Source organism: Polyodon spathula, chromosome 26, assembly GCF_017654505.1.
Source record: "Polyodon spathula isolate WHYD16114869_AA chromosome 26, ASM1765450v1, whole genome shotgun sequence".
Lineage (NCBI taxonomy): Eukaryota > Metazoa > Chordata > Actinopteri > Acipenseriformes > Polyodontidae > Polyodon > Polyodon spathula.
Window position 1 is genome coordinate 14,272,986 of NC_054559.1, and position 115,000 is coordinate 14,387,985.

The window sequence follows — 115,000 nt, forward strand, 5'->3', positions numbered from 1 at the left end:
CCATGAAACAAATCACATATTTCCCCAGAGAATGTTGGCAGATTTTATATCATTTCCCCAATAGTTACATGTGCTGTTATATGTTAAAAATTACAGCTACTTCTTGACTTTGTAAAGTATTTCTACAGTCAAGATTTCCTATAAATAGAAGGCTGATTCTGATTTCCTGAAAAAGCAATTCTGAATGTAAGCCTGAAAATAATATAATTACAATAAATATATATAATATATATATATATATATATATAATATATATATATATATATATATATATATATATATATATATATATATTTTTTTTTTAAATACAAAATAACCAATTTTAATCAAAATTATTATAAATCAAATTATATAAAAATAACAGCTATATACGTGAAAAATTAAAACGACAGAACGAACGTTTAAAGAAGGCAACAGAAGTTTAAAGCAGTATAGCAACTGTATTTTATTAACAAAAAAACACATGTTGTTCACGCAAAATCATTAGGATACTTCTTGACTTGACAAAGTGCTGAGGGCAATCAGCTACGAGGAACAAGCATGATGGGCCGAATGGCCTGCTCTTGTTCATAAATGTTCTTACTTATGAATTTGCTGTCCTTAACTTACCAGAATAACTGCACGATATAGTCTGCACTGTATATATGTACTGTACTGTGCAGCAATTCACAAGATCCCTGTCAAGTTTGTTGAGCATTTACATACATCTGCAGTGTTTTTGTATACGTAGACGAACAAAGAATAGAGAGAAAGGGACCTTTGGTTTCACAAAATGGAATACAAATTAGTTGAATTGAACTCTTTGACTGGGGCGTACAGAATCTTTTCTCTATTGAATTTGCTGGTGGGAATATAAAAGAGGTCAGATGGGCTGGTTTGAGAGTCGCTATCCCAGTGGGACAGTACTGGGGCGTTTATGACTCTTAATGGTAATTCAGCGGCAAGACAAAGCCACTTTAGAAACAGGAAACACGGAGCGGTGTGGTGAAACAGCGGGCAATTCGGGGTTAAGCTAGGTTCCAGCTTAGTAGTCAGTGCATAATTACATATTAATTACGGGAACGAAAAATACATTCTGTTTAGAAGTTGCAAACATGACTGATTAATTTCCGACCCCCGCCTTCTCTCGTCTCCTCAACAATCTCATTTGCATTTGGGCTACTCCCCCTTTTCTCTCTGCTTCACAGAAACTGCAGAATGTTAAGCCCGTATTCTATCTATATTCAAATATTTTTTTTCTCATTTTCTTTCAAGGCAAATTCATCGCCATCCATCATGTGGTCAGGCGTTCTCTGTTTGGTTTTGTTTCCCCTCTCTCCGCTCTCCCTTTCTCTCCTTTTTTTTTTTGGCTCTTTGGTGGTTTTCTTTAAGCTGTGTTAAAGGGAGCTGTCTGGTGATATGAAAAGGCTTTGTGAACTCGCCTTTTCTCCCCGATTATTCCTTCCCACACCAGAACGCTTTCCCAGAGCTGTGGCGTCTCCCTCCAGCCTCGCAACCACTGTTGCCTTTCTCTGTCGCAGTCACCCCCCAACTGTCTGAAAAAAAGAAAGAAAGAACAGCAACAACAGCTACAAAAATGAAAAAAAAAAAACAAAAAAAAACAAAAACAAACGAGCAGTGGTTTGGCATTTGATCGGCAACTTTACTGCCCTCTGAAGGACACATAGAACCAGTTAGCCGAATCACAGAAAACTCACTATTTAACAGTGAATTAAAACATAAAGAATAGTTTTGAAAAGGCTGCAAATTCGATACTGTATAGCAGATAACTAGTTACAGTACTGGGGATCTGAGAACAAGCGAATACAGATTAGTGTAGTACAGAGAGCTCAGTACTGGGGATCTGAGAGCTAGCCCATCCAATGCAGTATAGAATAAAGTTATCCATCACCCACTGTTGCAAGCAAGTACATTTCTGTATAGTACATACACTTGGCAACTTTATTAGGACCTGTAACTAATACTGGGTTGAGCCAAAATTGGCCCTGATTACAGCCATCACACTACTTGGTATAGACTTCACACAATGCTGTAAGGTTTCTCGAGGGATGTTAAACCATTCAGTCATTCATATTTCACACACTTGGTGGTTTTAAGACTAGTGGCCAAATGCTAGACGTTGACAAAACTGTTGTCTAGACGTTTGTTAGTTGAATTCAGTTTAAGTGTTTAAGTCATGGATCATTAAAATACAAAACAACTCCAAGAATTTAACCGCAGTCAGCCTCCAGAATAACAAAACACATGCAAGGTATCAGAGATCGATGGCGTTTTTTGGTGTCAACAGGGTTGCCATAGAAACTTGGGCAGAAACACAGACACATTCATTAGGAGCAGCTTCTGGGAAGGAATATGGATCTGAGGAGATTTACAGCATTTGCCTGAAGCCTCTTTGCTGGTTTTTAGAGCTTCTTAAAGATCTCAGTAAACATGACGCCACAAGCCTGCCAAAGGCCTCCTCGCTTTCACTTCACTAAATCTGAGCATCTAATCCAGCCTGAGCTCCCATCAGCCAGTGCAATAAGTTTGGAATGAAAAGAGCGAAAAATTGATCTCTCCGGGGCCAAGGGAAGCTTGGCATCTGGTTGCCTTGGAAACAACATCCATCAAGAAACTTTAACAAGAAGTGTTTCCAATTACGTGCAGGAGACAGACACACAGACACTGCTCCAGCACATATAGCGAATGAAAGTGCGCAGGTAAGATTCATGACATTTTTTGTTAGCTACTTTACTGGTGGTGGTCGAAACCTGAAACGTTACTGGTTTAAACAGGTATAAACTTTCTTTGTTAAAGTGGGTAGCGTAAAGGACGTGTATGGGTACAACTTTTCTATTGAGACCAGTGTGTGTAGCTCTGTACTGCCTCCTGATGCTTCTTCTGTAGAGAGCAGTTGGACCCCATGTCCCCCCCAGATGCTTGGTTGAAATCCGTTCCCTGTGTTTCAGCCTAAAATGTCCCACACTCCAACAGAGCACATGTGGTTTTAATCCCACCCGGTGGACCATTCTTTTTCTTTCATTCTTCTTTTTAAGTGCTCTGTAAGTCAATACAATAATGACTGTGCTGTCAATCAGGGATAACAAGAGAGATATTTACAATAATGTTTCTTTTCTACAAGTGAAACGATGCCAAATGCATGCCCAGTCTGCTTTGATGTCAGTGGGTTTGCATATTTGCCTGAATGGCTGCAGATGAAAGTGGAAAGCTGCTCACCCAGTGAGGCCTGACTCCTACTGAGTGGACTGGGATCTGAGATGGAGAAGCCAGGCTGATATATGGACTGAAGCTCAGGGCACGGTGAGGCAGTTAACAGGCTCTGGAGGTAACACAATAGCTTCTGGCGGTAAAGAATACAGGTTTGGACCTTGCCCAGATAAAAATCTGGACTTACTCCATCCACCAACACTCTAGTGAGTTGTGGGAAGAGATAGATTTATAGAGGTACAGTCCTGTCGATGCTTCACCTGAACGATTTTATGAATCTCAAACTGCTATATTATTATTTATTGAAACAAACTTTAAAAAGGAGGAGGGTGTGTACTAGTGTTGTTACCACATGTGTTAATGGGTTTACAGAAGTAATCATGTTACATGCTTCATGGTCCAAACCCCTGTTAAAGCAACTCTCAATTTATTTGGCTAGTTGCTCAACAATAGCATTTAGAACCAACCACAATCCCGGCCATAGCTACAATTACTCCCCCTCACCGCAGCAATTCCCTGCACTTTAATATGGTTGTAGCTAGCAAAATTATTTCCTAAATCTTACCAAACTCGAAACCTCTCCACTAACCCGTGGTGCTGTGAGTACTTTTACAGCTGCCTGAGTATCAAGAACATGCTGCTCACGAGTAGCACCAGATAAAATAATACAAAAAAACAACAACATTGTGTAATTCTGAGCTTTATTATATTTGCTCAACATTAATTACTACACTTTAACTTTGTGTTACCTGAAGATCGCTTGTTTATGCTTTTGATTGGAGAACAGCCAAGATAAACTGGATAGCTGAGATCGCTGGTTTTCAACTGAAGCCATCCATGCATGTACTTTATACAGTTAAGTCTCATATTTGAAACTGAAAACGACATGTTTGAAGTGTCTGATGGGTTGTGATTGTAATAAGAGTTAACAGTTTCTTGATCTCACTAAGTACCATAAATACAGCTCTGAGCAGTTTAAAACCGTGAAACATGAAACCTTGAATTGCTCTGTGCCTGCCGCTTAAGTCACTTACTGGCAAGACTTTGATAATTGGCATGGCATGTAGCTACACCAATGACTCCCATTCAAGCACAATACAAAGAAGATCTCTTAACATTATTTTTTACTAAGGACTGTTTTTTTTTTTTTTTTAAATAGGATTAGTTTAGAAGCTGGTGGAAACGAACCCCAGAGGAGATAACATTATATTGCTCGACTACATTGCTTTGATGCACGCTACACCACACATCACAGAAACATGCCCAGTGCCTGTAACACTGAAAGACATCAAATATTGTAATATACATTACTTTACCCACTTTTGATATACAAGCATATTTCAATTATATCTTGTGTACCAGAGTAGAAACAGCACACAACTGCTCTTTTTAAAACCCAGGACTTAAAAAAAAAGAATGGACCAAAATACTTGTGGCATAACAGCTATGTATATGTTACAGACACATCAAGCGTGCATGGAGACAGTCATCTCCCTTGCTAGGATAAAAGCTTCAGTTCCATCTCAGATTGTATCCACTTGGAATCATCAAACCCTCTATGGGACTTGCACTTATAACCCCCAAAAAACCCTCTTGAAATAAAACTCCCAGCCTTTATTCAATGATGTACAACGGGAAATGGCAAACAAACGCCATATCAATAGCATAGCAAATGGAAAAAGGTTATACCTTCAAGACCAATACACCTAAAACTGTTTAAAAATGTAATTGCTCCTGTCACAGTGTGAGTTATGTGGTTTGAGACTGTATGTGCACAACATCTGTGCAAATTGATAGCCTAGATTTATTTACCCAAATCCATTCCTTCACTTTGGTTCAGCACATCACAGCCAAATGAAGTGCCTGGAATCCTGTTATAAAGTGAGAATATGAGCTAACCCTAGGTGTGGGGGGTGGGGGGGAGGGAGTTTTATGAGGTTGTATGCTGAATTTCCATTATCAGGCAGTCTTCTCACGAACGGTTCACAGCTGGTGAGAATGGTGATTCTCAAGGGGACAAGCATGTCAATATTCCAGGAACCTCATCTAGTCAGTTCATTTTGGGTTGGATTCTCAAAGCTCTTCTTGGTGCTGGGGGCTGAAGCATCTGTACCTAGATTGCTTGCTTATCAACAATCTTGCTTCGTATGAATGTATTGGGGTTCAACTATATATTGAATTGCTTCATAAATGCAGTGGGGCCCCAAATGCGTTTTCTACCAATGCAGAATGCCTAATCTTGTAACCAAATAATAAATCAGAATCTAAATGATGTGCAGCGTGGAAGATACAAACCCAATTGAGGTCTACATGTCTGAGCGGGGGGTCCGCCCACTGCACTGAAGACTGGAATCCAAGTGTCCCGGCTTGATAGTCGGCCTGGAGACAGTTCAGCTGCCCGGCACAAAGCCTTCTCCAGCCCTGGTGCAGCCAGCCCAGTCGAGATACATTAAGAAAGCCACTCGTTCTCTTCACGTCCTGCTGGGTTAAAGAGTACTTTGGGTACAAGTGGAATGAATTGATGTCAATGGGGGGTCATTAATGGTCTTTACCAGAAAAGGGTCTTATATGAGAATAGCTGACTATTAACATTCATCATCATAAATCACTAGTGCCTTTGTACCCCACAAGCTGAAAGTACATCAAGGAGCATTTAACAGGCCCCTTTACAAAGGCCAGCCGGTGATTAAGAACGTGACATTTATTAGAAACCAAAATCGCTTCCTTTTATTTTCAACGCGTAGCGGGGTGACCCACCTCACTTTATTTAGGCACGCTTGATCTTATTATGGTAGTATATTTATGTATTGATTTATTCACATGTGACTTAATCTGCGTTAGTTTTATTTTATCACTTCTTATGAGCACGTTTAATTTTGGCACATTACTTGTAGATTTGCATAGACAGGTTGATTCTCTCCTGTTCTCAACTCCCATAGGTGTTAATTGAGTAATGTGAAGCACCTGGTAGAAAAGTTCCTGGATTGCTTTCGGTTCAGTGTGACGTGAACCCTGGGGGGTTGGTCTGGAGTGAAGGTTGGACGCACAGCCAGCAGGAGCGGAGAAGGAGTTGGGAATTGTGTTCGACGGTGGGTTGGGGAGAAAAATGATCGAAAACAGTCGCCTACATTTAGAGCGAGGCTCCTGCTGTGCTTCCTGTCTCCCTCCACGTGTTTTCAGAAGTTTCAGATTTTAGTATTTTAAAGGCATGGTGATTTTTGGAGGAGTGCTGGAGACGAGGAGTTTTTAAAGTATTGGTTTTGTTGTTGTTTTAGTAAGCCCCGTCTCCGCGATTGTCTCGAGCAGCCCTGCACTTTCTTTTGAATACCAATTAACGTGTTTTGTTTTTACTGAAAAGTGCAAACCCCATGCCGTGACTGTGTAGACTTGTTCTATTTGTTAAATATAGGTGACCACCTGTATTTAATAAAACGATGTTGCCTTGCATATTGTTGGGGTCTTAATTTTTATTTCCTGGTATTCTGCCTGGCTGATCCCACCCCGATCGAAAAGAACGAGTACCCCTCCCGGGTGCTCAAACGTTATTGGAAAGCTGTGGTGCTGAACGAGGTCAGCTTGTTTGTCTAAGTACAGAGAAAAGTTTTTAATTTTTTTTTTAAATCAAAGGCGGTAATAAAGATACCCAGTACACAGCGTGGTGATGAGACTGAGTTAGGATATCGGTTTGGGTTGATAGCCAAGGCAGGCTGTGGTGTTCGAATCTCGCTTTAACATCACAGGTAGGAATCCAGCAGACCGTTGCACTTCAAACACACTCCTAAGATAAGTTAACATTTTTTTTTTTTTTTTTTTTTTTTACTTCATGTGTAAATGACCCTAAATGTTGTGAATTTTTTTACCCATTTACCATACAGTAGCATTGCAATAGCAGCTAAACATGTTCAGGCTACAAAAAGGATAATTAGGCAGGACTTAATTGAAGTATTTAAAATGTGTTGACAATTTTTTTTTTTTTTTTTTTTAAGTGTAACACAGAAACCAGGACCAGAGGACACAGTTAAGTGCAGACAGACAGACTTAAGACAGAGGTTAGGGGACACTTCTTCACACAGAGAGTGAGTGGCGAGGGTATGAAAGGGGTTGCCTATCCATGTTGAACGAGTGGGATGATGTAAAAGTGGATCTGACAAGGTTTTGAGATCAGCCAGCTGCCAGGGGATTAACTCACCTGTCATAATACTAGTGGGTTTGTACGGTATACAATGCAGGCCAGTCAACCATCAGTTTCCCCACTTTCCCTTGTTATTAATAGACCTCAGTAATTAAGGTATACATTCTTCTAATGGTTGCACTCAGCCAACAATCAAACAGTACAGCTGAGCGCAGAGGTGAGCTGTGTCACTTCAGCAACATCAGTCTGCCTGTTGCCTAGCAACTGGCTTGGCAGTGAGGGGATGCAGCTGGACTCGATGGCTGTTATATTCGTCTCATTGAAATGCAAACCATTTAGAAGAAAATGTAGGAACGAGAGGAGGCCATTCAGCCTATCAATGCCTTGTCTGGTTCGCAGTAGCTGATTGATCGCAAAACGCTGTCAAGTTGGGTCTGCAAGGATCTCAGTGTTTCGGCATCAGCAACGTGTTTTGGTAAACCATTCCATACCCTGTATAGAAAAGTGTCTCCTGCTATCTGTCCTAACTGTGTCTTGTGGTCCTGGTTTTTATGCTGCACTTAAATATTTCAGCTGTGCTCCTGTACTAATAAAACCTAATGACATGAATATTGGGCAGCTGGCTCTTTGAGCTAATATATATATATACACACACACACACACACACACTGCCCCCTGTTTGTGTGATGCAATCATTCTGAGTTCTTATTGCAGTGACTTATTGTTATTTATTTCTATGAGTTATGAGTTCAGGAGCTACTCTTTAGTTTTACTTGCCTGTCTGTTTTACAGCATGTGTAATGCTGGCTAGACCATCCAAAGTGTCTTTATGTAAGTGCCAACCCAGCATCATCTAGCACCCAGCAGTGTTAAGGAAAAGGCAACTTGGAAGTGGCAGAACACTAGATGACAGTGACTCGCACTTCTATAAAGATACCATGGCTAAGCCTATGTTGCACATAATCTATGGCAGGCAACTGAAACTGCATAGAAATATCCTGATCTCAGGGGAAAGCACAACACAGAATAAAAGACAGTAACTCAGAAACTCAGTATTTCTGTAATTGCAAGATCAATGGCCAGCACCATTTAAATTAAATTGGAAATTGGTGGTGCTTGCATGTGCAATAAAGACATAAGAGAACGAAAAGAAAATACATACCTTGTATGCAAAGGAAAATTTGACCATGGATCCTTGTTCAGCATCCAGGCTGGAAACTATTTTGCGCTAAAAATACAATAACAATAACATAGGTACTCGGGCGATCCATCTCTTTGCGTTATATTTTCCTTATTTTTTTCTGATGTCAAATACCTTTGCAATAGATGGCCGCTTGCCCGTAATACCGTATCTCTGCATTTGATCCGCTTGTAAGCCTCCTAATTGAAATTGATCCAGCCAAGTGCCTTTTGTCCTTAAGTTAAATCACAGCCTGGATTCCCTTACAGTGGGACCCTCTGCACATCTGGGCTGCATTGTGTATCATTTAGGGTCAACAGCATTTCATCTCCCCGGGAGGACTTTTTCCAAGGATTTATTGTAGTCTCTGCTAAGCCTAGAAGCAACTAGATGCTACCGAGTAAAACAGAATCACCTGATCAAGATGCTGTAGGCTACTTTAAGTCAAAGAGCACATGCCAAAGTAACATTCGACCATGCAACATCTTTTAAAGTACTGTCCTGCACTGGTGACAACTTTGATAAGCAAATTAACAAGTTGTAAAATAGCAAAGGAGTGAAATTAGTTTTCTTGCTGATTTTTGATGAAGATCTAGAAAATCTTTTGGTTCTCAAACTTGAAATATGCAGGCATTTAAAAAACTTTCTGCAAGTTCCATATCTTTTCCTGTGCTCGAGCTGAACATCTGATCAGCTGCCCGCACCAAGACCTATTATTATTATTATTATTATTAATTATTATTAAAATAAATAAAAGCAAAAATTGATTTTATAGCTTTGGTTTTCAGTCCTTTAAGATTACTGCAAGAATTACTTATAATACAATGGTAGTGTTTTTATAGTGGTCAAACCATGTGGCTGACCTGGTAAATGTATAGTCAAGGGGTCGCATGTTCGTGCCATGCAAAGTCACAGCTCTCCACTGGGGATTGTAGAGGGAGTTTTGGCTTTGGCACTCCCACGGGTTAGGGAGGCAGAATCAGCCTAGCCTGTTTCTCCTCACTGTGGTTCTTTAGATGTATGCAAAAAGTGTGGTGAGAGATCGCAACATCTGTTTAACCTTTTGAAATGGTGGATCACCACGTGTTTTCTTTTGTTACATTACATTTAAAAGCTATTTAGAGTTTTAGACAGTGATCTTCATATGGATATCAGTAGGAATTGGAAATAAGATTTTCATTTTCTAAAGTTGGAAGCTCCGAGCGGGCTGGGGTGTTCTGTGGGGTGCCCCACTTCAAGCCCCCTTGGCAGGCACACAGATGTTGCATTCAGCCTGGGAGTAAGGGAGAGTGTTGAGTACAGTCCAGCAGTCATCCATAATCACTGTTTACTAGAGGCTACAGGTGCCCCCAGCCCCTGAGCTGAGGATTTTGTTTCTTTTGCCATGAAAATGCTTTCAACCGGCGTAGAGTTACTCCAAAGTGGCGGAGATATTTGAAGGATGCAAGGAATGTTTTCCATCAAAGCCACTGGTCTGCCTTTCCTTTTTATACCTCTAATTAAAAAAAGAAAAGAAAAGAAAGGAAGAAAATCAAATCTGCTGTGATTGTGTCAGCACCTGCTAAGGACTCTGTTCTTGCCAAAAGCAGAAAAATGTCTAAAGATGGAGATTTTATTTTTTACTTTTAGCTTTTTTTATTTAAAAAAAAAAAAAAAAAAAAGTTTTTTTTTTTTTTTTTTTTTTTTAATAATGCAACGATCCTTTTTGCATCTGGTGGAGGTTCTGTATCCAAAAGTATTGCCAAGCTTTGTGAAAACAGACTCAATAACCTTCTTAAGCTCTTAATCTTTTTCATGTGTCAACTGGAATCTCTTTGTCATTCGCCTTTGTTGGGATTCCAAATACTGATGACAAGACACAGTACATGTGGATATTATAAGTCATTTATGAGAAATGATCAAGGGTTTGTCAAAATCCTAATACAAAAAATTAGATACTTCTCCTGTTATTTAAGTTAATATATACAGGTGACCCTATCATGCTAACTTTGGGGATGTATTTCATTCTATGTATGAAGGATGATGCATGAAAAAGATAAGCAGTAACTATAGCAAACCATCTTAAATAAACCCTTGAGTCATTTTTTTTTTATCATGCATTTACCAAACTTACTTTTTTTTTTTTCCATATGGTTTGCTATACAGCTCAGGGCTTTACTGTGCTTTACCATGTTTGAATTGCTCTTTACTGAACTTCTTATGCTTTTACCATAGTTAACTTTTCTAAGGGGAAGACGTGGAAAGATAACAGCATGGTGACACCTGTCTGCTGTGCAACGTGAGATTCCTGGACCTCCCTTCACTTGCGGATGGCAGGACAAATTGATGAAAGTGTGACATACACTGAGCAGAGCTCCTGGTAGCACTTATTCACCTTTACCCTTTTTCAGCTCTCTGTCACTGCTGTTCAGAGAAGCTGCGCTGGGAGGTTCTTTAAGAAGAATCACAACCAGGAGCACAACAGAGATCAGTCATCAAGCAATTAACATGTCATCTCCACTATCCTGTGAAACAAGGCTCAGAGGCTGTAAACACGTCACCTATTTTATTTGTCACCACTAGGGGAGATCTGCTGTGTGATACAGTAAAAACTTTACAATCCCAAGCAAGTGGTAAGTAAACATTCCCAACCATGATTACAATATAACCATTTTACCATTGAAATATATTATATTAAAAATACACATAGAGGTAAATTAGGCGTTAGAAGTTAGAGGTAAATAGGACCCAGTCTGAGCCTTATGCTTCCTGTAGAAACTACATGAGGTCAGGTGGGGCCCAATTGATTGTAACACATGGAGTTAGTAAATGGGCTGAGGAAAGTACTTTCATCAATCTTAGGTCTGGTGATTCAAGAGTAGAGCTGAATTTTTCTCAACCCAAGCTGGTCGTGTTGCAAGGCTGTAGCACAAACTCCTGGTGGCAATAAGAAGTATAGACCAGTCTTTACAGTGACAACAAAAAGCGTCTTTACCTTAGTCAAGTCCGGGAGTTTCAACCATTAATATCAAAACACTGAAGGGGTTCTGCAAATGTTGTTATGCTAGATGGATGCCTTCATTGTTACCTTACCAAGCTGTTTTTTTTCTGACAGTCTACTTTTCTCAGACCAAAAGCACTGCACAAGAACAACAGTACAAACATACAATATACAGATAAAATATCAGTTCAATAAAACAAATCAAAAGTTAAAGTAAATCAACATGGCAGACAGACCCTGTTCCTTAGACGGGGCTACACAGCAAAGCAGTCACTGGTGAATTACAGTATAGTGTGACTCATCATTGTGTGACTCCTCACTGTGTCATCTGGCCGACTGGGATGCCTCTCTACTACTTTACAATTAGAAACAGATCAAAATATCACATACTTATGCCTTCCTTTAGGAGCTGAAAACAACACAAGCCTCTTAACCTTTTCAATGCATTTGACAAGAGGTCTTCTTCTTTAAAGCTGCGGAAATATACAGATTTTCTGAGTAACTCCTGTTTTTGTCAGCAGGATAAATAAATTGTGAATTTCACAACAAGAAAAGCTGCATTTCTCGCAGTGCCTACAAAGGTACCACGAAATGTTCCTGTCAGGACACCTGAGGAAGTCAGGACCTCGGGTCACTTTTTTTTTAAAGTAACAAAAACGATTATTCACTGCCAAACATGAACTACTTTAGATGTGTAATGGCTGCAGTATAGGATACTGACTGGTTTAGGGTTTTCGATGTGGGGAGAGGATTATTCATTGTTTTATTAACAATAATACGATAACCAATCAGAGTGCAGTGTCCTGACAGGAACATTCGGTGGTATCTTTGTAAGGACAGAGCATTTCTCTCATCTATATACTATCGGTGTTGCATGCTGGGAGATGTATTTGTTTGTTGAGTTTAATAAGAGGTTCGATTCCATTGTGGTTAAGAGTGAGGGTTTAAGAGATCCTTTGCTGTTTATATTATTACAATCAGTCTATTTTTTGCAAAGAGAGAACCCTACTGAAGATGTAAAAATATAATGTACTAAAGAAGGCGGAACCTCCAGGCCACACCTTTCTGCTGAGTAACTGCAGATGAACGCAGGGTGCACTCAGTCATCCGTCCATCACCAGCAGTTCTGAATATTCATAAGATGCCTGAAGTACCCTTTGGAAGGGCTGTGCGCCCAAAAGCTGGTGTCTCTCCAGTTAAAATAATACAAGATAAAAACTGAGATTACCAAGAGGAAACCATGTTGTGTCTGATTTTCAAAAAGTCAATACCTCTCTGTGTTTGTTCGCTTAAGGATATTTTCTTCTTAACTACGCAAATGCAAGTTAATTGTTCCAACACTGTTTATTTTAAAGGTCAAAGCTGAATTTTCATACAAAGCCAAATTGCTTTCGTATGCTGCTAAGTCTTCAAAGGAACCACACTTTGACTGGTCCTTGCTCTTTGCTCTTTCTCTGTTTCGTTTCACAATTTTTGGGAGATATAATTATTAGGAAACATAAAAACAAAAAAAAATGTGCGAATGAATCCTATTGATTCAGTACCAATAACAGGGCAGGTCTGTCACCACAGATGTGTCTTCTGGTCCCAGTGGTCTGTGGTAAACTTTATCAACTCTTTTTAAAGATTTTCATTTAGTTAATTTAATCTATCTTCATAGCTCAAGCCCTGAGGTTAGTCTGGTTACTCTTCTTTTGTGGGGACCGGAATTTAATTCTAAGTAGAGTCACAGGCAGACCGATGGAAAGCTGTGATTTGTCCTCCATTGATAACCAAGATGAAGACATTCTTGGGAGGGGCTCACCTGGTAAAGGCATGACCACATGATGTGAAGGGCCAGTGAGCTCAGAGAGAACACCTGCAGGACTGGCTTTTGTAAGATGCTGGGTATAAAGAAGCAACTGGCTTGGGGATTGATCGTTCAGTTCTCCTGAGATATTAAGAAGACCTTTTGTGTGACTGCACTACTTTAAATATGATTTCCTTACCACACATGCCAACAAAAATTCATGACGTCAACAGTAACATATAGAATTTCTACCATGCTGTATTCACAAGTGGAGGTCACCTGAAAAAAAAAATCATACCTGAGTCACCTCCCTGTAACTCAATCTATTACTTTCTGCAGCACTTCAATGGTTCTACTTTTTATATGTGTTTTTTCCATGTTTTCCATGGGGATACACATTCTCTGCGGATGTAATGTGGAAATGAGTCTTACAGGAACTGACAGAAAGCATACTTTTAGTATACAGTACTGTTCTTTCTGTGGGTGTAGATGACACAAGGTTTTACCAGAACTGTGAAGAATGCTGGTGTGAGCCGTACACATGTCATAGCTGTAAGATGTGTCACAGTGATTTACTGTGAGAAGGTCTGGTTAACCATGGGAAGCCAGTATGACTTGTGGTTAACCACGTTCTTATCATGTTAAAGTTTGGCTTAGTGCCTGGAATTGCATTGGTGCATTGTCAATGGATTTATTCCATCTATTAACACTTGTAGGCTTGGTAAAGTGCATTAAACAAAAGACCTAGGATCTTGTAAAGACCATAAAGACAGGGTTATCCAATCTGTCATTTATCTGCGGTTTGGTGTGGCTCCCCCTTGTGTTCTCTGTGTTAAAAATCTTTAAAAAAATTCAAAGAAGAGAACTCCTGAAATTGCCAATGAGATTGCATAATGGCAGATGATACCCAATCAGGTCCCACGCTTTCTTCAAACTAGATGTGTATTACAATGATTGTTAGCATAGCAGATTTTTTCTGTGCACTGGCCTGCATCCAAATAGATTTTATTTTTTTTCTAAATCCAAATTATTTTTCTGACCTGCAAATAAAATATAAAATAACATCCCTTGGTAAAACCATAGTGTGGACTACGGTTTAGGCAACCCCAAGTCTCCTGAAAGGCGAGGAAGAGCTCCCAAACCAAGCAAGTCGAAATGCAGTGATACATCCTTTTGATACATGTTACAATACAGGCTTTTGTCAACTGTTTTATTCTCTAATAAAAGTGGTACTTTAAGTTGTAAGAGCTGACCTGACTGAATACAAGGTTGCAAGAGCAAGGGAGCAGTAATGGAAATGAAAATGGTTGTTTGGAGGAGAGAGAAGCGGGGGGGGGGGGGGGGGGGGGGGGTCCCAAACAGAGTCCTGGGAGGGAGGGGTGATTCCCAGCAGAGACAGCCCCCCTTGTTGGCTCTTCACTGCCCCTCACAGCAGATTGCGTGCAGTGGTGGTGCCTTCTTAACCAAAGAGCGTCCAATAGCAATTTCACGGCCACATTGTGTGACTCGTTTAACATCTGTCTTTGCCACTTGCTTTCCCCCCAATTTTTCTTGTAGGTCTTTTTGTTTAAAGCCAACAGCAGCTGCTTCCCCTTGTGGACTCATAAACAGAATTCCTGCCTCATTTCACTGCTTTTACTGCATTATAGAATGCTGGAGCAGGACTGCAGGAGAAAGTGAACCCCCCCCCCACACACACACATAACTCCCTGTCGGAAACAAGTGCTTCTCTTCTTCAGCGTGAGATCGCAAGGCAGCACACATTTCATGCAAAGATTAAACAGGCTTTGTGTTATCCCCACCACCCAAGTTCCTCCTCTCCAGGCAAACAAAAACAATACATATTTTCAGAGCACCTATTTTGGATCCCTTTAAAAAATTTTTTTTTTATTTTCCTGAAGGCTTCAATTTTTTATTTTCATTTTTGTACATTTCCCTTACTCTTCTGTTCCTTTCCATGGTCTGGAGAATCCTAAGTGCCATCATAAATCATGCAACAATATGACCTTTCAACTCCACTTACTGTCACATGATTTGAGTGGAATCAGGAAGTCTGGATTCTGCATCACCCTATAGAATTAACTAATTGTGCTTCATGAAGTCGAATGAAACCTGCTTAATGATGTTACAGTAACATATTGAATTACATACCATTTTGTAGTTTTCCATATACGCAACCAAAAATTACAAAAATTGAAAAATGTGACATTTCAAAATCAAACATGAAATACTGTACTGATATTATGGCTGCTGGTAGACTTTTGGGATAAAAGATCCAAATTATGGTCATATAGTTTTTTAAAATTATTTTTATTATGTCTCAATCTTAACATTCTAGGTGATGCAAAACTTTTGACCACTTCTGTAGAACCATTTAGAATGATGACACACTCAATGCTCATCAGATCGAAGTACCTGGTGGTTCTCAAAAGTTTGTCAAGTTGGGTTTTATTGAATCCTAATGATTCAGTACCAATAACTTGTCTAGGTAGCCCACCACTCTGTGTCTCCTAACCTCTTCATTTAATTTTCCAATTGTGTCTTCTGGTCCTGGTCTCTGTGCTGCATCTAAAGTATTGCCTGTGGTTAAGACTTAAATCAAGTTCCCCCTAATTCTTCGTTGCTCTGGACTGAACAGATTTAGTTCCCTCAACCTATCTTCATAGCTCAAGCCCTGGGATCAGTCTGGTTGCTCTTCTCTGGGCTCCCTCTAAGCCCACAATGTGCTTTTTGTATTGCGGGTTGCAGAATTGAACACTGTATTCATAGTAGAGTGACAGGCAAATACATGAAGAGCTGGGTTGTCCTCCCTTGATAACCTCTTGAGATGGACTCACCTGGTACAGACATGACCACGTGATGGAAAGGGTGGGATTTACATTCAGGACTATGCAGCAATGGAGGCTAAGGTTAGCAGGCCAGTGAGCTCAGAGCGGACACCTGCGGGACTGGCCTTTGTCCTACAGAGGCTGGTAGCTGGCATCCATCCTCTGGTAAGATCTTGGGTATAAGAGACAATTGGCTTGGGGATTGGAGGACTCCTACTGACGTTCAGTTCTCCTGAGATGTTGTTGGATGCTGAGGTGAGGTAACATATTGGACAGAAAAGACGGGGGAAATTATTAGTCACACTAGCAAAAGAAAACATACTGTTTAGTGAATTGGTCCCTGTGTTCCTAATTGCATTGTAATTGTACTGTAATTGGTTGCATACAGAATTGTATGTGTATGCACTGTGTTATTACAAAAGACATTAACAATTGCCCGAAATGTTCATTTCTGTCCTCAAGGGACAGACAGAGTAAGTATACTGTAACAATGTGGCACAGCAGTTAACTTGCACATTCTGTTTTAACTGCAAAGTTTGTGAAAGTGGGGAAAGGGGGAGAGGGGGGCTTTCAATTCCTCAATGGGACCATTTATTTGAGGAATTTTAAAACCCATTTGTCTTCCTTGCCCTCTCTTAGCTACAACATTACGATTCTAAGCAGAATGTCTCCTTGGCAACTTGGACATAACTATGCAATTTCGAAATGACGTTTCAGATTTATTTGATTTATTAGGCTATATAGCGTGTCTAAAGCTTTGGCTTGGTGAAGCTAAACTACATTTTGATTTTTTTTATACACCACACACACACACACACACACACACACACACACACACACACACACACACACACACACACACACACACACACACATCCCAAATCCAGGTGTCTACGCAGACTAGACTAGTGAAGTTCTCTTAAATGTTTATGTTATTCCATATACATGTTCCTATTTTATTCCAGTTTAATTTCCTATTTTCCTGTATCTCTGTAATTCTCTATTGTTGTTTCTGCTTAATTCATTGTCACCATGCTTGCTAACTATTCCAGCAAACATTTCTTTTTTCAATCACTTTTAAAAGCTGAATTTAAGATGCATGTTTAGGAATGACCACTAGGGGTGTGAGACTGTCATTTCTAACCCCTCTGTAGAACACAAATGCCCCGATATTTAGTAGAACACGGTTTTAATGAACATATTTCTAAACACAATGGACAACTGAAGACATAGAAATTACAAGACCGTATTGATACAATATGTGTTACACCAATTACGCTACAACTGAATTCAACAAACCTTTAAAAAAAAAAAGTCAATGTCGTTCCTGTCAGCAGTAGAGACAAAGTATATTTCAACACAATATTTGAAATATTTCAAATAAAGACAACTTTGTTGTTTTTTTAGCAGATGAATATCAAATCAGTGTACAGTATCAGGATATAACCAGGTATGAGTGTTTCTTATTAGTAATAACAATTCTAAATGATATAGACTGATATTTTGAGAGTGCTGGTCTGTGTCACTCGAATCATTACTTTAATCAGCATGATAAGCAATGTTTCGTAGGCCAAGTTGTTTGTGAGATTGAAAGTGTAATGTTATATAGGGCTGGTTTACCAGAGGCTATACCAATCCTTGTCCCTTTATCTGTAAGTCAGGGGCAGTCAATTCCATTTGTGTTCATTTCAGTTGAATTCTTATTCTCTTTCACCATAGACATACATAACACAGGCTAGAGTGGCAGTGTGTCTGTTTAGATATAAGACCCATCTGGTGAATTCAATTTCCTCTTGTATTGCTGTCCATACGCGGGCCTGTAGACAATACCGGTGTACTTGATTATTATTGCGAATGGAATCGTTTTCATTGCACAACTCTGTCCTATTAGTTGACTGAGAAGGAAGAGTTTGTGATGGTCTTGCTTGACTGCAGTAACATCTGCGGTGAGGAGGGGTAAGGGGGTAGCTGTTGATGCATCAGGCAGGTGCAGGGATGTGATGACAGGCGGATGGATTACTGCTGTCTCCCAGACAAGCTGCTCTCTTTGTGCTCCCATTGATTTACAGCGACTCTGAGGCTCGCACTGCCCCAAACATGACAACATTCAAAAGCCTCTGAATGTTTCGTGATAACAGAGGCTATTATGCACTTGAGCACCACTGTCGTGTTGCTGGGTTCTTGCTGTAGTTGTAGCTGGTGTTTTTGGTTTCGATGCTGTTAAAAAAACACAAAAAACTGCCTGAAAATCTTTTAAACTGAGAAGCGTGTTTTTAAATCCCTACATAGAAGCCTTTATCGTTTAATTGACAAACAAGAAATCAGAAAGAAAGCTTGCCTTTGATTTAAATCTTGTGAAGTATAAAGGATAAATGTATCTGCCAAATAAAAATAATAAAAATAATATAATAATAATAATAATAATAATAATAATAATAATAATAATAATAACTAAATTAAAGGATGTCAAGACCTAGAGACTGATCTCTGTTACTATATATATATATATATATATATATATATATATATATATATATATATATATATATATATATATATATATATATATATATATTGCTGTGCAAAAGTCTTAGACATGTTGCATTTTTCTACTCTGATGCATTATGAGCATCAACACTTTACTCAAAGCCTCCACTAATGTTTTCTACTATTATAACAATCTTGACTTGCATAACGAAGGAAAAACATTGAGTGAAATAGCTTGCATCACTTGATTTTCAAGGTGTGGTATCTGAAGCATAATCAACTATTGCAGAGAAACATCATCTGTAATTGACATACCCAGGACTGGGAGACCTAAAAAGCTGCCTAATGAGCAATACGTGAAGACAACAGAACTGGCAGAAACACAGTTCCACTGTGCATCAAATCAATGGTACGAAGGTCACCCTTGAAATCAAGACTTAAAGGATGTGTTGCAGTAAGAATACCTCTGTTAAGAAAGGGGAACAAAACTAAAAGGCTAAAATATGCACAAGAACACAGAAATTGGACTAATGAACAATAGTCAAAGGTGCTTTGGAGTGTTGATTTGATGGACAACGACACCTGTGCCTTCTGCCAGTTCTGTTGTCAATTCAACGCTTGTTGTCTTTCTATTCCTTAAGGGTATTATGGGAGGTTAAGGTTACGACCCTCCTGCCCAATTCTCCAATAAGAATAAGTAGAAGCAGCACATAGTCATGCAAGTTTTTCTGATTCGCGCTACAAAATACCAAGCCCTACACTACAATTCAGAATGTGTGTGTCTAAAGATACAGCCAACTAAAAACAAAACAAGTATACCAAAATATACAAACCTTCTTTTAGCCAACCACAAAAGTATCTTTTTATTACATCTGTTCAAAGACAATAACTTAGCTATCCAATGCTAAGATGAGTTATTGTCTTATGACTACTGTTCATCTTGTAAAACAGGGTATACAAAGCCCATAAAAATTATAAAAATGGCAGCTTTGGGCAATGGCCAATCTCATGTAGGACATTGTGTAAACCTTATCCAGTGCTGTCTTTGGACAGTTTTGTGATTGACATTTATCCATCCAATAGTGCCATTGGTTGAAGTTTCCTATCCAGTGTCACAACTGGACAGCTACCTGTACAAAGTTATCAACTTGGAATTTCAGGCATCTCCCAATGCTGACATTATTAAAAATACTGAAACACCAACACCTAATATTTTACAAAATACAGTTATTACATAAGTTATTATGGATACTTAATTTAACGTTTAACTTAAGTGAGCAACTCACTTTCCCCTAAAAAAATGCAATAAAAAGCCCCCAAACTCGAATTTATTTTCTTCTTTTAAAATATATATTTTTTGAATGCTTGGTGTAGTCTGCCAAAACATTATGGGATCACGCAGACCTGCTCCCATTATTTCTTTCATCTCTGATCTCCATTCCAGCAGCCTGAATTGGATTTAAATCAACATCACATTGTTACATTTAAGGTTCCCCGCACCCCTTCCACCCTCCCTTTAAAAAAAAAAAAACATTAAGCGTTTCTCCAGGGCTATAAAAACTGTTAACAAAGACACACCTGAGAGGAGTCGTAAAACTCTTTAGAAGTCCAGCCGTTCGTGAGGAACTTTCTGCTCACTTCATTATTTTGTTCTTTTTTTTTTTTTTTTCTGGAGGGACGGGAAACTTGAACACTCCTGAGCCTTGTGAGTTTTATGATGGTCACCGCTCATCGCCGGGGGAGGGTGGCAGCAAGCAGCCTGGCAGCTCGAATAACTGAGCTGTGAGTGAGAGTTTGTAAGAGTGTTTGGTGCGTGAGTGAGACTGAGCTGTTCTGTGTATGTGTGGTATATCTTACATTATACTATGGAGGAATTGCCTGCCCCTCTTACTTCTTTAGGGGTTCTAAGTATGTATAATTACTCCTGAATTTAGCTAAAATTAACACAGATTATATGACAGAGTAATTGATTGCCCTACTTACTCATAAAGTGATTCCTAGTTAGTACATTTTACAATATAGCGAGAATCAATATATCCTGTGATAAACCAGGCTTTACTTTTTAAATATCAGCACAGCTCAGTCTCTAAATTGCTTGGGTTTATGAAGTCAACCAACACCCTCACACTGTTTTTTTTTCTACCAACTTATAATGGACTTCAAGTCATCTAATATCCTCTATGTAAAGGGTGCTGGAAGAGCGTGTTTCTCTCACTTGGGCTCCAGCTGCCCGCTTTGTTTGTGTAGCAGGCAAGTTGTGATGGGAGGGAAGTAGGGGGAAAGAGGGGAGGGTTTCCTGGAGGGAGCAGTGGCGGCTGCTTCCACGGGAACAGGAATGCAGCTTGAGGCTGCCCTGTGTTTTTGTTCCCCAGCCCTGTCAGCCCACAGGTATGCGGGTGTTGAGCACAGGAATGTTCTTGTTGGGTGGAGGCTAGCCCTCATATTCCTTTTGCTGCTCCTTATTTTGGGAGATACAGAGAAGTAGGGCAACTGGCTAGCACCAGAAAGTTAATTCGCTTGTCCCTTTTAAATGTTCAGTTTCTTACTCTGTGCTATCTCCAAGTGTACCAATAACTAGAGAGCTGTCTTGCATTGACAGGTAACTTTAACCTTGTAAGATATTGGCAGTTGTGCTGTTTATAATGCTCAGCTCCCCCAATCCATTAATTGATAATTAGAAAATGAGTCAGTGCCATCAGCCAATCCACTTCCAGCTCTAGCGGGCCTCTATCAGGCGATAGATGCTCACTGCCACATCACTGCATCAACACATTTAAAATCAATCCTGAAAACTATGGCATACATAGGTACAATAAAATAAAAATACTTAAATCTAGAAGGTGAAGGGGTTCTGAGGCTTTTGAATTTGGTCCCAGTGCCCGCTAGCTCAATAAGCAAGTAAATATATACCTGTACATAAATAAATAAGGAGTGGCATTAACCAAGTGACACCTCATGAATAAATGTGTCAAACAATATATGACAATCATTGACTCTTAGTCTCAACAGTCTGTGAGGAACAGATGGCATTTAATTTGTAACATAAGGAAGCAATTAGGAAAAAAAATTCAAAATTCAAAATTGCTGTAGATTGAAGGCCTATTTATGACAAATATCTCGCTTTCAAGACGTTAAGGGGGGAAGAAAAAGCTGTCCGTCTCTCTGCGGGTGAAATGAAAGAGCTTTGAGAAATTCTCTGTCCTCCCTGCCTGTCTCTGAAACAGGATGAGAGAGTGCTAATGAAACCATCACATGAAACCATCATAAGGGGAGTGTTTCCAGTTAACAGAGGGGACACTTCTCCCTCCTTTCTTTAATATAATTACACCCCCCCCCCACCCCCCCACCCCCCCCACCCCCCCCAAAAAGACTGTACGCTGTCAGGAGACTTTTAAATCACAGTGAATGTTTTTGAAATGCATTGCTTCAGTTACGGCCTGTGCTTTCACACTTTATGCCAGCAAAGAGTTGACCTTTTCAAAATAAAATAGTTGGGGCTTTGATCTCTGCTGCTCTCTCCCATTTTTCTAATCTGGTTTTGAAAATCTGTCACATTCCACGAGCCTTACGAAGCCATTCTCACCTGTTTGTTATTAGACTGCTTTTCCTGTGAAGCCCCTCCTGTGAACGAGAGCCCCCCTCCCCTTCAAAACAATAAACATCTCCCAACCCTCAACACAGACATTCCAAATGGCCGAAATTAGTTGTATATGTGCGACACATGTGTCAAAGCATCAATTTGTGTGCGAACCACATATAGGTCCACATGTTCATAAGATTAAACAGAGGTATAAATAAAACAGGTCTCCCATGAATCCTAGTCACACCCCTAATTCCAAGACCAGAAAAAGGCCCTCAACGCAGTCATCTCTTAATAAAAACCGTCTATTATTACTTAAAGAGAAAGTAGAGGGGTTCCGAAAAATATAGTGTTACACGACCCCACGTGTTGCTACAACTGTTTAAATAACTGACCATTTTTCTTTCCAATGTTATCATCGTGACAAATTTTGGCACACACAACTTTAAAGTCTGTTTCAAAGCTCTTTTCAAAATGTCCGCTCTAGTGCACTGCTAGTGTCAGGATTGTTGCCCACATTGTGAAACAAGTAGCACAGCAATAACGATCCATGATGTGGTACGGAAAAGAGAAGCCAGAGAGCTTGTTGTTATGTTTTTTTTTTTGTTCTTAATCACTTTTCCTGCAGTGATTTAGAGGCAAGATCTCAAACCCCAGTGCACTAGAGCGGTCGTTTTGTTAATAGTTAAACAGTTGAAGCAACACTTGGGAATGTATAACATTATATTTTTCAGAATCCTGCTATTTACTCTGTAAAGGTAGAATAAAAAGGCTGTACAAAATAATTATCTGCCCAACAAATCATTCATGTTTTTCATCACAGCTCTACTAAAGACCATTACAAGATGCTTCAGTTAGTTCCCCACGATGGCTTTTTGCATCATTAATATGAGACTAAAGGTAAGAGAGTGAGGGTACATTTATTATCTATCTTTAATGTCTGTGCGAGCTTCCCTATAATGTAAAAAAAAAATATCAGACTCATTGCATCTTGTTAGCAGCAGCAATTAACTCAACTGTGTCCTCCAGGGGGCGGTAAAACCTGGGTGTAAAGAGGTGACTGGCTTGGCAGAGAGATCGAAGGACCCCCATTGAGCTTCAGTTCTCCTGATCTGTTGTGGGGATTTGCAGTAGTGGGGGAACTAGGCATTACATATTGGGAGAGTATTACAGCATATATAGCTTATATTATGAGTCCAATTGGATTTGAATTTAATTGAATTCACTGAAGAATGACTGATAGAAAAAATATATATTATACAACCTAAATTGCACCATGTTGCAGTGTTATGGTAACAGTACCAAACAACCATTGCTGGTAATACTAGGGTTTGCCAATGGTTGTGCTAGCAAAAATTTCTAGCAGTACAAAGTGCCCCCTAGCAGACTGGTTGCTAGACCCTTTTCCCAGTAGAATCCGAAAGGAAGGATCAGTTGGAGAGGAAGGCGGCGTGCAGCTCAGTAGTACTCAGGTTAGAATCTCACGGCCTATAAGAAAATATAATGCGGTTCTTTACGAATCAGTGAAATAAAATGAATGGGTGAAGCTGCTTGGTAATAAATAAATCCCTGGCGTTTTGGACAGGGTTCTGAGGTAAGCGATAGGGGCTGGCAGCCGTTCAACACTGATGTCAGCAGCTCCTGCTCTGGAACCAATTCATGTGACAAGTTTCCTAGAGGATTCAATGGCTTCCAGAGAGGCAGCTCTGAGGCCATGGTGAGCACTGACACTACTTGTTGGGCTAAGTGCCTCAGGAAAAGTGCTGGATTTGACAGTACTGGAGGTCAAAAGTGCTCTGTGTTACATTAATCTTTGTTGAATCAGGGTTAGAAAAACGTTGCCTGTCATAGTACCACGAAGCCTTATGACATCAGATTGAGACACAAATCAAACACCTGGCCAGAGAGCTTTGGTTAAATGAGTGCTAATCAAGGCTTTTCCATTCGTATTAGAATTAACAAGAACGACGGTTTTAAATAATGTTTTTTGAAGAGAGTTTATTTTAAGCAGTGCTTGGAAAAATGAGAATAAACTAAAAAAAATGTCATGAACTCCAAGCTGAATTTAATTATTCAGCTTATAGAAGTTTACTGTAATAAACTTGATTGGTAAATTTACAACAACCATGCTTTCTTGTGCGTATACAATGTGTTTAACATGCTTTGTCGCCATTACTTTGCAGCAGTATCCCGCTGTTTAGTTTATACAAAGCTAATTTACTCACCTTGTTAATACCAATGCTTTGTGTTTTTGGCTTGAGTTTTCTTGATTTTAAAAGCAGATCCAATTGATTGCAGAAAAATTTCCATGGCAATGTTCCGGCCAGGCTTTTCAAACTGATATATTAATAACACAGCATACACTTCCAATCAGTTCACTGATGAAGACACTAGAATGAATTATTCCATTGCACAGCATTCAATGCACTCTACTGTATCAGAAAACAGACACATTGACAGTCCAGTGCATTTACATTCCCCAAGGTAGTTTGAACTGTAGCAAAATAAGCCTCCCCTTTGCCACTGCCTCATGTTGTGAGCCAAATACAGTGGACTCCTTCTAATGTGACCCTATGCAGACCAGGGATTCTACTCTGCACCATCCTAAAAAGGCCTTGTCTCGTGGTTGTTGATTGTTTTTGCTAAATTGCTTCACTGGAGAAATAAACCTTGAGCCAGGTTTCAGATTAATTTTAATATGCTTTCAGTCTTCTTTTTAAAAATAAAATACTGTAATATTATAGCAATATATAAATACAGCTGTGTGGAAGTACAGTTTCTACAGCAGATATCAGCATGCAGTACAAACAGAATATCGTCTAGGGTGCTGTTTGATACAAGCAGACAGCTTTGTCTTCAGGTGGGCTTACTGGCTTACGTTGACCTTGAGAGAGGGACAACTCAATCTTACACAGCACCCTATATGGTATTATTCATAATAATTAGTTAAATAGGAATAATGAAAAAGTATAGCTCATTTCAAAGTAACATATTTTCCACCTGATACTAGCAAAGACATTTCAGATGGCTGTAACACCTTAATACATTACATTATCATAGCAGCATGGTTTAGATTGTAAGACTATCAGGTAAGAGTTTACCACAGCACGATTAGCTTTTAAATTACAAGTTCCAACATGGGTGTATACAAAAATAAACATTCTTAAACAGTGTTAAAACGCATACCTAATTACCCCTTTCCAACAGATCATTTGAAACCTGATTACATGATCAACGTTACATTGCTGCAAATCTCTGGAGCAGATTGCAACATGCTCATGGTTGCAAGGAGTGGCGAGAACAACACAAAGAGCAATTGTCTACAAATGAACCTGTGTAAACAAGACAAAAGTGCTGGCGCAGCTCTCAGCGACAGAACAGTGGAATAAATATAAGTTATTATTTCAAAGGCTAATTTCCAGTCGATATCCCTCATACAAGTTCAGACAACGCCTGTCAAACCTTTCAAAATCTAATACAACCAAACATTGTAGTGCCATTAAACGCTGTACAGCAAACTTGCATATATATATATATATATATATATATATATACATATATACACACACACACATATATATATTTATATATATATGCTTGCGAAAACATTTGTCATTAAATTTATTACGTAACTTTTAGTATTTCTTTAAATACATTCAAACATGTATAGTTTACTCTTGTTTGCACTATCATTGAAAAGTGTAGGGTACAAATGAAGGGATGTATAATACACAGGTATATAGAATACTGCTTTTAATTCTAGTCCAGCAAAGAGCAGCCAGTCTAATTCCAGGGCTTCAAGATATGAGTTATGACAGCTGAGGGAATTTAATCTTTTTAGCCTAGAACCAGGCTTAGTGGAAACTTCATTGAAGTTTCTAAAATTCTCCAAGGAGTTGACAAAGTTAACCCTAGCCAATATTTTAATCACAGCATTGGGAAATTTGGTGGAGACAGACTTCTGTAGATCCTATTATAGTCACATGCCCTTAATGAATATATCTGTTATGGTTGATGGGCAAGGGTACATCACTATTAAGTAGACAGGGGCAGTATAGAGGGAGACACTAATACCTGATATCCAAAAAGTTCTATACTGGAAGAGGTTTTATGAATATGGCTCCTGGCCTCTTCCCAGTTAAGAATGAACAAATCTGGGTGGATAGCTTACGAAGACGAAGGTGAAGGCTAGCAAGGTTCTGCCTCAGTGGTCTGAGACGCCTCTTCTGGGATGTTATGCTCCAGTTCCTTTCTTATTCAGACTCCTGCTCCTTGCAGCTGCAGGTCTTCACAGTGGATTGACATGTGGCAAGCCGTCTGGGCCAGAGACTGACCAAGCTGGACAATTTAATGAAGATATATTACACCACTACCCTTCCCTACCTCCCACCTCAGTCACTTGCGTTCTCCACTTTTATATACAGACCTCTCTTGCCAATGCCAGATAATTGTCAGTGTTCAAATTGCTTTTGTCCGTCTTTTCCAGATTGAAATCCAAATTCATTATAAGGGAATTATTCATCATAAATCCTGGTTGATTTGTAAACAAAACCTCACTACAGATCATTTCTATTGGTGGACAGGAACACATACAGAGTGAATTAGTGGTCATGTTTTAAGAAGATTTCTTTCAAAACTACGCATTCAAGACCTATAGAGTGAAGAAAAGTGCATGACAGGTAGGATTTATGAAAGCATTGTGTTAACCACTTTTAATGCGTTTGAACCTCAAACACATGCTTCAGGTTTAAAAAAAAAGGCTCCCGTTTGAGAATTGCTGCTTTACAGGATGCGTGATAAGGATGCCCTGTAAAATCTATAGCACAGCTTTACCTGGAACTACAGCAGAGTGTCTATCTCCCCACTGTCTTAATCCATCCCAGGTGAGCATGCTTCCCTGATAAACAGGCAGCCCTCACCTTTCACATGGTGTCACATGTTAACAATCAGCCAGGGCTTTGGCAGACAAATTAGCCAAACTAATGGGCACTGAGGATCGGAATATCGGCAGCTTCATACCACCAACATTAACTGTGAACAGATGGGCCTTATTCTAGCAGCCGTCCCGCTGGGCCTGCTATCAAGAGCTCCTCTTGTAGGAACTGGGATCAAGTTTGTAACAACCACTGTTGGGGGTGTTTTAAAAAAAATAAAGGTATAGAGAGGATTTGAAGTTTATTCTCATGTTACAATGCACTGTTTACTGTAAATAGGTATGTAAACACTCTGTTCATTATTATTAATCATACTGTGATCAGTCACCACTTCTGTACTGTAGACAACTGGGATTGAGAGACGTGTCTGGAATGTCTCAGGATTAAACCAAATAACGGAAGAACTACTGGCAGGACAGCCAACAATACTGCACCTGTTTTACACTGGCAATACCATCCGGATACTGGCTGATCTGCATCTGACTGCTACACTATTCAAAGAGGATAGGGCAAGTCAGATCTTGACTGAAATATGTCCTACTTCTGTAGTAATGATTGAATACAATGTAAAGTGATTGAGTCTTTATTGACACATTATCAATCACAACCTTATACTGTATATGGTGGCCCTGGAGGCTTTACCACTGTCTGTCTAGTAGAATGTGTAATTATTTACATATACATGCAATAAATCAATAAAACATTTAAAATACAAACGTGCATAATCAGAACTAGAAAGTGACATGTCGACCCCCAAGAATACAAGCTGACAACGTATGCTCTTGTGAAAATGATGAGCCGCTTCTTTGAACCTTTGTAAAACGTGCTGAGGGTGTATTTCTTAAAATCCAGAACATTTTGGAGTGTATAAAAAGGTGATGTTTAATGTGATACAATTTTGCACCGTTTTGTGCAGGTCAAAACAAGTTTGTACATACCTCTGTTATTTACTGTTTATTCCTCAGAGCTTTTTTACATCTATGTTTGCAATGTCACCTCTTTTTTTTAATGAATATTACAACTGGAGGTCCTATAACCAATTCTCCAGAGGACATCAGTGTAATTCACACCACAAAACCAACACATATTTTGACAGAATTTGTCACAATTGAGGCCAATGGAACGGCAAGGTCAGGTCTGAGGTGTGTGCTTGCTTACAGAGCTATGAGAAGCTCTTGACTGTGACCGGTGCCGTTTACACAATCTGGATACATTTGCTAACACTTTTCCTTTCCCCGAAACGACTTGCTTGGGGAGGTATTTTCCATTCTCAGTTGACAGGAGTGCAGATATATTCAAATTGTCTTACTTGCCAGATTTAAACACATGAGGCGTTAAAAACAGAGCTTTTCTTCCTTCTGCGTGCCAACCAGGTAATCAGCTAAATGGGCTTTCCACAACAAATGGGGCCCCAACTCTCTCCGCTCTGCTGGGGTAATTGCACTTAATATAGATCCAGACTCATGAGGGATTATAGGCCTGCTTTTCACCTAGCTGGTCGGATATGGAATGGTTGAGTTTTACACAATCCAAGAACATTTATAATAAAGAACAGTGCTGAACAAGTATCATGGCATTTATCCCCACCGCCCTCAGCGACACAAAAAAGGAGAAATACTACAAACAAAGAAACTCAATGACCAATGTTTAAAGTAGAAGTCTTTTTTCAATGTCAACACCATTACGTGTTTAACAGTTATGGATAACATGAAAAATAGATCCCCATACCAACCGGGTTCTGCGAGGACAAATACCAGCCTTGCAGGTGTCTGCTTTGATGCTTTTACCTCCCTAATGCAAGGGAACACCAAAAACAATGCAGTGCTCCATGAAGACTGGCAACCTGCACTCCTCTGACAGCACGACTCACCTTGCACTCCGTTTACGAAGCCACATGGGGACCCAATCCACTATGTTTTAGGGCTATCAGACAGACCCATGTAAGCCTAGAGGCAGCTGTAAAGGTGGATAAGGAGAAGGTGGAGGGATGTTGATGCTAGTACTGATAGCTGTGCCTCTTTCCGAACTATGCTTAACTGGCACTATACATGGAAATATGGATATTGGAATGAATACAGTAACTATCTGAATAACTTTGGTGCTACTACATAAATCGGTCATCCATATTGGAAGATACTTCCCATTGGATCTGGAATGGTTCAAACATTACCCTGTGGCTGTACTCAATCACACAGCAGTTTTGACAAGAAGATTCTGGATTTCTGCAAGGTTTAAATGTCAAAAATTGAAAAATCCCCTAGAGGTTTGTGTTATCAGGCAATTTCTTACCAGAAACTTGATCACATAGATTTTTTTTTTGCAGATCATTTCTTATTTTTCAACATGTGTTTAATATGCTGGCTACCTGTCCCTAAATGATTAAAAACAGACCACTTAGTCACAGAAAATCAATCTCATTTGGATGTCATTGTAATCCCAGTGCATTACCCTGAAGAAATCCAAGATGAACGTTCAGCATTGCCAGCAATGGTAACCAAGTGGATTTTGGACCAATTAATGCACAGCAGAGGTCATGATTTGAAGTGGAGCTTTCTAGTCTGGATTAGACACCATGGTACTGCACATAATTATCACCACTTGATGGAAAATAGTCATGTGATGCTTCTCTACAGCTCTTTCCTGTAACATTGTACTTGAAACTTTGAGCTATGAAGATGACCTCTGTGGGAAAACAGAAGTTCCGTTCTTCAATGGCTGTTCAACTTCAGATTCTCATCATGTTTTTTTGATTAAAAGAGCCATACCTGATGCCAGAGCCATAGAAACATACAGTATACGTTGTGAACGGGATTGACAGACGCTGAATAAGCAGACAGTGGTATGAGAAAGTCCAGTGTTTATTATGAACACAATGGAAAACGGGCAACACAAAACCACGTGGGTAGAAATACTAGTCCAGAACACAAACGGCACAACCCTGGTTCAAAACAATTCCAAACAAAAACAACAGTCCAACACTGGTAAGAGATAAACAAGGCCAGATACAAACAAACAAACCTCCAAACACACAATTCCAACAGAGGCAGGCAAGCTCGTCGTTTAGCTAAAGGTCAGAGTCCAACTACAAAGTCCAAATCAGCAGGCAAGCGGGAAAGACGATCCACTATAGCCCTGGTTAGTGATGAAGGCAGCAAAGCTCAAGGCAGTTCTAGAAGACTCTTCAGGTTCCACCACCCACCCACCCAAAAAAAAAAAAAAACCTCTGGAAACAAACAACTGTTGCCCTTATATAATTGAACTCAAGCTTAACCCTTTCCTATCCACCCCATAGCCGTACCACCCTCTAGCTCCATGAGGTCATGGCAGGCTGGTTCCATGTCTGCCAGGGATCATTTCATTGGCCTTTTGGGATCACTGCAGGCTGGGTACCAGCCTGCCACGAACGCCCCCTTTTGGTCCTGCTGTGAGCTGCCTCACAATATATACACATACACACACAGGAAAAAAGTAAAAAGATTAAAAAAAGCATAGCTGACTGAATAGAAAACCAAAAATACAGATAAGGCTAAACCAGGCTGTATGAAGATACCATGCTTTTGGCTATACTTGCAGACAAGCTTGCAGACCCTTGCAGTCTTTTCAAGCCCATTGTCTTGAATGGGATACTCACACTGGGGAGCTTGGTGATCCATATATGGCTCAAGAGTCATCCTGATTTGGGGCATGAGTAGGACAGCTTTTCCCTTGCACCATTTCCTCCATCACATGTGGTTTAGGTATCACCCTCAACCACAATGGAGGACACACCTCAGAGTTTTTGGTCCACCTGTGCTGCTATGACTCAATGTCAATGACAGGCTGGCACAGCTGCTGCTCTTCACTGTGGCATCTTACATGGTTAATGAATCTTCTCTTCCCAAGTAACTGAACCTTTTGGACATCTTTTTTTTTTTTTTATCTTTTTTGTTTCCTGCAATTATGGTGTTAATGGCTTTAGTCGGATTTTCACATGGAAGCTCATATATGCTTGGCTGTTAGCGTCTTCTGTGCTGGTCAATTCTTCCATTGAAAGAAAACATTTCCCACTATTTTTACTTTGTTACAACCTGGCACATCACAGCAAGATGTCTGTATCTAGCAGTTTAAATTATACAAAAGAGGATACAAATTGGAATATCAATTCTACTCTTTGATTTATTTTTTTTGACTGTCACAAACTGCTCTGTTTCATAACAGCACAAGAAAATGTACAAACCTGAGGGGTCCACTCAGCCCATCTCTGCTAGTCTGGTTTCTAGCAGCTGCTTGATCTCTTCAATGATTCAGCATCAACACCATGGCTAGGTAACATCACTACTCTTTATGTAAAGAAGCGCCTCACAGCTGAAGTCTGTCTTTCAATAATTGAGCACTATACATTTACATAAACAAACATCATGTGTCGAATACATTTCTCAAGTTGTAGTTAACTTTCAGTCCCTCAAATTGAGCGCTAATAGGAGGTGAATTTCATCCATAAGCATTGTAGTGTGTGAAGACCTTGCAATGCTGCTTTTCACTTTGTTCCTACAATACAACACTTCTTTCAATCAGAAGGGAGTTTGAACTGGATGCACTGATCATCAAATTCCTCTACATATAAATATATAGTAATATATATTACAAACACCGCTGGGTTTTCCGTAACACTTTGTTTTAACACACTGGAGCTTAATTAGACACGCTACTTCTCTTCAGGTAACATACAAGTACGGGTTACAAGAAAACTTGGACTGGCTCAAGCTGCTATGTAATGGGGATTCTAAATCAGTCCCTCCAATATTATGAACTGATGCAGAAGAACATGCTGTAGGCTTTGGAAATATTTCACAAGTCACAGGGTCAGTGGTTAAAAGTTATGAAAGTCCCACAGAAACCTATAGCCCTCACAAATTAATGGATGTTTGATTCTAAAAATAAAAATAAAATTTAAATCATGAAAATGTTCAAGTTCAAAATTTCTAGCAATATCAGCCAAAAATCAGCAGGGTAGCATGAAGTCAAGGATTTGCACCTGAATATTTCATGAGTTTCAAAAGACAATGAAGCGGTCTACCTCTTTTATTAAATTAACATTTTAAAATGAGGTCTGATTAAAATAAAACACAGATGGCTAATGGGTTTTCTGCATGCTATCAGTCTCTCATGGTATCTTCCTAACAGCTGTTTCTGTTAAAAAAAAAAAAAAACTCACACGTTTGAATATTTATGATTCCGTTCTAGCCTTCCAAAGTTATTTTAGCTTGGATTCTAAGGGGATTTTATGGGGTACTGGCATTGACACATCATCACATGCCTCTTATTACAATCATCTCGTTCATCTGCATTGGATTTCCACCACATTTGCTTCTGAAATCTGTGATTATCATATAATCCACACCAAACTCTACCCTGGGCTGTTATCCCAAATTGCCACCACTTTTCAAGTCAACTTCAATACTGTGGTTACCGTTATGTTTTACTATTTTAACATTTCTAGTGTCTCTATCTAAGAGCCAATTTTCTTAACCCTTTGGGTACAAAGCACAAAGTTATGTTTACTTCACAGAAATATCCTTTATGGACACAAATTTAAATGATCAAAGTAAAACAAAAAATTAAAAATACAAAAAAAAAGTTTCTATATTTATAGTAGTATATTGTTTTACAAGTGTTTGATAGCGCACTTGTAAACCGGTCACAGATGAAGCCCATCAGATGATTAACAAACAGCACAAAGGTGTTGTACACAACTTTAGGAAAAGCAACAGCTAGAATTTTTAGAGCATAAGTAGATCCAGGCACATTCTCTGGCACAGTAAAATTCTCTAAAAGAATTTCGAGCTGAGGCTTAATCGCCAGGGTGAGGCTGATCAAATCAACTGCATGTGGGGTCACATCACTAGGCGCACTAGAAAGAAGTAGAATTATTAATGCGATCCCTTATGTAAGTTTACCATTGTGAAATGTATCAAAGTGTAATAAAGCATACTAAAAGCTTGGGTATGCATTGTAAAGCCCAGAGAGTTATGGTTAAGCATATTAAAGAACACTTGGCAATCTATGGTATAAAAACTAAGTCCATGTGAAAAGCGAAATGCATGGGAAAACTGCAAAATTACAGTGTTTAAGTGGTAAACTTTCATAAAGGAAGAGAAATTGGCTTTACCTGATTCCAATTGAGAACAAAGTCTGGAAAACTTTAGCAAAATGATACAGGACATGTAAGCATGGTGCTATGCTAATGAAAGGTTAGAAAATGTTTTTTTAAATCCTTGATTATTACTCCTGTTAAATGATTTGGCAAGTTAATAAAGAATAATGGTCATAAACACTGCTGCCCCCACAGTCAAGTTCAAAGGGGTTATTTTGTTATACTGCAAAAACATTCCCAAGAGTGATCAAGTCTATATTCCCCTGCTGCACTTCACAGATTTCCTTACAGAAGATCACTGGATGAGTCAGGATCGCAGCTCCATGTTGGTAAGCCCTATTGTCCATGGTAATGGATTAATTAGCCCAAACGAGTCGCTTGGCTCGCAAGGAAATTGCAAACACATTCCCTGGCAATGTGGCGCAATCCACTTCACTGGAAGGAGATCAATAACAATTGCCAGGTGCCTTGTTTTCCTCCTTTTTAATATGGCATTTCAAAGGAAGAACATAACACACAAATACACAGAGGGATCAAGGTAGGTCGTCTAGCATTCCACCTTCCCATGCAGCTACAAATTGCCTCAGCAGATTTCTGCACTGTTGGAGTCGCCCGTCTAACACTGAAGCTAGACAGTTAGTATATTTTGTCAAGCAGTTTTAACACTGAATTAATAATACCTGAGATGTACCATACAGAATGAAGTAGTGAAATATAGCGCTGGAAATGTATGTATTATACACACCTCTAATATAGGAAATTGACTACATAGGGCTAAAAAAGGAATCTGTGAGGGTAAATCAATCATTTTAAAAGTGGTACATCTTTTCTGCGTGTCCCAGCTCCCCTGCCACTCTCAGCACTCTATTCTGCAAATAATCAAGAGCTGTGCAAGGTACCCTACAGAATATTAAAGACATGACCTCTTTGCAACTTCATGAAAATGGAAAATATAACACATTCATCGTTTTTCAATACAGTACTGTATCCGGTAATGGAAATGACTATTGGCTAAACAAATAAATATGTAGGAATATACCACTTTTGAAGTCACACACCGTTTCTATGTCTCCTCTAGCTTTCCTGCAGCTTTCAATAATCTATTCTGCATGTCTATTTTTTGTAACCCTCGGAAGGCCGATAAGGGTGCATTTTGAAGAAGGATTACTCCCGTTTCGCAAGTCGGACAATGATATGCTTGATATCAACGCTTTTTTCTGAACATAGAACGCACACAAAAGTCTAGCAACAAACAACTGTATCTGATACCCTGTTCACAATCTACATTGTGTTTTCTTTTAGAGCATATGAATATTTTAACAGAACAAAATTAATTATTTTATTGTGGTACAACTGGAGAAGTATCGAGCCTGGCAGCAAAAAAAAATAGTTGCTAGGTTATATAAATGGAATTGATAAGTGTAAATAGATAAAGTTACAGCATATTCTTACATTTTAAGAAATACTGTAGTCCTAAAAAGAATCACAATTAGACAGCTGTTTCGCTACAATAACACAACAGTAGAGTCAAAACTCACTGCGCTGACATGTTTCTATGGCAACGTGACTTTGGCACATGTTCAACAGATTGCTTGACGTTTGTGTCTGATAAAAAATATTTGTCTGTCTCATTTTGGCTACAGTCAGTTGCGCTATACATTCTTACTGTATTAATGTATTGTAACAGAAAAAAAATACATTTTATCCTTATCTGTTTGTTTATTGGCAGAAATAGTTAATATGAATCTTTTAATAAATTCCTGATTTGAGAGGACAGTGAATTGCGGAATGTTTTTAATGGTGGTAGTGCCGTACTGGAATATATCTTAGCTGGAAAAAACACAAAACAACCTGCTGTTTAGCATGCTGGCAAATCTTGGCTGGCCTTTAACCAATCAGATAATTAAACTGAGTTCTTGAATAATAATTGCTAATTACATAATAACTGATTAGAACATAAGAAAATTACAAATGTTTGGTAAAAGGAGAGGCCATTTGGCTCATAAAAGCTGGTCCCAATTCAAAGGATTTTTAGTATCAGTGTTTTAACGCTACCTTAGGTAATTGTCACTTTAAGCTAATTCCTACAAGTCATGCAATTTCCTTCACTGTAGGTCTCAAATGTGCAGTTTTCTAACAATTTAGAACATGAATTTACATTTTAAAACGATAAAATGATATACAATTATATCTGGTGCCTGATGAGGTGAAAAAAAGTTTTTGTGCCTTTTGTAAACTTGGGCTTTTAGGTCATTTCCCCTCAGCAGTGCCTTCTGGGTAAAAGATGTCAGTCAATAGCGAAGAAGCTGGTTTGTTAATTGTCATAACAGGCTACAGAGGCTTAATATATGTTCATTTTAAAACTAATCGCAGTGTAATAACCACGCCTATCCGTGTTCACTGTGTATCGCAGCCCTCCCTCCCGCCTGTTGAACCCGTAAATTATACTGTATATAAATACAGTATAATTGTAAATCTCGAAAAACTACTCACTTCTAAATCTTTTGTAGTTATTTTTGTATTACTTTAGTATAAATACATGTTAATTTGGATTCATATGTTGTTTTTTATGTGAACGAAAAGGCACACATTTGCCCGTTTTCTCATTGGAAATAGTGATATTTTGAAATATCACTGTCCTGGTCACAAAAGCAAAGTTTGTGGGGAATAATAGCCATTTTCTATACTTTTGAGGCATAAGCAATTAGGAAATAACACTTACTACCCAGGAACAAAAAAAAATAATAATAATAATAATAATAATAATAATAATAATAATAATAATAATAATAATTTGTTAGTGTTTATTTTTACTTTGGCCAGTGAGCCCTTTGTGTTCTTTGTTCAATTTTAGCCAGTATAGCCATTGTTATTGTTTCATTTCCTGGTCTGACATCACCACCCACCGGCATGAATAGTACAGAATAAGGAATGGCAATTTAATCACATGTTGATTAGCCATTTTCCAGTTATATGCAAAATTGAATATATGACACGAATGCACATACTGTATGACTGCCTCCACAAGATCCCTTTTTCTGCAGTATACCCAAATTAATAATGGTTCATATGGCACAGTCATACTGTATAGGCCATTCTGGAGAACAGACTTTGCTGCAGATTTACACCATTGAAGGAATTGAAAAGAAAGGTAATCCTTGTTGAATGATCATCTCTCATGGGCAATCTGAACACCTTGCATCCTACCTATCAGTCAGTGGCACTGGCTGTCCATGATGGCTCTACACAGTGTTGGTGTTTCAAACATTTATGAAATCTTGTTATCAACTCCATTAAAGGGAGTAATATCGGGGTTGTGTTTCTATACTCCCAGACTCTATGCTGGGTACTTGTATAAAGCACGGAGGGGGGCTGGGTGATAAATCCCAGCTTTCCTGTAATTTGCCGTCCGTGCTCGGGCAGGCTGTTTGCTTAGAGGGTGGGGAGAGGAGGCAGGGAGTGAGCGGTGCTTCCTGGCCAGCTATCGGGTGTCGAGTTTCTCTGTGTTTATTTACAGAGCTCATGCCCTCGTCTGGGAGTGGAGCTCTCCCTTTTATCTGAGGCATAGAATCCAAGGCAAATTAGAACAAATTGAGACAGCCTCATCAAGCTCACAACTCACACCTTAGCTCTGTGCTGTCTCTGAAAATAGCTGACCTTTTCATTGTAAACATCTGAGTGTGTGTGTGTGGGCATAGCCAGCCATTTATCAATCTCCAATTTCTCTTTCCTTACAAATACAGTACTCACAGGAGTTATGGAAATTCTTACACATATACATGCCTTGCTAGTTTGCTTGGACTTTTTGTCATATATATATATATATATATACACACACACACACACACACACACACACACACACACACACACACACACACATTAACACACACATACACATATATATATATAGGCCTGTAATATACTATAAACTGTCCATTAAAGAACATCTAACACCTGTCTTATTATAGGCCTGTAATTAATTTTAACCAAGTTATACACAATGGTCCTTTTTGGAAAGTTAGAACATAAGAATATTTACAAACGAGAGGAGGCCATTTGGACGATCTAAGCTTGTCCGGTTCCTGGCAGCTGAATGATCACAGAACGTTGTTAAGTTGGGTCTTAAAGAATCCAAGTGATTCTGCCTCGACAACATGACTAGGTAACCCATTACATACAATGATTCTGCCTCAACAACATTAATAAGTAGCCCATTCCATACCCTCGCTGCTCTCCTTCCAGCTGTCGTTAGTCTCTCCACTGGTCCTGGTTTCTGTGATGTGCATAAAGTATTGTTTTTGGTTAACTACTTCAACTGTGCCTTACAGACAATGTTCAAGTTCTGAGAAGGGATGTTTCAGTATATGGCTTTCCTATAAGAGGAATGGGTTCAAATACAGTTCAGGTCACTGGTAGGAGTTAATTTTAATAACAAAGTGAAGATGACAAAAATCTCAATCAAAAGAACAAGTTATGTATATATACCTAAGTGTTTCCTAATTCCTGTCAGTACTGTGTTTGCAAGGAATGGAAAAAATAGAGATTCGTGGAAGGGCGGCTATACACACACACTCACTCGAAGTTTACAATGAAAAGGTCGGTTATTATCAGAGACAGAACAGCCTTTGTTTCTTCCTTAATTGTTAAAGTTGTTCTGTTCAAGTTCTATACCCCCCATTTGGTATTTGGGTCCTCTGTTTTTGTGACTGGTGAGTTACAGTTTATATAACGATTTACCATAACCATTATTAATTATGTTCTTATGTACAGCACATGGAAAGTTTTCAAGGTAATTCTAAAGGGTGACCTATCCCCTTGCAGCTGCAGCTGAATGAAAAATACAATAGTAACTTCAAGTTTAAGAGGGGATTCAAGAAGAACAAAGCCTGTAAAATTAAATAAGGTTACAAAAAAAAGAGACAAGACCATGGTTATCATTAACTAATAATTTATTTTGTTTAAGATTAAAAAGTCAGTGGTCATTGCATCTGAGACAATTTACAAAGAGAAAATAAGAAGGGGAGGGAATCAGACTGTCTGACCCAAACCCAGAAAACAAACCAGTCCTTTCGTCTTTTCAGAAATGCCCAGCTTGTGAAGGCTGAACCCTGACCTAGTGGCACCTCAACAGGAAAGGCAATACTGCCACAGTCATGCAGTGCAGGACCAGGAAAAGCTTCTAAACTGAGGTCCCACCAAGATCTCTAACAGGGAAAACATAACTTATTACTGATCTCAAGACTGGGTTGAGATTTTAGTCTGGGACTGTCCCACCGCATTCCCAAAACAGAAATTTTCTTACTGTTTTGTTAAACGATTAATAGCAGTACATATTTACAACATTGCAAACTTAACAGCAAAAGTCTTAAAAAGGCTCAGAAAAAAATGTAACACTCTGATACTTCTAAAATAAAGATCAGCTTTTAGGTTCAGTTTTTTTTTTTTTTTGTTTTGTTTTGTTTTACTTTAAGATTGAATTTAATTCTAGCTCCAGGTGCTGACAAGTAGATTCTCAACTGCCAGAAACAAATTTAGAAGGAAAACAGAATAGCTGCCGGTAAATGTTTGAGAACAGTTCAGAAGAACCCTGAAGTCTACTCTTGGTCTGACCTCTTGAAGGGACAATGAACAAGCTGATATTTAGATGCAGAAATTGGATTTCTTTCCTTAAAAACCATTCTTAGTTGCAGAACATACCAACAGCAGGGTTCTACAGTGTGTGATTCACAGTGCAAGGGTTGCCAAGTCTAGATACCCTCCATAGAAGGGAGGGACTATTGCTTCCTCTCCTCTTACTCAAAATGGTGGTGCTTTTGTTACAGTTTCCATTTCTGCATGGGATTACCAGCTGGGCACCACTGCTAAAATGGAAACAAGAGTCTAGAGATTGATAAGTAGATGGAGCAGGTTGAACTGGCTAATGATGTGTTTCCATGGCAACAAAACAGAAATAGCATGACCTAAACAGTGGTACTGCTGCCAGTTAAATCTATATTATATTATTTGCTACCATTTACTTTTTTTTTATTAACATTACTGTCTAAATAAAATGTAAAAAAAGCATGTTTATGTGTTTTAAAATAGCGGTACAGTGCTCCATTACTATTAGGCCATCCTTTAGACAATGGAACTGGTATGGTCATGGCTCTCATTTGACCGAATACGCCCCTCTACTAGCACATGCATTCTTATTATAAGATGAAACACAATGCCTCTTAACTGTGCCCTCTCAAAGCAAATGCAGTGTTACTCTTAGTTAAGGACTTTTTCTTCAAGACCTACAGAAAAAACATATCTCACACTGTAACTCGGGCAAGCTGCAGAAACACTGGGGTTCAGTCCCCCCTAGTCATTGTTTTATAGCCCTGAGCAGGACATCACTGCCTAGTTTTCTGTAATAAGTGAAACTGACGTCCACGTCAATGCAAGTTGGTCCTGTACATACCCAGGCTAGGTCTCAATTCCATCATTTTCCAATAAGACATTAAGACTGTACTGGTAAACTACTGTCAAAGCATTGTTCACAAACCCTCCAGCGTTCTTCAGCTACAGGAGTTCATGAGTGGTCTGGGGTAGCTTGTGAGATGTTTGTGGAGGTTAGGAATACACTGCAACACCATAGGGAGTCGTTTGCGTTTCCCATTGATAGGGCAGATGCTGAGCGCAAACTGGCAACCCCACATATCGCAGACGAGCGTCTTAACCACAACGCAAAAGAGCCAGGCTCGTCTGCATTCGTGGTTTTAGAGCTTTTAACCTCATCTCATCTCACCGACGCGGGATAGAATCTGTAACGGCAATGCAACTCACAACACGGACCATTATTTACATGCTTGCAAGAACAGTGAGGGGCTTGGGAAACAGACATCAAGATAGATTGGAAGCAACTGCACTTATTAGAAAGAACAATCTATTGCTATAGAGAAATATCCCTGGTATTCACTAAAACAGATAAAACTGATAAAAAAAGTCAAGAGGGGGACTTGTCAGTAAATTAGCATTCTATCAATAATCACAATTAATACTGTACATTTAACAGATAGTTCAGTTTACCCAAATGAAAATCGTCACGAGTACTATATAATAAACCATAATCTCAAAAAAAAAAAAAAAAAAAAAGACAAAAACGGGGAATACCAAGCGTTGTGGTTCGAAAGACAAAAATTACAACTGTTTGTGGCCAATCACACAGAGGGAAATATATATATATATATATATATATATATATATATATATATATATATATATATATATATATACTGCACAGTAACTGATATTTAAAGAGCAGGAAATGCAGAAGTTTCATTTTAATGGCTTTTTCTTTCTTCCCTTCATCTTTATGATGTGGTTGGACAGTAATTCAAAACCCACAGTGCAGTGAAGCACTGCAGACGTCTTTAATAACGTTGAAGAATAAATATTATGTAACGTAGATTAAGTAGTAAGTAGTATCCCATTGATCTATTTCCACCCCACTTAATATCACGTTGGGAAATAAAAAGATAAAGATTCAAAGTTTTACATGTAAGTTGCTGCAAAGTATTGGAATGTTCCAACATGTATAGTACGAAATGACAACATGGAATACAGAACATTGCAATGTGCATGTTTGCTGAATATTGAGTTAATGAACACCGCTGTAATCAATGCAATACCTGCAGCAAAAAGTATATCAGTACCTTATTTGTGCTGTAATGCTTACTTTATTGGTGGGTATTGATTAACTGCTGATGAAGCTAACTCTGATTACTGTCAGTGTTATTACTGAATCCATTTCAAGTGACATTCAAAAAAAGCCTGTATAGAAATTGAAGTTATTGAAAAAGCCATTTGGATTTTCATGTTTGTACTTCTTGCTCCTTAGATTTGTGTTTAAAAACCCATTAGGAGCAGTAAAGGCATATTATTTTGGCTAATGTTTCACATACAATAAGACCTTCCTCAGATACTTCTAGGGTGGAGGGGGGGAGCTTCTGCTTCTATGTTTACTATTAGGAATCCTCACCCCTCTCTGGGTAACACAGTTGATGCCTCTTTGGAAGCCAATCGTCCTCGTAAAAACAGTCCAGTCCAAACGCTGACAGAAAAGCAAACGGTGCAGAAACGTTTAGATTTCTTATGTCGTTCAATAGGAGGATTGAGAACGTTTTTAAAAGGTCCCTTTTCAAGGCAGACCAATTCAAAAACCGACAATAAAAAAAAAAAAGAAAATAATAATAACAAAAATTAAAAAAAAAAAATTTAAAAAACACACGTAAAATGATACAATATACACAGTGGTCCTTAAAGGCAAGCGACATGCAGTCAATCTTTGTCCTTAATATTTCCGCAGGAGGGATGGAAGTAAGGGCTTCATCACGCCTTGTCGCATTTGCCTTTCTTCTCTTTGCGCTGGAACTTGCGCAGTCTCCGCGTCCAGACGTCCCTCCACTGGATCACCAGGCTGTTCTTGTCTGCCAGCAGCCCGGCTCGCTCCGATGGCCCCTCGGTGGCTCCCATGACCAGGAAGCGCTTGCTCATCTGGATCTTGGGGCACTTGCAGGCCAGGTCCTTCATGTGGATCCACAGGAAGTGGTCGCCTCGCTTGATTGGGTCTCCTCGGCTCTTGTAGACAGTGACCACGTTCACGGAAAACTTAGCCCAGTCTCCTACAGTCTCCATGTCGAGAACGTTCACCTGCACAGCTGAAAGGTGTGAAAGGGAGGAGGGCTCATTTACTCATCATTATCAACTAATAAATGAATCATTAAGCCTATACTTTTCTAGAAAAATGCTTCACAGTGAAATGAGAGCCTGAGCTAGTTGCCAGCCAGACAGGTACCTATTATACCTTTCAACTGCGTCAGCCCACCTGCTTTCTTTCTGTATACTGTTTAAGTGTGTCATAGGCGCTGGCAGGGTGAGATAAGTGCATGGGTTTGTATGCAAGACAGTTTTAGAAAGAAAAAATGAAAATCTATTCATTTCCACTCGCAATGCTTTACGTGGTCTTTATCAATCTGGATATCTAATTTTATCATGCTGGTTTTGATTAATGTAGAAATGTTACTATTTTAGTCCCCACATCTTGTATTTTGACTTATATCAGCTTTATATAATGGCACTTTTACTCAGGTGCTTGGGCTTTATATATACATATATATATGAAACCAAAGGATTAATTGCATTTGCTCAAAAAAACACTGGAGAACAATCACATGCTTTGAATGGAATGGAGAAAGAAGGCTGTTCACTTCCAGCACCTCTCCAAACAGACTCAAAGTTTCAAACCATGTAAAGGCAGATTGGGAGAATAATTATAAGAGCTCAGTATTGGAGCAATATGAAACCAGAACCTTAAAACAGTAAGAGGAGTGTAAGAAAGCTATTATAATAAAGCTGCATGCTCTTTATTAAAGGATCCTCACCATAATCCTTCTTGCAGTATTTCTTCATGTTGATCTTCAGGTTTCCCTTGACTGGTTTGCAATACGACTCACAATCTGCAGGTAGAAAGACCTAGTTAACCTTACTGAAACACACCACTGCTCACAATATCTTAACAGGTGCAATGATCTCAACACCTCCAGATAAGCTTTTTGCTCATTCTTCGTTATCTGGGGGAATAAAAGTGATGCAGCATAAGATTCCAGGCAGTAACCTCTATTTCATATTCCATATTTATTTTCCATGTACTGTACATACATATACATGTGTAGTCACATGCATGCAGTAACAGTACTATATTGTAAATGTAGTAAATATATGGGCGGGCTTCTTAAAACCAGGGTTTCATTGTAAATTATCCAAATAAAGTTTGAACAGCAAACTGGGTTTATTATAGTTTAAACAGAACTGAAAAGAATCTTCCACATCTACACTGTATGTCGGTATTTATTGGTTTTACAGTTTTAAAGTTTCAGAGTTATGCTATTCCTTTCCTAGCGCCCGTCTGCCTGTGTGGGTGTCTGTCTGTGTGAGTTATTAATAGTCTGATCTTCAATGGCACAGCAGCAGTGGGTAAGAACACCTGTGTTTATCTCTAAATGTACCCTTTGATTTAAGACTAACAATGACAAAGCATTTCTGCTGGTAAGAAGGCTGATAAAAGAATAAGCAGAAGTTTTGACTTTATTTCACACAGTTTACAGTATCATTAATTGTAGGTGTGTCACATGTAATTTTACAACAAATGAAAATGGTGATGAAAGGCATTACACTGTTGAAGGCAAACATTGGAATGATTTATCACTTGATTCAGTCATTTAAAACACATACATTTCAACAGGACTAGAGAGGTCTCCTAGTATCCTAGTTGTGGTGAGGGTATGGGACAGGTTACCTAGCCGTGTTATTGATACTGAATCATTTGGATCCTTTAAGACCCGACCTCATAAGAGAGCAATCAGCTACTAAGAACCGGACGAGCACGGATGCTGATAGTTCTTTTCTCCTAATAACACCCTGAAAAGGTCTGTAACTTTAATTGGCTCTCTGGTTAGGCTGGCTTGAGGTCTCTTTATGACATCAGTTCCGGTCTCCGCCTCATCACAGCCCCAGTTCTCTCTGCACCTGCCTACCTGGCCATGTGCAGGGTGTCATCTACCAGTGCCGAGAGCAGGAGGAAATACGGGCAGGCAAGGAAAGTTCAGCCACTTTCAGCTTTTCCATTGTCTTTTCTGCCTGACTGCACAACTTTTGAATTAGATTCTGGTTGCACATGTGTTTATGAAAATTAGTAAGAGAAAGGCAGGCCTGTTTAAGTAACGTCCCCGTTAGCACTGACTATTTTCAACTACATTCATGAATATTTCATACATACCTATAAAACGCTAGCGCTTTAGAAATACTGAAATAAATGAAATAAATTCAGTGACGAATGTTTTGACAAGACATGTTTGAATAGAGGTGCAATCGGCAACCAATTTCCTTTTCAGGAAAGGATTATTTTGACTGTACTTGAATCTACCAAAGATTAAATCGTCCTTGCAGTTTTTTTTTCTAGTTTATTAGTTAGTTAACAATATAATTCCATGATGTCATCCATCCATTTGGCACTACACTAAACTAAAGACACCTTGCACCCCGCCCCTTGAAGGTTTGTCAGAAGCCAACCAGCATCTTCCTCCAATCACTGACAAGCAGCCAGTAAGATGTTTTGCCTCTGAAGAATCTGCAGAGCTGAAATGACCTAGGAGGTGCACGTGTAACAAACAAGGAAATATAAGGCAACCTTCTCTTTCCTAGGTAGTACCAGGCTCCATGTTTTATAATGGAATGTTTACAATGTGTTTCTTTCACAACTGTACATTTGAGACCTCTACAGACAATGAAAGTGCAGGACAGGTAAGATTTCTGAAATAATTTTGTTTACTGCAGCCACTTTTACGGCACTGTTTTTTTAATTCTTCATGCTAGCGTGGGGGTTAGTTCCGAATATTTTTAAAAGGTAGATTGGTTTTTCATTGCGTGCAGTCACGGACATCATTACGCACAAAAAAAGAATAAAATAAGAACAGAAAAACCTATAAAAATGTCAAGGGGACTTGGCAGGGTATCAGAGAGCTACTTTTTTATTAGAGGCAACCAGGGAGTGACTGAGCCAGCTGTTTCTCACAGCTCTGCGCAGTTTTCAATAAATCTGAAAGGGGGTTTTGAATGCAGTTCAAGCAGCCATACCAGGCTGATTCTCTGGAGTCAAGACCCAGAGCAGGGCCCTAAAGACCCCCATAAAAACAACAGAGAGAGAGAGACCAATTCCCTTCCCAATCAAGGGGCTGCTTGTACTATGGACTTCTCTTCAGGAATTGAGGCCTATCTGGGGGCTAGGTGGCTCAGACAGGAGGCTTAATCTGCCAACCTCCCATGCCTCTAGAGGTCTGGGTTGGGGCAAAATAGAGATGTGGCAGTCCAGCCCAGATATACGTGTAATGCACACCACAAAACAAACACCATCTCACAATTCAGCAGATAACACGTGAGATACTTCAAGCACAACAGAACCTGAGCACACAGTTGGAAATGAAGTAGGCTTTAGGACAGAGGACAGGAGACACAGAGAGCAGTGAGAGGACGGAACGGGTTCCCCAGCCATGTGGTTGTTACTTGTTTGGGTTGCTTAAGACCCGATTTGACAAAGTTTTAGGATCAATCAGTTACTAAGAACCGGATGAGCACTAATGGTGTCTTTGGTAAATTTTCTTCTTATGTTCTTACAACTCTTCTCACGCTCTTATATTGATAGGGTTACCTACACAATCTCATATAAATGTACTACAGTATTTTATAGTAGTTGCCAAGACACCATGGGATATATTGTCTTTCATTGACTTTTTTTTCAAGGAGAAAAACAGTTCTCAGTTTTCTAACATCAATGTGGAATTTCCTCCTTTTAATTGGTTAGAACAGGTCACAGCGGGTGTAGATGTGTGAATGTGATTGTGCGCCACCAATCTTGTTCCCCTTGCCGAACACAACACATTCAGATCATACCTCAGAGCACAAGGTTCCTAGCTGGAATGCCAGAGGTAGACTGGAAGAGATTAAATGTGATTTGCCCAAGCCACTGATCTAAGACCAAACAGTAACCGGAGACCCTGAAACAATTGCTTCTGTTTTCAGAGGCCAGTCTGAGTTTAAAGCTCTTTTCATTGGGCCTTCCAGGTGACTGATTTGTGGTAAGTGCTGCTTCATAGGGAAATACACACCGGCCATCCTCCAGCAATATGACTATAAGATACTGTCACCCCTCAGAGGTACAGCAGACATCAGGTCAGCCTTTCCTGTCTTTTACCTCTTTGATTTTGAAAATGAATACACACTTATATTGGTGGTTTACAATTATTATTATTATTATTATTATTATTATTATTAGTAGTAGTATTGTTGTTATTATTTTGGGGTTATGAATGTAGACTTGGCCTTTTATTGCCTTTAAATTAATTCATACAATCATTTTTGTAGCAGTAATATTTTTTAGTACAATTTGTTTTTTAAAGCAGAGCTGTATTATTTTTTGTTTATATGGAATAGAATAAGATTGCATGAGGAAAAAAAAAACAGGTTTACAAATCTTGTTCTCCACCATTCATTTCACCTGTACATGGTGTGCCAGTTTGGCTAGACTGTGCCAATGGAACAGGGGTGTGGAGAGGAATGGAGGAAATGGCTGGGTTAGGTAGGTGTCCCAAACAGATAGACTGCCAAGTTCTAATTATATCCCATGGTTAAAGCCCGGGATCGGCTGAGCTGGGATTGAAGCCATCACGGTGTATCTTCCCACAGGGCACCAACCTGGACAAGGTTCAGATCCCACTGCTGGGAATTCAGGCCGGTATACTGAGGGTGCTGGAGCGACCTGACTGAAACACATAACACCCATTGCACTGAGCAAAGCAGTGTTTTTCTGCTGAGAGATTTCTTCACTACTCTGAGTTCAATGACTGTTTTGATGTTGAAAAAGATTTCTAGTCAAAACTTTTTAGTATTTACAAATTTAGCAGTGTTGATAGTTTGGAAGGTTTACTGCAATAAATACTACATTGTTCTTTCATTTTGAGTGGCAATAGAATATTCAAACAATAGTGTTAATTTGATTTAGTTAACATTCACTGCTTTCACAGCCCTAATAATAAGAACTTCACCTTTATCAGTTTGGTAGCTAAAGATGCAACTATAGTAAGTTTTGTATGTTTCTTCCTGTTTTTAGTTGTTGGTTACCTTGAAATGAAAGGCCAATAATAAATGTGAGCAAATAATGAGAGTTTAATGCAACTTGTATTGATGTTTTTTTTTTAAATAAATCCAAAACTTGTGAGCTCAACTGTATATCCCCCTTCGGTCACAATTCTTTTTAAGTTTAATTTTAAAACAGTTTGAGTGAACGCTATGGAATCCGAGAAGGTACTTTGCCATAACTTTTGGAAAAAAAACAAACAACATATATGCTTTATAAAATAGATAGGAATCTTGATGTGGTACAATCATGCACACAGTGACTGAAGGGGGATACAGAAACCAGCGTGAATGACTTCTCTTACCTGCAGGCTCCTCTGTACTGCTGACCACAGCTTCAGTGCTACTGACCACTGGGATCTCTGAAGAGAGAAGATGAAAGAACATCAGCACAGAATGAAAACAACCCCGAGCAACACAATTACCAGCAGCCACTGCCTTCCTCTTTAGTGGCTATGGAAATTACAAGATTGTTGTAAAGTATGGAATAGAAGGGAGTACTACTTTCATACAACAGCTTAAAGAATGTTTTTTTGTACAATTTAAAGATTATTAAGGGAACTGTCTGAATAACGTAGGTGTCACGAGATAGTTAGATCTGGGACGCTGTAGCGTCCCCTGCTGTTTGTGTGTGGTCGGTGCGCTGGCGAGAGCCAGACTCTCAGAGTTGGGGATTTCCACAGCAGCTCAGTGACGCCCTTCATACAGACAGCTGACAGCTTGTTCTGTATGTCTTGGGGAAACGGCACACTTAATGCACCACACATTCTTCCTATTAATTATGGGATTAAGTGTAATTTCCCAACTATCCTTAGTGGATGTATAGTTAACTCAAAGGGAAATGTCAGCATGCTTTAAGCGTTTGGGTAAAAATAACAGAAATACGCACGTTAATGGGATACATTTTCCAAACTTCTGACCTGTTTAAGTCCTATTATGTGTGTGCTGTGTGCTTCTCTATAGCGGTCGCTGCTTATTTGCCATGACTACTCTGAAAAGACACCTCAGGACAGGTTTTCTGAAGAGGGGGAAGCATAATAGTGTCGCACAGGATTCCTTTCATTTATCTTTGGGCTTCAGTATACAGCACAAAGCTAATATCCTTCCCCACTTCAGAAAATCAGCCTCTTTTCAGAAGTACAGAACACTCCTGATAGAAATACTGTGTTCCCAGTGGATGTAAGAAATACTTACTAAATTGAGAAAGACTTTTGTCAGTTTCTCTACAGATTTTTTAACATCCATTTTATATGTTAATGGGGAACACATTGATGGTTACACTGGTGTACCAAATGTACTTGGTGCTTGGAAGTTAGCCATGATTCTGAGAGCTGCATTGATGCAATAGAGGTGGTTAAACAGAAGTTACCAATTCATATAACAGGCTACACTGTCATGAACTGTAACCATAAATACACCCTGTGTTAATTGTGTTTTTAAGGTATTGTTTCATTACCTACATTGTGGTTCGAGAAACTCAATTTTAATGTTTTATTTTATTGCTTAAAACCAATTTCTGGTGACCACTGGAATGGAACGAATGGAATACTTTAGTTATATATTTGCCTGCTGAAACAGTGATTTGAGTAAAGATCTTTCTTTCAGTTAGAACCACAGCTCTAAACCGATAGATCCTCAAGTCTGACAACCATTCAATTAATTTTTAGCTAGTAAATGCTTTAGAGTCATTGGACACCGCACAGCTAACCCTGATGACATTTATCTCAAAACAGCAGTCTGGAAAACTTTCAGTTACGTTAAAACGTGTAGACTCCCTGTGCAGTCTTCATTTTATTTATTATTGCTTTATCTTGTTATTATTTTATTCCACTGACATTAACAGCAGGTCATAGCTCGCTTGGGGAATTATGTAAACCAGAAACAAAACAAAACAACCCCAACAAGCTTTAGTGATACTGCCAAGGCTCTTCACCGAAGCATCACGGCTTGTAGCTTGTTGTTGTGTGTGCTAGGCCTCTTTGTTTACCCTGTGGGTACGGGGGGGGGGGGGGGGGGGCACCGATCAAACACCACAGAACAATAAACACCAGCGTCTTGTGGTTACGTCTCTGTGTTTTTAATGCCGTTTTTTTTTTTTTTTTTAACTGCCTTCTTGTTGCAGTTCCTTTAACTCCTGTTCTAGGAATTGTGAAGGCCATCGCTGGAGGTTCAAACAAGCAAATCTGTATGGCTAGGCAAGGCTAGCTTTTCATGCCTTTCAGTTCTGAAGGCTTGCGATTTTAACACAGTCTTAGTGTGAGAATATGAGGGATTTGTTGCGCAATTTGGGTTTTCAAACTGTGCAAATCTCTTATATGCATACCTTATAAAACCACCCTATGCGTGCCTTATAAAAGTTTACCACTGTAAAGCTGCACAGTAATTTTGCAGTTTCCTCAGCATTTCCCCATGGCTATATAATGCCTTTACCAGTAATTCTGCATCACACTGCAGTTACTGACGCACAGAACAATCTGTTCCCAGCTACTGGAGTTGTGCTTGTTCGTCAGCTGAACCGTAATGTTTTCTCTTGTTGTGCTTCTCTATCTGTTTCGTACTAAGTGAAGCCACGCAGCACTGCATTGTACAATAGACTCTGACAACAGATTCTTCTGCGAAGCTGGTTCTCATTTATTTGGTGGCGTTACACTTCAGAGATCCCACAAGCTAACGCTAGGGAGTATTTTTTCCACATAGTGTATGCAGGGGGGTGGGTTGGACAAAAAAATTGGAAACACCTGCCATCTTTAGCACACACTAACTTGAGACAGATTGTTTCGCAAAGGGCATCTCTGACAGGGCAATACATGAAAGCTAAAAAGCTGTCTGTTTTTTTGTCACAATGGGCAAATGACCTAAATCATAAGGAAATCTACGAGTGAAAGGTGGCCATTCAGCCCATCAATGCTCCTGCTGTTCTTTGTCCAGTCTGATCCTAAAGGATGCCAATGATTCAGCATCAACAGAATGGCTAGGTAACACATTGCATAACCTCTCTGTCTAAGTTTGTCTTCACTTAATTTCTAACTTTGTCCTCTGGCCTAGTTTCCCTGCCCATTGGATAGGGTTAATTTAGATCTTGAAGACTTCAGTGAATTCCGCCACCTAATACTTCATTCTAGGCTAAATAAATTCAGTTACTTCAGGCTATCTTCTTAACTCATTCCTTTAAACCCTAGAAGTAGTCTGGTTGCTGATTTGCGGACTCTCTCTAAGGCCACGTCCTTTTGGTAATGTGGTGACAGAATTCTAAGTGCGGTCCCACCAGTGCGCTATACAGTCAACCTCATCATGACCTCCTATGATTACAGCACAGTACAGTACAGTACACATTCACTTTTATTGCTTTTTCATGCTATGACTCAAGTTTCCGAGCAGCGAGTTTGCAGGATCAGGTTACCAACACCTTTCCCTGCTTTGCTGTGAGGAATCCTACTCAGCAATCCCCTCACGTCTCTCGGCGTAATACCAGCACAGTGCATTATGTCATTTTGCGCTGGCTGATTACATGTAAATGTGTTTGCTTGGGTAGCAGCTTTTCAGACAGTGATGAAAGCAGCAAAGACATAAATCACAGTTGATAGGAGTGAAACAGGCATATCGTTGTGTCTGATGCTTCAGTAATTATAGAAACCTTTCTCTGTTGCTAAGGTGTTTAAAGCACAATTGCAGCTGACAAAATAATTCCTTAAGTCTTACCTGTTGCGCATTTTCATGACAGAGGACACAAATGTGTATTTCTAAAAGGCACACATTTCAACAAACACATGCATTTTCATTTCAAAATGTGTATCTTGTACTACACTAGGATAAAGAAATGGCTGTTTGCACCTCTTTATAGCTTTTTCCCTTTTGTTAACCAGCCAGCTGCTATTGATTGACACGCTTTCTGCCAGACCCTGAAAGGACCAAGGAAGTGCCAGTGTAACAGATTTCCTGAGACTAATGAATGGAAACTAAGAACTTTCTGTAACCTAATGTAGCACCGTTTAAAAAATGAAAATACAAACCTATGAATCTTAAGCAAGTTCAAAACAGGTGTGCTTAACGGAATTACTTTGTTAGCTGCAATCATTTGAAATTGTTCTGGATACGTTACCATTCCTCAGATCACCTTGGAAACCTGCAGCAATGAAAAGAAACAATACACTGAGTTCTGACTTTTGAGTCCGTATTCCCTGTTAAACATCAGAGATGTGTCTGAGCCTGAGAGATTTGCTGTCAGACTGACACTGCCTTGCGACAGGAACAGGCAGCTGTTATACATAACATGGTTGAACTTCCCTTGTGATCTGAGGATCCAGATTGGAACCCAGGCCTCTTTCGAGAAGAAAAGCAAGTGAACTACACAGATTTACAGATGTTCTCTTGTTTTATTAAAGACATGTGTTAATTGACCTGTGCTGGAGGTATTGGACAGTGTGGTGAGAGCAGGTACTTACTGATGCAGGGTGCCACTGGCGAGCGACTTTGCTGGTATCCCTTGGCACAGCGGTTGCAGGTGATGCCTGTCACACCATCCTTGCAGGGGCACTGGCCCGTTGTCTGATTGCATGTCTTTCCAGCGGCACCCACCGGGTGGCAGTCACAAGCTGCAAGAGAAACGGAGACAATTAGACTATCTCAGAGTTGCTTCAAACACTCCATTCTCAGCTCTCCAGCGCTGTCATTACCCCGCACCTTACTAATAAGTGCCAGTCTAAACACTCCATTATTATCTCTTCAAAAGCGCTGACCATTATTGTTTCATGGTCACTCATGGCAAAACAATGGTTTTGATGTACCACCATTTTCTAAAACCTTATAGTCAGAACATGATTACATTAGGGTGCCATATACTAAGCATGTAAAATGTAATTTGAAGCTACCTTGAATTAGACAGACAATTTAAACATTGTGCGCACACACACACACACACACACACACACACACACACACACACACACACACACACACACACACACACACACACACACACACACACACACACACACACACACACACACACACACACACACACACACACACACACACACAGCACTGGGCTGTAATGTCCTGTCAGCAGCCAAAGAGCTGCCAGAACAGTCACACTAATAACCCAGAGCTGAGAGCTTGAAGGATTCTAATTATGCTAGTAGCTGGCAAGCAGCATTGTTTATGAATAAAACAAATAGCTTGTAAGGCTTTCCATAAATGGTGCTAGCACTGCGCTTGGGTATTTGATTGCTTCCAAATTGACAAATTGCTTGCTAGCCTGCCTGCCTTTAGTCAGTGATACTCAAGTGCGAGACTAGATTAAATGTATGAACATCAATTACATTACCCCTAAAACCTGAATTTCTGAGGTGAGGTGGGTTTAGAAATGATCACTAGGTATGTGTAATGTATGCCCTGTCTAGAACTGTGGCAGACAATTTGAGTATTAAGAACAAGAAGGATTTTAAACATAGTGAAAAGGTAACAGGACAAAAATAAGAGCTTTGTCTATGGTAAAACCTGAGTTCACCTGGCCAATAGTTCATGGTTGAACCATCAACAAAAATAAAATAGTGCCACATAGTGACAACATGATAACCCTTGATGTGGGCACTGCAATCTCAGCCTCTCTCTGGAGCTGAGCCTCCCTGCTGGGAGCAGCTAATTGAAGTGCCCAGGTGCTGAGAAAGCCCATCTGGGAATGCCTGGTATGTCCCCACCCACCCTTCACACTTGCAGATGCGCTAACAAATTGCAGCTGATTTGGCTCTTAAACCTGCTGTTTGAAGTGGTCAGGTCGTTCAGCAACAGCAGGCAGAGCTGTTTTAAACTGCTCACGGATATATTGCAAAGCTCGCTGCCCTTCCAGTTATACTAACCCACTCTTCCCCTCTTGACCTCATAGATTGACTTCTTCTTTGTAGAAAATAAGAACATTGACGAATCAGAGCAGTCCATTCAGCCCGTTGATGCTCTGTTCCTAGTTGGTCTCCAATGATTCAGCATCAGCCTTATGGCTTGACATACTACACCATCACCACACTCTGGGTAAAGAAATGTCTTCTACCCTCAGTTCTAAGTCTGACTACTTAATTTTCAACATCTAGTTCAACAAGATATATCATAATACTGCAGGTTCATTAAATTACAACTCATTGTAAAGCTGCTTTCGTGGGCACCACTGTACACAGTGTAGGGGGTGGTCGCCTACTAAAAAACTAATGAAACTCCTCCACATTGTGTCATCTGAAATCAGTGTAGCCACTTTAGAAAGTAAAATTGACCAGGCATTTGACAAGCCTATAAATATTTTGGCTAGAGGGTGCGACTCCTCAGTGTTAAGTCTCTTTTCCACTAAACCAATCAACTTATAAAATAAACACATTTTATTTTTATTTGTCTTTTCTATCAAGGACCAGCATCACACCCTGGTTCCATAGGCCCACACAAGATTTGTTTATCGAAAGACCAACTCCAAAATGTTTTTTTTTTTTTTTTTTTTTTTTTTTTCAAAGCTGCTTCAGAAAGCTTGATTTGTTTTAAGTGTAAGGAAGGGATCCAGTGGCAAAATCATGATTGCAAGATTGAACCTGGTTAGCACATGGATGGGAGACTTCCATTAACAATATAGACGTAACCAACAAAAGAGTATTTATACTATGGTCAAAACAGTCAAACAGGTTTAATATCACTCCTGTCACCATCCACTTATCCTCATCAACTCATCATGATGTATATATGATTTTCTAAGTAATTAAGTAATTTCCTAAACTCTGCAGTTAGTACTTAAAACAGACTTGCTAAAATGTGTTGCTTGAGAAACACAAAAAGCTGATTTTCCCATAATTTGAAATGTAGAAATGACTTAGTACTTCAGGCAGTGTGAATGAATATAATAGTTTGTCAGAACCTAACCTATTAAAACCAGTCACACTGTATTGGTCTTACTTTTATTTCGTACGATTGAGATCGAATCGCTTTTTCTTTTGATTTTTCTAACACCTATTTAAAAGGCCTCTCCTCTACTATAGAGATTTTTAAAGATTTTGTGTTTCATCAAAACTACAGCCATACCTAAAAAAAATGTTATATAGTTGTGAACCCCTTGAGGTCGTCATGATTCATAACTTTAAAAACATTCACACGCAAACACATGCAAAAGCTACGAGCGAAGGTTTTTTGTTCATCCTCTCACTCTGACCTCCTGAGTTGAGGAATTTCCATTGTCTACTCTCTATCTCACAAAGATAACCAATGCTTTGCAATCACCTTTCCTGGCATGAACAACCTCACCCCTTTTATTTAGATACTTTTTTAAATTTTGTTTAAACTTTTCTGATATGTTATTATTTCCTGTTCTTTAGGTCACATGGTCTGATTACAGTGTGAAATGAACCTATAGCATAGAACCAATTTGTGCATAAAGAGTTCCAAGGAGGGGGTCATTTAATTACTGGTCATCAGAAAACTACTTGACTTCAGTCCCCCCTCTACTGTGGGAGAGGACAGTGGTATAGCTTAACTGTAAACAAGCAACAAGTGAAAAGCAGACAGAGAAGAAAAGAGAGACTGCATGAGAAAGAAAGATCTACTAACTATGGTAGTGTTACCATATGACTTACTGGGACCATTCTGGCTTTCAACTCTCATCACAATGCATTCTGATAGGTACGTTTTACCTGTCTCAGGTACCTTTCACAGCACTTGGCAGAATGCATAAGGATACAAGTTTAAAAGCATGAACTGTCCCAAACTGTGCCAGTGAAGATACTGTGACCCTAACCTAGGAAGAAAATCTTAGTTAATGGGAGTGAAGATTTAAGATAATGGTGATTATTGGGATCAATTTAAGCCGATAATTGGTAATGCAATTTTCATCCAAATCTGCTACATTGTACGCAATATAAAATCACAAAGAACCAAAAGATCAAGAACACAAGAAAAAGACAGAGGGGGGTGATGAGGTTTCTACTGCTATTAAGAGGTAAGAAAACAAGATAATGGATTTAAAAATCTTGGACCATCTGGGGTTTATTGGGAAGGTACGATGCAAAGCCTTGGTTTGAAATTACATTGTGGAAGCAGTCTGTGTGCATTAGACATGGGCAATTATCCACAAGGAAATAAGCTGTGACCACTTGAAAGCTTCCTGTACATAATATTATACAACGCTCAAGGTCGTTCCAGCCCAGACATGCATACATTAAAGTACATTGCAGTTATAGCTAAACTTGTAATTATAGCTGTGCAGTTATACTGCAGCCCCAAATGAAAACTGAATCACAATCTAAGGAACTGACCAAAATCTGCCAACTGTGCCAACTGTATGTTTCTTCATAAGTGCCTCCACTATACCCCTCTCTCTGTTTGGTAAATAAATACATTTTTTAAAGAAAGAAATGCAAATATTTCTTTCTGGAGTTTATACTGCTAACTCAATTCCCACTGTTTGTGTCTCTGAGATCTCTAGACCTACTCCCTTGTTTATATATATATATATATATATATATATATATATATATATATATATATATATATATGTTACACAGTGTTTAAGCCAGTTTACATGTGTTTTCTTTTAAAAAGAAGTTCAGTGCCCGATATGCTCTAAAGTCGCTGAGAGAATGAAGAATAGATTATATTAAAGCAGACCCTGCAATACCACAGGACACAGCCAGGCCACATTTTAATGGCCTGTCTACCTGATCTGAGGTTCTCCTGGTGTACCCTGGGCCCCTTGATTACTCTGGGATTCTAAAGCTAAGTGACTTCTTGGTTTTTTTGCCGTTCAAATAGTTTGATCCCTTTGTCTGGCTGAGCCCTACCTTTACAAGCCTTCCTGTGAGTAATGGCTTTGGTAAGGTCTCGGTAGAAGCCTTCCTTGCAGTAGTGGCAGTGGCGCCCCGCTGTATTGTGCCGGCAGTTGAGACAGACCCCCCCGCTCTTGCGGCCGGACAGCTTGTACAGCTCCATGTTGAATCTGCAGCGACGTGCATGCAGGTTGCAGTTACAGGCTGTGGGAGAGAGATGAGACAGGGTTAGCTTTGTCAGGTGTAATAGACAGTGTCGTGGATTCTGACCCCTTCAGGTGAAAGGAGGTTTTACAAGCTCTGTAACCAAACCTAGGAGCCTGGCTGTTTTGTACAGTGGTTAAAAGGCATGCCTTTTATCCTGTTACCCTGAACCCAGGCCTCCAAAACACACAGATGTTATTAAGTTTACACAAAGGTTTTGTGCCTATGTAACTGGTTTTTAATCTCATACCTGTTTAATATCCTATTACATGTGTCTGTATGATTCTGAATAGTTTGTTTTTCCTGCTTAGAGCATTATTTGCCATAGTCTTACTTACTATTAAAGCAACAAAAGTGTTGAAGACTGACTGTGGGAGCTGGGGAAGCATATCTGTGCTACACAGGCTTCACTGCACAATGCCCCACCTATGTGCTTCAGTGCACAAGCCACCACCACTTTTAGCAATTCAACTATAAATAAAGTGTCTTGCGACTGCCTCCTTGCCCTTTGCTAGCAGGGGAGATGCACAGATGTCAAGCTCAAAGGACAACTGACTCCAGAAACGCAAACCCTACATTCCCTCCTAATTTTTCTAAGCCGGCCAATTGGTATCGCTTAGCAACAGCCCTCTCATTCTGAGCTAGGCCTGCCTCAGGCCTCTCTGTGTTCCAGCCATCCTGTGAGTCTGCCTCCCAGATGTTGCCACCAACCTCCAAACAAACAAAAAAAAAAACACTTGCTTATCTCTGTATAAAACTGGAGGTGAACTTGAAGAGGTTCTAGCTAAGGAAACATCCGTAAATATCGTGTATGCCCATTCACTATGAAGGTCCCATGGGCAGTTGTAATAGACCCATGTCTTTTGGGAGTTCCTGTAGAGGAAATAAATGGTACCAATTTAGAATGTTTCCTTCGGGAAAACAAAAAATAATGTGCTCAGCAATCTAAAAAATGAAGCACTCGGAATTGTTTTACACAAGGGAGCATTGAAGGGGGCAAAAGGTGTCTGACTATTTGTTGGTGCTCTAATAGTTATGTAAAAGTTATTTCAAATAAAAAAAATAATAAATGTAACATAACGTGCGTGTATCTCATCTTAGGAAATGTGAAGCCTAGGAAGTGGTGGGTATATGCATAGGAGGTAAAATATGTACTGTGAGTTCCATTTAAACCTATTTAGTGCTACCAAAATATTTAGGGAACATGGACATGAGGGTTGTAAGCATCTGACTTGGAATGCAGTGAACACATTTTATGCAGTGTATATAACTTTGAGTGCTAATATAGTCCAGCTTCAAAAATGCTCCCTCAGAAGTTTGTGTGTGTGTGTGTGTGTGTGTGTGTATATATATATATATATATATCCTTAGGCAACATGCTTGATGTAGGCAGGCACTTAAAGACACATTGCTAGATACAAGATACAGTTTTGTAGTAATATGTAACTCTCTACAAACTCTCTTGTCAAGCACAGTAGGGTACAAGGCTATGAACAGCACAGGTCTTGAATGTGTGTATTTGAAACACATTATATGTAATAGTAAACGTGTTCATGTTAAATCTACGCTAGGTTGAAGAAAGTTCTCAGGTTCTTTGCTTTTCTCTCAGGAAGTCTGTTACAGTTTAATTTTTTGTTACTTCTAAATTACACAAAGCTTAGTATTATTAAAACTGAAAAAGACAAAATGTGAATTTATTTTTACCTAAAACTGCATTTCTGAGATCGATATAACAACGAAAAGCAAATGAAGACCCTTCATTAAAGAACTGCCCTCGATGCTGGATGTTATTTTTACATGTACAATAGAGTAGCCAGGGAGCTCTATATGTTTAGAGTCTTCTCTTCCTTTGAAATCACCGCTCTCTTGGATTACCCCTTCAATCTGCTCAGCAGGCCTAATTGGCTCTAGCCACAAGAGTTTAAAGTCTTGCTGGGCTAGTCATTATCATATCAAACCCACATTTGTTTATGTATCCTTACTTTGTTTTTAATTTAAATTTATTTTAAAGCATTAGCTTCTTTGATATCTTTTTTGAAGTAAGTCTAGTCAAAACTTTGTTAAGTTGTTTCTTAAAGGATTCTGAGGACATGGCATCAATAACTTGGCTTGGTAACCTATTCCATACCTTTTCTGTCAAAAGAAATCTCTCCTATCCTCAACTTAGCTTCCAAATTCCCTCCTTCTTCTTCCTTGTTCTAGGGTTAATAGATTAAGTTCCCTCAATCTATCGCCATGGCTTATTTCTTTAAGCCCTGGGGTGTCTGGTTGATCTTTGCTGGACTCTCTTCAAATCCACAATTTTGAAAGTCAAACTTCCTGAGAGGAATACACAACTATTTCAAAAGTATAAACTTACGGAGAAAAAAAATAAACTATTCAGTTGAGGGAAAGGAGCAGTTACGTTATCATTCAGTATATTTTTTCTAAGTTTTGTTTCATCCAAAACCAGGCTTTCAGCCCAGGAGTAAAGTTTGCTTCAGACCTAGGCTACTAGCCTCCCATCCACACCTGCATGCTTTCTGCTCTGTGGTTTGATCCCTCCACCGTGCAACAGTACTCGCCACAATGAGTTATGTCCCAGGCTTCCCTCTATTTGTCAGCTTAGCTGTTTCCCTCCTCAACACAAACCGCAACAACCTGTCAGCATCAATAAACCCAAGCAGTCTCCTGTGCCCTGGGCAGCAGAGGGAGGAGGGTCACAGCTGGGCTGGCAGGCACAGACACACGGACACACACTCCAGAGTTGCATGACTGAAGTCCAGATACAACTTGAGGCTCTGAAAGCACAGATTCTACTTAAAGTTTTTCTAGTTATTATTTTTCAATTAAATGTCATTACTGTTTTTTTTGGTTTTTTAACAGGCAACCCTAGTGCTGCATGTCTTTATAATTTACCATTATAGATCAGCTAGCTAAACGATTTTCGTATAACGAACTTGAAGGGCATGTTTTTGCAGAGAAGAGCAGATGTCACTGATAGCCTGCGGTGACATGTGACCGACTTGGCCTATAAAACAAAGCTAGAAGGATATCCGTCACAGTGATTTATTACTTCATTTTAACCTGGTTCAATTTTATGCAAATAACAAAGACATTACCACAGTCCTTTCCGAGTGCTGAATTTTTTCTCATATATATATTCCTGATAGATTTTATTATCCCTCGCTGGGGAATAAAAAAAAAAAAAAAAGTGGAGATGGTCGTATGTACATTTGTCATGCTTTGAGCTAGAAAAAATACATTCTAACACCATGGATACAGTTATGGCAAATGCACATTTGTTTGGACAGGATTTTACACAGAAACTTCTATCGTCCACCAACCTGTGACTCCCAATAACTCAGTTTGTAATGCAAGGGTTAATTTGGTGTCCTGTTTGTTTCCTGTGAAACACACACACAGACACACACACACATAGCCTGGTGGGTCTCAGAAGGAACAAGTGCCTATCTCCAATAAGTTGCCAGTAATTGCCCTGTACCTCTGAATTAGTCGTGACAGAGTGCTTCCCTGTGGGAGGTGGAGGGCATTCATTCACAGCCACATTCAGCTGCCGTGCCGCGTTGATCTTATCAGGCGAGAGAGGGCTGAGCACAGGTCCAGGCAAGGATCAAAGCCCCCTGAGGTCTAGCGGCCTGGTTCTCACACACGAAGCAGGGGCCTCTCCTCACACTGCCCCCCAATCCCATTAAATCCACCCGCATTGTCTTGGCTCACTCTCTTGGATGGAGTCCGACTGAGGGCAATTTTAACAAGATTATCTTGGAGTTAGTCCAGATGAGCTGTCTTATGTCACTGACATTATGCTCCCCACAAGTATCTCCACCATGGTTTGGTAAAATTTCAGCCAGTCGTTAGTTCCTAAAAGCCACCCTCAGCTGCCCAATCTTTATACCATCGATTGCCTACTGGGTCCAATGCACGCTTACTTATACTTTCCACCTTAAAATAAACAGTTGTATTTTTAATACAGTGAGAGCAGCACAATTACAAACCTGTCTTCCCAATTTGATTTGGCATTGAATTAGCGATGCAAATGAGGCTGATCATGTGTTGCGACATGTGACCCCTGTAGCATTATAAAGCTGTGGGAGCAGCACACTTGCAACAGTCTAATGGGGAAAGATCTAACAGCATGTGAAAAAGGCATGCTAGTGGGTGCACATGGAGCAGGTGCCACGGAAGCAAGGACAGTCACGTTAGTTAAGCAATAGCAAAGGGACAGAATGATGATTAGAGAGGCCTTGGAAGTCTGAAAAAAGAATGACTAAATGGATCCCCTGTGACACTTTCCATCACCTTGTGAACACTATGCCTTGTCCAGTCTGTGATCAGGGCTAATGGTGGCCCAACCCACTATCAGGTGACGGTCCTAATAAAGTGACCAGACATGTGTATTTCTGTTTAACAATACCAATATGAAGACAGTTTATTGTTGAATATTGCTACATGTTTCTCCTTCAAGCCTGATCGCTCTGGAAAAGCGCAGCTCGATGAATCACTGCAGTATTTTAATTGCGTGTCGCCAGTTTGACATTTTGAGTCATAAAGTGACAGCTGGCCATTTTGTTGTCCGTGTAATACTGCAAATATGTAAGATATCCATTTGCAATAGATTCTTCTGAGAAACCATAGGTTCATTTTTTGTTTTCAGTAAACAGCATTAAAATCACAGTGTAGGCCCCAACCAATTTTGCTCAAAGTGCCTCGACAATTTAGTACCAAACAGCGAGCGTCTCTGCATATTTAAACAAGACATCCTGCCTGCTGTCAGGCCTCATCATTGCCCCACAGTCCACCTACACAAACAGCTCCAGTTAGAATAACATTCCTGAGTGTTGTAATTATTTGAAAGCAAAGAAGGGTGTCACAGTTTAAGTAATTGAATCGTCAAGCTTAGATGTGCCCCTAGGCTGTGCTGATTTTGAGTTGAGAAGAAAAAAAAAATAATTGAAAACCCTGCCTTATGTAGCACATACTTTGCTGCAAATTTGGCAATTGGGAATTTAATTTAAACTGAGTGCCAACATGTGGTGGTTCCTAGTAGTGGGTTGATCTCAAAACATTGTCAAGTCGGGTTAGGGTTAAAGGATCACAATAATTCAGGATCAGGTAACCCAATCCATACCCTCACCTCTTTTTAAACACTACACATACCTTACGTAAACAGTTGTAGCAACACGCGGGAATATGTAACACAATAAAATGAAAAGGTCCTTATGTGCCCTTTAAGATGACAACTGAAATCATGTTTTGTGCAAATTCTGAAAAGGTTTAATTCCATGTGAATCGTTCGGGGGTCCTGGCTACTTTCTTATTAAATACTGGTTGGTATAATGAGCTATGTGTGGCTCGGCTGAACTGCCCCTGTCTGGAGCCCCAGAGTTCCCAAGCAGCCCATCTGTCATCTTACTCTTAATTCCTGCTAATTGTTTCCACACCAGACCCAGACCCTTTACTTCAACCCCTACACAGATGGAGAGGGGATCTGGCTTCACTGGTGCTCAGCAGGACACTCACAGGAATGACTTCCCAATTTCTTATATATCTACATTGAGAACACTCCTGTTTAACCCTATGCTGGCAAATGCTGCTTTCAGACTTGTTTGTATAATGTAGCCTTTGCAGCTGTTTGGGACTGTGTTTTATAGCAGTACAGCGCTTTGACGTGGCTCAAGACCATAAGCGATTTAAAAGTTGGAATCAACTCTTGTTGTTTTTGTTTTCTTAAACACCTTAAAACCTAGATTTACCTTGAACTCAAATAAAGAACAGGGGCTGTGATAATGCTACCAGCAACCATGGAATTGAAAGCCTTGCAGTGATACACTCTAGGGGTACTCTACTTTCAAAGCTATTCTGTCCATCTTGTGCTGTAACAGAAACTAATACAGAAATCTCCTGACCTTGGAACAAACAAACCGGTAAGTTTGAGACCACCTGTCAGTGAATTCCCCTGTGCATCCAGGCCTCTCCAAGTCAGCTATGCCCTGTCATCACACGCCAAAGGTCACCAGCCCCCCAAATCAATCCTCCTGTTTATATAACGTTTGGTGCCAAGGGGCCTTCCAAAATAATATTTTGATTTCAGTCACCGCTGTCTCAATGTCCAGTGCATGTGGCTATAGCAGAGGAGAGACTGCTACGCAATTGTAAGAGTTTCTCTTTCTCTGCTCCACCAGCATGGACCAGAGGGAGGTTGTTAGGTGAGTATAAAAGCGTCCGTTTTTCTTTCTCTTTTTCTTTGATCCACCGGCACAGAGCAGAGGGAGGTTGTTAGGTGAGTATAACAGCGTCCGTTTTTCTTTCTCTTTTTCTCTGATCCACCGGCACAGAGCAGAGGGAGGTTGTTAGGTGAGTATAACAGCGTCCGTTTTTCTTTCTCTTTTTCTCTGATCCACCGGCACAGAGCAGAGGGAGGTTGTTAGGTGAGTATAACAGCGTCCGTTTTTCTTTCTCTTTTTCTCTGATCCACCAGCACAGAGCAGAGGGAGGTTGTTAGGTGAGTATAACAGCGTCCGTTTTTCTTTCTCTTTTTCTCTGATCCACCAGCACAGAGCTGAGGGAGGTTCTTAGGTGAGTATAAAAGCGTCCGTTTTTCTTTCTCTTTTCCTCTGATCCACTGGCACAGAGCAGAGGGAGGTGGTTAGAGAGTATGGTGGGGGATGCATGTAACGAATATACTTGTTCTATAAACTTTTTTAAAAAAAATTGTGACTTATCAGGCAATTGCAATAATCGCTCAAATTGCAGTCAACTTGTCAATGAGGTCAGCCCAGTGTGCTTAAAGCTTTCTATGATGTCAGAGTGGTTAAATGATTGTTATAAATCTCGGATTGGCTAGCTTTCTCGCTCCCTTCACAAATCTGGCTCTTTTTTGAATGATGACTTTCTTACCAAGGACTGCCAATAATAAACACAAGAAAAATATACACCATTTAAAAGGTAGGAACTGCTCATAATCCACTTCCCTTTCCTAACCACTGGCCAGTTGCTGTAAAATAAAATACAAATTTAAATGGAAAAATGGTACAAAAAAAATAACCTGTGTTTGCTTTATAAGAAAAACAGAAATGTAATTTCTTCATCATAAAATTTGATTTGATAGCCTCCCTTTTCCAAAAATAAAAAAATAAAAATAAAGTTATAATAAAAAGTACGCAACAGGAAAAACTTGATTTATTTATTTATTTACAGTTAGCAGTAAAATCTCCATATTGCATGTGATATTTTGAGCGTGGCTGTACATTCAACTTTACATTTTTCCATGTATCTGGAAAACGCATATTCACTTGTGATGGCATTGACATTATTTTGCATAAGGTATTCAGAGTATCAGACTGTAAGGATATTTGTCTATATTTTACAATATAGTTGTTCTTCCACATACTTTACGCCAGCCATTTTAATATAATTTACCATGATAGTTACACCTAATGGCATTCAGGTCATAAATACCACTTATCGAATTTTCATAAACTATTTATTAACATTTCTCATTTAACACTATGAAGGGTTAACAGAGACTCAAACCCAAGCCGAAACACTTGCTCGGTAATCCTCTGCTTAATTTCTCATCCATTTACAAAAAGATTTTCTTGCTTTCTTTTTTTTAAAAGCCTTCTTTTCAGCATAGTCAGCCGGGGTCCAATTTAAATAAATATTCAAGTCTCTCCCCCAGCCCCCTCCCTGACCTTTCACCCCTCTAATCCCTCTTGGTAACTGACTTGGCATTGCTCATTTGAAAAGCAGCTTCCCCATACTGGCACCTGATAGGGGACAAGCCTGAGACCAGAAACAATGTCAAATGGAAAGCTTAGCTGCCTTTAAAAATGTCAAGGAATTTAGCAATTCAAATACTTGTTAGATTTATGGCATTTTCATTTTTTATTCCAAGAAAGTTTCTGAACCACTAAATGTACCATTGTTGGTGCATGTGCAAAAGATAGGCGCAATCCAAAATTGCTTTTAACAGAAAGAAATTGTCCAAAAATAGCATAATTACGATTACTTTCAGTGTTACAGAACATCCCGTTCCACAAATTGCATTTTTAGGCGGCTTTTCCATGTTGTCTGTATCACAGTGATATATTTTTAAACATTTTTGTTTTGATGTGTTTTTAGTCACACATTAATTGCCATAAAATCAGCTGGAAATACATTTCTCAACTTTAACCTGAGAGTGTTTGCCATGAGGAACAGAATTGTTCATATGCACTGATCCAGATCATGCTCCCTTGTGCAACAATGCTGGTTCTCTGATTGAAATAAATTGCATAGTGCAGTAACATTTGCTGCCAGAAATCACAATTCAGCTTGTAACCAGTTTCCCTCAAAGTTTTCACTTGCGATTTTGATGTTCGCCCAAGCCCATTAATAATTATAGTTATCTAAAAAATTACAAGACCAATTCATGTCTTCTGATTGTTTTTAAAATGTTTTTAAAGACATTATATATATTTTTTGTATACTTATAATGAACATTACATTATGTATATGCAAAAAAGACTATGGGATTAGACTTCCATAAATGGTTGGATTTCAGAAACACCTGCCTTAACATTGTCAGTGAGATGTAGTAAAGCCACTGTGGTCAGTTTTGCTGCTGGTCTCAGGTTATAGTGCTTGTGATTGTTTAAAAGTCCCCGACTTTTAAACACAGCACAGTCACGTGGTACAAAGAGTTTACGTCCAGGCTGTGTGAAGTCGTCGGTCTTTGCTGGGGATGCCAACGAGAGCTTTGCTTTGAGTCTGCCACGCCTGTAGGTTATGGAGGCAAAATCGGCAGGAAAAAAAAAAAACATTCCTGGATTTTAATCTTCTGCAGATTGCTCCATATGAAATTGCAGTGCTCTTTGACCTCTGACATAGGTCACTAGTGAAATGAATTTACTGGTTTCATCTTCGCCCTCAGTGGGAATCAGAGCACTCACAAAATCATCACCTGATAGGTTTCTTTCTGTCATCAATGGCACACTTGTAATTTTTTGATAAAAACAGTCAAATGAGTTATCGAATTATATATATATCGAGAGACAGGACTTAATCCGAGCATAAACTTCCATTCATCAAGACCCTCTTAAGACTTGGTGACAGGCAGCATTCAGTATAGAGGAGCTTTATATGCTTCATTATTGTATCTGACATTCATTCAACTAGAGAGGAATCTCTCAAGCTGTGCAAACTAAAGGGGGGGGGGGGTGCACTGAACTAAACACACTTTTTAGGGGATCAAGAACAAATCTGGAATTTCTTAAGAAAATGTATGAACAAGAGGAGTCCATTTGGCACTTCAATGCTCATCCAGTTCCTAGTAGCTGATTGAAACTTTGTCAAGCTGTGTTTTACAGGATCCCATTGATTCAGCATCGACAACACGGCTGGTAACCCATTCCATACCCTCACCAACCTTTGTGTAGTGTCTCCTACCTCTGTCTTAAGTTTATCTCCACCTAATTTTCAACTATGTCCCCTGGTCCTGGTTTCTGTGCTGTATTGCTCAGGGTTAACTCAATCAAGCTCATTAATTATTTTTATTCTAAATAAATTCAGTTCCTTCAGCTTATTCTTTTAAGACCTGGGATTATTTTGGTTGCTCCACATTGGTCTCTCTCTAAGGCCACAATGTCCTTTTGGTAATGTGGTTACCAGAACTGAACACAGTATTCTAAATGTGGTCTCCACAGTGCATTGTATAACATCATCACTACCTCCTTTCATTACAAGGTCTTACTCTTGGTGGGCCTATTCTCACATCCACTGGGGGCAGAGTGTTGCAGAGGGGCAGGTTAATGATGTAGCAACTGTACTTAGAGAGAAGACATGTTTAAGTGCTCAAGTGATGTCACAGGGGTGCTTTTCTAACTTTCTTTTACAGGATGTGCTAATTGAACAAGAAGAATAGTTACCTGTGATATTTCAGACCCGTAACTGTAGAATAGCAGACTCACCCAGACACTCGTTGGTCTCGCGGTTGCTGGCTCTCTGCCAGGGCCGGTCGTAGTGGAATGGTTTGCAGCGATCGCATTCGGGTCCCTCCGTGTTGTGCTTGCAGTCGCACACCAGCTTCCCTTCCTTCTCTTTCATACAGCGGGCGGCGTGCCCATTGCATTTGCAGCGGCCGCCCACCTGGAACTCTCCAACTGCGTAGAAATAGGATCCGGCTGCTGTGTCCTCGTCCTTCCCTCCCCCTCCTCCGCCCGGCTCCCGAGGGAAGTGTGGCCGGCTAAACACCACTCGGATGTCCGTCACCGTCACCCAGTCTTGTAGCACAGGGCTGTTGTCGAAATCCTTACCGGATGGGCGACCGTCAAGGGTGCTAAATGCAATCAGCCCACCGGAAAGTGGGTAGAGATCAGTGTGCCCATCTGTACAGAGTGCCTCCTGCTCATTCTGTTTGGTAATCGCTGCCTTGTTAGGACGGTTATACATTTTCCGGCACTGAGAAGAGTAGAACTGATAAGGAGTCCAGTTTCGGCCGTAATCCATGCTTTTATAGATGGCTAAGGATTCAGGGCGAGGGGAACAGAATTGGAGGCTGACGTAAGTGATCTCGAATTTCTTTCCCAAAGACAGGGTCAAGGTGACATTGTGTGGCGAGTGGTGGAAGTTCTCAGATTGCCAGCAGGTTAGGTTGTGGGCGGAGTTGAGATCTGTGAGGTAGGAGGCAGGGTGGGCTCTCCTGGGATCCGAGGCATCGCATACCTGGCAGGACCGGACCGCCGGGCGCTCTTCTCGCTCTGTGATGCTGCAGGAGCGAGAGGCTGGGCGGCCGCAGGTACTGGATACCTGGACTTCCTTCCCAAAAGCAGCGTTGATGAATTCTGGGATGCATCGCCGGGCAGTTCCGTTCTCCTCGTAGCAGGGGTCTGGCTGGCTCTGCTGCACCGCGAAGGGGTTGAGGGCTTGGGCCACTGTGGCCAGCAAGCACACACTCAGGGGCAACCTCCAGGCTCGGCTCATCCCGGGGGTTGTTTGGGTGTTCCTCAAACCCCAAGATCACAAGACAGCAGCTCCACCAGAAGAAGGAAACAAAAGGAGGAAAAGCCTGCAAGAAAGACAGAGAAGGTCATTATGACAGCTACAGATATAGAAATGTCAGTGTGGCATACATATGAGGACCAGTCTGCAGTATGGAGTGGAGTCATCTTCGCTATACAACTAAAGTAATCTTTCCTAGGCCTGTATACAGGTTAAGATCTTGGTTCCCACTCCAATAGTACTGCATTGCAATGCTGTATCCAATGCAGAATCCAGTGTTACTTTGAGGTTTCCTACACAAGTGCTGGCCAAGCCAAATCCTGCTTAGTTTCAGAGTTCACTATGCAAGGTGGCATGGTGGCTCCAGGCTACTGGCATCTCAAGCATAAGTCTCTCTCTTTATCCTTAATTTGGTGCTTCCTTCACTTACAGGGAGCAATTTAAAAGCAAGAAATAAGTTGTTTTAAAAAAAAAAAAGTTTAGGTACTCTTAAAAAATGTGCTTTTAACTTAAAGTAATTCCGTTGCTATTCTGCTGCTCTGACTTTGAGAGATTACTGTTTTTGTGATACCCGTACACCTGTAGTTGTCAGTTTTACCTCAAGCTCCTTGCTTACAGGGCTTGACTGACTAAGATCACTGGTTATGCTCCTACACACTGCTAAAAACATATTTATAAGGTTCAGACCTGTGCCTGCACATACATAGGATCCTCATAATCGCATTATAATCACACAGTACATGAAAAGTAAAAAATATTTGGATATATTTGAGGGTTTATAGGATTATAGCCCAATGCAATCTGAAACGTCTACAGGAGAATATTTTGTTGTGTTTTTTTTTTTTTATTTCTGTTGTCTTTAGTTTTCCAATGATAGTATGAAAAACATAATGCAGAGACCTGAAGACCAGTGATTTTGTGTTTAAGAAACTGTTACAGTTCTGTTCCCTGTCGCATTGTACAGTATATAATGAATAAAGTTTGGAAATATGAATAAAATTACTTAAAATTGGATCTATCTTTGTCGGTACTGCAGATTAACCTAAAATGCTACTGTGGGGTGTGATTCAAAAAGGCTTGAGAACCTCTGGTGTAGGGGATAGCATGGTGCGATAATGCTGGAGTGGCCTTGCTGCTCGGATTAGGAGAGCGTGCTTCTTAAGCAGCTTCAAACTTATTCCATTAAAGCAGAGCCAGGGCACTAGAGTGAGAGCTACAGTCTGGCTCGAGTCCCTGCTGGTATAATTAGCAACTAATTAGCATTCCCAAAGCCTCAGACAGCATCACTGCATTAATGTGTGACTGTCGTGTGGTGAGAGAGAGAGAGAGGAGAGAGAGAGAGAGAGAGAGAGAGAGAGAGAGATGAGAGAGAGAGAGAGGGGGGGGGGGGGGGGGTTTTTACCATGTATCTTTTTGTAAACACACACACACACACACACACACACACACACACACACATATATATATATATATATATTAGATATATATATATATATTCTATATATATATATAATATCATATACGTCCGAATTGCTGTGATTGGACTGCAGTACTGGTTTCAAAATAGTTTAAAAAACTAAAGTTATGGATTATCTGTTCTAGGCTATTGCTGGCATCTTTAACAACAATCTAGAACCTTTTTAGGTATATTAAACTTGAAATATATATATATATACACGCACACACACAGACACACATACAGAGAGAGCTGGTAGGTCCGATGGAGTTGAAAGATCACATTGTCACATGATTTGAATGGAATGAGGGAATGAGGAGGCTGTTCCGTGCCGGCACTTAGGATTCTCCAGACAAGCGCAAATCAGTTAATGGCAGATTTAGAGGCAAATGATAATAACTCAAAATGTGAGCAACACAACCCGTGAACACCATAAAACAGTAAGCGAAATGTAAAAGAAAAATATTAAAATAACCTTTCCAGCTACTTTCTTATCAACAGTTAGAAGTAGTTTTTTTTTTAAGTAGTTTTTATTTAAGCTTTATTTAGCACTCTACTTTAGGCTCAAACACACATTAAAAACCAATTTCTTAAGTATACCCAATCCCTCTTTTTAGATTTCCACCTTTCTTGAGTATTAAGTTGTCCCACCTTTTTCTTTTTAAATGTTTATTTTAATCCTTTCTAAGCCTCTTTTTTCCTTGATCATTCATGCCTTCCCCTTTTGTATTTCCCCTCGTCTCGTTCCAAGTCTTTATTTTTTATTTAACTTAATTCTTTGCCTGCTGTTTTAATACCCTGATTCTTTTTCTCTTTCTTTTCTATTGATATTTTTTATTATTATTTCTCTTCTTTACAACACAGATGCCTGCGGGCTGTGCTTTCCACACTGGAACGAGTTAAGATGTCAGCAGAGTTTATGGAAGTCTGTGAGAATTGATGAATTAATTAATCCTGGTTTCATTGAGCTTCATCAGGGAAACCATGGGCTTCACTATTGAAAATTAAACTGTATAAAACAAAAAAATAAAATAAAAACAAGGAGCTTAATGGCATTTTTACAGGTTTTTTTGTTTCTGCTGACAGACTATAACGCCAATCCACCCAAATTCTGTTTTAAAAACAAATCGATGCCACTTTTTTAGTGGGAAAAAAAATATAAAATTTGAGAGACACCAGTATGTTAAAGAATACAGGCAATTGCAATGCTAAAAAGGTACAAACAATAAACTAAGAACGACCCAAACCTCAGTTTTACCTCGTAAAAGGGTTTGTTTATCTGAAATGGTGCTGCAGCATTTAATGCCAAAGCAATTTCGCAAAGGTAACATTTTTACAGTGGCCGAGAGATATTTGTCCCACTGGCTTGTGTCATCCCTCTTGCTGACTTTGCTTTGCATATGCCCTTGGGTTGTACTTTCAGCAGGCCTTCTAATATGTGAGGGGAACACTAAAGCAACAGCCCAATTACCCTTAAACACTTTGTGATTCATTGACTGCGTGACCTCAGGAGCAAGGCACTTGACCTTAACTGTGAAACCGGGTAGAGCAGGAGAGCTGCACTAGAACTACTGGAGAATTTCTCATTTTAAAATATGGTAAGGGATAGGTGGCACAGACAGGAGGCTAATTTACTGAGAGCTTTCACCTCTAGAGGCTTGGATTTGAATCTGGCTGCTCTGACAGTCATGTAATCCACATCATAAAACACCACATAATTTCGCACTACTTGAGAGAGGCCCAGCACTGCCAGATCGGGGGTGTTCAGGTCATGGTTAAGGTCGTTCCCCCTCTCTTTCTCTCTCCCTCCCCCCTCTCAATTTAATTCAATAAGCTTTACTGGCATGAACAAATTTTGCCAAAGAAATGTATAACAAACATTACAGAACATTAAACATCACTAAAACATTTCCCGCTCTTTCTCCTTCTCTTCTTCCTTCCCTTACCCTCATCCCTTTTTCTCTTCCTTTCACCTTCCCTTTTCTCCCTTCTTCCTTCACCCTCTTCTTCCTCCCTCTCTTTCCCTCTTCCCTGTCTCCCTTCCTCTCCTTCCTTCTTTCACTCTTTGTCTCTCTCTCTCTCATTCACAGAGCTGTGAAGGGAAGCTTTCAGGGTGCCTGTGCCAATGCCTTTTACATTGCATGGTAGCAAATGTTAGAAAACATTTGGCCCATCAACGTCCGTTCCTTGTAGCCGATGGATCTAAAAAATGTGCCAAGTCGGGTTTTAAAGGATCCTGGTGATTCAGCATCAACAGTATGGCTAGGTATCCCATTCCATACCTTCACCACTATCAGGAAGATTTTTTGTTTTGTTTACAGTATTAAAGATGAATTCCTTCTTTAGAAGCGATTAAAATAAAAAAAAAATTCTGTTGAAAACAAGTCTCCTACCCTTTGAGCTGTGTCCTCTGGTCCTCATTTCTGTGGTGGACCTAGTGTCGAGTATTTGTTCTAGGCTAAATACTTCTGTTCTTGGCTAAATAAATGCTTCACACACAGTGTGAAATTGTCAGCGTTGGACTCCCAGCCTGCTCTGGTTCAGCATGTGTGTGTTTTTGTCCAGACCTCAAAAGCTGTCAGAGCTGCTAGGGGCTCTCTCACTGACAGATTCCTAAAATGTTTTTCAAGCTCGCTTGTCACCAGAAGATTAAGGAAAGTTGTGCAGTTTTTTCACAACCTCTAGATTTTAATTATTTAATACAGGGGGGGGGGGGGGGGGGGGGGGGGGTGTTGAGAGAGTGAAATCATGTTGATATAGACCTGTGGGGAGGGGGTGAGGGGGGGGTCGGAACAGTCCCTTTGCACACGAAACTCTTTGTCTGTTCAAGCCAAGTTCGGAAAAGGACTTTTCTCCATCCCCCCCCCCCCCCCCCCCCCCCCCCCCCCCCCCCCACCCCCCCCCCCCCCCCCCCCCCCCCCCCCCCCCCCCCCCCCCCCCCCCCCCCCCCCCCCCCCCCCCCCCCCCACCCCCCCCCCCACCCCCCACCCCCCCCCCACCCCCCCCCCCCCCCCCCCCCCCCCCCCCCCCCCCCCCCCCCCCCCCCCCCCCCCCCCCCCCCCCCCCCCCCCCCCCCCCCCCCCCCACACTCTCCAGATATGACGAAATAAATTCAACTTATTTATTGGCATGACAAGTCAGTTTTTATCAGAATTAAGAAAGTTATTTCAATTGTCATTCTTTTTTTACATTTCCCTGACTATGTTATGCTGTTTGTGATTATTCTATTATTCTGAGTGGTGCTGTATTTATTTTTTTCAAAATCTGCCCTTACCTGGCTTTTGTGCGGCAGGCAGAATAAAAAAAACAAAGTCACATCATCATACGGCTTGAATGGAATAAGGAAGGCAGTTCATTCCTGGCATTAAGAACTCTCCAGACAAACTCAAAGCAGCTCAGACACAGATAAAGGAACATTTTAACTCAATGTTGAAGTAGCAGAGCCCAGAATCATTGCAGACAGCATAAAAAAGAGAAATACAAGAAGACATTAAAATGACATAAGTCTGGTAACCTTCAAAAGTCTGTACCTGCCTGACTTAATTCCTACCTTCTTCCAACATCCTGCTCTCTCCCCCGCCTGCACCTGCACCAGCTCAGAGGCAGATAAGCTAAAAAGAGTGTAACTCAAATCTCAATAAAAGCTCAATTAAAACACAAGCTGTGTTTTTTTTCAGCTTGGCATGTAGTAAAACTTATATAAACTACCAACCAGCACCCCAGCTGCAGCCCCCTTCTCCCCCCCCAACTCCAGCTGCATGCTCCACAGGTAGCAAGGCTGGGTTCACAGGGTCAAATCCTGGAATGGCTCCATCTCTTAAAGCAGGTCTGTACAACTCACTAACCCAAAACAGGAGCCTTATCCAAATGTACCAAATGAGACCCCACTGTTAGTCCTCTTACTTCATCTTCTACTTCATTGACATTATAGAAATCTGTAGCAACAGCGCTGTCAAATCCCGATCGCTTATAATGAACGATATTTTTAAGAAAAATGCATGTGCGTTTTGTACATTTGAAAAGAGTTTCAATGCACAAAATAAGCTCTTGTGATCACTGTCTGTACCCAGTGCCACTGTACCTCACCTTTCATGAGCACTGTATTCACAAGCATTTAATGCTGTATATTAAATGATGCTGCTTATCAACAAATTCTGCCAACCAGGAGAGTGCAGGACAAGTACAACCCATTACTCTTACCTTGGCTAGGTTTTCCCAGGAGACTACTTTAAGTGCCTCTCTCCTGCCCCCTGCTGTCCACTTATTATACATATTTTGTGTACATTCACCTGACACAAACAGAAGCACATGTTATAACTAACATGTATTTTCATTTTAAAAAGTCAGTGAGGTGCAGTAGGTGTTCTCCCCTTCAACGTCTTCATTCCTGTCATTAACCAATCAGCTGCTTCCCCTAGTGACTGACATGCTTTGCAGCCAGTGAGATGCTTTTACCTCGAAGAGCCTGCTGGAGCGAATGTGAAACATTAACAGAGTTTCTGGCAGAAATGATTACTGTGAGTATAGTCCTAAATCTTAAGGTGCCGGAACACCAATAAAATACAGATTATTATACATGTTCACTATTTATTTGTATACTAGACTGCCTCCCTCTTATCATAATGCTATACTTTAAGTGTGTCTTTGTGAGTCAGTGGCTTAGTTTGAGTTTTGGGTCTACAGTCGTAGTTGATGCACTGTTGCTGTCGTCTTTGTCAGCATTTTTAGCCTTCTTAAAGAACTAACTTGTGATAGAAAAAGTTTGGTAACGAATTTAAAAGACTGCTACTAAGTCCTGCATTTCTCTTCATGTTTTTTGTTGCTAGTTATTAAACTGGTGTTTTTGATAAACACTGGTTATCTGAATGTTTCCTGCTGACGCCTTGAAGTTTTTTCTAAGCCACAACAGTGGGTATTAAAAGCTTTTTATTTTCTTAAAATGTGAGACTTGGATAAAGCTGCAACTTACTTTTGGGTAAATACTGTATTTGTTTTGTTTTTTTGAAGATATTGTTCTGCTAATGACTTCTAGACATCTTAAATGTTACAGATACGTTAGCACACAGGCAATACTTCAATCACAGCACGGTGGACAGGACTGATGGCAGAAGACATGTTTTGTTTTTTTTTTTACACAGGAAGTGGTGGTGTTGTGTCAGGCAAAATGTACATCACGTGAGGCAAAATAAAATCTGGAAACAGATCAACAGAAATACAATAAAGGTTATTATGCTAAGCCTTGGTTATCGCAATGATAGAATAATAGACTTTGAAGGTCTTTCAACTTTTTTTAGTGGTTCTCAAACAGGAAAGGTTCATTTTTCCATTGCACAACCGCCTTCTAGACAGTCAAACAGTCAGCAATCCTCTTTGAACTTCTTGGAGAAACCACAAATAATTTTATTAAGTGTTAAAATACTGACACACACATTATCAGAAAGGGGGGCAGGATTTCAAAAGAGCCAGCAGGCTGGCCTCATTAAAGCAGCACTCACTCTGTGCTGTTTTTTGTGGTTCATTCAGCGTGTTTCATTATCCAAGCCAAGCTGCAGAAAACATAGGAAAGTAAATCCTTGATAAGGCTTTTGTTTTCTGTTGTTGATTAACTGTTAATAACAAGCCTTATTATCTTTATGGTTAGTTATGATGAGATATGGTTAGCAGACTCAGGAACTCCAACACCAATACCAGATTTACACAACATAAACTCTATAAAGTTCCATAAAGTCTGTCAGTCAAATTCAAAATTAAAGTGATCGGTATGGGGAAAATGAAAAGTATGAACAGATTAGTACATCAATTCATGCTTAGAAAACACTACTGAATTAACAAAAATAAGCTTTTCAAGTTAAAACACAGAAAATGAATAACATGCTGAATGAATTTCAGTATCTCTGAGTTTAGTAATAAGTACAATGAATAAGAACGGCTGGGTTGCCAATCCAGCAGGAGATTTCACTAGCCGCTGGAGATCATGGTTAGAATATGGCTGCTCAGGTCGCAAACTAGACCCCAGTGGACATTACTGGAAATCGTTTTTACAAAACAACGCCGCATAAGAATTGGGCAAATGATTAAAAAAAAAAAAAAAAAGTATTGTATTAGACAATTAGAGAAAGCAGCTTCAAACATCTTTTTTTTTTATTTGTCTTTTTATAAAGTCTGCGCTCATCTTGCTCATACTCAGTTATTACTAAGTCTCTCTATATCTGTCTTAATCTGACTTTGAACTTGCTCTGGGCTTGTCTGGAGAATGCTAACTGCCTTTCACGGGACAGGCTTCCTTACTCCTGATTTGTCAACTTCTTTTAAACAAAAATCGAGCACCCCGTATGGGGGGCTTAAGGGGGCCACATGACTGACTCTTGTGGCTGAGCAATCCTGATTGAACACATTTAACCGAATCTTACTTTGAGAAAGGGATTTCACTTGAAAACAGCCGTTTATAAGCAAGATCATATTGAAAAAATAAAACGTCCACAAACCGCTGTTTAAATCATTAATGCAAGTGCCCTCCCTGTTGTCTCCCTAAAATATGGAATGAAGAATGCGTGACTGAGACAAACGAGCGATCTCACACAGCTTGAATTTAGGAGCATCTGTCGGAAATCTGCTGTTTGGACATGTGAGGACTTGGCGCAATATTCATCAGTTCACTTTCCATGATCACTATGTACAGGCACTCCTTCTTGGCCAGCATTAGCATTGTAACGCAAGGTTCTGAGATGACGGATTGTGTCTGGACGTTCTTGTGTCCAGCCACAGTGCTGCAATAAATCTTTTGAGACGAGGAGGGTATGCATCTCTTTGCTTATCATTCTTTTTTTTTTTTTTTTTTTGCTGGTCCTCGCAATGAAATTTACAAACAAGAGGAAGCTGTTCGGCGCCTTCAGTACTTGTCTGGTTCCTAGTAGCTGACTGGTCTCAGAACTTTGTCAAGGATCCCAATGAGTCAGTATCAGCAACATGGCTAGGCAAAGCCATTCCACACCCTCAATAACACTGAATGATCTAGTCTATGTTTTATATATCTGTAGCAGTCAACTCATTGATATATATATATATATATATATAATATATGCTTTCAGTTCTCATTATGTATAAAATCAATAAATTCGATGCAAGCAGTTCTGTAAGCATTACAACAGCAACTTAACTGCAGTGGTGAAAGCATTTAAGGCTAAAGCACTTACGCACTCACTCCTATGTGTTTACATACATGGTGCTTTGCGACTCAATTATATATAATTGCACCAACTGTACCTTCTTAATCTGAACATATCACGGATATGTTTTTCGTGAATGGGACTTTAATTGCGTAATTGCAGTGGAAAATTGGCAAAACACAAATCAAAAATCCGAGTTCCACACACGCAATATTAATTTGTTTGTGCATACAATTGCATAGGGCTATCACAATCATTTAAGCCTCAATTCGTGTCCAATATAACTACAGTTGTATTGTTTATAATTGCGTATACCGATTACCCTTTAAAACCTCACCAAATGTGATTAATATAAATAATTCTTTTTTTTTCTTCAAATGACTAAAACACTAATTCAATAATCAACCGTAAACTGAATTATAAACAGCTGAATGTTATTGTTTTTTTATGTTATTTATATATTTTGAAATGCTAAACAATTATAATTACAAAAGGTAAGCTAATAACTAAAATAATATAGGCCTAGCCAAATATGCCGATACATGATCCGATTTTTGGCCACCGTTTCCTTTACTTTTTTTTCGTTACTAGGAACAAAATATCCCTAGCTGTTTGCAAAATCGTTTAAATTTACCAGCATGTCTTATATTAGGTTAATTTAAAATATCTCGTTTGCAAAGGGCAACCGTTCAGAGAGGCATGGGCGCAGCTTTAAACGCCGCTCTGCTTCTGCACTGTGGGTCTCGGTCTTGTAGAGCGACACTGGAGAATCACATTCACAGACAACGTGGTGCCAATCTGGACACCCACCTGCGCAGAAAGGTAGGTTTGGGGATAAGATACAACAAAGCCCACGTACCGTACCACTGCGCTTCTGAGACCACCTTCTCATTAAAAACACGAGATAATTATGCATAAAACATGTTGCATAGGCCCAATTTACTTAATTGACCTCTATTCGGAAATGACTAACACAGCAACTCGCCAAACCTCCGTCATGCACCACAAAAAAATAAATAAATAAATAAATAAAAAATAACTACACTGCTAAATTAAAACATCACAAGCAAAACAAAACAACGTGCCAAGACATTCGCTCCACTGAAAACTGTCAAAAGAGAAAAAAAAAAATGTTAGCGTTACAAAACTAACAGGAAACAACAACAAAAAAAAAAAAAAAAAAAAGTTTGTTTTAATAGGTTACTGAAATTAGATATGTTTTATTAAACCAGAAATAGCAGTTAACCCTTTAAGGTACCAAGAACATATGAAAGGCACTGACAGGCTGGACCTGGTCATCCGAATTGTCTGTTTCCTCCCGTGATACGAGTGCCTCTCAAATATATTTTAAGAAACCGTTTGAACAACCGCTAAATTCCTTGCCTACCTTAAGGGGTTAATGTTCCTACACAACAGAAACAACCACACCCCTTATAAATATGGTAGTAGCCTATTGTATATCCTACTACTTACTAAATTAGCTTCGCATCCTATGACTCCAATGCTTTTATGGTCTGCAGCCTTATATTGACCAACCCGGCTAACAATATGCCGCTGCGTTTCAATGTTTTTTTGTTTGTTTGTTTTGTTTTTGTAGACTTCTTGTCTCGAATGTTAAATACTTGTCTCGAATGTGCAAATGACTCAATAAACCCATCAGCAGTTTCAAAATAAAGAGTTCACGGAGTTATTTTTCGATTCTTACAGTCCCGCCGATGCCGTACCCTGCGTAAAGCATGAAGGTATCGAAATAATGAGAGTCCAGGGGCAGCAGAAGACTATCACGTGAAGTGCTGGGATAGGCGAGCGCTCACTGCAGCGCCGATTCAGTTTGATAGGTCCGCACACCGCACGTTTGCACAAGCTCTCGGTGCGCACAGTCTAGTGTTTCATGTCACTTGGGTAGGTAGACAGAGGCCACTTTGCAACCCGGGGCGAGCAGGACTGCGCTCGTTTCAAAAAGAGAGGAGGGGTGGAATCTGCAGCAGAGATATTTCAAGGTGATGAGGTATAGCGTTGTACTTTGACTGGGGTGGGTTTTGTACACAAACTGGCAAAAAAACAAAACAAAACAAACACACTGCAGTTTATCAAATTACAAACATGTCTACAGAAGTACAATACTGTATTGCATATCTGTGATATTAGCAGTTAGAGTGGCATGCATTAAGCGACACAAGTCATGTAATTATAATACTACTTGGTGTAGAACTTTAAACATAGGCAGACAATACCCGAACGTCTCCCTGGGCAGGTGAGCCGACAAGACTATGTTGATACTACCTGTGAAGAGTCTTTAGGCTCTGCGATCAATTTCAAATGACCACCTGTCATCGGCAACTGTGCGAGAAAGCCGCAGGGTCCGCTAGACAAATTACATCCCATAACACAGACACAATACACGAGCTACTCAATAACTTAATTTGTTGGAAGTGTAGTAAAGGTATGAGCGTTGCGCAACAACATGCACTGACATTGTGTACTTTTGTCTCTGATGATACAAAAGATGTTTTCTTCCCTCATAGTGACTGCTTTATATTGAACCCACATAGGCTGGTGTTAACGTTTTTTAAAGCGCCTACGTATCTGTTTTATCAAAGAATTTGCAATGGATGGAGATATGCGGCAAAGGCAGATAGCAAAGCATCAGTTACCCTCAATGTAAAGTAAAAACGCACATTTCAACCAACCTAAACCAAATGAATAGGGGTAAAATGTTAGCAGCTGTTAAAAAATACGATTGACACTTTATTTATTTTTTTTTGACATTGGTAGAATTTCACAAACCAGGTACAGTAACACGTTTACTGAAATTGGTTAAAAATGATAGGAAAAAAAAAAAAAAAACTTACCAAATCTGTGAGGGGACTGGGACAGGGGACGGGGACCCTTAAAACAAAAAAAAAAAATGCAACGCTCCGACGATTAAAATCCCCAACTTTTTAAAAACAAATTTTAAACAATTAAATAAATTGATAAATAAATAAAATCAAAACACGCTGCTTGTTGTCTTGACTTTGTATCCTTCTCAAAGCGCACCTTAAACGGCAACTTCCCTGGTCAGGCACTGGTACAAAATCTCCCACTGTCTGTCTTGCATAAGGAGAGAACGAAATTCTAGAGGGGCAGAGCGCAATAAGGTGAGAAAGTGCGATCTGTTCCTGCCTTCAAGCCGAGTAAGAAAGCTTGAAATAATCCATAGGTTGGAGCGAAGGAAAGGGATACTCCCCATGAAAATCAATTCCAGATTTTGAAAACATTGAATCGCATTGCAACAAGAGCCCCTTGGCTCAGACTCTCAACCACACAGATTGAAAAAAAAAAAAAAAGTTGAGTCAAGTGCTTCAAATATATTTCTACCTCCAAGTCCTGACAAAAACAAACCAGAGATCCCCGGACTGGGGGAATGTCACCCTGCACAACACACACTCGCACCCACACCTCCCTGGTATAGTAACAACCCAATCTGCATTTGAAAAAAAGGAAACGAAATGGGGAGTTGCAATGTTAACACAAAGCTCCTCGATTTCACACCCGCAGAGAAAAGAGAAAAGGACCAGCTCTCACGAACAAATAAATATCCGTGAACGGGAGTAAAAATAACACAGGTTGTTATCCTAGATCAGCCAGGTGGAACCACATCGGGGTTCTTGCACACGAAGAAAGATTTTTTTTTTTTTTTTTTTTTTAAATCTGATTACGACTTTAATTAGTTGTTATTTTTGTATTCCGGTCGAAATTAAATCAGTTTATTAGCGTCCCGGTTCGTTAACCCTCACCAATCTGAATGCGATTAAGTTAAAGCGTGAAGCGTGATTTACGATGTGTGTGTGTGTTTTTTTTACTGTGATTCATTGGTTTTGTTTGTGTGTTTGTTTATTAGATGGTAGAAAATAGAAACCACTTAAAACACAATATTTGGACGCTGCAAAGATACCCAAATTATTATTATTATTATTATTATATTATTATTATTATTATTATTATTATTATTATTATTATTATTATATAATGCAACTGATGCGATATAGGTTCGGAGGGGTGTATCAAAACAATCTCTAAACACGTGTTAGTCAAGGCCTAAAAGTCTGTCTACACTATCAACTAGAACCTGTTTTTTTCTAAGCTCTGAGGCAAGCCCAGGCATATATATTATTCTATCTAAGCCCCACCTTAACGTTTAATATGAATATCAAAAAATAATTATACAGTACGAGTAAACAGAAGAACTTGGCATGCGTTCCCTGTTTTTACTCCACTCGGACCGCTTTCTCATCCCCTAAGATAACTGTCTCCTTTTCAACAATATTCAAAGTATTGTATTGAGCAAGCCGGGGGTGACTGCAGCTCAGGTACTGACCCCGTCTCTATGTGCCTGTGTGATTGTTAGGGTTAGGTTTAATGTGCTGTGATAAGGAGTTTAGAAGCCTCTCGTCAGTTCTAGCTGCCTGCCATAGACATATATAACAGACTCAGCAAAAGTGTCTTTATATTAGTAAGCGCCAGCACCATCTAGTGCACAGTAGTGTATTGCAGCAAAACAAAACTTGATCCAAAGAGTCGGATCACAACATTTTATTTCTATAAAGCCCCTTTCGTTGATCTAGCCTAACTTGTACTTTTTTTTGTGTAAAAAGCAAGTATTATGCGTAGCACCAATTACAATTCTCTCATGATCAAACTCAAAGCTTTCAAGTAAATAGCGCAGCCATCTGCTCTCTGGCCACGGTGATGTAAACTGATTTACAACAGAGAGATGCATATCTGATATATAAAAGAATAATTGTTAGACCACTTGTGTAACAAATTATGTAAGAAAAGAATGTGCTGAACGCAACATGTGTTCCTATTTTTTTGTCACTGCGAACTGCAATGCAGCTGTGTGAAGTGGCGTTAGACAGCCCTTCAGCTAACAGGTTGTGTCTGGTGCGAGAGGTAATGCTGACCCCTGCTGGTCATATTTGCCAAATGTTCTCAAAACCTACAAACAGTTGCAAGCTTTGGCTTGATGTCTTTATAGTATAGTATAGTAACAGCCAGCTAATCTGGATACAATTATCCTGCTGCAATTCTGGCAATATACAGCAACGCACTAACAAGAGGGTGCTGGCATGTATACTGACATGACTGTAGAACGGATCCTGTACTCATCATAACACAGGCTTATCAAAGAAGAAACAAAAAACACACATTAGAAGGCACGTGGACAGAAAAAAATAAAATAAAACTACTTACTCTTTAAATGGACCACAGTGAATAAACCACATAAACTACCAATACGCAGATATGACGTTTTAAAATCAAAATTGATGTTCAGCGTGTGTTTCTTTCAAAACTGCACATTTGTGTTACATGATTGTAATAAAAACTCGCAACCTAGATTCTGCTTGTTTGAAGAATTATTAGTATTCCGAAATGTATCTCGTTTCGCGTGACACAGCGTTTAATCTTAAGAAGATCAACATTCCTTCATGAATTATTGCTGGATAAAGGAATTAAAGGCATAACTGTAATATTTTTGTGAGAGATTTTGTTCTTTAAAAAGTTTGCAATGTACAGCTATGGTCAAAGGTTTTGCATTACCCTATAGAATTAAGTAATTTTACTTCATAGTCGAGAGAAAACTGCTGAATAATGTTACGTTTGCAAATTGAATTAAATACCGCTTGTAGTTTTCCATATACGTAACAAAATAAAATTGAAAAATGTGACATTTCAAAATCGAACATGAAATATTGTACTACTGTTATGGCCTCCGGTAGATTTTTTCAATATCACTTTATAGCTTATCTGATTACATGATGGTAAATAAAAAATACAAAATCAGTCCTAAAATTCTAGGCGATGTAAAACTGTTGGCCCTAACTGTAGATCAGCTCTTTAGGATAATAATTTATATCTATATTTCTATAATTGTGCATATATATCTATCAAATATCTATCTATCTATCTATCTATCTATCTATCTATCTATCTATCTATCTATCTATCTATCTGTCAATCTTTTTCCTCTTTTCCACGCTTTGTTTACCAGACCCTTCTTCACCTTTTAAGGAGAACGCGTATCCACCGGGCAGTGAGCGCTAATCTTCACTGACAATTCAAGGTACATTAATACATAGAAAAAGAGGCAGATACACACTGCAGAGTCACACTTACTGTCACAGAAACTTCAAGCTGTTTACATTTATGAATGCAGTCGTTGGTTAATTGGGGTTCTTGAAAACCGGATCCGGGTAGTTTCTGAAAGCCCAGCTTCTGTTGCACGGGTTCCCTGTGGAGAATACCTTTATGAAAATGCCAGCCGCCGGCTCCCGACTCGCTTTGTTTTTGGCTCAACTCTCTATTGGATGTGCCTAGATATTCAAGGAGGAATTCTGTTGTCTGCTTTCCTGTGAGACATGGGCGCACTCTAGTGGCAGAATTATGCACATACACCACCTCCTTCACGTCCGTGGTACGTGCATCGTGCATTTCAATTGCGTGTAGTTCTAGTAATGCATCACTAAATATGATCATAGTAATGATATAACTACTGTTTGTGTATACAATGTTGTGTTTTATTTTTACACCAGGATAGACACATTACAAACAACGAGCAAGCGATTGTGGCAACACTGTTTACCTGTATATTTTTTTGACTTAGGTTTTGCTCGCGAAAGCTATAATGTTTCATTTCATTTAATAGTCCACGAGCTGTTTTGGCATTTGAAGCGTTTTTGTAACGGGTAGCCGAGTTATAATGCTATGCGGAGGGTTTAATGCAGTAATTAAGAGCACATTTCCCCTCCACTCTATACTGAAGGGATAACCCTTCACACCAGTCTGAATAATGATGAAAGCATCACAAGTGGGCGTCTCAGATGCAGTAAGATTTGTATGTCTTGGGCCATTTCAGCGGAGTGGAAGGCTGAAGACTTTTTTTGTTTTGTTTTGTTTTGCAGATCGTCCAGAACCGCCAAAGGAGCGTCCAGCCCCCTGTCAGATGTGCGGTCTGGAGAGGCTGCTGCGTTCAGACCCCCGCTGGTTAACGCCACTACTCTGAACGTGTCCGGCTCTGGGGAAAAAACAAAACAAAACAAAAACCATTATTCCATTCTGCCATTTCTGTAGCGGTTAATGAGCTTTGGTCACATCAGTTCATTCAAACAAGAGACGTTTGTTACTGAATTTGGTTTCTTTTTCTTTTTTTTGTATTCAGCACTATTGTGAGTTTAATGGTTATGCATTGCTTGTTTGCTTGTTGTTTCAGATGAAGGCTGATGGGACACATTTGTGAAGCGCTTGTCCCCTTGATCCCACAGTCAACCTGGATCGTCTCAGCGTGAGCTATGAGTTCAGGGTGACTGCAGTCCATGCGTTTGGCTACAATGAGCGGAGTGTGCCCTCTGCTGCCATGTCAGGTAACTGCATATTGCTGTTAAACAGCCGCTGCAATATTGGACATAAGAACATAAGAAAGTTTCCAAACGAGAGGAGGCCATTCGGCCCATCTTGCTCGTTTGGTTGTTAGTAGCTTATTGATCCCAGAATCTCATCAAGCAGCTTCTTGAAGGATCCCAGGGTGTCAGCTTCAACAACATTACTGGGGAGTTGATTCCAGACCCTCACAATTCTCTGTGTAAAAAAAGTGCCTCCTATTTTCTGTTCTGAATGCCCCTTTGTCTAATCTCCATTTGTGACCCCTAGTCCTTGTTTCTTTTTTCAGGCTGAAAAAGTCCCTTGGGATGACAGTGTCAATACCTTTTAGAATTTTGAATGCTTGAATTAGGTCGCCACGTAGTCTTCTTTGTTCAAGACTGAACAGATTCAATTCTTTTAGCCTGTCTGCATATGACATGCCCTTTAAGCCCGGAATAATTCTGGTCGCTCTTCTTTGCACTCTTTCTAGAGCAGCAATATCTTTTTTATAGCGAGGTGACCAGAACTGCACACAATATTCAAGATGAGGTCTTACTAGTGCATTGTAGTTTTAACATTACTTCCCTTGATTTAAATTCAACACTTTTCACAATGTATCCGAGCATCTTGTTAGCCTTTTTTATAGCTTCCCCACATTGTCTAGATGAAGACATTTCTGAGTCAACAAAAACTCCTAGGTCTTTTTCATAGATTCCTTCTCCAATTTCAGTATCTCCCATATAATATTTATAATGTACATTTTTATTTCCTGCGTGCAGTACCTTACACTTTTCTCTATTAAATGTCATTTGCTATGTGTCTGCCCAGTTCTGAATCACATCTAGATAATTTTGAATAACCTTTGCTGCTACAACAGTGTTTGCCACTCCTCCTACTTTTGTGTCGTCTGCAAATTTAACAAGTTTGCTTACTATACCAGAATCTAAATCATTAATGTAGATTAGGAATAGCAGAGGACCTAATACTGATCCCTGTGGTTACCACACTCCATTCTGAGGTTTTTCCTCTAATCAGTACTTTCTGTTTTCTACATGTTAAACACTCCCTAATCCATGTATATGCGTTTCCTTGAATCCCAACTGCATTCACTTTGAGAATTAATCTTTTGTGCGGGACTTTGTCAAAAGCTTTCTGGAAATCTAAATAAACCATGTCATATGCTTTGCAATTATCCATTATCGATGTTGCATCCTCAAAAAAGTTAACATGTTGTGGCTCTCATTGCTATATTACAGTCTTGTAAAATCAAGAATAAATCAACCTGTTTTGCAACATCATGCAATGGCGCTGCTGCCCAATACAGATACTGTTTAAATGACATGTAATCAGTGTGTGGCGTTCCATCCTCCCAAGTACAGAATTGTAGTGCTTAATGCTAACTATGATGTAGTTGATGTATCCATATTTTAAAGTGTATGCCAATTCTTTGTGAAGAGTTAATGGCGATTTAAGGAAGCCTTTCAGAGCCAAAAGACTGTGCTTCAATCAGACTATCCTGAAGGAACTTTATTTTAAATTTTAGACATAGTCATAATTTTTCGGATTCGTATAGAATTATAGTTCCATGACATCGAACTTGGACTTATATATATATATATATATATATATATATATATATAATATATATATATATATATAGAGATACGATCTAGATAGAGCTTCCTCTTTACCATGCTTAGTATTGATCTGTCAGCAGTATTGCCTAGTGTGAGCACAAGTCAAAGCCACTGTGTGCATTGCATAATAGTGATACCTGTGTCAGGCTAACTAAATATGACCTGGTTGTTTATCAGCAGCAGGGAAGGCTGACACGCAACGGTAATGAGAATTGGACTTCAATCTTTAAAAAAACAAACAAAAAAAAAACAAACATCCATCACGCTCATGTCCTGTAGTACTACAATTCGGGATTTCAGGGTTGTTAAATCCTGCTATCTAAGATAACAGGTGGCTACATTAACTGTTTCAGGTGAAAGTAATTTAAAGGAACAGTATCACTTTGTTTTGCAGTACTGTCTTTAACATCGGTTTGGGGTTAACGGTATTATGTTGCCCTGTATTCAGCCGTTCTTGCATTGCAATAATAATAATAATAATAATAATAATAATAATAATGCTTGTGAAAACAATCAATACAGTAAATACGACAGTAACATGCGTGTAGATTAAGGAACTATACCATTTACCTTTTTATCCGTACCAGGTAGAGGTGACACCGAAACGCTTGACACACATAATGGTTAACTTAAATCAAATAGTTAAATAATAAAGACCTCAGATAATAAGTGTGCAGACGTATCACGGGGCAACTGTTACCATTGTTACAGTAGTCTCGATTCCCCATTCTCCGCCTCCGCGTCACATGTTTGGAGACAAACGCAGATACAGACACAGGGGACTTTAAATAGTTTAAGCGAAACCTGTGAAAACCAGAGAAGAAGGTCAAGAGCAAAAACAGCGCCTGACATAAACCAAGATGCCTTTCCTGCCAGCGTTTTCAATGGCGACTTGGACTCTGCTTGCCTTATTCTTTACGCTACTATTTGTGTGAGTATGCCGATTTCTTATTTTTGCTTTTAATTCTTACATTTTTTTTTTTTATGAAACAACGTATTAGTTGAGAATGTAGTTTCTTTTCTTCAGTATTTCCCATTCAGATTGTATTATGCAGATGTAAAGTATAATTACATGTACATATGACAGCAAGAGACCGATTTCGTAGAGTACGTGCTTGTTATTACGCTGTTAGTTAATGTGATAGTCATTTAACCGGACAGGACTGGTTTTATTTCGATTGCTAGTTTTCTTTTTTTTCTAAATAATATCTACTTTATGTCATAAACATGCGTCGATTCCTTTCAGATCATGATGCACAAGGTTCAGCTGTTTTGTAGTGATCTAGGTTCCTGCAGTCAGGCGCCTCAAACAGGGTCTGGTAAATCCACACGCTGGCAGAGGGCGGGCGCGCACCCGGGACCTCCTGCACTGAAGCATAGCGCCGATACCGCTGTAAGAAAGCAGCGGCTCCTTTGCAAAGAGCGTAAATCAGGAATAATGGAATCATTATTACCTTGAACAGGTATAATGGAATCATTTGAAAACTAGGCATAGTTGTTTTATGTTACCCAATGTGATGTTTTAGCCCCGACGCATTTCCATAGGGCAGTTTGAGGTTTAAAACTTTTTTTTTTTGACAGGTATGGGATTTGGCCACATAGATTATTTAAAAAGCTTGGGATTCCTGGGCCTAGACCCTTGCCCTTCATAGGGACTTTTTTGGAATACAGGAAGGTGAGTAGTAGAACTGGAGCAAATGGAATTCTTTAAATTGTTGCAATATTGTTTTATGCGAAATCCTGTAAATATATATGTAACCAGACTAGCAGACTACTGTTGTAAGATACAGAATCGTTTTTTGTTGATTTATTTTTGTTATTTTTAATGTGACAAAATACCTGATGACCTTGTAACATATTTCAAATAGGCACCAGGGTAAGCTGTGGCAATCAATAACTGATTCATTGATGCATCTCTACCTCGTGCGATCAATAATTCCTTTATTTTAAGATGTGGAGAGAACTAAGAATGGGCGTGTACCTTTCATTCCGACAATGGCCACATGACAAGTGTTCATACAACATACCCCAACTGTGCTTGAAAAGGAACTGAATGCTTCGAAACAGTTTTAAGCTGTGCACTGACTTTGTGAGTGATTTTCAGGGTATTCACGGATTTGATATGGGCTGTTTTAAGAAGTACGGAAGAATGTGGGGGTAAGTTTAAAGGAGTGCTAACTGAGGTATAAAATTGTTTTTTTCTTATTACATAGCATAATCTGCACAAGAAAGATTCGAGGTAAGAAGCTTGATTTTCAAGTTGGATGGATGAATAGACAGATGAACAGAAGTTGTGGAATACCACAGTACTGATCTGAAGAGCCCTAAGCAGTGCTGCCAATCAGAACAAATTTAGAGGAATTTAGAAATGCCAAATATAAACTAGTACAACTCTTGACAAAATGTATGCTGTAACTTTCTGCTTGTAGAAAGAAAAATAGAGGCAAACTTTGCAAAAAAGTCTTCACAAAGACCATTTGGTGTGTATTTCTATGTGCATTTTGATTAATCACAAAATTATCAAGAAAATGTTAACCCAGCATTGCACTACTGGCTGTCTCATTGTGTTGCTTTTTTCCTTTAGGATTTATGATGGACGGTTGCCAATTTTGGCTGTGATGGACACAGCAATGATAAAAACAATCCTAGTTAAAGAGTGCTATAGCATCTTCACTAACCGGCGGGTATGCCTGTTACTCTTGCTTCTCTAACGCACTTGAAAGTCTACCTGAAATTATATCTAAATATAATGCTGGTTATGAACATGGGGGGGATTGTGGGGGCTTTTCAGACAGATGGAGCTGGACAAAGGAACTGATGTTGCAAAGCCACACAGACACCCACGATTTAGTTACAATCTTTATAAAATTGTTGTTCCATAAACAACTACAGGTAGCCACAGCTAGGGTACCGGCAATGGTAACTGAGAGTAGGGTAACAAAGGGAGATCAGTGCTATAATCTATAAAAATAAATGTTTTAACACAGAACACAATGGGAAAACGGCTTAACTAAATCTGCCTATAATTGGCCAAGCATTGTTCCCACTAGAAAGGGAGGTCCCACTACTGGAACCTTCGGCTCTGCCACACCCAACTTATACTGTTGTGGGATGTTAAAATCCCCTTAACTAAATGATATTATAATATGGTGGACTTGTAGTCAGTGAAGTCACCAACAAAGGATTTGTAAAAAGGATTTGTGTGTCAGAGGATTTGATAAGCAGACGCAGCGCGGGTCAGAGTTCCACAGCTGGCCAATCCCCCAGTCAGTTGCTTTGTGATTGCCTGGTATCATCAATACACCTCACGTTTTGTTTTTTTCAGAATTTAGGCTTGAACGGGGAATTGTATGATGCCCTGTCCATTGCGGAAGATGAGGCATGGAAAAGAATCCGCAGTGTGCTCTCGCCATCCTTCACCAGTGGAAGACTTAAACAGGTGAAAACCTGTTTTTGCTTCAAGATCAGCGGTCCTTGGAATGAATTAGTGGCTTGATTCCCGGTCTCAATCTTTGGGCTTGTTTTTTTCAGATCTTCCCAATAGTCAAGCAGTATGCAGACACTTTGCTACGAAACATTCAGAAGAAAGCAGATGCCAAAGAGACTGTTCAAATGAAAGAGTGAGTGGAGGGAATTCAATAGAAGAAACAAAAAAAAAACACTCAACAGTATGAAACTAGCAAGTAACAACATGGCTGCAGGAAGTTAAATTATTGTTATGGGTAGTTTTATTGCTACTTTTGTATTTCTCCTTGTAAAATGATTTGCCTTTGCAAAATAGGTCCCCCTGTCTTAATTATAAACTCATTCTACTCTCCTATCTTTTTTTTACAAAAGTTACTAAGTATATATATATATATATATATATATATATATATATATATATATATATATATATATATATATAACCATATTTAATATTATCACAGAACATTCTTAATAAATTATAAGCAAGCTTCATTTCTCTTTTCTTTCCTAGGATCTTTGGTACATACAGTATGGATGTTGTCACTAGCACCTCCTTCAGTGTAGACATTGACTCTCTCAACAATCCTAAAGATCCCTTTGTAGCCAACATCAAGAAAATGATGAAATTCACCCTCTTTAACCCATTTTTGTTAATTTTAAGTAAGTTCAATTAAAAAAAAGTAATAAATTAAATAGTATAGTAACAGGCCTAACAAATGATGAGCCACTCTTTAAATATGTTATATTCTTGGCATGAACATTTGTCAAATGCATTATTTACTTTTTAAACAGCATGGTAGGTTTCGGTGGGTGGGCTGAGACAGAGTTGACAGTGGAACCATGCAGCCGATAGAACAGGAGTTGGTTAATAGAGGCACAATTAAGTTAAATGTTAGCAGGCAAGTTAAACTTGTCTGTTACTGACAAGAATTACAGTCTGTTTATTTTCCGATTTTTTTCAGTTCTGTTCCCTTTTCTTTTGCCATTGTTGAAGAAATTAAATATTGCGTTTATTCCAAATTCGGTTATGGATTTCTTCTACGCATCGTTTCGGAAAATGAAGTCTGACCGGAAGAAGAATTACCATACTGTAAGTATAAAATTCTCATTCAGCCAGGCATTTGTACAGACAACCTGAACAGTTCTGGGCACTGTAATCTGGTAAACTTTGGAGAGCGTCTTTGAACGAGATGTTCTGATAACACAGAAGCTGAATTTCTATTATTCTTATTAAAGTGTAGCTGTATCATTTTGAATAAAAAGTTGGAACCAGAAAGCAATGCATCATGGTAAAGGGGGCTCCGAAAAATATATAGCATCACACATGTGATGCACGTTGCTACAACTGTTTAAATAACATACCTGTTATTTATTTTCACTGTTAACAACCTGACAACTGTTTACACTTCACTTTAAAGTCTATTTCAAAGCCCTTTTCAGAGTGTCCGCTCTAGTGCACTGAAAGCGTCAGGATTATTGATCCATGATGAGGTACGGAACAGAAAAGCCAGAGCACTTGTTAAGTTTTGGGGTTTTTTTTGGTTTTCATGGCGCCTCCTGCAGTGTTTTAGACGACAGATCTCAAATCCAGTGCACTAGAACGGACATTTTGAAAAGAGCTTTGAAACGGACTTTAAAGTGTCAAAAGTTTTCAGGATGTTACCAATGAAAATAAAATGTACAGGTACATTATTTAAACAGTTGTAGCAACAAGTGGGGATGCTTAACGCTATATTTTTTGGAACCCCGCTACTTTACTCTTTAAGATCAATAACTTATGATAAACATAAGTGGTTCTTGCAATTGTGCATGTGTATCCATCTGTATTTTTTTTAAATCAAAATGCAGTGATCCAACCAAGCTTTATCCAACCTTAAATCGTAGGTGTATTGTACACCCCAGGCTATCTTTGGAGCAGAGCCTGCAGTTCTATTATGTGGAGCTGGGGCAGAGTCCTGTTCCTAATCACTTCCGTTCTTTTCTCGCAGGCAGGTAGCAGGGTAGATTTCTTGCAGCTGATGGTAGATTCTCAGATTCCAGATAAAAGCGCTCAATCCAAAACAGATGAACAGCCTTCAAAAGGTACAAATACCTCCTTACTGCAGGGCTAAATTAGCATGCTGTGAACACTGTGCCTGATGCCAAGCATCTTAGCTTGAGGTGTGTCCAAATCAGAGTGCTGTATTTTGGCTCTGGCATAGAACAGGGCATGGGGATCACAATTAAATAACAAATGACCAAAGAGTTCATATACTATGGTTAATTAAGTATAAACAGTTCTAGCACACACTAGGTATTTGAGGCCTTGGCCCAATGTTGAATTCTCCTAGTTATTTACCTGTGGTATTAGGGTATCATTGTGCTCGTCAAGGCTTGTTCTGCACCACAACTAACATTCTAAAATTGGGTATACCTCCATTGGATGTACCAATATTTTGTCAAGCTAAAAAGTTGGGTAAACATAATTTTGTGTCATATCACATATCAGAATACTCTTCTTTCATTATGTGTTAGTATTCTGCCACTTTAATAGGTGTATACAGTCTGTAGTCCATAGATTAGATGTTGCCAGGTGTTTCAGTGGTTTAAAGACTGACAGATTATTCTCATTCCCCCTGCGCTGTAGGTCTGACAGACCATGAGATCCTGTCTCAGGCTATGATCTTTGTTTTCGCTGGCTATGAAACCACTAGCACCACTCTCTCCTTCCTGACATATAACCTGGCAACCAACCCCAAGGCAATGATGAAGCTGCAGGAGGAGATAGATCGAGTCCTTCCAAACAAGGTGAGGGTCCGACATTCTACACATACTGTCAAAGCTGCTTTGAACAACACCATGGTTCTCAAGCCAAATAAACAACACTCACTGATGTACTTTCTTTATAATGGAAGGCTGTACAGCAGGTACTGTTACCAGTGCGATTGAAAGGCTGATTCGTAGAGATCTTGCAGGGTCTAAATAATGCTCTAGCCAAGTTTCATTACATACACAACTGGATCAGCAGTTGTCTACAGTATACATTTATAGGCATGGTGACCTGACAATATCCCCACTGGGAGATATTACCTGCATTTGTGATTAATGTTGTTTACCGTAAGTCTTATCCACTAGGAAAAGGAAGAGCCCTCCTTATATGTTATATTGCAACTTCTTGTTCCTCTCGGCATGCTGTAATTCATTTCCTGCTTCACCATTTTAATGCCAGGATTGAATGAGTATAGTCATCATTTGAATATAAAATTAGCCACGGAACAACTTTATGTAGCAAAGCACTCAAACTGAAGGACTTCTGAATGGGAAGTTTATTTTTAAAAACTTACTGATGATAGAAAGACGGTTACTTGTATCTACTGTCAAAGTGAGTTCCAGTATCACAGAAGTGCATCTAGTCTGCTGACCACCTGCGTGCTAATCATGCTTTCATTTCTCAAAATACACTCTAGTAGTTTTTTCTGCTACAGACAACAACAATACTGCAACAAATGAAACCCATCGGTTTCGACAGAGTACTCTTTTAGAAATTCAGCATCGCTGCAAATTCATGAATCAAGCTTTGCTTATTTTTAAGTTTCCTGCAAACTTAAAGTGTAAGAATCAAGTGGCATGAGAATTGCTTTATGTTTCGTTCAGTTTTAAGGGTGAGGTACCTTGAATAGTCAACCTAATGGTGTAAATAAATAAAAGCCACATAAAGGAAATTTGCTGTTTTCTACAAAAAATTTGTTGGGTTTTAAAATTCCTTTTCTGCTCTCCCCAGGCTCCTGTGACCTATGAATCGCTGGCGGCGATGGAGTACCTGGACATGGCACTGAATGAGTCCCTGAGACTGTACCCTGCAGCACCCCGGCTTGACAGGGTCTGTAAGAAGACCGTAGAGATCAATGGGGTTACCATCCCCAAGGGCACTGTCGTCACGATACCCACTTACGCTCTGCACCGCGACTCAAAACACTGGCCGGACCCTGAAGTCTTTGATCCTGAAAGGTGAAGTTCTATGCAATCTTCATTTTGACTATTTATTTATTGTACTACGATGTCACTATATGAGTAAATACAGTACTATTTGGATTGTGATCAGCAGGTTAAAAAAAAGCTCATTTATTAGAATTATTTTTGTGTATATGTTTACAGGTTCAGCAAAGACAAGACAGAAAACATGGACCAGTATGCCTACCTACCATTTGGAGCGGGTCCTCGTAATTGCATTGGAATGAGGTTTGCTATCATCCTCGTGAAAGTGGCGATGGTTAACTTGCTTCAGAACCTCACCTTTCTTCCCTGCAAGGAGACTCAGGTAAGCACAGTGAATCCCGTGATTTGAATGTGCATGTATGTTAAGTCACCTAACTGTGTGTTTACCCGGATCATTAGATCCCCCCTGAGCTGGATATCCAAGGACTGCTCCAGACGAAAAAACCCATCGAGCTGAAGGTTGTCTCCCGGGTTCCTGCTAACAACGAAGAATGAATATCAAAGTGAAATTCACCCAACTTGTTTTAACAATGTATTTTGTATTAATATCCTGCCACTCTCAAGCATGTATTTTCATTAAGAGGATCCTATCTTCCTAAGCTGCTTCTGCAATTCAAAATACCAAAAAAAGCTCAAATAATAAGCATTAAAACACTAAATGAAAAAATGTTTAATTCATTAAAATTAAAAAATAAATAATAATCTGTATCATGCTTCAGCGAATTTGTATTTTGTAACAATAAAATAAATCCGTAAACATATTTTAAAGATTGGGTTTGTTTAAGCATCTGGAAATATTCATTACTTTCAAATATATATATGTATATTAGATGAACTTCCTTGAAAGTAATTGGAGAGGATTGGTCACACATCACTTCAGAAGAATTTACACACATTGCAGTGCTATTCACCCTATTGAGTGTTTCTGTTCAATGCAGAACAATCACAGTAACTAACATCGCAGCACTGGGTCCAAATGCCATGTTGAGGATACACTGTTTGCTGTTTAAAGTTTTGGGTGCTCTGGGGATTGCGTTCAGTACTACTAAGTACATGTAACCTGTATAGAACATTGTTTTACTGCTTAGCTCTAAAATTAAGCAGCAGGCATACTATCAGTAAGCAAAGGATTATATGGTAGTAATGAGCAACTACATCCAACAATGTCCCTGAGAACACTTCCATTCAAAGGGAAACTTCTTTACAACATGAAGCAGGGTTTAATGACTGCAGAACATACACATTAAACCATTAAATAAAAGCACAGGCACACATAGCTGGTACTTACTTGATTCAGACACTTGCACAAAAAAATGCAAAAAATGTATTTTACTGGAGAATACAAAAAAAAAAAAAAATTCAAATTGACACTACAATGTAAAAGCCGTTGACAAGTAGACACAGAAATATATGCACAAATAAAAACATTTATGCTATATTGGGGAATAAATATACATCGTTATATATATATATATATTAGTACACCAATTAGGATGTATGAAATGGGACTTTGAACATTCTAACACGTGCTTAAAGAAAATGGCGTGCTGACACATTTTTTTTCTGGAGTTGTACATTGAAACTCTTTGGCAGAAGCGTTTTCGTGTTACTGACACCTATTGGACACATTGCACCACTGTCAGCTCTGTGTTTTAAAAACTAAAATTTACCATGACCCTGTTTGCCCAATCTGGGTGCTTGTATGCTGCCTGTGGATGTTAACTCTTTGCACCGATAATCTTACAAACACCGACTCTCGGTGGATACTTTTGGCTCAGCAACGATCTCGAACAGACCGATTCCCGATTCCATACGCCAGATTTTCCAGATCTCTTGTACCTTTCATGTTTATAAACATTGAATTGGCAGGGGCACTGACGTCACCATTAGCATTAGCAGTTTTTTTTTTGTTGTTGTTTTGCTTCTGAAAACTACGTTGCAGTGCTTTTAGATTACTTTTAAAACACAACTTCACAAAATGCGGCAATTCGGAGTTTGCGCTGCATAACACGCCGGTGTTTGCTGGTGCTGAACAGTATATATCTGTTCTATTTTGGCCTGAAATCAATGCCACATGTAACGCACGTGCTGTTCGGTTCCTGGAACTGCACTGAATTTAACACTTTCAAGCCCCGTCCAGACGCAATATTCTGAAACCATGATTTTGTTGCAAGGAAGAAATGTGTAGCGTAGCAGCAAAGGCAGGCATAGTTGCTAGGGAGAGCATTTTGTATTGTCTACCAACTCAAACCAGAAGAAAGATGAGCCATTATGATTACATGCATTTTGTGTAAAACGTTTTTAAAACAGTTTGGCAATGTACTGTACATTAAAAATGCAAGCATACATATTCAATAATGCTCAATAAGCAGCGTTGTTTTTAATGTAAAACAGTACTGGTACGAATGTGTGCAACATAAACATGTAAACGTCACCTGAACATTTTAATATAATATGCAACAAATCTCATTTGATATATTTCAAATGAAGAGTATATTTTTACTGCCGCTGGAATTTATACGTGGTCAGAAATGCAGACTTCCGTTCCCAGTGTCCGGATTCCGTGGCCAGGTATTTGCTTCAACCCGATCCATGTTGTTTCTTTCTTTCACAGATACAGAAGCGAGTTTCTTCTGGCAGCAGTGCTGCGATTCTCAGAGTGTGTGTGTGTGCATAAACACAGAGAAGAAGATGGCTGATTTTGAGGATGATACCGGAGCCCGGGCCCTGTTGGCTCTCAAATCTGCGCCTTGCAGCCCGGTTCGCGTAGCGGCCGAGCCCGTATACCCACTCCTCTCAATTTCGGCCGCGATCACCACCTTGCCTCCTCCGCGGGCCTTGGCGCGGCTGGAAGGCCGGGATTTCGAGTTTGTTATGCGGCAGAAGACGGTGACTGTGGGTCGAAACTCGTCACACGGCTCTGTGGACGTGAACATGGGCCATTCGAGCTTCATCTCACGGCGGCACTTACAGATTTCTTTCGACGAGCCGCATTTTTACCTGCGCTGTCTCGGGAAGAACGGCGTGTTTGTAGACGGGGGGTTCCAAAGGAGAGGGGCTCCTCCACTCCAGCTACCCCGAGAGTAAGTGCTTGTTTACAAAAACTAGGAGTACCGAGTTTCGCAAAATGCATTTCCACATCAGTTTACCCCCATACATCACAGTTGCTAAGATGCATGCATTCACCAATAAAAACAAATGTCACATTGTATTTTCATCTGGCTTTCCTTTCCTGACCTTGCCACACAATTCCTCTGCGCTTTTGGGGTATTTACATTTAATGTCTGTAAATAAAACAAACTGTAACGAGTCACTAAGTGACTGCAGTTTTTTTTTTATACTGTAAAAATAATATCCATCTCCTAGATTGACTTGTAAACTGTCACTGTGATGACGTTTGATTAGTGGAAATTGAATGTATGAGTGACTAAAATGAACCTTTAAGTTTTGTTTTGTGTTTTTTTTTTTTTTTTTTTTCTGTGGCGGTCATAATGTTGTGACAAGTTCCACACAGTTTAATTCTACAAAGTGTTAAATACAATAAGTATGCAGATCAAGTACAGTGTTTTGCGTAATAAATATTTTTGTTTGTTTTTAAAACATGTTATTAATATGGTTCATACCATCAGTTGAATAACTAAGTTACATAAACAACCTACTGTAAAATAAACCCAAACTTTATAAAATGACTGCGGTGGGTATTTTTAAAAATAATAAATGGAAGTATGCATGAATCTAAAATGCTGTTAAAAATGACCATTGCTAACCGGTTAAAGGTCATTTAGTTGTAAGAGCTAGATTTACTGGTAAAATGAAACGGTTAATACGATGTGTAATTTATGCGTTTACTAGTTAGTCTTGTAGTCGTCTTCGGCAAAATAAATAAATAAAATAAATCTTGTAGTTGTCTCGCCATGTGTGTGAGGATGCTGCAGTTGTACAACTTTTTCTGGATTATTTTATTTATTTTTGATGATTATTATATATTTTGCAAAACGTTTCACTTTATTTAAAACTGTAGTGTATGGTGTTTTAGTTGAATCCTTTTTTTAGTGTGTTTTTAAACTCGATTTTAGGCATGCTAGCTGCTGAAGGCGTCTCTGGTAAAGTTAGGCCTCTGTGTTCGTGATCTACGTAAATATAAACATGTGATGTCACAGAAGCAACAGACGGGCCATAAATGTACTGCTATCTAATGTTAATGTTTGAGATATAGATATAGTTTGTGTGTTATGTTTATTTTCAACGTCAGCGTTGTATTGTTTTGTACACCTATAATTTATTATGCGATAGTTTTGTTTTCATCTAGTGTACGTTGAAGGGAAAAAGTACTGCCCGCCCCTTCTTTAATTATCCAGCTACACTGAGCGCGGCGTACAGTATTGCTGATTTTTATTATTTATTTATATTTTGTGTGCAGTTGTTCATTTATTTAATGGGTTTAAGTGGTGTGAATGCCTGGCTTTTAATATGATATATATATATATATATATATATATACCGACATGAGATGTTAACGTACAATAGCAGTAACACCATACAACATGAGTAACATTATTTCAACGTTTCCCCAGCTTTTTCACTCTGTATCAAAATGTACTCGCTTTAAGGTAAATCAGCAGCTGTAGAATGGTTTCATTTTACTGGATGTGGTTTACTAGGTATGGTTATGTATTTTTTCACCCGTATTCTGCTTTCTTTCGAAACTCGTGTAACAGACACCCACAAGTCTTCTTTGAGGTAGAAGCTGTCTTAACTGATGTAAATGTGATTTCATTGACGGGATTCTTGACCTGCACTGTTACATTTCTGAGCCTGCAGAGCTGACTGTCTCAACCACACTGTTAGCAGTCTTTTAGGTGCTGTTTCTTCAAGGAGTTGGGAGTGGGGAGACAGCTGTAAGCAGCACACACTTTAGAGTAAGTGGGCTGTTTCCATTTTGTAGTGATTACACCCCATTCCATCTGGATGAGGGGAAATTCGAAAATGACAACTCTTCTCTGAGTTGAAACAACACTGATTCGAATGCTGGAGATTGCTATGTTACAAGAATACCTCCAGGTGCAAATCTGTGTTGTCAGAGCTTTTATTTGCTATAAATAGACGCTTTTCATGAAATACAGCCTTGTCCAGCACAACCCTGCTTGCTCTGTTCTTTGAGTAGCTGTGGTTAGGTGGTTACTATGGAAATGCTGCCATGGGAACGACTGACTATAGCAGCACTTGTTGGAACTAATACTTGAAGCAATTTGAGTGATTAGAAATAAATAAGTAAATAACACTGATGCACTGCAAATGTGTATAAACAGTTTTTTGGCTGACTTATTTTTAATGTATGTAGTCATGTTAATAAGCGAGGCAATAGAAAACCAATATCCATACATTAGGTGTGTTTACATGTAGTTACAGTTGATACAGGTGGTAAACTACAGTTTATTGACAACAGTTCTGTCTATAGCTAACTGTAGCTCAGCTCAGATCCTTGAAGGGTGAATAAATATATTTTTGAAGGAACAAAAAATTGAATGTTCATCTGCTCTTATTGGTGTGCCTTTGGCTTTTAGATTATTTAAAAAAAAAAAAAAAAACTGTTTGAATGCGTGCTGCATTTTCCATACACCACAGCTGTCTCTTGTGCACACATCTATGCATTGAGCACTGCATGGTTAAAAAGGGCAGAGTGCTTCTAGTTCCATGGCTTATTTTCCATTACCGCAATGACGGTTATTAGAAGAGAGGCCATACAAAGCACCAGCTGAAAAGTATACAATTTCTGTAAATGTTTGACGCACGGCCAACTTCAGCTTCCAAAGCAACTGTACTCTGTGTCCCTCTTCACCACTGCGCTTATGTAAATATTTATTTCTCGGCACCGCTATTTCTCTACGGAGAGCTGCAGTTATTTGTCATTCATATATGCTGTGCAGACTGGGTGAAAACACAATGCGAAGTTTCCTTGCTTTTATAGTTTTTATTCTGGTTTTGAAAGCATGGCATTGAAAGCCTCTGGGCCACATTCACAAGCATTTACTCCAGCGCTGTGTCGTTCTCCTACATAGAAAACACAACCTTGCTTTTACAATTCATTTTTTCCCCTCCTTCTGATCTGGGGTAAATGCTTTGTGAATTTGTCTCTGATATACTGTAAACTAATGTTATGTTCGTGCTACAGACCTGCCTTTCTGTGTATTGTATCCGAGAGTTGATTTTCTGAAAGATATGCCACATCACGTTACAGTGTTGAGATTATCCAAACTCTGTTCGAATTGGTTTCTCACCAGCGTCATATTATTATATTTTTAAATATTGGACTGTGAGCCGTGTTTTCTAAAAACAAACAGGAACGTTATCAGCCAGCAATAGACACCTGTGTTTTTGTACAAAAAAAAAGGTAAAACTAAATACAGGAGGAATGACCACCTGGTGTGTGAGTGGGTTTCAAATATAGCAGATAAAAACCATTGTGGTGTTCTTAGCTGAATTCATTTTTGCAGTAGTCAAGACAGTATGCTTTGTATCATTTGTGTCCTTTATGCCTCAGTGTACCTATGCGAGGTATTTTTTTTTCTCCATTATTACTCACTGTTTATAATATCTATAAAGTATGATTTGATATTGTCCATTGACAACCACAGTACCTAATGCAGTCCTAGGTAAGATAGTCTACATACTGTAGGGTCTATGAAACAAGCTGTAAATCTTGCAGTTCAATTTCTTTGGCACTGAATTATTATAAAGTTGCTTTAAGAAACTTTATTATAATGTTGTTGGAATGAACTATACGCTATCTCTGCCTGTTCTTGTATCTTAACAATCTGCCCAAGCTGCAGAGCTCTGATGCAGCTCCACGTGTGTTTTGCTGTGTCCCGGGTGAGTGCTGTCTGTGTGCCATGCTTGTTTGTAATGATCCACAGCTTCAAGTGGCTTGCATCGTGCTCCAATCAAGCTCACTCCTTCAGATGTGCTTTGTTTTTGCCAGTATCTAAGTAGCGGTCTTCCGAAAAATATAGTTACACATCCCCAGGTGTTGCTACAACTTTTTAAATAACATACCTGTAATTTCTTTTCGTTGTTAACATCCTGACAGCTTTTTACACTTCTAACTTTTAAAGTCTGTTTCAAAGGTCTTTGCAGAATGTCCGCTCAATTCACTTCAGAATTCAATTCACAAATGATACACCATATAAACTATGTAGAATAATAGAAATATCTTGGATACCACCACCTTTTTGTCTAAGATTTATGAGATATCTTAAAAAAAAAAAAACAATAATATGTTAGGATCTGTTTCTTAGGAACTGGTGGGTTATTTATTTGTAATATGTTTTTTTGATAAATGCATATACAGAAGTCGCGTTAATGTAAAATTTTGCAACCCAGATGCAAAATGAATCCATTGGATGGAAAAATATATTATCTTGCTTCCATGTGACACACTGCAGCAAAATACTTGTTAAAAAAAAAAAAAAAAACTGGTTCTGAAATATAACAGCATTGATTACGGTACACTCCAGTTCTGTAGGTGGCAGCAATATGCCCCAAATTTTGGCTTATGCAACAATATTAAGGATATTTACTTTTAGGCCCTATCCACATTACATAACTGATCTTGAGAACCGTACTCGAAACCGTTCTAATGAATCCAGCTTAAAGCATCCACACTGAAGTACTGTTTCATGTTTAGTCTTAATGTGTCCACACGCTGTTAGAATAGTTCAGTTACAGTTCCTAGCAGCTCGGTGAACAATGGAAATTTCATATGATAGTATCCCATCATGCACTGTATTTTATCTTAAAATAATGTGTTATGCCCCATATTAACAGAGGTCCATTTTGCTAAGAAATAAAATATTTTGGAAGTGCGAGCACACACACACAAATAGGGCTTGAAGTTGTCAGCTTTTATTTTTAATCAGGTGATGGCCCTTTAAATAAATTTAGCTGATTCTGTTTCGTAACTAAACTCAGAAAAAGCTGTTCATTACAAAAAAATCTTTTGCTTTTATCTTCACCTGGTCCCTTTTTAATTTTATTTCTAACAGAGCTGACAAATTCTGAGAATTGTTCAACCCTGATCCTACTTTTAACTCGCATTTCAAGATGCACTGTTGTAAAAGGCAAAAAAAAGCATTACACGTGAACATACGAATTTTCAAGAATCTTACTTAAAAGACACCGACATGGTGATGCTGTTATTGCAATGCAGAAAATATGAAAACGCACATTGATGAAGGCAGCACAGTGTTTAGAATCCTGTCTCGTTGTCATGAGAACAGTCCACTGTTAATATATAACAAGGAAAAAGTGTGTTTGTGTTCATATGTGTATCTATACACAGACAGAGATTGTTTAAACTACTGTATGGCATAGAGTTTAAACGTTTATAAAAAATGTACCAAAATTTACATCCCTGGAGTTTATTAACCTTTGTGCTAACAGTAGTTTAGTATTTGATGGATGGGACGCCGAATTTTGGGCATGTGCGTTTTCAGGAACACATAAAGAGAAACTCTAGCATGACCTCTGCATAGATTAGATTTTTTTGTTAATCCAGCTGGCAGAGAGTTGATGTTATAAGAAGCCGAATACAGTCCATGGTTCTTGTTTTGGATATTCACCACAAAAAGGCCATCACTATTGTTCTTGAGTACTTTTTTTTCTTTCCAGGTGTACTTTTCGATTCCCCAGCACTGTCATTAAGATCCAGTTCACCACGCTGTATCACAGAGTGGAAGTGAAAGAGGAGGCGCCCTTGTCCCCGGTGCGACCCCTGTTCCCCCAGATTTCTCCTCTGAAAATCAACATTCCCGATCCGGACTTCAGGAGCATGATCAGCCCTTTGCCTTCCCCAACTGGCACCATCAGGTAGGAAGTCTCGCTTGACACATGGCTCTCCTTGCTCCTCTAGGAAATCTTGAAAGAGTTGCACGCCACCTCAATACTCTCCCTGCGGGGTCTGTTTTATCGTTTTAATTGAGTTCTGAAATAGTTTTTTGTGTATTGTTGGTTTAATTTAGGTTAGCAATAGCTGGATATGGTTTTGAGTGCACTACTTAGGACTTCCCAGTTTTCTGAACATCAGCCTTTGCTATAGTATAGATCAGGGGGGAAATGACTTGTACTTGATCCAAGGTAATGCTTTCACACGGACATCATGATGTTTAAATAAAAGGAATCCTCTGTAAAATTTCAGACCAGTCACATGCAGGTAAATAATAATAATCTTTATTTTTAGACTACACACCCGGTTCAGTGAATGTAATTTTATTTACCAAATTGGTGTTTGAGTAGTCATTAACAGCAAGCGCCTTTGCCGCTAAGTAAAACAGCATGCACAGATCCAGGAAAATCGTCATGGCAGTGTGTTCAGTAGGACAGCAAGGCTGGAGCTCGCTGCAGTGTCCTATCATCACGTGACCTGGGTTAACAAATGATTTCTACCTTGTTCTGCAGCGGGGGCCCCCCAAAGTCTGCTGCAGACTGTCTTGCATAAACAGGTCTGCTCTGTGCTTGCAATAGGTTACTATCCATGCAAGTAATTGCCTGTCAGCAATTTAGCAATTGTAAAACTTTGCATTTAGTCCACAAGGCATTACATTTTTTGCTAAGAGCTGAATGGTGGGAGACACAGATATGTGTTTATTTGTTTTTACAAGTGATTTATTGTGTGCTTTGTATTTATTTTTTGTCAGTTAACCCCTCCTGTAATGAATGTAGGCTTTCTAAAACTGAGCACAAACCAGCCTCCATGTAAAAATCAATTATTTCTAGTAGGTTCCAACTCCATTCCTCCCATATTCCTCCCAACTCAGTCTCCATGTGGCTGAGCTTGTTTTCAGTAAACCTACTCCCAGTGGCTTTCCTTTCCTCTAGTGTGTCTGTGACTGTGTGTGTGTGTGTGTGTGTGTGTGTGTGCAGATGCCATATATGGCTTGCGTTGAGCTTGTCGCTTCTCGATTGGCTGAATAGAGATTGTTGTGGTTAGTTTTGCGGTTGCAGCTAGTTTCCTTTACAGAGCGCTCCTTGCTGCCCCTCCCCCTCCCAGTCCTCTTATTCAGAGAGGCTGCGACTCCCACCCAAAACAAACACTGCGGCAGCTCCCTGCTGCTCGGCCCGGCTCAGCTGAGCTCCAGCGTTTTCACTGCATCCAGTTAGACAGGTTTCCAGCTTGTTTAGATAAGGCAGGTAAATAAGCTGAAGGGCAAAGGACACCCCTATTCTGTGTGCTTATAGTTGTAATTGCATTACAGCAGAGTACAACTACTGTAGTTACCATAATTCCTTTTTGACTGATGACAGAGTTAGTGTCTATGGCTGTAATAAAGCACACTTGGAGAGAACTTGTTACTGTCAGAAGTAGATTTTATTATCAAAGTGCAGTTTTTGCGCTCAAGCAGTTGAAATTGTGTGGTCCTTTTATTTCAAGTTTGATTACATTTCATTAAAAAAAAGTTTAAACTGAATGCAGTGTGGATATGCTCCATTCTAAAGGGCACATGTGATTTACGTATGAAACTGGCATTTTCAAGGATTGGGCCCTGTTAGTCGGTTACTGTTTCGTCATTATTTGGATGAGGTGAACTCTTTGATAGAGAAGTGAGGAGAGGTTAATTGCGGTTAGTTTTGGTGCCCTGGAGAAGCCAGTCTAGTTGTTTTGCAGATAGTGTAAGGTTTGAATGTGCTTTCTAAGGTTTGTACTTTGACCCTGTGTGTGCGCTGCTGCCTGTGTTTGATAGTTGCATGCACAGTACCCTGATTCACACAAGGCCCCATATACAAAGCAGTGGGAGAAGCAAGCTTAAGTGTCCCTATTCCCGACCCAAAAAAACAGTCTACAGGTGTTTGTTTGGAAAATGTCTGTAACGTGTTCTCTGTACCAAACACATTTGTTAAATATTGTTGGTAGAGTTGCTAATAGATCCACCTGGACGAGGGGATTCTGTGTTCTCAGGAAGACTTTACATGGGTGGCATTAGCAGTATTGCTCAATAGAAAATTCACATTGCATCTCCTGCTGCTCTAAAGGGAGATGGCCGTTCGACTCGTTTTGAATTGCTGTAAACTGTTAACAGCAGACGTTAAAAACGTTCAAAGTGCAATGAGAGTTATAACACATCCCTTCACTTAAAAAAAAAAAAAAAAAAAAAAAAAACCTTGAGTATGACTGTTAATGCTTTAATGGCGCCACCTTGTGGATGGAATTGCAAAGCCTGTTCTCTTGGAAAGTTGTTTTGGTGTCGTTACTTGTCATGGTAACAGAAAACATTAAACAATGTCCATGTTTTTGAGTGAGCAGTCATGTTAACGGTGTAACCATTCCTATTGGTTTTTGTCCCATACATGTATTTTGAAGTTGCAGCATTTCTCTTTCTGTTCCCAGTGTTCCCAATTCCTGCCCGGTCAGTCCACGGGGCGCTGGATCTTCAGGATATCGGTTTGGACGAAATATTACCTCAGACTTGCAGCTGGCTGCAGAATTCGCTGCAAAAGCTGTGTCAGAACAGCAGGCTGAGACATCAGGAGGCGACAGCCCCAAGGTACAGCCAGCCACAAAAAGACATTTCCTCCAATCTGATTATTATCAGTCAACTTCCAAAACCGGTGTTGTCCAGTAAATTGAACAGTTTCTGGTGGAGGTCAAGGTTGAACGAGGCAATCTGTCACATCTGTCTTGTACGTTGTTCCTACTGAACAAGCCGTTTAAAGATGCCGAAAACGATAAAAATCGGGTTGGTGAGTTTGGCAGTAGCTGTCCAGGTGACAAAAACTAACTCTGAGATAAACTAATATGAGTACTATTTTGGTTTTGTATTATTACTACACAGAAGTATTTGTAATGTTTAAAGTAAAATGATACATTTGTTTATATTATTGGTTGATGGCACTGGTGAGCTTATAGCTTCCTTAGAATTGAAAAGTGTACCAATAAATAATTCCTGTGAACTGTTATTCACTAGTGCTGTTCGTGTATCTTATAATGTGATGGGGTGGGGGGGGCAATTTAACCTATGACTTCAATCAGATTTTTTATAGTTTTTTATTATCGGAGAACTTGGTACATTTACTGCAATATTGTAAAATTAACAGTAGCAAATGGCTGACTGTTAATTGTGAAGGTTAGCTACGAATGTATTTTATTATTGAAACTACTCCTTCTGGGGCTCATTTTTCTAATTCTCTATTGTGCTGATAGATATTTAAATATCTGTCCTAAAAATACTAAGAATACTCGTGTGCTTCTTTTAATATCCCTGTCCTCAGGGATAACTCCTGCTCTGTATTGTATTTACTTTTTTCCTTTTTTTTTTTTTTTTCCTTTTCTATGCAGGACGATTCAAAGCCTCCTTACTCCTACGCACAGCTCATCGTTCAAGCAATCTCTTCAGCTCAGGACAGACAGTTAACACTAAGTGGGATCTACGCCCACATCACCAAACATTACCCCTATTACAGGACTGCTGATAAAGGCTGGCAGGTAGATACTGTACACAGTCCTTGAAGGACTGAGTATTGATGCTGTCCGTCTGTCTGTCTGTGCATCTTACAACAAAGCCTGGAGTTCAGCGTGCAGAAACCCAGTTGAAACTCCCTTTTATTCTTATACTCAGAAATGGGTGGTAGGTGTAGGAGATCACCAATATCATTATTTTCAATTCCATTTGAAGTTGTATTTAAGTAAATGCAACGTTGTACTTTTTCTTTATTGAAGCCCTGAGAGGAGAACATATTTCCACCTGCGTTCTCCTTGTTTCCTGCAGAACTCCATCCGGCACAATCTGTCTCTGAACCGTTACTTCATCAAAGTGCCCCGGTCCCAGGAGGAGCCGGGAAAGGGCTCCTTCTGGAGGATTGACCCCTCCTCTGAGGCCAAGCTGGTGGAGCAAGCCTTCCGCAAGCGGCGGCAGAGAGGTGTGTCCTGCTTCCGCACCCCCTTCGGCCCCCTCTCCTCCAGGTAAAACTCCCCGGTGCATCTTCACTCGCTTACAGTAGGCTTGTTTTCAGATCCAGTCCAATTGCTTATTGATGAAATCCTGTATCCCAGCGCAATGCGTGACGGTGCACGTGACCAAAAGCTCTAGCATCTTCTGGAATGGTGAAGTAAATGTGATTTGCAGTCGGTATGAATACAAGTTTTGCCCTTTTAAAACAAAGTTGGCGGTTGTGTCCTGAGCACTGTGGAAGGTTGTTCATGTCCTTCAGCTGTTGCTCTTGAGCGTTTCTCTTCTGTTCTTTCCTCTCTTGCTCTCGCGCTGCTGTGCAGAACCAAGTAAGTGTTTCATTTCCCTACTCTTGCATAATCTTGTTTCTGCCTTGTTGTTAACTTTTCTGTCTGGACTGTCATTTGTATTTAAAAAGTAAAAACAAAAATAGAATGGTATTAAACTAGCAGAACACTACTTGGATCAATAAGTAAACTATACAGTTAAAAAATAAAATATGTTCCTTGAAGAAAAATACCTTTCAAAATAGGGCCCTCAGTTTTGTAATAAATGGCCAAACGCCTTCATGGTTGTATTGCATTTATGTAATGAATTTGCATTCCCTTGCTTGCAGTATTTCTAAGACACACCATGGGGGGTGGGGGCGGGTGGGGGGGGCTGTATATTAAAGCAGACTGCCTGGATTGGTTCAGGAGATTACTGCAGTTCAAGTCTGAAACTGTTTGAGTTCAAAAGCCTGTTTTCTGGTAAATACACTTGCATTGTTTCCTGGATTGTTGTGATTCTGTGTTCCTCCAGGAGCGCACCTGCCTCGCCGACCCACCCCGGCCTCCTCTCACCTCACTCTAGTGGCCTGCAGACTCCCGAGTGCCTGTCTCGAGAGGGCTCTCCCATCCCTCATGACCACGACTTTGGGTCCAAGCTGGCCTCTGTCCCCGAGTACCGGTACACCCAGAGCGCTCCAGGTGGGGGATTCGCAACCGCTTTGTCCCAGGATTCAAAATTGACTTGGATATCTGACCTCCACATGCAGTTATTTCTGTTTCTCAAATTGTGAAATGCCTAACTGATCACCTGCCCCTGAACTTTCCTTGCTTAAAACTAAATCATAAGTCAGACTGAAGACATGAGCTGAAATGCTTGTCTTCGGTACTGATTTACACCGCAGTGCAATTTGATTTTTCTTTTGTTTAACTAAAATATTGTTAATCTCTCAAAATAATTGAACAACTCAATTAATCAACTCAACTCAACTTAATTAATGTTAATTTCAGGACTCAAATGTGCGCCCACAGTTTATTTCTCGTTATGTAACATTACCAGTTTTGACCTTAACTCCACCCCCTTCTGTCTTCTAGTAATACATCGATGTGAGAACACTTGCAGAGCCTTGAGCATGTTACAAAACACAAGATTTAGTTTAGGATGCTCCAAGCTTTGAGGAATCGCATAACAGGGGCTCTGTTCCTGGTGGTTTGCATGCGTCAGCAATGCCTTGTTGTCTTCGTTAGGTTCACCGGTGAGTGCCCAGCCAGTCATCATGGCAGTTCCGCCCCAGCAGTCCACTGTAGTAGGAAAACCTTTGACCTACATGCCTGCCTCTTTGATAACCTCCCAGCGGCCATCAGGCCATGCCATTCATGTCGTCCAGCAAGCACCCACCGTGACAATGGTCCGAGTGGTGACCAATTCAGCCAGCGCCTCCAATGGATACATCCTAGCCAATGCAAACCCTGCTGGCTCCATGCTGGGAGGTGGAGAGAATATAGGGGAGGCAAAAGGTACTCATTCTTACTAATTTTTTTAGGAAATCCAGAACTTTACATCTAACAAAAGTAAAGTCTAGTCGTACAGAGAGGCATAAGAAATTTCAAGTGCACGGGGCTGTTCCTTAGTCCTAACAAAAGAATTTGCAGCACATAATTCACACTGAAATGCACAAACACACCTAAGTTACATGTTATAAGTGATATATTTCAAACTGGCACTGTCTTGCATGGATACTGGTACTGTAATTGACAAACACATTTGTCATTTTTTTAACCTAAACTTTGATTTCTCGTAGCACTGTTTTTTGATTTTTTTCAAAAAATTTGATTCCATTTGAATGCAGCTGTTCTCGAAGCACCGTATTTAATCGGGTTCTGATATTCATGGTAGTCTTGCAAAGGAGATCTGTGACCGTGCTCTGTGAATTGCAGGCGTGACCGATGAGAGACCTGTGGTGACGTACACGACGATTCCAACTGCCAGCCGGGTGATCCAGGCAGTCAGCACCCACGTGAGCCAGGGCTCTGGGGGACAGACGTTCACCTTCGTCCAGCAGGCAGCGCCCATCTCCCTGGGCCAGCACCAGCTCCCTGTGCGGGCGATCACACAGAACGGGAAGCACGCATTCCCCATGACCAGCGTTGCTGGAAATGCGTACAGTAAGTTGTGTTCGTGTGCTTTTAAGATTATTATTTATTTATCTATCTATTTATTTATTTATTTTTGTTCTTGCGTGCCTCCTGTTTAGCTGGCCTCTTTTATTAAAAATTGTTTTACAACTAAACCTTGGTCTCCAACATAAAACGACGCTCATGTGACCTTGTTGGTAAAAATGGCACACTACTTTTATTTCCTTTTTTTTTTTTTTCTCCAGCCATCACAAATCCACTTCAGATCTTAGCTGCCCAGGCCAGCACCTCCTCCCCTGTCATGGTGAGCAAGCCCCCCACTGCAGAGTCTGAGCAGCCTGCTTCTTCCTTAGGTGAGCCTGAGGCTAAGAGGCCAAGGAACGAGGATGGCAGTGGGGCACCTGTTCCTCGTCCTGTTATCGTGGCAGTGGCACCTCAGCCGCAGGATGACCACGAATAAGGAAGCACACACCTGAATAACGAGTGGAGAAGATATTTTAGTTTGTTCCACAGTACAAGAAACCCAGTGCCAAACAATGGAAGAAGAAAAAAAAAAGATGTCTCATCATAAACTTTTAAACATTGGAGGAAAAAAGAAAAGCAGCAATTCATATAGACAGTTGATTGTATTCTAATTGGGGAGGGTTTACTATATGTAATGTATATGTAATGTAAACAATGCATATATCCAACAAGCCTTAAAGTAGGGACAAGGGGGTTCCACAATTTTGATTCCAACTACGCAGTCCACTGGGTGGGTGGATCTTATTCCTGTAAGTTCTCAAAGTAAGAGCATTAATGAAGCAATGAAAAGAAGTCCTTGATGTAGTGAAACGTGATCTATGTTGGGTCAGGGTGGGACCAAAAAATACGCAGCTATCTTATCAAAAGACGTCAAGTCGGTTTTCATAAATGCAAGCATTATCTTTTTATATGTGGCAGGGGATTTTGGGGGGGGGGGGGGGTGTCTTATATAGATATTGTGAACAGTGATCTATTTATCTCAGTTTTTTTTTTTATTTAATTTGAGCACCTTGGCCGCATTTTTGAATAGATGTTCTAGATTTAAAAGAAGGAATAAGACAAATTGTTCCAAATAATACAAACAAAAAATAAGGACGAGGCTGAATCCTTTCGTTGGGCCTGGGTAAAAAATTAACTGGTCAGAATCGCAGCACAGAGTATTACACAAATATCAGTCATAATCAGAAACTTTTTTTTTTCCTAAATATTATATATGTCACATTTTGAGATTTGTTTAGTATTTTATAGTCAAAATATAATATACGTGTTGAATGTAAAAAAAATAGCTTTTTATTTATAAAGTCCACGCCCTATTTTTGGTGCAAGTACTTGCACAGTTGTTATTGAAAGCATTGTGTCCAGACAAACTACTTCATATTGTTTTTGGTGTTTTTTTTTTTTTTTTTTTTTTACAGTAAAATAACAGCTTAGAAGTCCGGGAGTTTGTATTGTATGAACTAGGTCCAGGAACACACATCCTACACGTGTCACTGAAGAACAGAGGATAGAGTCTGTATGCTTGTCAATATTCTTAAGCAAGGAGGAATCCGGCTGGAGTATTCCTAAAAGGGTTATATTAGTTAGCACTAATCTTGTACCAGTTTGTAATGGGTAGGTTTCTATATTATGTTGTTGTTATTGGTTCCTTCAGTGTTGTAGCGAGAGGGAGAGAAGGTTCATTCTGCCTGATTTAGATGACAAAATCCATCTCATTAAAAGTCTTTTATACAAAGGTTTTTCACTTGTGCGTTGGGGAAGAATGGGGGGGGAAGCAATACTCCTTTTTAAATAATACTAAAGGCAACGAGGTCAGGATCTGCAGTCATATCAAAGAATATATGTACAGGTATAATATATAATTTTTTTTTTTTTTTTCCACTGAGGGGAAAAAATGTCTAAAATAAAAGGAAAATGGGACTAACCATTTATTATGTGACCTGTAGTTAAGGGTTGCTAGTGAAGAAGAGTTATAATACATTGTCAATGTAACCAAATCTGAAGAACGTTAAATCAGTGGAAACTAATAGTGCTAGATACTAGCATTGCTTTTAGACAGGAGTAAAGTTTATTTATAGTTAAAATCCTCCACACGTGCAATTTGAAGAAACAAAACTTTGCTCTTTTTAATTTCCCCTTTCCCATCCAGACAAGTGCCGTAAATACTCATCTCTACTCGAGCACATTCTCCTACAACACTAGAGGTCAGCAGTGATTGATGTACCAATAGACAGTATAGACAGCAGCTTGTGCACTGAAGATAGAAAATAAAAGACTTCACACGTTGCATTAAAGCTATAAATATCACAATATGCTTTGGCACGTTAATGTGACCGTCCAGATTAAAATCTGCAATATGTCGTCTTATTTTTTTTATTTTTTATTATTGAATCTTACATTGACAGTTTTTATTTTAAAGAACATGTATATAATTTTTTTTGTCAAGAAAATTTTTGCTAAACTAAATTCCTTGTGTTTTAATTTCGAAGCAGAATACGAATAAAGAGGGCTTTTCCTTTTTAGTAGAGCATTTATAGAGCCTCTCCTAGTGACTAGCACACTGATACCTAGCTATATGATATAGGTACCACTAAATGAATGTTTGGACCATTTGCACCATGGGATAAAAGGCACTAAAACATGGTTACAAGAAATACAATGGAAAGTTTGGTTACCTTTCTATTCAGCTCCACCAAAAATAAAATAAGCTATAAGTCAGTTACTTTGTGTCAGGGATCCTTAGTGCACCCATAGTAACAAATAACCCAAAACGGGTTGTGTGACAGCTATTGAGACAAAACAAAGAACAAACATCCCTGTGAAAACCCTAAATTGGAGGTTCAGCTGTTGAGTAGGGGGCTTAAGATACAATAATTACCTTTCTCTAGAATGCATGACAATGCAATAGAGCTGCTCTTGTAGTCTGCTTGATAGCGACCTAGATTTCGAGCTATATCTGTACAGATGTTTTCTCTCTCTAGTGCGCACCCACACATCAGCCCTCCCAGTAAAATGGCTTTTGTTCGAGGTGGGAGTCCCCTTTGAGATCTAAACACAGTTCACTTTAACCATACAGCATGTCTTTATGTGGTTGGTAGCGTGCTCTGTTCAGAACCACAGTGGCTGTTTCCACCCACGCTCCCCCTGGCTGGTTCATTTACTTGAAAAGAGAACAGGATGAATTTGTTTCACTTGTACCTTTGTTGAAGTTAAACGTCCCAGCCTAATGGACACGTAATATGTAATTTAAGAGTAATAAATAAATGAGAGTGGTTTGATTAGTTATAAGGACATTTAAATAAGCCATTCCTTATTAAAGAACGGTGAAAATGAAGACCCTGCGGTTCCTTAACACGGCTGGAAATAAGATTCCAGCTGGCAGCTTGAGCCATTTCTAGGTTCTAGTATTAACAAAAGGGATTAACTATCCAGTGGTGTCAAGCCTCTATTACTTCATTTTGTGTCAGAAAAGTAGTTTTAATAAAAACGGGCAATATAAAAATACATAACGTGCTTTATAATGTTACACTTGTTACCTGGGCCGTTTTCATGATGTCTAGGCGGTTAGAAGTTTAAAATTTGATCTAGGTCATTGCTGACTGATAAAACAATTAGGCTTTTATAATGGATGCTTATTTGCATTGCCAGTGGTTTACATGGCATTCCTAGAAAAACGAAGTACTAGAGAACAGGCGTTAAATTCAACTGAATATTAACAGGCACCTCTCCCATCCGTTCATCTTCCATAACACAGGCTAAAGCATTGAGAGCAATGTACATTTAACATTTTCGGGTATGTAATACCTTTGAACGTATTGTCTAACCCTGCTGTAGACAACATACTGCTATTTGTCCTTAATGCATTTCAAAATGGGTCATCGTGACAAGAGGTTTTATATCTGGAAATTTCCATGTGCATTTTATTCCTCAAATCAAACTGAACAAAAAAACAAGTTAGGTCTTTAGGAAAACAATGTTTGTTTTGTATTTGCTAGTGAAATGTCAGCTTACCTTTTATTGTAAAATACCAGTGGAGTTTATATACCATCATTGTTTTTGTGCTTTGACTTTGCATTTAATTAAAAAGAAGAGAAAAAAAATTGTTCAAAGTGTTTGAGACAAGCTGTATATTACCTATCACCTTGTAATTAGCAACAACAGAATACCTGTAATAACTAGTGAAATAGAAACAAAAAAACAAAAAAAACTCTGGATTAGGGCAGCCTGGATTAAGATTTCAACAGAGTTGCGTGTTTTGTATTAAAGAAGTTTGAACTGTGGAATAGAAATATACAACATCAAATTGAGCAATATCCCTTCCATAAAGCTGGCTTTGCTCAAAATGAAAGCTGGCACTGGTCAGGCAGTTTGATACTAATTGGGTAACTAATAGCAGATTTAAGATCCCAAAACAAATGTGCAGCTAACATGGTGGGTGGTACTATTGACAGCGCTTGCTAGTCAAAAATGCAGTACCTCTTCAAAAGAGAGAATGGGTTACTTATGGATCTAAATCCCTCTCGCACACTGAAATACAAATGTGGATCAAAACATTGTTGCAGCAGTTTGCATCAGCTTTGCTATGGGTTGGGTGTTGTATACTGGCGCTATGCTCATGACAATCCCCATATTCCTCTGGGCAGTATTTACAGCACAGTATTCTTCTGGAGACGCCCAGGCTCTGGGGAAAGATAAATGTGGCTGGCTTCATTGGAATGAAAAAGCATTAAAACACAAGACCCTGCATGATTTCCATTGAAACAGGACAATATCAAAAAGTTGATGTTTGAAAGAAAAATGAAAAAAAAAATGCAGACACCAGCTAGTTCTAAAATCCTTGGCTACCCAATCAAGGGTTCGGGTGGAGATTTCTTTCCATTGAAAATGACCAGTTAGTGCACTCTATCTAGCCCCTTTGCGATACTGTGTTGGGGACACAAAACTGGACATATAATTAGGATGTCCAGATATTTTTAAACCATCATTCCCACTGACAATTCCAGGCACCACTTGTGACTGAGTTTACCAACACCCCAGCCAGGTTTACAGCAAAAAAAAAAAAAAAAAAAAAAGGTTTGTCAACTATCAATTTGCTTTATAATGTAAAGGAAAAAGGGACTTTTAAATGACATTTTCCTGAACTATCATTACCAGCTCACTGACCAGGATAAACAATGTTAGTCATTTTTAAATATCTCTCTCATACACTTCATACATACAATCATAAACTTTAATGTAAAACTTGCAAGACAAGTAGACAATCCTTGATAAAGGCCCTATCCAAAACATGTTATGTTAATATAATAATATATGTTGACTTCCTTTAAATTATTTGGTTGGGATTTTAAAAATTTGTAAAGACGACAAAACGTACTAGTAGTGTAACTAGGAACAATCTTTTATAAAAATGTAATATTTTTACCATTTGAAATTGTAACCGCACCACGTGCACAGCAAAATACGCAATATATCAAGATCTTACAATTTTTATAAATTTCCTTTTTTTTCTGTTCATAGTCAGCGGAACCTTGACATGTAAGTTTCTAAACCTGTAAAAAAAAAATATTATATATATATATATATATATATATATATATATATATATATATATATATATATATATATATATACATACACATACAAACACACACTTGTGTTTTTTAAAATTAATATGGTTTCATTTCTTTGCACAAACACACAGAACAACAGATACAGAGGAGGTCAATCGGTACATAAGTGCTCGTCTGTTTCCTAATGCCTTCTTGATCCAAGAATCGCATCTTGACAGCCCTTAAAGGATGCCATGGAGTCGGCAGCAATGGTTTGGTAACCCATTCTATACACCAGCCACTGCAAACAAATAAAGAAAGACCCTCCTCGCCCTGAATCTCTCCACTCAACCTCCTGAATAAAGTGTCTACACCCTCAGTACTTGGTGGAAATACAGCTTGCACATAGACAAACATAATATATATTTGTATCATATTCTCTTGTCGTAATAGGGTTTTATTTTTTACTAATTGTATTATGTTACTTAATTTATTTGTTGAATCAAAATAATTAAATAAATACATACATTTAATAAATAAATATCTGGCAAGCAGAATTGCTTCTGTAGTGAACTTGAACTGCAGTCATTGTATGTAGCTAGGAACCTTTTTTCTTATAGTTCTAGATTCGTATCGGGATGGTTCTGAAGGACACACTTTATTGTTGTCCTTGTCGTATTAAAGTCCGTGTATGGAGTGAAATACAGGCAGCGAGCCATGTATTCTGAGTTGTTATAAAAAATGATACATGATTAATATCACATCAGGAACACAACTATGTTCACTGCGGGAGCGGAGAGTTTGATCAAACAGGCCAGGTAAAAATTCAACAATCGATATTTACACGAACGCAGCAAACAAAATGAGGAAGTGGATATACACTTGTTTTTCTTCTATTTTGTCAGAGAACTGACGGAATTTAACATTTTTGAAAAACTCTGGTTCGGAAGAGCTTTTTTTTTTTTTTTAATTTAGGTTGTGAGGTGGAAGTCCTGTAATGGTGGTGGCGTGGAAATAATTTCTGCAAAGGTTGAATAAAGAGTAGTGTCAGTTTGAAGGAGCTATTGCCAATGGGCCATTGAATAATGTATGTAGCAACATAGAGAGAAAGTAGACTTGTGTTTTATTGAATAAAAAAAAAAACATTTGGTTATTGTTTATCTTAACCTTTAATATATATATAATTCCAGTGGAGAACGCGATCCGAATTAGCGTTTCGTGCAGGTAGTAATCTGAGGGGATGTGGGCATCGTGTTGGGGTTTAGTTTAAACGAGTTTGGTTTTTAACTTGTGCCCTACAGAGAAATACAAGATGAAGACCTGCAGAAATTCTATATCCGTGTATCCAAACTCCTCCACGGTAAAGACTTCGGAAATGAAACCGTGGATTGCCTGCAGAGACTTTACCTCATTGTTTCAGCAACAAAATACAGCCGGGAGTAAGTGATGAGATGTTATTTTTTTTCCTTTCATATAGTAAGAGAAAGAAAAGCAATAAGGTGTTCTAGGTACAGATACTGACATGTGGCTTTTCTTCTATCACTGATGCTGGCCTCTGTGAGCTGGTGTGTGATTGGGTTGGCTTTGGTGTCTCCCTTAACCTTAGATTGCCCGAGGATGTCCTTCAGATGCTGCAGGACCTGCTGTGCTCCCCCAAGACCACTGAGCAGTTCCAGGCACTGTCTTGTGCCATTCTAAGGGAGAGCATTCCTTGTGACATCCGGAACCTATCCAGTGAGGAGGCTAACAGTAAAACCATGAGCCATGTAGCTGAGGTGACTCTTGCACATGTAAGCAACTTCAAAACAGTTTATGCTACCTGAGGATAAGTAATTATATAGTTCCAGTACTCTTGTATTAAAACATAAATGTTTCAACACAAACGTATTAGTATATTAGATTACTTTGCTAGTTCTCTGTATTCAGTGGAGTTATCTTTCCTCTACTAGTAGAGCGGTGTGCAGTTTGCATCAAGTGCATGGGTGTTTTTCATTCATTTTAGCTAACTTAACTGTTATACACATTGTCCAGCAGGAGGCAGTGATGTAC

The 115,000-nt window shown here is 39.4% G+C and overlaps 4 protein-coding genes across 10 annotated transcripts; 3 read left to right on the forward strand and 1 right to left on the reverse strand.

Annotated features, from left to right (window-relative positions):
• Positions 1-40,509: 40,509 nt before the first annotated feature.
• Positions 40,510-81,907, reverse strand: LOC121301005 (netrin-3-like). Of its 3 annotated transcripts, none has more exons than XM_041230067.1 (8): positions 81,720-81,907; positions 65,909-67,005; positions 55,767-55,955; positions 51,408-51,557; positions 51,065-51,088; positions 47,271-47,327; positions 42,660-42,734; positions 40,510-41,936 (listed from the first exon to the last, which is right to left on the reverse strand). In XM_041230067.1, the coding sequence occupies exons 2-8, from the start codon at positions 66,918-66,920 to the stop codon at positions 41,608-41,610; spliced, it is 1,836 nt and encodes a 611-aa protein (XP_041086001.1). In that variant the 5' UTR covers positions 66,921-67,005; positions 81,720-81,907; the 3' UTR covers positions 40,510-41,607. The 3 variants fall into 3 exon arrangements, with proteins under 3 accessions (XP_041086001.1, XP_041086000.1, XP_041086002.1); XM_041230066.1 differs by lacking the exon at positions 81,720-81,907 and adding an exon at positions 78,413-79,132; XM_041230068.1 differs by lacking the exons at positions 51,065-51,088; positions 81,720-81,907 and adding an exon at positions 78,413-79,129.
• A 3,258-nt stretch (positions 81,908-85,165) lies between these two features.
• Positions 85,166-92,731, forward strand: LOC121301050 (cytochrome P450 3A27-like). Of its 4 annotated transcripts, XM_041230146.1 has the most exons (14): positions 85,167-85,529; positions 85,845-86,061; positions 86,180-86,273; positions 86,703-86,755; positions 87,183-87,282; positions 87,924-88,037; positions 88,130-88,218; positions 88,578-88,726; positions 89,029-89,156; positions 90,055-90,148; positions 90,693-90,853; positions 91,827-92,053; positions 92,201-92,363; positions 92,441-92,731. In XM_041230146.1, the coding sequence occupies exons 4-14, from the start codon at positions 86,721-86,723 to the stop codon at positions 92,534-92,536; spliced, it is 1,356 nt and encodes a 451-aa protein (XP_041086080.1). In that variant the 5' UTR covers positions 85,167-85,529; positions 85,845-86,061; positions 86,180-86,273; positions 86,703-86,720; the 3' UTR covers positions 92,537-92,731. The 4 variants fall into 4 exon arrangements, with proteins under 4 accessions (XP_041086078.1, XP_041086080.1, XP_041086079.1 ...); XM_041230144.1 differs by lacking the exon at positions 85,845-86,061 and having other exon boundaries at positions 85,166-85,529; XM_041230145.1 differs by lacking the exons at positions 85,167-85,529; positions 85,845-86,061; positions 86,180-86,273; positions 86,703-86,755 and adding exons at positions 86,404-86,687; positions 86,812-86,837.
• A 1,896-nt stretch (positions 92,732-94,627) lies between these two features.
• Positions 94,628-110,254, forward strand: LOC121300640 (forkhead box protein K1-like). Of its 2 annotated transcripts, XM_041229273.1 has the most exons (10): positions 94,628-95,124; positions 100,709-100,906; positions 103,422-103,578; positions 104,370-104,516; positions 104,800-104,993; positions 105,303-105,308; positions 105,781-105,947; positions 106,494-106,763; positions 107,184-107,411; positions 107,627-110,254. In XM_041229273.1, the coding sequence occupies exons 1-10, from the start codon at positions 94,634-94,636 to the stop codon at positions 107,839-107,841; spliced, it is 2,073 nt and encodes a 690-aa protein (XP_041085207.1). In that variant the 5' UTR covers positions 94,628-94,633; the 3' UTR covers positions 107,842-110,254. The 2 variants fall into 2 exon arrangements, with proteins under 2 accessions (XP_041085207.1, XP_041085208.1); XM_041229274.1 differs by lacking the exon at positions 105,303-105,308 and having other exon boundaries at positions 94,630-95,124.
• A 3,308-nt stretch (positions 110,255-113,562) lies between these two features.
• Positions 113,563-114,774, forward strand: LOC121300495 (AP-5 complex subunit zeta-1-like). Its single transcript, XM_041229064.1, has 3 exons — positions 113,563-113,769; positions 114,253-114,390; positions 114,558-114,774. Exons 1-3 carry the CDS (start codon positions 113,729-113,731, stop codon positions 114,772-114,774), a joined length of 396 nt encoding a protein of 131 aa, XP_041084998.1. The 5' UTR covers positions 113,563-113,728.
• The last annotated feature ends 226 nt before the right edge of the window (positions 114,775-115,000 follow it).

Excerpts from the sequence above, each read along its gene's own strand:
- LOC121301005 (XM_041230067.1), bottom strand. The coding sequence starts at position 66,920 with ATGAGCCGAGCCTGGAGGTTGCCCCTGAGTGTGTGCTTGCTGGCCACA. Across the intron at positions 51,558-55,766 it reads TCACAGGAAGGCTTGTAAAG|CTTGTGACTGCCACCCGGTG; the intron begins GTAGGGCTCAGC and ends TTTCTCTTGCAG. Across the intron at positions 51,089-51,407 it reads GCCAGTGGCACCCTGCATCA|GTTTCCAAGGTGATCTGAGG; the intron begins GTAAGTACCTGC and ends TCATTGCTGCAG.
- LOC121301050 (XM_041230144.1), top strand. The coding sequence starts at position 85,459 with ATGCCTTTCCTGCCAGCGTTTTCAATGGCGACTTGGACTCTGCTTGCC. Across the intron at positions 89,157-90,054 it reads GGAAGAAGAATTACCATACT|GCAGGTAGCAGGGTAGATTT; the intron begins GTAAGTATAAAA and ends CTTTTCTCGCAG. Across the intron at positions 92,054-92,200 it reads GAAGTCTTTGATCCTGAAAG|GTTCAGCAAAGACAAGACAG; the intron begins GTGAAGTTCTAT and ends ATATGTTTACAG.
- LOC121300640 (XM_041229273.1), top strand. The coding sequence starts at position 94,634 with ATGTTGTTTCTTTCTTTCACAGATACAGAAGCGAGTTTCTTCTGGCAG. Across the intron at positions 95,125-100,708 it reads CCACTCCAGCTACCCCGAGA|GTGTACTTTTCGATTCCCCA; the intron begins GTAAGTGCTTGT and ends TTTTCTTTCCAG. Across the intron at positions 104,517-104,799 it reads CTGCTGATAAAGGCTGGCAG|AACTCCATCCGGCACAATCT; the intron begins GTAGATACTGTA and ends TGTTTCCTGCAG.
- LOC121300495 (XM_041229064.1), top strand. The coding sequence starts at position 113,729 with ATGTTCACTGCGGGAGCGGAGAGTTTGATCAAACAGGCCAG. Across the intron at positions 113,770-114,252 it reads AGTTTGATCAAACAGGCCAG|AGAAATACAAGATGAAGACC; the intron begins GTAAAAATTCAA and ends TGTGCCCTACAG. Across the intron at positions 114,391-114,557 it reads GCAACAAAATACAGCCGGGA|ATTGCCCGAGGATGTCCTTC; the intron begins GTAAGTGATGAG and ends CCTTAACCTTAG.